The sequence below is a fragment of the Meleagris gallopavo genome, chromosome 6 (genome assembly GCF_905368555.1).
Source record: "Meleagris gallopavo chromosome 6, MGAL_WU_HG_1.1, whole genome shotgun sequence".
NCBI classification, from domain to species: Eukaryota; Metazoa; Chordata; class Aves; order Galliformes; family Phasianidae; genus Meleagris; species Meleagris gallopavo.
This window is the reverse complement of record NC_139409.1, coordinates 45,331,424-45,432,983: the sequence shown is the minus strand read 5'-3', so window position 1 is coordinate 45,432,983 and position 101,560 is coordinate 45,331,424. Positions and strand designations below refer to the sequence as shown.

At 40.4% G+C, this 101,560-nt stretch overlaps 2 protein-coding genes across 7 annotated transcripts; one reads left to right on the top strand and one right to left on the bottom strand.

Annotated features, from left to right (window-relative positions):
- Positions 1 to 38,601: 38,601 nt before the first annotated feature.
- Positions 38,602 to 79,735, top strand: STARD3NL (STARD3 N-terminal like). 6 transcript variants are annotated; one of them, XM_085226577.1, is made up of 12 exons: positions 38,602 to 38,751; positions 39,011 to 39,129; positions 39,783 to 39,894; positions 49,168 to 49,359; positions 67,244 to 67,540; positions 70,663 to 70,740; positions 72,486 to 72,563; positions 74,246 to 74,299; positions 74,415 to 74,532; positions 77,099 to 77,197; positions 78,401 to 78,470; positions 79,247 to 79,735. In XM_085226577.1, exons 5-11 carry the CDS (start codon positions 67,316 to 67,318, stop codon positions 78,451 to 78,453), a joined length of 705 nt encoding a protein of 234 aa, XP_085082703.1. In that variant the 5' UTR covers positions 38,602 to 38,751; positions 39,011 to 39,129; positions 39,783 to 39,894; positions 49,168 to 49,359; positions 67,244 to 67,315; the 3' UTR covers positions 78,454 to 78,470; positions 79,247 to 79,735. The 6 variants fall into 6 exon arrangements, with proteins under 6 accessions (XP_085082703.1, XP_085082704.1, XP_085082702.1 ...); XM_085226578.1 differs by lacking the exon at positions 49,168 to 49,359; XM_085226576.1 differs by lacking the exons at positions 38,602 to 38,751; positions 39,011 to 39,129; positions 39,783 to 39,894; positions 49,168 to 49,359 and adding an exon at positions 60,530 to 60,649.
- A 2,531-nt stretch (positions 79,736 to 82,266) lies between these two features.
- Positions 82,267 to 100,401, bottom strand: MLH1 (mutL homolog 1). Its single transcript, XM_010713017.4, has 19 exons — positions 100,126 to 100,401; positions 99,520 to 99,610; positions 99,142 to 99,240; positions 98,539 to 98,612; positions 97,461 to 97,533; positions 95,038 to 95,129; positions 93,742 to 93,784; positions 90,871 to 90,959; positions 89,810 to 89,922; positions 89,347 to 89,440; positions 88,170 to 88,323; positions 87,037 to 87,437; positions 86,203 to 86,348; positions 85,245 to 85,353; positions 85,071 to 85,134; positions 84,393 to 84,557; positions 83,610 to 83,702; positions 83,037 to 83,150; positions 82,267 to 82,629 (listed from the first exon to the last, which is right to left on the bottom strand). The coding sequence occupies exons 1-19, from the start codon at positions 100,239 to 100,241 to the stop codon at positions 82,462 to 82,464; spliced, it is 2,298 nt and encodes a 765-aa protein (XP_010711319.2). The 5' UTR covers positions 100,242 to 100,401; the 3' UTR covers positions 82,267 to 82,461.
- Between the last annotated feature and the right edge of the window lie 1,159 nt (positions 100,402 to 101,560).

The following is a 101,560-nucleotide window of genomic DNA, read 5'->3' as shown; positions in this document are numbered from 1 at the left end:
CATTTTGTCTTTATGTGACTATACCAATGGCTCAGTAGGAATGAACATAAAATGATGTTAAAGTGGGCATATGCTCTCCTGCCACAGTAAAGTAAAAATGAGGCTTTCATATGTCCAGTAGTCTGGGGAATTTGTTTATCAAAATTATCCTGGTGAAAAATAAATGCTGAGAGAGATAATAATGTGAGATTATATGAGATACATTATACTCAGCAACAGTACAAGAACCTCAGAACTGGATAGCCCGTCAGGCAAGGCTGTTTTTGTGAGATTTCCAGTGCTTCCTGGTTTCAGCTGGGCCAGAAATAGTGCAAATATAGAGCTGCCTGCCATATTTTTGTATTTCTGCTTGGAAGCTTAGCTGAAAGCAGGATGTGTAGAAACACAACATTGCTTTATTCAAAGTTAACCAAACATTCCTGAACCTCAAAACAGGTTTAGTTTGAGTTTGAGGAGGAGATCTGGGCATTTGGTGCAGCTCCTATTTTAACAGTTTGCTTAACTCTAGTATTATGTCCAGATTTTGCTGCCTTAAGCCACTCTGCACTCTGTGAAAATGCTGCCATTTACCAGGGCATGCCAGCAGGCTCTTTTGAGAATCCATAGCCAAAGTGAACCATAACAAAATGTAAACAAGGCACTGTGAACAACACTGAGTGACCAATGGTGAAAGCTGCCTTAGCTCATCAGCAGTTGCCAGCACCCCAAAATCCAGACGGATGAGAGGCCTCAGCACTGCTCCTGCATCAAATGTGTCACAAACCAGCGCTTAAGCAAGCTCACATGGCACAGAACTGTAATGGAATCTTCAGCTACTTGCCTGCTACCTACCTATGGGACGTACAGATTTCAGAAGAAGCCCCCAGACACCAGTCAAAAAGGTGGAGGCCTCTGAGTGTGAAGATACCAAGGTCTCCTTCAGTTACCATTCCAGGAGACCATGTGTACAGCACAGGCCTGGACACATACAAATTTAATCTCTACGTCTGCAATTAGGCACTCAAACTAACTGAATTTTTAAGGCTTTTTAGACACATCTGAGCATTTACTGTTTTTAAACAGAAGGGGGAAGGAAGGTTGCAATCCAGGAAGCAGTCCCTGTGACCCACCAGGGAGAACATCCGGGCCACCTCCCCAGCTGGCCTCTGTATTTTATTGTCCCTCCTGAAATGAAGTAGAAATTTTGGCATTCATTGATCTAGCCTCATCTGACATTCTTAGTGACCTGTAGTTCCTTCTGAAAGTTATCACCCCAAGAAAATAGCAAAAGAGATGAAGGAAATGATGTTGCTATGAAACTGCTGGGGTACAGTTCCAAACATGATCAGTGCACACTGATTTAACATACTCTTCAGCAAAAAATTCATGAAGTTTGATGTAGATCTTTCAGCAGAAAACCCAAAGCTGCGTGGTAAATGAAATAAAGCACAATTCTTTTGTGCTACAATTCTGTTTCATTTGAGGTGAGGACAGGCAGCCCAGTGGTGTGCATTCTTCAGGCATGAGAGAGCCCATGGAGCAGCAGGAATGTATCGGCCTCCCCAGGTGCTGCCTCCAAGCATCTCAGAGGGCAAGATAGTTACTCTTTTCACCACCCTCTCTCTAGGGGAACTATCTTCAGGCTTATCCTCTTCCCACTCTGCAAAGTGGGACAAAATAGTCAGCTCTAGGCCTGCTTTCTGTCTTCCTTACTGTGCTAACTTTAGGCCTGGCACGTCAGGGCCCACACAGCCCTGTGGATGTTACTGGAGTGACACCACTGCCACAGATGGTGCTCAGCCTTCCCTCCAGCATGTGGCAAAATGACCTTTGTTTGGATGTGTGCATCCCTGTGTGCTCACTAAATGCACTGGGTTACTGTTCAGGAGCTAAGTGCCTGGCTGTTACTGTTAAAAGGGCACAGTGAAGCCAGGCCAAGAGGAAGGAGAGGAAGGCCTGGTGGGCTTACCCTGCACCTTGGACTTTCTCACAAGCTTGCCCAGCTCTGATTAATAGTTCTGATGTTACTGAAACAGCAACAGCTGAGTGGCCAGCATCAGTGTCATGCTGAAAAGAGGGTTGTGTTTCACCCAGAGCACTAAAAATATCTTTCAGACCAGCCCAGAGACTCTAGATCATTTTCATTGGAGAAAGCATATGCACTCATGGCCTCTGTCTCTCACTGGACTGTGCTCCTCAACCTTTTACCCAGTGTCCCCTCTTTGCCCCCACACTTTCCAGGACAAGCAGGGGTCTCACAGGGTCATTACTCCTTCTGCTCTCATTTCACCCTCCTAGTGCCAGCTAGCAGTCCTTGCTTATCACTGCAATATCCTTTACTCAGTGCCTATCAGCCCAGAATTATGTAGCAATAGACATTCTTGATGCTGGTAGCAGCTGGCACTAGTAAGACCACAGGTGATGAAAATACCAGAAGTCATGATGGGTGACAGCAGAGAGTCTGTTGTTTACGTCCCAAATGACTACCAAGCACTACAGTGCCATTGATCATCTGAGGCTGGGGCTCTGGAGAAGCTGTAGATGTAAATTCAGCAAAGACCCCACAGTTCTCCAAGGGAAGTGTAGGAGTTTTGTTATGCACTGCATCTGCTTTATGAAAGCAGTATCTTTTGCTATGTGAGCAGAAACCTGTACATGTGGTACATGTGACTGTAGCTCCCTCTTAAGCAGTTGCTTCAGAGAGGGACAGAAAAACAAAACCTTTCTTCCAAATGTGTTTCTATAAAAGTGTAGTAAAACAGTTACTGGCAAGAAAAGTGACTTATGAGTTAAAGAAATACTATGCAAAAAGATCCAAAGACTTATAGTAAAACAAAAACAGTATCTATAAAGAAGTCTAAGTTTTTCAGCTTTAGAACTGCTTTCCAAATGGCAAATGGAGAATTTAGAGAAAATCAGGTGCTTTTGAAACTGTTTGGATGGATGACAGTTGAAGAAAATTTTGATGGAAAAACACCTTAATTTTGAACAGAATAAGCTAGAAATGTTCAGTAATTTCTTAGAAGATCTCAAAGTGAAGCATACACGGCTCTGCACACAAGATGATAATGCTGTGCCTGCCACAAGACCTTTGTAGGGCTTTGTAGTTTTACTTTCTGCCTTCAGATGCTGCTCAGCTTTGCACTTAACATAGAAGAAGCAATACCTAAATGAAATTTTGTGCAAATTTTGGAATATTTTTTAGATTTGTGTTGTTATTACGCATCCTAGACTTTGGTAGCTACAGGCCACCAGATGCCATTAACAAAGGAGATCAGTGACAATGTTATATTTCTAACTGACAAAATAATTTTTACCCAGCTGAATTTTAATCCCACTGGATAAAATGGATGCTTCTTTGCTGATCAGTTCTCTGGGATACAGGTGGACTTTCTCAGATGAGTAAATCATGAATTTGTATCAGTAACATTTGACATTAAGAATACTTTCTCAAACCTTCAATAAAAAAACCTGAACTGAACTCTGAATAAATAAACCCAACTGGCTTTCAGCTTTGGAAGATGCTGCTTCTGCTGTGGGCTTGAAGATAGGCTCTTGCCGAGTGTTTGCTTGTTTTTCCAACCACACCAACCAACCTAGTGAAAGATATTACTTCTTGCTACATACCTTGTCCTCTCAAAGTGATGGAGTTTGTTTACTTGTCTGTAAACTCAGCATTGGGCAAGTTACCAAAACAAATAATGTTTTATGCCAGCAGAGCTTTTTTTGTTTGTTTGTTTTGATTGTTTGTTTTTGTCAAATGGGCTTGTTTGAAAAAGAACAGCCAATAAGCAACACTCAGTGTCCTTATCATGGGACAAATCTTACCAAAACTGATGTTTTTCCCTGTTTTCTGCCTGCAGAGACATTCTAGAATGAAAATTCCTTTCAGGACCGTGTAAGGAACATCTTCTGTCTTAGTGAGAATGGGAGAAAAGCAGCAATAGAAAAGAAGTAAAAATAGGCTAACTTAAAGTATCCTGATAAACTGGTATCCCAGTCAACCATTCCCTAAAGAAAAGATGAGGGTGACGGAAAAAAAGACACAGAACAGTCTTTGCCTGTCTCTTCTTAGTCTGTTTTATGGGCTTGTAGAAATGACAAAGGAAACTAATTCCAAATGTAAAAGTTAAAAAACATCAGCATTTCTTGTTAGGCAATGAAAATTCCTGAAAGACACAAACAGCCTGGCAGAGAACCCATGGGGTTTGCTAACATGCTCATTTCTTTAGTCAGTGCATAATGCCCCTGTGGCAACCAATACAAGGTTTTTGGGTGCCCCAAAGAAGGATGGAGGTTTGGGTGGGATCCACACCAACATGATTTTGACCTTTTGGGCTCACTTCAAGGATGTACCAAACATTTGCAGCTGAAGTGGGTAGACTGAGTGTGGAATCATATCTAGCCAGTGGAAATTAATAATCATCCTGTGTGACCCTGTTCTTTTCTTTCCAAGAAAAGTTTCTTAACTGAGCTGCTGAATTTGGACATTAAAAGCGCCTAACTCCCTTCTATTTAATTTCCACCTTGTGCTTGGTCATGCTGCCAAAATGGTATTGCCCTTAGGATTATTTTTTCCAACAGTTTCACTCTTACAGATGTGGATAAAAAGGACAGATGGCCCCTTTGGGAAACATTATGAGAAATAATCAGAGGGAGAAGTCCAGAATGAAACAAGGCAGGACAAGTTCTCATGCACCTGCTGCCTTTCCCATCATACAAGGCACTGAAGCTGCAATTGCGAAACAGGCAATCACAAAGCTAAGCCACAGGAAACAAAGCACTGTTGCACTTCAAAGGTCAGTGCAAATATTGTGTATGTATGATGTCAAATGTGTTGCTCACTAATGAAATTGCCCTCTCTGGAGGATCTTTTTTAAGAGCAGGAGGAAATGTTGGATAATGTCTCCACGGCAAGTTGTGTCCAGGCCAGCCAAAAACACCAGGCAAGGGTGGCCAAACACAATACATTTTTAAAGCTTCCTTCTTTATTTCTACAGCAGCTGCTTGAAACATGACTGTCAAAGGGCTTTAGAAGAGGAAGACATATGTGGTGTGTGTTTGATCAGGTGCTTCAAATGCTACAATGAACTTTGGGCCACCTGAGCCCAAGGGTGTGTATGGAAGTGTTGCACTCAAGTGCTGTAAACACCACTCACTCCATGCTAAAGGCCATCACGTTGAAACTCCCTGTTGTGCAATAGGATTTCAAAGGAAAATATTTGGGATGAGACATAAAACCAAAATCTGGTCATTGATGGCTATAGTTTTACAAACAAGAAAGAAAGAAGGAAAGAAAGAAGGAAAGAAGGAAAGGGAGAAAGGGAGAAAGGAAGGCCAAGGGATTGTTAAAGAAAGAATAAAGCCAAATAACACCTGCATTTCCAAAACATTTCCATCCACATTGGCTAAAAGACATGACCTTTCTTTTTTGATGTAGCAATCCTTGCAATTATATAGGAATTTGTTACTTCCAGTCTGGAATGTTGCTAGATACAGCACAGGAATTCAATTAGTACTGCTGTAGCTAATTACTTCAGGATGTGTTGTTTCAACATTCATTTGCCTTCTGGAGCCTTTTGCAAAGAGGAAAGCATAGTCTTAAAGTGCATTGAGTACTGGTTTATGGTCAGACATGACTCGAAGCAGAGGTTTAACTTACAAATTCCATATCATTTGAAATCCTTGCTACTTGAAAACCATCTTTTCCCTAAAAGCTCTCTGAATAGGGGGCACTCATGGCAGGGGAATTAATCTCTAGCCTTGTGCTCGTGCTTCCTGCTGACCTATGAGATTCATGCTTAGACTAATTCTTCACATCAAAATTCTGAGATAGAAATAGTCTGGCAGCTTTCTGCACTAGCTGAACAAATTTTGCAAACTGATTAGTTACCTAGCGCATACTAACAAATTGCCTTTTGTATTCTTTTTTTCACTGGAAAAAAAAAAAAGAAAAAAAAAAGGAAGTTCCTTTGTACTTGAATACTCTCATTAGTAATTTCACTACACCAAAATACCAGATGATGTATGAAGAGCAAAATCTTGCAGCCATCTTACAGGTGGATGGGGACGTAAATAGACGCAGTTGTCTTTGAAGTCAGTTGGCCAACTGGCATCCAATTCATTACTCACATCAGCACTATCAACAGCCTTCCTCTTCACAAAATATTTGCCAGGCAACCTTTATTCATACTCCTGCCGAGTAAATTCTAATTCCCACTTCCATCAGCACCTTTAACTGCATCACACTGACTCTCAGCTTTTCATCTCCTGTAGTCTTTTCAGCTTCTGTGCTGATATGGCACTGCATGAAATTTAACTTCCAAAATGGAAGGTCAGTCAATGCCAGCCTCTTGTAAAGAGGACATCCATTTTTATACTGCCTAAATTGTTAATACCAGCTTCACGTTCACCATTTCACTCAGTCTATCCATTGCTTACACAACCAATGTAGGTCTGGATCTGCCAATCACAGCTACATAGAACTGGTCTCCAACAGGCTATTGATTGGAGAAAACATTGGCCCTCTTCAGACTCCACCCTTCATTCATGACATCCTTAAGTATATGATTTTTGCACAGAGGGTGGTGACACACTGGAACAGGTTGCCCAAGGAGGTTGTGGATGCCCCATCCCTGGAGGTATTCAAGGCCAGGCTGGATGTGGCTCTGGGCAGCCTGGTCTGGTGGTTGGTGACCCTGTGTGTAGCAGGGGGGTTGAAACTAGATGAGCATTGTGGTCCTTTTCAACCCAGGTCATTCTATGATTCTATGATTCTATGATTCTATATGAAACAGTGATGTTCTTGGTCATTTATTTTCAGTGTAGATTGCAGAAAACCAGCATTCAAAATACATTTGTCTGCATCATATTGTGAATTTCATGGCATCCATGAAACAAAAAAAACAAAAAAAAAAAAAAACATATACCATGCATCTCTTGGTATATCTGCATGGTTCCCATACTTTCTATCTCTGACAAAAGAGATATTCCTACATGATTAAACTATGCATAAGGTGAAATACCATGACTTTTGGTTATAGTTTGGAAACATCGGAGTAGCAAAAGGTCCCAGAGGCACAAGCATCTCTTCAAATACTTGAAATGTGATTGCAGCGAGAGTGGGGCTGATCTCTTCTCACTGGTGACTGCTGACAGGACGAGGCCTCAAGTTGTGCCAGGGGAAGTTCAGGTTGGACATCAGGAAAAACTTCCTTACAGGCTCCCCATGGAGGTGGTGGAGTCACCATCCCTGAGTGCGTTTAAAAACCTTCTGGATGTGGTGCTCATGATTTAGTGGTGCAGTGCAAGAGTCCCTAGCCCTTCTTGCTGCATGATCTTGTGAACACTAGCTCTGGCACAGAGAAAGGATGACTAATGGGGTGATCTATTGTCTACAGCATTGCCATGGCCACAACCTGAGGAAAAAGAAACAGCAGTAAGTTTGTATTTGGGAGCTGACTTAGCTTTCCTCCAAGGCAGAATTACAGAGGACATGTTTATGGATGGTGAAGCATGTCAACTGAATCACTCCATGTAGGAATTAATAACTAAGCCACTCTAGTATTGTTTTGTTAGTCTTTCTATGCCACAAATAATCTCAAATATATTGCTGTTAAACTACTCTTTCAAAAGGAGATCAAGAAAGAAAGAGATTAGGCCTCTTCTACACTAGTAATTAAAAGGGGAGTCTTTATTTAATCCACATTTCTCTGGAGCAGGGAGATTCTTGTTCATCCCTGGTACAAATTCCCAACAGTCAGTAGCTTTCTAGCAGAAACAAAGTTATTGTAGGTACAGGAAGACAATTCAAGTTTCATTTCATATGCAAATTTCTTACCTAAGAAGAAGGTGAAAAAGTGGCCATCGTGTTTCTTGACATTAAACTTGCTTTTGCCATGCTTAATGGATTTCTCTCCCAGTACAGCTGTCCTTTAAGGTGCTTTGCCATGGGATAATGCATGCATGTGAGCAGTTGTTGTGCAGGACTGGCCAGTCAGCACACCAGAGAGAATTTTTTTCAGGCAGGAAATATCATTATCGTTGATACGTGTAATACTTCTGAAAATACAGCACTGGATTTTGTTCTTCTTTTGCATTTTATCAGTGCTGGTCCTCATTCTTCGTATTCTCTGGGAAATTGTGACCACTTGACCAATATTCATGCTGCCATAGGCCTTGAATTTTCACATCCTAAGGGATATATGACGTTGGTCAAGTCCTTTCTTCTCAAAGGCTAAAATGAGAAAACAATTTAGAAACATGAGAGAAAATAATTATAAGCTATGAATGTTTTCTTTAATGCCAAAATAAAAACATGTGTGAGAAAACTTCCTTACCAGCCCACCAAAAAAAAAAAAGAAAAAGAAAAGAAAATCACAATCTGATAGCTCTTAAGAGAGGGCATTCTTTGTGCATTGGTCAGTAATTTGCTTTCCTGTTTCTGGCAAAAAACTAATATTTTATAGTTGTTGCCCTTTTTTTTCTTCCCAGTATCAGTTACATATTTTCAGAATTAATGTATTGCTTGTGGGTTGACCCACATAGTTTGTCTCTGACTTGAAAGAGATTGGGTTCAGCTGATATACCTTCTTTTGGCTTCAGGCAGTCCCATTGTTTGGGTTATTCTGTATGGTGGGTTTCAGTAAGGAATTGGGGTCAAAATGAAGTATTTCCTATGAAGAAATGATGTTTACAGGTCGGCATGTACATTCTCTGCAGTGCTTGGGTGAAGGACATTCACCAGAAAAATAAACAGCCCCATGAGTCAAGATACTGGAAGAAACTCAATGGGAATACTTGCCTGGAGAGAGAGAGTTCAGAGCAACTGTTCTGGATACTAACTGTGCTGTTAATTCCTTGTCACAAGAGACACACGAATGAGCCAGAAATGCATGTGCTGTCTCAGTAGCACCCGGCTCTCCACAGAATATAGGGGATTTGGGATTTGCCACTTTCTGTAGCACTGTGACTTTACTTTGCCAGACTTCTTGTGACAGTTTTTTCCAGCTGAACTGAGGATTGCATCAGCCTGCTCCTGGCAACGCACGAACGTTGTGTTAATTCCCATTAACGTCTGCTGGGTGTATTGTTGTGCGGGTTAAACTATATTGCAGCTGCTACAGTACCCATCTGAGTAAGCAGCTAATATTTCCGTACTAACAAATGAGTGCCTGTAAAGTACTTGTGAAGTCAACAGGTTGTGTCACCTCCTTTCTGCCACTCAGCAATCGAAGCAATAAATTTTAATTATAACATACCTGTTAAAAACGTGATGCTCATATTCCCATCCACAGTAAAGAGAAATGCACAGCTGCTAAGGCTGTTCAAGGAGAAATGGAAGAACTTTTTCTGGGTACTTTTAAGGCTGTGCTGTGTGCTGAATAGGTCTTTAGAAAATGGAATTCAGAAAAGTAAAAGCCTAGATTGTATATGAGTTTGCGCAAACATGGAGCCATGGACAATCTATTTTTGACTTTTGAATCTCCCTCATACCAGATCTTGGAAAATGAATTCAGGGAGTCTATTCTTGTATTTCACTGAATAAGTGAAAGAATTTTCTTGCCCATTGAGTTGCATCAGGTAAAGCATTCAGCATCATATCAGACATTGAGCCTCATGTTTTCCTGGCAAGTACGACATTCCAGTAGACAACTTGAGATTGAAATTGCAACATTCAGTAGGAGGAGCCTCCGGAGCTCTGTAATCTGCAGATGAGTGTGAAGGAGTGTCAAGAACGATAACATCAAAAATCTTTAGTTTTAAGTCCAAAATGGCAGTGATCTGGGCTCCCTAATTCAGTGTTCGTTGTGGTTTTTGATTTTTTTCCTTGTAAAATATCTTTCTGAAACACTAGAAAACATTAAGAAGAAAGTCTGATATCCTAAATTTATGCTCAGAAGAGCACAGGCTTGTTGGCTCACATATTTTCTACTGTTTTATTTCAAATTATCTGCAGTAGCTGCAGAGCTCACTGGTACCTGTTGAAGTTTAAGCTTATCTTTTCCTGTCAAAAGTCCTTTCTTCTGTACCCATCTCACGGCTGGCCTCTACTCGAAGCTCTTTCATACACTTTGCTTTGCCTGTTACTCCATCCCACTGCTTCCATTTTTTGAATGACAGAAAAAGAGTGAGGCAGTTTGCTACCTTATTCACAGGCTGATTGTAAACTACTCATTTTGTGGTACCAAGCTTCTTGAACTTTTCGCAGAGGACAGTTGTGACCACCTCACCACTCAACCTTAGCAGTATATTGTGCAAATATGTAGGTAATGGATGCATGTTTTGTTATGTACAATAATGTAAGGATAGCACATATAACTGCCAAGTGTGAAAACACTAATCATTATTACTGTGGTCATTTACATAAGAACTCTTGATAAGAACATTGCTGCTTTTATATACAATGGTTTTCACACCATGTTTAGAAGCTTCCACTGTTATAATCATTCTATAAAGTTTATCCAATCTTATTATTCCATTTTCCTATTAACACGAAGCTCTGTTTGAGTCTTACATCTAAAAAAATTTGACGTCTGCTCATGAAACTCATTTTTATTTTCATGTTCCTTTGTAATGCATCCTGGCAAGAATATCAGCAAATGTGGTGCTTTGTTTCACTGTATATACCCTTAAAATACATTTATTACAGAAAGTATTTCATTTGAACTCCCACTGCACTTGGTAGGGTTCTTCCTAAGTTAAACACGGCATCTCCAGACAAGAAGTCTTTGCAGGTGGTGTGAGCTCACTCTCATTCTGTGTTTAGCTTTGGTGTTGTTTCCACTGGATCTAAAGATGGACTGAAGTTAAAAAGCAAGTGGAAGGCAAAATCACCAGGGAGATGGAAAAGAGTGTTTTCATGAGATCTATAAATCTTCTCGAGACATTCTAAAATTACAGATAGCTGCCTTGGCTGAGTTCGGTGCTAGCAAGAAACTAAGCCCTAATTTTACATGTTTAAACTGCCTTAAAATGAGTTTATTTTCCAGTTGGAATGTGAATGACTCACAGCCATCAAGAGGCCCAAAAAACTGTGCACCAGGTCCTTGCATGGCACAAACCAGTGTTAGTCCCCAGGGTAACCATGTCAATGGGCAGCGAGGGAGCAGCTGACTCTTGTCTACCTTTTGTTCTCTGTGAGATCCATGCAGCCTACTCTTCTGGGCTAGAGACCCAGGAGAGCTCTGATGACCAGATCAGATAGTTCCCCTGCTGTGTAGTCTGTGGTGTTTTACCTCAATATTTCACTGACCTAAACAGTGGTCAGTTCTTTCTGAGACAAAATGCCAGTCCCCTAAACTTTGTCCACACAGCTACCCTGGGAGACATGGAACGTGACATTGGTGAGCTCATGATGCTGAGCACTGACATTGGCTCCTCCGTGGCATGATGAAAGCAGGACGTTTTCACAGGAGTGGTAGACGAGCATGCCCCCGAATTGACTGTCATTTCCTTGTCACCCTGTGAGGCACAGCAGACGCCAGAGCTGTCTGAAGTTGCATAAACGCACGCCATCAAAGGTCCGCAGGCCTCATGCTGGCACAGCGCGCAGGCAGCACTGCTGTTCTTCTAATTAATGAACTCTTGGCAGGAGGCTGCAGGAACTCAGCATCCCCTAACAAGCACATGCAGAGGTGGCACTCACTGTGATTAAAGCTAGTGAAAAAGAAAGTGGAAGCAAGCTTCTGCCTTCTGCCATCCCGTGTTTCTCACAAGGTCAAGGCCTGGGAGTTGTGTGAGCTGACCCTGTGCACAAAGCTGATTTTCTTTACTTGTGCTCAGCAACTTTTTTGTGCCCATCAACTTCACTCGCAGAACCAGAGTGTCCCATTAGGTGCTCAAACCTAAGAGTTCTCACCTCTGTGTATCTGGAGCATCCCAAAAGTAGTCTCAGTACCACAAACAGAAGAGTCAATGCTTGGCCTTCCAAGGTGTAGTGCATGTATTTGTGCACCCCTCCTTCTTGAGGTAGCTTGTGGGATACATTGCTAATAACCTGACTAACCTCTTTTACTCGGGGAAATTATCTGCAGAGAACCTCATTACAGGCCACAGGGATGTTTTTAAGGGTGTCAGGAGAAAGTCTGAGCCAGAATAGGTTTACTGAGAAAACCCACTGAGAAAAGCCTGTTCTGACACCAGAAAGTCATGACACACATCTGTTTAATGTGAATGAACTAAAAACAAACAAGCAAAAAACAAACAAAAAAACCAAAACCCTAACCACAAGCAAAGGACTGGGAATGGACTCTTCCAAATTCAAGGCCAAGGGCTAACCTGAGGCCCTCCCTCCAGGTAGCTTCAAAGTAAGCTTTACATCCCTATGTAAACGCCTTTTATCTCATTTTATTTTGTGGCACCTAGGATGACACCTCTCCATCTGAACTGGGAATCTAAAACATGGTGTATTTGCTCATGCTCAGTTATTGGCACCAGACTGCGTGGGGCAAGCAGGAAGATTTCCCACTGTGATGCTGTGCCTTTGTAAAAGCTGCTGACTGCTGGCATACATGCAATAGATTTCGTGGAATGACTTGTTCAAACGAACATTTCTCTGGCATAAACTCAGCAAGTCTTACTCCCGACCCTTATTTCTTCAGAGCTAGTTCAGTTCTTGCCTGTGTTATACCCCCATTTCTAACACCTAAATTCCAACTGAATTCCTAACCCTTAATATTAACCTTCAACTTCACAGCATTTTAGACTCATTTACTATCAGTTTTACATTCATAGTAAGCATTAAGAAACCAAATCACTTTGCTATTTATGTCTTAAATGAATTTTCAGTGCTAGAAATTATGCTTAACCTCTTCTTTTATGACCTCGTTTGCCTCTGTTTTCAATTTAGGAAGAAATGTTGAATGGAATTTTTTTCTATTTCAAAGAAAGATGCACAGCACGGATGTGCCTACGAAAGAGAAGGCAAAGCAGACACAGGTAAAGAAGTGCATAATTGATTAGAAATTCTTTTTGCTTTTAATGAGGAAAAATATATATATAATTTGAAGACATATCTAAAGCACAAAATCATAAATTTCTTTCTCTTAAAGAAAACCTATGTGAACAAGTAGGCGTTTCGGTTGAAAACTTCTTGACTCATTTCATATCTCTGTATTCAAAATACATAAATAAATGCCTGCTTATAACTTTAACTTACTAAAAATGAATTCCTTCATCTAGCTGCAACACAAGTAGATTTGTTGAAATCTGCCTTGGATCACGAGTCTTACTTATGTTTTCCATTTACTCTCAAAGAGCATTGGATGCCCCAAATTCCCAGATTTAGGCCTTTTTTTTTTTTTTTTTTTTTGGTAGGAGTGCAAGTATTAATGCCCTCATACTGCATATTTTAACAAGACTTGTTATAATTTTCCCATGGGGTAGTGAAACACATCTTACATTGTGTGGTGATTCATTTCCTAGATCTTTTATTTTCTTCCTTCTTTATCATATAACTGATTTTTCGGAATATTATTACCATGATTACCAGAAATGAAATTAAAACTGCTTACTCTGTAGCCAGGCATTTTATTCACTTAAATATGAAGCAAATACTCCTTCAAATGAAAATGTTTTTTGCTTCAATCAGAAAACTGATGTTTAACTGTTTCCTTTTCTACCAAAACCCATTTGTTCAAATCACTTTGCAAAATTAAATATTAACTATGTAAAGATAGATACATATCTTAAGGTTAGCATACAGCCAACTTTTTTTTTTTTTAGATATTAAGTGAAGGCAAATAGATGTTACCCAGCTCTCAAAGTTTAGTTTCTTAAATTCGTGTATAATCACTTAATAGGAAAATTTCAAAGACTGAAGTTCCTTAAATGTTCACCTCTGAACAAATTAACTTGAAACTGAACTTCTCTAGTGTGCTGTGTCCCATTCTGGGCTCCTCAGTTCAAGAAGGATGGGGAGCTACTGGAGAGAGATGATGGGGGGCCTGGAGCACCTCCTTCATGAGGAAGGGCTGAGAGATGTGGAACTGCTCAGCCTGGAAAGGAGAAGACTGAGGGGAGATCTTATCAGTGCTTATAAATACCTAATTGGTGAATGTCAAGAGGATGGGCCAGGCTATTTTTAACAGTGACCAGAGACAGAACAAGGGGCAATGGGAATAAATGGGAATAAAGGTAATACTATCTGAGCCAGAGGAAGAAATTCTTTACTTTGAGGGTTACAAAGCACTGGAACAAGCTGCCCAGAGAGCTTGTGGAGATATTTCTGGAGATATTCAAAACCCACCTGGATGCTTTCCTATGCAAACTACTGTAGGGAACCTGCTTTAGCAGGGGATTGGACCAGATGATCTCCAGAGGTCTCTTCCAACCCCTATGATTCTGTGATTCTCTGATTCTGATATTCAGTTCCAGAAAATGTATTGGCTGAGAACACTAAAAGTAGGAAATGCAATCCCTGGTGAATCTTGTAAGATCCATCTTTAATGCTATACTATTCTATACGTAAAAAGTTTTTTTAGAATACTCTTTAGACTTTTCAAGCTACATTTTTCTTATTCTGAGGAAATTTTTACAGATTGAATAAAGAATAATTCTATATGTTTTACTTAGAAATGTAGACAAGTGTAATTTCTTTTTAAATTTTGATGGTTCTTAAATTAATGAACGGGTGGTATATCTGCTAAAAAATGTTTTGAGAATGGAACTCACATTTCTTTGCCTGTGTCATATAAGCCTTTACTTTGTACTGCAAAACCATATATTTTAACTTACAAGGCACTGAAAAGAGCTGCAATGCTAAAAAATGGAGAAATATTAAATTTTTGTTACCAAAGAATTCACCTTGGAGTATGTGTTGTACACAGTGAGTATTGGCTCACTGCAATAATAAACTTTTGATAAAAGGAAAGGTTGGACGGCTAAGGAAATGAGGAAAAAGAGAAGAAAGAAACAGAAGGGAAAAGAAGGACTGTTTTGAAGCAGCACCTTATGTTCTGCCAATGGCAAGTTGCATTTCCCCTCTCATTGGGATGTTCAGTTCTAGGGAGCCTTCCAAAAGCACATACCTCCCAGTGTTGACAGAGTGTTATTAAGCAATATATCAATTCCCAGATACGACTTATGTCTCTCTCTAGCACTGAAACATACTGCTAATTAAAGGTGACAGACAATTTCTCTGCCTGTATAATACCAGTTTGTTCTACTGTAATCAGGATGTGTGCTGAAACCCAATGAAAGCACTGGAAAGATGCCCATTGACTTTAGAGAGACTTGAATCTAGTCCTGAAATGGTAAGAAAGAAAAAAAAAAAAAAAAAGCTATTCCTTCTTTCTTCTTTCCCTTCTAAAATAAATCATGAATGTGATCGCACTGTCGTGCTGGAAGATATATTTTGTGATAGCAAATAACAAATAGGTGTCCTTGTGCCTCAGTGCTCTTAGCATGTGCATATCATGCTCAATTTAACACATATACAGTGCAGTATTCTTGCTTAATTAACAGCTTTAGTTACTCCTATCTCTCATGTTCACTGTTCCGTTGCATTACTTGGCATCAGCATCCTGCTAGCATCTCTACCTAATATCCCTACAGTTTGATCTGTTCTTTGCACTAGGTTGCTGCCTTCCTCCCTATCTTTTGCCATGCTTTCAAACAACTGGAGCCTCTAATGTAGTGCCAAGCTCAGCTCTTTGCAACACTGCTTTGCTGTTGCAGCAACAGGGCTACACTTGCTGCTGTTATAGCAGGGGCTGGCTTTGAGTTTGCCCAGCCCTGAGCTGAGGGCACACCAAGGCAGTGAAGGGGTCTGTGGCTGCTCTCTTCCATCATGTTCCACCAGTGACATGACTGAAAGAGATTTTACCATGGCATATATGCTACTGGATGTATAGCACTGCTTGTATTTTGTCCAAAACAGGTGAGCTCACAGAGGTGTGGCAAAAAAAGGACCACAAACCTCTTTTCCATCCCCTGGCCAGCACAAAGCACAGACAAGGTTATGCATACACAACAAACAGCCAAAGGAAAATTTTGTCTGGGTGCTCAAGACCTTTTTTATCTCACCCACACCGCAATAACTTGTCCCTGTCTGAAGGGACAGCCAGGGCTGAGCGGGCTTCCTGCATTGTACTCCCAAAGTCTCCTGGCTCGGGAAGTGACAACATCTTGAACTAATTTTTTTAAATGGAGGTTGATTTTAAGCAACATATTTTCCAAACTGTTTTTTTCTTTTTTTTAATGTAAGCCTAATTTTTTTTTTATTTTTTTTTTTCTTCAGGGTCTGAACAAGGGACACACAGAGCAGCCAAAGACATCAGCAACATCTGCCAGCCACCTCTGGAAGACAGGAGCATCGCTGAGGGCTGGACGGAGGCTCCTCCATCAGCGGAGCCCTCAGCCGCAGACAAGGTCAGTAACCACAGCCCAATCTGCTGCCCTTTCCATAGCAGACAGTTGTCCTTTTCCATACACTCAGGTACTCTGCTTCAGGGACAAATTTGGGGGTTTTCATCACCAGCGGTGAAGGAGTGGGAGACAAAATGCATCCAAATAAAGGACCATCACATTTTGCTGTGGAGTAGATAGGTTTCTCATTAGCCAGGCTGCGGACACAGGGAGAGGTTTCCTGTGTAGTTTTCCTCCTGGATGATGGGAGCCATTTGAGGAGAGGTGAAATGGGCAGCCAAGGTTTCCTTTCCCCCCTGCCGTCTTCTCACCTTTGTGCAAAGCCACTCGTGGAGCTTCCTTGGCACACATCAAGTCTGAACAAGGAGAAGGATTTGGCCAGCCTCAGCCTCCTTGGGCTTATTGGCTCACCTTGCATGGAAAACACATGAAGTGCCAAATATCATCCATTAAGGCTGTTTTGCCAGCCCTAGCCATTCAAACATTAAGAAAAAATTCTCCCAGATGAAAAGAGAACGGCTTAAGCCACCTAATATTAAAGTAGGTGAGCTTACTGATATATACTTCTTTGCAACTCACAATCAGGCATGCCTGAAAGCTACTGCATACAAGGTGCCCCAAAGGGAGATTGCGATTTCTGGACTTGCCTGGTAAGGTGAGCTTTGCTGTGCCCTTGGGGCCAGGAAGATGCTACAAGAGGTCCAAACAGTTCCTATGGGGAGGACAAGGAGGCGACCATGTGGAGTTGTGTACTTCCTCCTAGAAGATGTTATGATTAAATTTTGTTTTGAGAGATCAATCCCCACAGACATGCTGCTTCCCTTGTACCAGGTTATGGTGCAGCCCTGTGGGCTACAGAGACAATAAAAGGGAGGAAGGGTGGCAGAGTATGGCCCCTGCTTGCACCACACAAGCTCTGCATCATTTTCTCAGTAACACTATGGAATCTTAAGGACATTTTCCCCCAGACATGTGCAAGGCTAACATCTATCACGCTGCTCCAGAGGGCGATCTCAAATTCCTCTCATACATCTTCTCACTTTGTGAATTTTTCCACCTCTTTCACAGACAGGCTTCTCTGGCTTTAGGCTGGCTTCCATGAGGCTGGATGGGAAAGTTTCACAGCAGCAGGATGTTTTATTGCTGCCTTTTGTATTTTGCCCAGACAGCATTCCTCTGTCCATGCGCCCAGTGTTGATTATTGTAGATTTTCTTTGGTGTGGAGAGTGCTTTTGTCTTCCTGGAAAGTCAGCTCCAAAGTCTATGACTGACAGGTAGCTGATACTTAAGCAAGGAAGCACTGTCAAGGACCAGTCTCTGCACAGAGAAGTCTGCAACGTGCCCAGATGAGGACATTTGTCATGTTGCAGCAATACTAAATGCCCATTTCAGTCTGTTTTGAAGTTTCTGATGGGGAAATACAGGGCATGTTTGAATGCTTCTGAAGATTTTTAAAATCAATCTGTGCAAAAAGTGAGTCAGCACTGTATAAGGACTGTTTTATTTGATGAGAGCTGCTTACTGAACACTACGTGTTTGAATAGTGAATTATGTCAAGGTTCTAATAAGTCTACGTGCACTTGAAAAAATATTAAAATCAGAATTTGTCAAAGTTTGTTGCATGAAATTTCCAGCCTAAAAATCTCAGCAGAAGAACTCTTCTTATTAGAATTGATATTTTTCTGCAGAAAAATATTTTTATTTAGATCTGATATTTTACCCCAGGGCAGGAAATCCAGAAGAGGTGTTTGCCCAAAGAGCATCTTGGTTATGGCCAGCTTTCCAGCCCCAGGAAAGGGATGGCTCCACTTTTCCATATCAGACTGTTGGATGTGATGATCCTGAAGCTTTTTCCAAACTGCACAATTCTATGATCTATGTCAGTCCTACATCTTAGCCCCTTATCTTAGGCAAAGCTGGACTATAGCTAGTTCTAATATCTCTACCTCTCCAGCAGCTAAAAAAAATGTTTAAACAAACAAACAAACAAAAAAAAAAAAAAACACAGATTTTTGAAACATTATTTGTATTTTCATTTTGTAAGGTACATGTTTTTCACTGTATATAGTGTTTTACACTCCCAGCTATTGTCCAAGTTTGCCACCAGCGTAAGTCTGTAATGGTCTGAACTTGTTAGGGAATAAGGAGGTCTGGGGATTGAGGAAGAAAATTTACCCTAAATGTTCATTGCATTACAGCTGAGGTCCAAAAAAAAAGTTAATTACTATAACAAAACAATAAAAATTCAGAATGTCCTAGGAATCACATTCAACATCAGAGATTGTGCATACAAACTGGGTGGTACTATACTGAAATCTCAGTAATGGCGCATGCTGGGGACCCTGAAAGACTTGCACTCAGCTTTTGGTTAAAACTGAAGAATGAAGAGGGGGAAAAGGAGCCAAGTCAGCAGTTTTGCATTAGGCAAGAGGGGAGAAGTTTGTCATGCAAGGCAATCAGCAGTTAGCTCAACATCAGACAGCAGGGAGGGCTCGGGTTTGGGTTCTGCAAGTGTTTCTAATGAATGAAGCAAGATGAAGCGATGTGTTTCGATGCCTAGCTAATCATTTCACAGCAGACAATTTCACCAATTATTCAAATATGTCAGAGCATCTACTGCCAAGACTGCCACTGAACTTGATCTAAATGAATCCCCAGAAATCTGTTGGGAAACTCCTATTGCTACAGATCAGTGCATTATTAATTGGAGCTAGGGCAGACAAGAGCGCAGTTTTAAAGTTGCATTTTTGCTGTTATAGAATGCAGATGTCCAACATTTCAGAGCAGTTTTTCTGTTGTTTCTTTTTTTTTTTTTTTTTTTTTTTTTCTGAAATCCTAGGGATCTGGTAGCCTCTAGCCCCAAAAAAGACATTTAAAAATGTAATGCATTTTTAAAACGTTATTGATTGTGGGACCATAGTGATTAGTATACATAGCAGTTTGGGCAGGAGATTCTTCATCTAGTTCAGCTCTTGTCAGCTAAACTGGTATGACCCTGCTCTTTGCAGATGCAAAATGCTGTACAACTGCAATGGGCTGAGCAAGGGTTGAGGCCTGCAGTGTCTGGGCTGTGGGTGAGGATGGTGCCTCCTGCCAGCAACACACACTGCTTTGCCTCTCCTTACTTCCAGCAGAGGCAGGATGAATGAGAAAACTTCTCTAGAGCTTTTATCCTGCTTTAAACCTTCCATAGCTGCTTGGTCTCCTCCTTTCCTGTCTGTTATGGCACTCTTTAATGAAAAGAGGAAAGGACTGCAAAACTGGCTGATTGACCTGTGATGCCAGTAATTATGGGACAAATGAGCATCAGAAACATCTTTTAATTTCAGGTAGTCTTTTGACTTCCAAGCAATTTACAGATGGCTTCTTGAGATGGAGCTCAGAATCTCATGCTGCATATTGAGATGTAAGACTGTATTTTAAGAAATTGGAAGTACTGGGATCGTGTTTAGCAATGTGATCATGCCAAACAAAAAGGTCGAATTTAGTATGCAGACACCTAGAGCTACCAGTAAAAAGCTAAAGCCCAGGCTCATTGCAGGTATTTCCTGCAGGCATATTAATTAGGGGGGTGAGGGTCTCCTACAAGCCCCGAGGAAGGATTTTGCTCTCCTGGAGGAGGATCCAATTCATTTCTATGAACTGCAGCTGTACCTCCAGTAAGAAAGAGGGCTGTCAGTACTTGTCTGCAGACAGGGTGGACCATTTGCCATAGCAGTGAAATAGAATATTTAGCATGTGTCACTTCTGCTTCTCAGACCCAACAGTCAGATGTTTGTATCCACTCATCGGCTTCCACTTTCTTTGCTTATCCTGCTTGGGATCGAAAGGAGATTAAAAAGCCATAAGCTCTTACATATTGTTTCTCTTCCAAAGCTCAAAGCAAATTCTCTGGAAAGACTCCAGTTAGCTTCAGCTGGCTTTGGACCAGTCTCTCAAGGAAAAGATGCAAACTTTGGTTTGCAATTGACTCTACCATCCTCTTGAATTAGTTTGGGAAGCTAACTTGCAATTTAGCACTTAAAACATTTTAACCACAGTTACTGAGGAATTTTAAAACTAAGCAGTATAAGAAGTCATTACTCGTGGACTCCTTCATAAAGCCAGGCTTTTATTCTACATTTATACCATCATTTTATTGAGTGTGATCTTCTTTTCTAGGTGGGACTTCAAATTTAGAAAGCTGATAATGCATATTTGAGTATCTAGCAGAGGACTCCATCGACATTTATAAAGCCGTATGTTAGCATGAGATATAAAAGCAGTGGAATTTTTGTTTATAAAACATTTTAGGGAGGGTTATACCTGTCCTCTTTTCAAAATAAATTAATCTTTAAGATCACTTCACTTACAAATGGCTTTATTCCTCCTGCTTCCCTACAACTACTTTTTTTTTCCCAGAGATAGAATGTGCAAAGGAAGTAAGGAGTTACTTTTGGAAGAAGTTTGCAAAGAGAAAATATAATAGAACATTTTTGAGGATTTTAGAAAATTACACTCATTTAAACTTATTACAAAATCATCATTACAGATACAGTGAATTTCTTCTAGCAAGAGCTTTCTCTTAAATGAAAATGAAACCCGCAATATCATTAGCAATTGGAAGAGAACTTACCTTCTCAAGCTATTCTGCTAAGACAGCAACAGCTTTCAGCTTCCTGACACTGAGTACTGCAAAGCTTGCCACTGACTTAAGGATTCAAACTAAATCCTTTCAGACAGTAAGTCTGAACATACAGCTTTCTTGCTGTATGTTGCAAAATATACTCATGAGGGAATAATAGAATACTATGGAAAATGTATATAACCTGAGGATCTGAAGATTTCTTTCTAATCTTTTTTTTTTTTTTTTTTTTTTTTGGAGCCATTTTGGAGCCATTTCTCTTCTTTCACCATATGTGTATGGATTTCTCCAAGCAAGACCTTGTAAAAAGGTTTATGAAGTTTGACCTGTTGAATCCTGCACCTCAGTTCCTTTCCCTGGTTCCCTCAAGTGTGTGTAAATGGGTGGTAGAAAGATGACAAATTAGTTCCATCACAAAATGAAGTCATCAGAGTTGATCCCCTTCAGATCACAGAAGAAAATAACTTCAATCCACTTGACTTCTTTTCACTGAGCAACATTCTCTAGAACTCAAATTTCAATTTTCTGTAACAAATACTCCAATTTCTGATGCAGTAAGACAGAATGGTTTGTGGTTTAGTCTGGAGAAAATGAATTATTTCTTCAATGACAATAGTAGTTAAAGAAAAAATAATATTGAGTTGATACAGAGGCATGAACTGCTCTACTTCTCAGTGTTTGTGCATTTTCCTCAACTGAGAGCACTGTTTGAATCCAAGTTGTAAAAGATGCTATTAGCTTATTACTCAGGCTGTCAAAATTGATGGATAGCCAGAGAAAGAAAGAAAAGAGATCCAGAGAGATATAACTCCCATGAACGTAGAGAGAAGAGACTTGGCAAAGTCAGGCAAATTTTAGGTTTAAACTTAAGCATTTTCTCCAAGCATAACTTCAGTGGCTGATGTAAATTCCCATTCTGAATTCATAACCAATAATTTAATATGAAAGCATTTTTCTTTAGCTGGAGTGTTCACCCACCTCTGAACTAAGTACAATACCTGGGTCTGTAATTAGGAAGGCCAAGAATTCTCCTCAAATTTATTTTTCACTTCCTCCAACAACCTAAGAAGTTTCCAGATGTAAATTGCCATATTGTACAATGCATAACTAGCCCTAATCTTCCAGTCCAGAACAGCTCAGCCATCACCAGAAGGCAAGAAACAAAGACCTACTCATCACCGCCTTCAATCTCAACTTAGGTTTCCTCTGAACACTTCTTGTGTTTAAAATAAATAAGGAAGTTTTCCGATGGGGATTAAGCCTCTCCATACAAGGAAATCAAACTTTATGCAACTTTGTACTATGGCTGCACATAGATATTTATGGATTTGCAAGAAAATATGTGTGTAGTTAGCATCCTTTTAAAAGACCTATGTGGAGAAAGTCCATACAGGATGGGAAGAATTCTACTGGTCCTTGCAGAAATGTAAACAGTTTCACCTTTCCAGTAGCGAAATCATTAACACACCATTTTGAAAGAAAAGGGAAATACTAAACAACCCTAACTTCTTGCACTTTCTAATTATTCCTTGCAAGTATTGCTTTTTTCCTCTCATCTACTGGCCACAAAGAGCTAGCACAGCACTTCATGTTCTCTTAGCCCTCTGCAGTTGCTTTGAAAGACTGTACCTATCAACAGATCTCAAAGGAGACTTACTGACTGAAAAAATCCTTTTGCTGGCCCACTCCGGAGGAAAGAGTAGTTACAGGTCAGTTGACCAGCTAATATGAACTATAGCCGAATGTCTTTTCCTAAAACCTGATCGTGGTTGGATGTTTTTTTTCTTTACACTGAAGATAGAGCACTTATTCTCATTTCCACAGAAGGAATCTAAACTGACATTAGCTTGCAACTAAAGCAATAACTGGATGAGAACTAAAACAAAGAACTTCCAACTCAAACCACGACAGAGACAAAGCCACTACATTTCACAAGAGCAATCTGGAGGGAAATTCTTGTGTGTCATTTAAAAGGCCATTTATTTTCAAAACATCCCTCTGATGGAGTAAATATTTCATCTCTAGCTCTCTCATATCATTTTTTGGCATTTATTTTTCCCTCCTTTATGGAGTCTTACAACCAAATTCAGGAACATCAGAGTGGATGGCTAATTATAGGGTATCGCTGTATGTACTGAAAAGACCTTGTTAAGAGAGTTACAGAATAAAAGCTTCCAATACTGACCTTGCCATCAACTTCCAAAAGTCATTCTTGGCAGAAATATTTCTAAATTCCTCCCAAGTAGTTCTTCAATAATATTTTATTTTTACATATCCTTTCAAAACAAGCAAGTTTGTTGAACATTTTTCCTACAGATCTAACAGTCACACGAGGCTTGTTGTTGTAACAAAACCAACATTTTAATGTGGAGACTCCCAAAACTTCCTGCAAATAAATTACAACAAAGTGCAACCTTAGAGAACAGTAACTACAGCATTGGCAGAGTTGCCTTAAGGGTTATAAGATCTTATCAAAAAGTAACATCTCAGTGTGCTCTAATGTAATGCTACTGCTAACTGTTCTCTCTCTTCTCTCCCAATCTTCTGAGAGTATGAAAGCCTCATGATCCCCTTTGAGTTATCCTAATCATTCAGCCTTGATTAACAGAAAACGGAAATTCAAATTCCACATTTAAGAAATCCAAAGCACAAGTGGGATGTGTTTTTAGTATTTCCAGGGAGAAAGGCTAGCTTGCAGGGAAGTATTTGTACACTGGTGAAAAGAGTTTGGTCTTGACCGAGAAATTAAATGCAAATGTAATTAGAAAGAGTTTCTCTCATGTAGAAGTGTACAATCCAAAGCGAGACTCAAATGCAAACTAGGATCTTAAGGTGGGCCATTGGTCTTCTCTTTAATCATGGAAGCTGTCTGTCTCGCTCCGATTTATAGGAGGGAGATGAGGTTCTTTTAATATTATATACCCGGCGTGAGATTAAGAAACAACGGTTCGTATGTTAGTCCGACCAGTTTATTATAATCCTAATCAGAGAGACGGGGAAGGGAAGGAGGGCGATAGAAAAGAGAGGAAAGAAGCAAGAATTGCGTAAAGCGGGGATAATCACCACCAGGATCCAGCAGCGGTCCCGCTGCACGACGTTTCGATGGTCCGAGGTAGAAGCAGCAGGGGGGGAGAGAGCAGCAGCGTGGCCGGCCTTGGGCAGCAAGCAGGTGGCAGAAGGAAGTCGCGGAGCTGATCCAGGAGGAAGCAGCAGGACTCAGGCAGCAGGCCCAGGGGAGTCCGCCAGCACACAGGAATTCTGTAGTGAGGGATCTGATGGCAGACACCTATCCTCATGGTTTTCGGTTCCTCCTTTTATCCTCCTTTTCCTCCTGCCTAGGTGACATCCCTGGGCGCTTGAGCAAGAGTCATGTGAGTGTCCCCCAAGATGGCCATCATCCTGAGATAAGTCCACACAAAAGACCGCTTCACAGCTATTTACCTGCAGCTTTACCTTCCTCTCTTGCCCCTGGCCTTGTCCATCAAAGTTCTCCAGACAAAGGATTTCACAGCCTTTGCCCAGGACTTGCCTGGACTCGGACAAGTCCATCTGTGTCCCCAGCAAGCTTTGAGACACTGATGTTAACAGAATAATATCTTACATTGTCAAAATACATTAAGAATAGTAGCAGTCCGGAAATATTTATTGCATTAAACTTCTGCTCCTTATAAGAAGGAAATGAACAGCTACAGCTTTCAGCCTATGCTGCTCCTCAGGTGATATGAAATGACCCAAAGGCAACAGTACTGGTAAGAGATCCCAAATTACAGGTTATGATTCAAAGATGAATCTCAGTGTAAAACTAGTAGAAATGTATTTATACCCAATCTGGAAGGTCTAGAGGAACGGACAGATGGTCAGATAGGCTTGAAGAAAGCTGAAAATCCCAGACCTGCGCAGGAATGATTTCTTTCTGAATTTTTTCTCTATTTTTTCTCCTGAGATCATATTTCAGTAAGGAGCTTTAAGAGTTTGATTTCTGAGGGATTGTGAGGGATTCTGAGTGAAGAGTACAAATGGTGAGCAAACTAAATGGAAATGATTCCTTTGCACATTTTTAAAACAAATCTTTGAGTTGTTGAATACGAAAGAGAGCATGACTATTGGAACCAGTGCACTTTTCCCTCCTTTTTGAATAGAAGTTTAAGGACAATATAATATCAGGCAAGATGCACTGTGTCAGCCTTTGAGGTCATAAATTCTGTAGGCAATTAAAAGCAATAAAGACCAATACAAAGTTTCCATAGAAGTATTTCATAAACATGTTTTATTTTCTGCTGCTGCTTCCTGACATGTATTTCAAAAATAAATAATCCATTCCAGAAACTCTGTTTTTGGCCAGTCACTAATAAATCAAATTAAGAGAGAGTGAAAAATTAGTGCACATCTAAAAGTCAGCTGCAACAGAATTGCTGTATACATTCAGGAAAGCAAGAAAGCCAAATGTCAGTTGATATCTCCCTTTCTCCAAAAGAAAACAGTATCATCTATCAGTGAATAGGAATTTGACTCTGACCATGACCATAAACCGCATGGCACAAGAAGAGATAGAGACCAAGATAAATAAGTTCCAATTCCATTAACGATTTTATGAACAAAATCCAATATGAGAAAACTCTATTCAGCATTTACCAGATTACTATTTTAATTTCAGACATGTGGGTATGATATTCCTTGGAAAGACCTGGCTTTCCATAAATGACTGCAACCTGAATCCCATATTGCCTTCCACTTCAGAAAAAGTGTCAGCTGTAAGCATGCACAAAGTATATCTCAGTAATTTAGTCTGAAGCAAATAGATTAGGAATAAAAACATTATTCTGCACCAGAAACAGCAATGATGACAATTTATGATTGACATGGATGTTAACTAACCACTTAATCATTGCCTGTCTAGGTGGAGATTGCTTACTCAGACTGAGTGACATGGAAAACTACTCATCACCTTTAGCAAAGTAAAAATTTTAGCAGATAATCTCTCTGAAGAGCTTGGCAGAGTTGTTTGACCATCCATTTAATGTCTTCCAAATGCCTTATCCATACTGAGCTCTGAGCACATATACCAAAAACTGGTCTTAGTTTAGTTTTTAATTTGTTACACTGAAAAAGTGCAAAGACATGGGGATTTACCTGAAAATATTTCATTTTTTTTATCTACTCTATCCACTAATGTTGTCCAACATTTCTTGTGATTAATTCTTTGAAGTGAAATCTGGAAAGACATCCACACTTGCTTTCATATAAAAATCTTCCATTCCAGACCTGTTGCTTACATGCTGTGACTGTCAGGAAATCTTGTTTCCACACTTAACTGAATTATTTGTTAATATTGTTTGGTAATGTCTATCTTTTAAGAAGCAGCCTGCATGCTGTGTACTTAAAATATTTGTGATGGGCAACGGTGACTTTTTCTTCAAACTGCAGAAAAATGGCTCTCACAAATGATTTCTCCTTGCAGAATATCCAGTCTTATATCCTACTGTAGAATATAGAAGATTGCTTAGTGAAACAGTCATTCGGAAGCTTTGTCCTACGCCAGACCCCCCTGATACGAAATATAATAAAATAACTACTAAGAAAAAGTCCTATCAACTCGGTTTAGGTATAAGACTAAAAGAAATCACAAGGAATACTGTAAAATATTCTAATTCTGGATAAACATAGCAAGCACATCTATCAAATATACTCCAAGTATTCCCATTTCCATTTGCTCATCACATTTTTTTGAAAATGGCTCCAGAAGAAAGAAACCTACTCATAAGCCAAAAACTTAAATGTTGTAACAGTTGCCTAGGGTGCTGTAGGCCAAGTCAAGATAGAAAGTTGAACCAGCTCACAGGGTCTGAGCAATCTTGGAACTCAGCAAAACAGCGAAAGGCAAATTGCAAAAATATGCTTCATATATTGAAAGAGTTCCTTTGTTTTCCATTTTGGCAAATCCCAAAATTCCATCATCTCTATTAAGAAGCGGAATTATTTTCTAAACCTAAATAAGGTGCATATTAAAATATACAAGAGTGAGGGATTCTCAAGCATGGCACAAATATCCTTCCAGTGTCTTGGCTGCAGTTTATGCTGTTTATTCTAGTTGCCTACTTTTAGGCTGTGTTGACCAGTCCAGATGTTCATCTTCAACCTCATATCAACATCCTTATGGGAACATCCATTGTCTTGGATAAAGAAAGATGATAAAGAGTGTCAAGGCAAAGTATAGACTGAGTATTACAACCGTATTGTGGAAATCATGGGATATAGTAATAGATCCTTGCTCTTAGTAGAAATTGGTGGTATTTGATAGTGGGTAGGAAAAACTGACACAGGCAATGCTGGAAGACAATTTCCAGCCTTCGGTAAAGATCCTAGCATAACAAGCTCAAAACAGGGCAGGCAAAGCCTGTCCCAAGGAGCCTGTGCTGACTCATAGGTGTTAGTGGTGTCAAACTTAACTGGGATCAAGGAACAGCTGCAGACATGTGGTGAATCATTCTTCCAGTTTTATTCTAGGTGAAAACTCCCCGCTCCCCCAGCCATGTTATTAAAGCATAAAAGGTTTCAAAAACTGCTTCAAACTGACTTCAAGACAACAAAATGTTTCATCCCTTGAACCTTCTCTCCCCAGATGCTTAGATAAATTTGCCTCTTTTTATCATTCTGTCTCATTCTGTCTCTTTCTACTCATTTCTATCAGGAGGATAGAAACCCTCAGTTAGCTAGCATTGACAAATGTAGCATATGCAAGAGAAGCATTAAAATTGTTCCTCAGAGATTTATTTCTTTCTTTAAACAGTCCGTTTACTTTTGGTGGGAGAAGGATGTTATTTTAAGAGATTGTGATTAAGGAATTCATTTTCTGATAGCGTTACCACTATCCAAATAATTAATAGCAAGCAATTTGCAGATGGTTTTATATGTTAATATAAAAGTACGTTTTCAGTAATCTTTCTGTTACCTAGAATGTGATTATTTAACAGTCCAGGGAACTTAGCTCCACCCAAAAATGAAGAACAATTATTTAGACCGTTAATTTACTATTGAGCTCAATAGGAATTTGGAAACAGAATACTGCTTGGAACTTCAGAGAACTGGCTTACTGTAGCTCATCTTTCCAAATTACCATTACAAATATTAGAAATATTAGAAGTGATCACCAATTTAGCATTCCTTTTGTAAAACGAAGATAATATTCCTTACAAAGGTTTTTATTATTTCAAATTAAAAAAAAATCAAAAAAACAAACAAACAAACAAAAAAAAAACAAATTATCTTCCATACAGAGAGAGATCCCCAGAGAAACTGTACTGCCGAGTCCAAAAGGTTACATAAAATAGAAAAGTGCCAGATGTGCCTGGAAGACTACGCACTTCTAATCATCATGTTTCCATTTTCTTGTTGGTCTGACACTCGAATTAATCATGGTTAAACTTCACACTGATGAAATCATTTGAAGTATACCTTGAAGTTAAGAGAAAAAAATCAGTAGTAATTGCTGTGTAATAGGCAAAAATGTTTTCAAGTTCCAAATACTGAGTGAAGGCAGTCGAGACATTACTACTATCAACAGCAATATAAAATGGGGCTAATAGAGAATCAGAATTATTCACATCACCTCGTACTTTCAAAAATCAGAAATCTCTGAAATAAATTCTTTTTTCAGTTACCACCTGTCAGTGCATTAAGCTCTGACACTTCAGATGTTTTCTGCTTTTGCTGCTTTAACAAGAAGCAGGAAAAAAAGAAGAAAGCATCACAGTAATGTCTAAGAGATACAGTCTGTTATTGAGCTGACAGACTCAACAGCCTCAACCTTTTAATCATCAAACAGATGGAAAATTTCAACATTCAAATATAGAAGGTGCTGATCATCAAAAGAACTGCTATTCAGACAACAAAATCTTGTTTGATTTTGTTATTGTAAGAAGTGAATGAGTTTTTCCATCATCTATGCACTTCTTTAACTTGAAAACGAAGCATTCCCTCTAAGACCTCTTAGTTTCTTCTTACATAGGCTTACTAAACATCCAGATGTTACCACCTCAGCGGTTGATATTTGACCTCCTTCTCTTAACCATTTCCCATTCAATGTTTCCCCTGTCTTGTGTACCATCTGGTTGCAATGAAAGCATTCCAGGGGTTTGCATGCCTTTTCAGCCCAGAAATCTTACGTAAAAACCTGCTTATGCAGCTCTATAAACCTGTTATATCTTCAGTATTTTGACAACTTCAGCAATAACCTCTCAGTCCATTTACACCAGGAGAGAGCCCAGCCTAACAAAGCCTTTGGGAACACCAGCTCCAGCTGTTGAAGCTCTGCTGGGGCTGATTCTAGCTCTGGATCCCTGGATATCTGAATTAGGTGACCACAGGATCCACAGGATCAGTTGTGCTATCTCATTTTTTCCATAGTCTGATGAGGTTATTAGGAGAAGCTTTTGTGGGACCCAAAAGGATCTCAACCACACTGAAAACAGATTCTATGTGACAGTCATGTTTGATGGCAGCCTCTGAAGTTATCTAATGATCTGATATGTGGGTACTTCTGGGCTTTTTTGACATAGCTATCTTATTCTCCATGCGCTGAGACATTAAAAGGAAAAAAACCTGTACCATATCTTCTCATTACTGGATCTCTCCGTATATTAACGTCAAATGCTGCAAAATAAGATGTGGGATAAATGTTTGCAATGAAGAGAAGAAACAAAACCAGAAACTGACACAAAAACTTTTTATTGCTGTCACTGAACTGTAAGCATTAAACTTTGCTTTCTGGCGATGCTTTCAAGTGGTCTCGTACAGCCTCATCTCCCCACAGGACAACTGCCCAGTGTTTCCAGGCAGGCATGAAAAAGGGTTGTGAAGCAGTAATGTCTTTGAAGTGGTATGGGCTCGTTTTTAAAAGTTTTGAACTCATCCATTTCCCAGTGTTGTTTTAGCAGTTCAGTGAATTCCAGCTCTCAGAGTTGAATGGTACTCCAGGAGGCCATCTAGTCTGCTTCTGCCACACCAGAGGGGGGTCAGCTCCATTTGTGTCATTCCCCATCAGTGTTTAACCAGTCTCCTCCAAAGCTGAAACCCTCGCTGTCTCCTCTCATCATGTACCCCAGGCTTTTTTCACATGCTCCAAGGAGTGTCCTTGATGATGTTTAGCCCACAGTTGTTTGTCATGCCATATGGATATAGAAAAATGATTATTCCTTTTGCCATTGGATTTCGTGACTTAGAAACTTGCAGTGATGGTGCTTAGTCATCCCTTTTTTTAGGAGAAACACAAGTAGACTCAATTGCTCTTTGACAGCTGTTTTATAGCTAGACAAAACTTCAGCTGAGGTTGTGTTATAGCACAATGGTTGGGTTTTTCCATCCATGTGTCTTAAAGGTCATCCTCTTGTTTATACAGACCAGTTTCTGCTTTTCTTGTAGCTCTACAACATTGTTGACTCAGGTTAAGCTTGTAGTTTCTTTCCTACTGATGTGCTACCCAGCCAGTTATTACTCCTCAGTGTCTGCATACCCCACACTTGTCCCTGTTGAGTAGTATTTTGTTTCATTTTGTTTCTGAAATATAACTCTAATTTGGCAAGATTTCTTTGAATACTAATCTTGTTTTCCATCCCAACTTGGTGTAATTTGCAAATTTAATACAACACTTCATTCTATCATTATGTCATTAATGAAAATGTTGTATAGTAGCCAACGCAGATTATGTCCCTGAAGCCAACTCAGATTATGAAAAGCCCTACTGAGTGCATCCCTCTGACTTCACACATGATACGGTTTTCCAGAAACTTTGTAGAATATTCATTTCATCTTGACTATGTGTCCCTATCTTGTTTATTACTGTTATATGAAACATGGTTAAGATATATGGCACCTATTGCTTTTGCTTTGTCCACAAGGTCTGTGAGAGAAGCAAACTGAGTTGATTTGGCAGACAACTAAGAGCTGAGAAAGATAATTAGCAACCATGGTAAACAGTATCCAGTTAGTCAGCTATAGAAGGACAATCTGTACTGGTATTTTAGATTAGAAGCACACTGAATTCCCAATGGCATATCCTGACAGTAAGTAGCATAACTTCAGTTCAGTGATGTTTAACAGGTCTTTAGTTCAGTGGCTGCTTGAAGGCCACCTCTCAGTGGGAGGTCAGCAAGAGGTTTTGTTGAACACTCACAAAGAAATACGGGGAGGTTGTTGCACTGTATCTCGAAGTGGTCAGCGTCAGCAGTGGGAAAGGTGCTTTAGCAGTCACATTTTTAACATTTACATTTGTGTATTATCTACCTGTGCGTAACCCCAAATGAAACCATTAGATATGTCTTAGATGCTGCTAGCTGTTGCTGTATAAACAGCGTAAAAACCCCAAAGCCTGACTTTTTCACCCAGTAGGAGATAACAGAAACACATCTGTTTTGAAAGATTTTCTTTGTAAAACACAAATAACCCAGAAACATGACACTTCAATCATTTTGTTAAAACTGATATTTAATTGGGCAAGGACAATTTGTTCCCAGGGTTTTATTAACCACAAGCTGAATTAAAAAAAAAACAGAGTCTGCACTCCTTGATGAAGTACTCTGCAGTTGACGATATGAGTAGACACTCATTACACACTCATTTGTATTACAGGCATTTAATATAAAGCACACCTCCAGAATACAGAAAAATGCATTTGTTTTGTCCTGTGTGAATTTTTTAAACACACCTTTTCAACAGAGTAAGGATCATTTCTTTGATCACTAGGGCCAGATCCATGCTGCCACAGTTATTCTTTTATTACAACATTTCTCTTTCACAAGTAGAGGGTTGCTCCATCTTAAAACAATCACATTATTTTACCTCCTGCTGCTCCTGTGAAAAGAATGTTGCAAGATCTCCCTTTCCTAATAGTTAGACAACTTCTACTTTCCAGATTAAATTTATTCATGGCTTGTTTATATTTCTTTCCTTTATTTTATTGTTGACCACTAGTTTGGCTGTGGGGGACCATATCACTTGCTACTGGCTATGCATGCCTCTCTTCCCCTTTTTCCACTTTGGGTCTACCAGGAACTGATATCAAAAGAAGCAAACCATTGGGAAAAGCCACAAGAGTTGTGTTGGGATCTTGCAAGTACTGGACATAACATTAACTGAGCAATGTCTGAGTCAGTGTAGAAAAGCATTCACCCTAGAACTGATTATCTTTCCCATCAGTGTCGGCCACTTAAGCATTCTCCCAGAAATTCATCCAGCTTGGTTAAAATTCTGGGAAAAAAAGGTTTCCTACATTGCTTGTCCAAGTCCACAGCTCTAAGAGTGAAAAACACAAGTACAAGTCACTTTTAGCAAATGAATGATAGAAGTTCTTTTACTTTTGTCTCTCTGAAATCTTGTTCTCCCTCCGGTTCACATAGCTTATGCTACTATTGTGACCATGGTGTGCTTGCACCCTCCAATGCCCTTCCCATCTTTAAACAACTCCTTAGGTCAAAAGGGAGAATCTGTAGATCTCCTCTAACCCTCCACAAGACAACTTTCCCCTGGACAGTGAAAAGTTACAATGGTATAAGACATGGGGAAGGCATGACCCAAAAGTAAGGAAAGTTTCTGAATGTTTCTGATGTGGCCCAAATGTTTGTACGGCACTGTCTAGAATGGCTCTTCGAGCAAAGCAAGCTGGTAGGGTCACCTGGTATGGTACCTCAGTGCAAACCTGTAGGGGGAGGTTACCAAGAAGTCAGCACCTCGGAGGATTTCAAAACCCACCTAGACAAAGTCTCGTGCAACATGCAATATGGTTGAACTCAGCCATGAGCCTTTGAGCAAGAGGATGAACCAGGTACTTCCAAAGATCCCTTCCTGCCCAATGGACTTCAGGAGTCTTTGCTGATTTTCAGTACACAGAAGAAAGAGATGCATGATCAACATAGTAAATTGCCAAGCTCAACCACTAGCAAGACCTGCAACTTTAGAACTGGAGATAAATGAAGGCCGATAATCCAACACTAGAAATACAGAAAGCAAGATGAGACAGCCATGGCTACTCAGAGCACATATCAGGCACTGGAAAACTGAATCAATCTGAAGTGCTATATAAGATAAATTGGCCTTTACTTATAAAAAATATGCCTTCTGAACCTCCCACTGGGATTTTGGCAGGAATTGTTCCTGGACATCATCTATTGAAAAATGATTGACTCCTCTTTGACACACTATCAGAGCATCTCTGGAATTTAAGTTTCCTTATGTTTGGCAAGCACTTCTAAATATTAAGAAATGGAAACATCAGAATGCAAGTGTTTAGTACTCCATTTTATGACTACATTGCACTAGTAACAGATCTGTTCAAGATTAGAGACTTGTTAACACTGGCTATTTTCAAGCCTGGAAAAGCAATTTTTATTCATGCTGCACTACTGTTTTCTGCCAAATTACCCTATAGAATGTTTCTAGATTCCAGGATTTCTCCAAAAAGTTCTTTGAGTTTATAATGTTGCCGACAGGAAAGTTAAGAAATTACTGAATGTCACAGAGAAATACATAAAGCAAGCATTGCCAATGTGGACACCATACACTAATATGGTGTGTTCCGAACTTGAGAATTTAACCATTTTGACACAGTGGCAAAAGAAATGACTCAAGAATTATTCCTTCATTGCATTTAGTTTTGTAATCAGAAAACTAAACCTAACAGGCTGCATGTATACTAGGCTTTGCTTAAGTACACAGTATGCTAGTAAAAGGACACCACTACAACAAAGAGCATTTTAATTCTTCACCACTTTGTCTCAAAAATCTCATGCTAATGTTTTTTTTCAAAGCAGAATGGTTCATCTCTTGTTCTGTATCGTTTTCATACATTCACCTGGGTAAGCTCACGAGGTAAAATATCTAATGAGGTTAGACAGTCTTTTTTTTAATATCTGAATAAAAAATTAAAGTTATTCAGAATACATGTTCTCTTCCCAAATTAAGCATCATATATTTTTGATGGCTCCGGTAAATGTTATAGATTTTAATATTATGGAGTTTTTAACCCTCATACATTTGCATGAATGCATAAAAACTGCATGCATGTTCCTTTCTGACTGCAATAAGTTACCTCAGTTGTTCCACTCTCTTTCAGATTTCGTTTGACAGACCTTGGATCCTGCTTCTCCTCTTCCAAAAACCATTTGCACCTTCCTAGCTCAGGTAAGCACCTTCTTGTTTTCTGCACTCCTGTTTCCTGCGCAGTTGCTCCGATTTGTGCTGAGCATCATGCATCACTAAGCAGATAAGAAGCCTCTTTTGAGAGGATCTGGGAACATGTGGTTGTAGGGACTAAAGGACATTCTCTGTTTTGAGGTTTTGGTCAGAAGAAAAATACAATATTGGTTGCCTTTTCCTTGTCTGAGTTTGATTAAGCCTCTCAAAGATCCTCAGGGCTGAGCCTAGGCCAGACATAGCTGTCACACATCAGCTGCTCTACATGGTGGTGTTCGAGAAAGGACAGCAGCAGGCCAAGGGTACAAAAGGCAACACTGCCAGTTCACTGCAACCATTGCTGAGGCCTTTTTAGATATTGGATTCTGGCAAAGCTTGACCAGTTTGGAGAGGTGGCATTCTGTGAAAAGCAACGGTTTCAGTGCTTTCCTTCATGAGCCCCCAGTCCTTAAACAAGCCTCACTGTTAGTCTATCGTAAACTAGGCTTCCTCAGCTACTTCAATGAAAACCCACCAGAAGACTGTCTCCTGGTGTCACTTAGCAACACTATATTGCCCCAATCTTGACTTCTCCAAAGATTTAATCCCTATCAAGCCCTTCTGGATTTTTCTTCAGGCCACGTCCAATCTAAATCCCAGTCCCTGCTCCTGGGCTGGAGCTTGGAGACCATTAAAATATCTTGTATTCCTGACCCAGTTCCACAAACCATACACTTGCTTCATCAGATAGTGGAGGATAAAAGCTTTCTTCCAGTAAGCTGCTGACATCTCAGCCTTACAAAGTCACCATCACTGCTCACAGCAAAAAAATACTGCTCCTCAAGCACAGAGGGTAAGTTCTGGGAGCATTCAGCTCTGCCACAGTCACTTGTGCAGCTCAGCTGTTTTCTCTAACGTGCATATGTTATGGCAGCCAATCAAACTAGTGGTGTTAATAGTGACATGCCTTTCTAGAGATTTACTCAGGAATGCACCTGTTGACCTTGCAGCTGTTATCTCTGTAGCTGCATGGCCGCTGCTGTTGTGTCCTGTCTTTTCACAATGACTGAGGTTGCATTTTGAAAACCCCACTTATCATTATTCAGGCATTGATTCCACACATACAAAAAAGTATATCTTTGGGACCATTTTCTTAGCTACAAAAAGCATGTCTACAGATTTTGAAGTTCAATTGCAAATGGAACATATTTTCCCAATACGAAAAATCCCATTACAGTTTACTTATAAATCCAAAACTACTTTAGAAGAAAGATATTATAGGGTTGCACTTAGAAGACAGGAAAGTCATCCATAGCTTCGCAAGACATGTATTTCAAGAAGGTGTTTCTTAAAGGCAAATAAGATGATAGTGTTGCTGTAGATTTATTGTTGGCAGCAGCAGCAGCAGCAGATGAAGTTTCATTGCAAATAACTTCAAGGCTTCCTGTTTTAGTAGAAATACTGCCACTATTTTGAGTAAAACCAGACTCAACACAAAAATCAGACCTTATCACTTACGCAGTCTGATTTATAGGAACTGCTGTACTTGATGCTAGTCATTCTGATTGCATCCTGGTAATTTTTCATGGGATGCTCACATAATGACAATTTTTGGCAACAAAATCTAGGGTTGTAACATTTTTATTAAGTTTTCCCTCATTTTTTCTGTAAAACCTGATATTAACTATCATTTGAAGACATACTCTCTATCACAGAGAGTTCCTTAACAGAAATACATTTAAATAAATCAGCATTTAACTTTAACAGTACAGTGCAATGCCTTAGATGAGAAATACACAAAATGAAATCAAAATTAATAACACTTTTTGATCTTCATTCTTTCCTTGGGTAAAAACTTCCAGGGTTAATGCAGTATCTTGTCTAAGTGGGTTGATATTGCCTCAGTAGGGGATTTTATGAACCAGAGCTGTTGCCAGACAATAAAGATTGCCAGACTGCAATCAACATCTGGAGTTCTTTTTTTCTCACCTCTTTTTTCAGCAAGGTGGACTGGCCCTCTATAAGCAAGCTGGATTTCAGCTCAGTTGGGTTGCCAGTAGTCTGGAGCTCATTCTTGTCATGTGCTTGTGAAGAAGAAATTACTGTGTATTCAGTTTTTTGCAAAAGATGGAAACTATTAAACACAGAAGTTGGAGAAGATGGCATGTCTTGGAATTTCTAGAAAAGGACCATGGATTGATTTGAATAGTTTTGCTGATGACTGGTGGCCCAAAATTTGGACAGCATGTGTTTTATTGCATCATCATTACTGGACATCACATGATAAGACTGACCCACCCTGAAATGACTAATCGAGTGGGATGCTTGAAAAGGTTTTTTTCTTTTTTACAACCCTCAATTAGAGAAACCACATTTTCCAGGGGAAAAACAGTAACTTTTAAGCGTATGTGAATGTGTTGGGGTTTTTTTCTGTTTTGTTTCGTTTTTTTTTTTTTTTTTTTTTTTTTTTTTTCTTTTGTTTTTAACAAAGAAGGCTTCCCTGCCCACTGAAGAATTTGGTCAGAGAGGCTTTTTTTTTTTTTCTTTTCAAAAAATCGTCTCTGAATCAACATGAATCATCTAATTTTAACCAGCACCTTTATAGTTCGAAGCAAAGAGTAAGACTTACTCTCTAAGCAGCTGGAAAATGGATTTCTTGGCTCACGTAGCTTATCGCCCCATTTGTCATGAGATACACAGCCATGTTACGTTCCCCTCTTTCAGCTGTGCCTATTGGAATTGCAGCTATGCCATTTCCCAAGAATATGCTTGGTGCGTCAGCTAACAATAAAATATTAAAAATGGAGAGTGCTTTTTCAAAATTATGCCAAAATGGAAAGGTGTAAGGAAACCGCAGTCTGGAACACAACAACTTGATGTTCCTCATTCTGAGGCCCCTCTGCATCTTTCAGCACTGAGGCCATGGGTGGTTTTTAGAAATAATATTGTGTTTGCAGCTGTGCACTGCTAGAAAATGGCTTTCAGACCTACCTGTTTGTGATAAATTCTGGAGCAGTAAGCAACTGACATTTTCCTCTACTGCTGAAATTGACTTAGTTAATCGCTCAGTAAGGGCAATTTCACATTTTGCCTCTCTGTCTCTTTGTAGAGTATATGTTCTATTTACCTTGGTAGGACTTAACTATAATATGCAACAGATTGAATGTGGGACACTCAGAATTCATTTGAGATATTCAGATGTCTTTAGATCCTTTTAGCCATTTGGTAAGAGTTTTAGGGTAAAAGACACCACACACTACAGTTTAAGTGGGGTTATCCTTACCCTGAGTACATTCCCCTGAAAGCGAAATGGAAAGATAACTTTTGAGTCACCACAGTGCAATAATAACTACCCTTCCAGGCTGGTCATGTAGGTTAAGTAGAGCCTTTGGTAGAGCCAGCAAACAGCTGCTGACCCAGGTCTTAGACTGCTGAATTTAGAGATGACTGTCTACCAGGCAGCCTATGGAAACCTCTCAACCTTTTACAGAAATTAAGAGGTCAGACATCAGATGTGGCAGGATCCATGGTGTCTGGCCACATTCATAAATGTTTAGCTTTACAAACCACCTTCATATGTGGTGTGTATGGAGTTCTGTTATTTCTTTGGTCTTTTCATCAAGGTTTGAATCTATCCAAAATGTAGGGGAGTGTCCTTCATTTGCAGCATGCATCCGCTCACCCTGCAAGAATGTGTCTCCATAAGAGTTTTTTGACTCTCTTAGTAGAACCAAGACTTATCCTTCTTGATCTGTAAAAAGGAGGAATCTTTTAGCAGTCACATAGTAATGGACTTCTACTAGAACTCTTCTCAGACTTGCTCTGCTGGAACATCCTGGGATGACTACAGAGGCTGATGGGGTATGGTATTTTTTACTAAATAATGTAGAGACATTGTCTACATCCAGCTCAAATTTATCTATCAATGCCATCTATCTGTGCTTTTCAGGAAGCGCCTCGGAGGCACGAAAACAGCCACCTCACACACAGCTTCAGAGAGAAACATTTCTACAATTTCCTAACCTGGTTCACACAAACTTTCTTGACAATACTGAGATGGGACAATGTACTTTCTGCAGACCCCTAATAGTTCAAGTTTCTTGAAAAAATAGGAGACACCTCACATTCTTCTCAACACCTCTCCCTTCATGTGTCCTCAGAGAAGAAGTTTGTGGTTGAACCTGCTTCCATCAGCTCTGGGGATGCCAAAATTCCCTGGGGAAAATTCTTTTTAAAAAATAAAGCAGCATGAAATACAAGGGAACAACTGGGAAAGCACAGCTAAGTCCTCCAGTGCTTATATTCCTGTCAGGTACATGCTCTAAAACAGTGAATAGAAATTGTGGTTTGTAGCTTGTAGTCAACTGGTGGATTTGAGCTGCCTTCAGGGACCCCGCAGGCTGTCGAAAGAAAACAAATGGTTGCTGTGTGGCTGCAGCCCGGGGAATCCCTTGGGCTGTTGGTCACAGTCCTCACGCCCAGAGCTTGAACCTCCTAGTAACAAAACAAAACACTGCGATGAACTTCGTAAAGACATCAACTTCCAGCTCAGAGAGCTGAAGGGAGACTTGTCCTATAAATGTGTACCATTACAGGAAGGATCCCAGCCTGCTGCAAAGGTAAGCAGTCCACTCACAAGAAACACTGATCACCTGCCACTACTCCACACCTTCTCAAGGTCTTCAGAAGCTGTTAGTCTTGTATCAAGTTGAGGATTTTGAAAAAGCAGTTACAAACACAGCCAAAGCTGTATTTGATTTAATGAAAAGGATTGACCTATAGGCAAATGGTGAAAGATGGTATCCACAAAACTACCTGTAGAAAAGTTTGGGGTATCTAGCAATATCTTTACTCTGTCATTTTCTCCTGTCTCCTTAGAAAACATGATGTAGTTGTGAACTTAGCTGGAAGGTGTTGAAGAATGTAAGGAATACTGTGGAACCTCTCTTCTTGTTGCCTAAACCTCAGGAGTGGTCTGACTTCAGAAACTCTGAAGGGTGAGTCAAGGTTTTAGGACAGCTCAGAGACCATGTCATGCCTTTGTACCACCCTTCTTTGATGGACTGAGCAGGTGAACTCTTGCTGCTGTGGCTACCTACAGGACATGTGATTGCTGCCCTCTTCCCCTGCCGACACTGACACTTTTCAAGTCTTGAGGGGCTCACAGGGAGTCATCCAGGCTGCACCCTCAGGGTCTGTTTGTCCCTGCTCAGACAGCATCTACCCATTTCTATTTGGGGCAGAGTAATATGAATTATACCCCAGGGGCTGCTCTCAGATTTATCAGTTTTGTTTTTTGGTCCTCCTATTCTTTAGGACATCAAAGTCAATTAAAAAAAAAAAAAAAAAAAACAGGTTTGAAAAACTACTTCATGCTCTTGTCAAAATCTGACACCCATTTGGATATACTGATAGTGTTTTTATGCTGGCTTTTCAGTTGGCGCTTTACCTCAAAGTTCCTATGGCTGTAAAGGCAAATACTACCATGTAATTAAAATTGTTTTCATTGTTAAGTGGCATTAACTAGTTGGCTATGGTGTCTTTTATAGACACATGCTAACAATCACTCATAAATTCAGTCCCTGATCAGATCCACACTCGTGTCTTAACCTAGCAGACTGATTCTTCTTGCTATTCTGTAACTCACCAGTTCTCTGCCTGCTGCCTGTCACTGCATGCATACCAGAAAACCCTGGAGAAGAAATTGGATGAGCAAAGAGAACTCTCAGCATCGATGCTGGTAAATGATTGATCTAAAAGAGGTATGTGATTTGATTAAGATGTAATTAGATGAGCTTTTAATGTACTGGAACGGAGTACAACAAATGACCGCTTTGCAGTGAAAACAATGGGTGTTCAGTGGGACGGCTTGTTAAACATCCACACATTTATTCCTCAGCAGAGTTGGTGTGGCCATAAAGTTGGAAGCGGAGCTCCATAATTCTCTCTTCTCAATGGGAACAGATAGTGGTGATGGACAAAAGGGAAGACAAAATCTTCCCTGTGTCCTTGAGCATCTTCACATCAGTCTATGCCTTACTGTATTCACAGGAGATAGAGATTGGATTACTCCTTCTGTCATTCAGGCAAGATAGAGCTTGGATTATGTTTTCTGACATTCATTTGATGTAATTGCCATTTTCATTTAAGAATTGGGAGATTTAGACATTTTTGAGAGGAAACTTATGAAAGTAAATTAAGTAAATTAAATGCATGTAAAAAAATAAATATAGTGGAATATGATTTAAAATGCCCCTTGGAAAGACACCGCTCCGACTCTCTCAGTTTTAAGTGAAAAATCTGAAAGGAATTTAACATTGAAGCAAACAAATTTCACATGGTTGGATCGACCATAACAAAAGCCTTGCTGTGTATTCATCTGGAGTGTGATGGATGCCCAAAAGCATTAGCAAACACAACTCTTGAACAGAAAGGCAAGGACTTTCTGAAGAATCCCAGATGGCAACAAATCCTTTTCTGCAAGAGGAATTTTATTTTGAGCTGGAGGGAAAGAGGGCGCATCATGAGAGGGGAGAAGACAACAGATTCATCTGCATAAATGTTCCCTGCTCAGAAACACTTTAAGTCCAATTTATCCATAATATCTGAAAGGATTTGCTTTGTAATTTATCATTAGCTATGTTTCTTTTTGAAGAGGTATTTTCACACAGTATACTGCCACCAGAGACCATCACAATAGTGAACTGAGTAACATAAGTGGCTCTGCTATCTTGCCCTCTTCCCTTCCTGGGCTGAAATCTGCCCCTTCAAAAAGTTGAAGGCCAGAATTATACAAACTGAAAAGTAAGATTGAAAAGTAAGACTACTTACATACTGCCTTATCTCCAAACTTTGACATAGTATCATAGGATAATTCGTACTAACTAGAATAAAAATGCCAGGTAATATATATCTGCAGGATGAGTTCTCTTTCCTTCACATCCCTGCCTTTCTATCTCAGTTCTGCTGATCAGAGACCTGCACCATCAAACAGACCATTTCAGCTACAAGAAGTCAAAAAATTTACAGAGGGCAGTGTGAGCCAACGACTCATTTGATTTCTGTCTTGTGATTTTCAGTGAGCAATAACTCAGTGGCTGATTATAAAGATCCTTTTGTCCATAAACCTGTTTAAACTCAGACAATGAAAGTCTTCTCCTCTACTAAAAAGTGTCTTTTTTCTTTTAAAAATAACTGAAGATGGTACTTCTAAGGTTCAGTGTGGTGAGCATTGAAATATGAATTAAAAATAAAAGCTCAAAAGGATATTGCAAGCCTCAAAAGCACCCACGAGCAAACCCTGCTGTTTTTAAGCTTAGTGTGCATTATGTAGCACTAGAAACCTGCGAAGTCTCGCTTTGACTTGGATCCAACAGGTGGAGGAGTTATTAAAAGAAAGGCTGCAGTGCCTGGAGGTTTTATTTCCTTGTACAAACATCAGGGTACACTGGAGTATGTGGTGCTGATGATACTGTGGGGACACAGCACAAACGACTTGGGCTATTAAAAACCCACATCCCAGACTATGCCACATGGCAGCACAGAAGAAAAACCAAGCATTTCTTGCTAACACAAAGCAATTAAATTATTTTTAGCTTCTGTGAAAACAACAAACACAACTAAATGGCAGCCTCACTGGTCAATAAGACAAGAAGCGTTTCTAAGATTAGCCTTGAAATTCTCAAAATACATGCTCCCCCTGCTCCCAAAAGGAGAATCATAGTAACTATTAGGGTGTCTGCGTTTATGACCAAAGCCCATAAAACAAAGATTTAAATTAAAGGCTAGGAATTTTACTTTTCATTCTGCTATGCAAAAGGAGATGTTTTGCTCTTTGTTCCCAATGACGTGATCTATGTGGCCGTTTTCTATGACTACGTATTTAGCAGAGTGAGGTAATAGACCCTTTGATGTCCCTTTCTCCACACTGTCTTCACCAAGCAAAGTAAATTGGGCCTTCTACAGCCTTTTCAGCTCGATCTTGGTTTCATGGGAATAATTCCTCTAGCCCAGACAGCTGCTCAAGATTTGCCTTGCTTTCCTCTTTGCTCTGCTTTTATCACAAAGTGGGCTTTCCTTCAGACTCTATTTAGAAATATTGTGCAAGAAAAGAAGTGCAGAACAATAATGCTTAGTATATCCCAGGTATGCTTTGTTTTGTTCATATGCGTCCATGTGTGTCTGCAGATAGATTTGCAAGCATATATAAATATGTGTATATCTGTATCTTGGGATCCTGCATGTGGATAGCATGACCAAAACGTAACAACAGGAGACTAGTTCTGAGGTTTTGGAGGAGGACTACAAAGCACTGAGCACCAACAGATAATTTCCAGAACTGCTGGCATACGCATCCCCTCAGCCCTGCTGCCACCTCCATCTCAGCCCCAGCTGGCTTATGCAGAAGCCTTCAGAGATCTGATGCAAAGGGACTCGTGGTTGGCACAATGCAGATCTGATTCATGTCCCTTGCTGCCAAATTTCAGGTTATTTGAGTTAAAAACCACTGAATTCTGAAAGGTGGGGAGGCTTGGACATACATAACCATGCAGGGAGAACCATAAACAAGTCCACCAAGCATGACATGTTCAGGGAATGGTCACCCCAACCATAGGCTACTGGAGGACTTTATAAGAAAGTAAAAGAAAGACTCTTCTTAGAAAGCCTTCATTTTTTATGTGGCAAGGACTCTGTGTGGATCCTGCATGTCACTGCACCCTCTTTAAAGAAATATCTACGTAGAGTTAAGAGCATTTTTCAGCTGTGTCTTCTCCAGCATGAGGCTTCACAGGATGCAGTGACAGACAGGGCAGGACCCAGCTGAAGGACGGCTGCACTAAGTGCTTCTTGGCAGAGAGCACATGCTACCAAGCACTGCTGGTGGTGCTGCTCTGGCAGCATTGGAAGGGTTTGTGTATGCTTCCCACGTCGCTTTCTCTGTTGCCGTGCCATTTGCCATGAATGCAGCCTTGCACATTGTGATGCAGCCAAGGTAGGTCTGTGAAAAGGAGCACTGCCATCCCCATAGCCCAGCCCTGCGGTCCTCACTGTAGCATGGCATGACACATGCCATCATCTTCAGTGACCTCTCTCAGTGCCAGCTCCCTCTTCTTTCTCCTTGGTTATCTATTCCTTTCTATACTGGCAGTGGTGTGCCTCAAATCTGAATCTCAACATTGGCATCAGTGGTGCTTTGCAGTGACGGTGCTTATTTTTCCAAATTATGGGGTTTTAGCTGCTATAAGATGAATAAAGGAAGTGCCTTCTGGCAGCAAAGAAGAGATGGCAAATTCACTGCATGACAAACACTCTACATCATGCCACTGATTAGAGGACTGCACAAGCAAGCTCTTGAACTCACTATTAAATTCCCTCTTAGCAAGCCTCTTTTGTTAGGCTGTTGGCTTTGAAACCTAATTTCATGGAATCTGAGCAAACAGCTTCCTTAGCAAATGATAGTTAAAAATCACAAAGCTCAGTTGCCAGTCTCCTAAGCATAAAATGTGAATATACATAATATAGATTTTTGAAGTTAATAATAATTAATTATTCAATGTCTTTATTTTTTCAGGATTTACATTTTTGCTGTGCTTTTCTACAAAATTTTACTTTAGCGAAGTAAATTTCCTTTCAATTTATGCTAAAATCCAGTACAATATTCTGGCTTTAGTATTCATATTGCTGACTCTAAGGGAAGTGAAGCTGCCTATTCTAATTACAACAAATTATTGCATGGACTGGGGTAGAAATTATCTCTAAAGATCAGTAATTTTACAGCTTTTACCTACCACCTGATTAAAATTTAATGATGATTCTGCTGCCTGTCTTCCCACCCCATCCTTCAACATGTTCCTCTCCCCAGTGAGTTATTCCAGAAAAGCCCCCTGCAAGTGTCTGGTGAACTAATTTATGTCTACATCAGGGAGCAGCTCCCTGGGCTGCTGCTATCTGTCAAACAAACTTAGCAGATATTTTAGCGGTCAGTTACACAAATTATGTCTATAAACCCACTAAAGACCATTATTATTTCTGCATTTCATTATATAAAAATATTATTTTGTACAAGGTTTCCCGTAATATCAGAATGATTCTACGTAGGTTGCTCTGAAAGTAATGCCTCCTATTTATTTCCATGGAAACTACAACAGATACAAAGAGCAAAATAACACTGTTTGATAGATAGAGCAAACTCTGTTATTAAAAGCTATTTTTCAACATGCTCACCACTATTAACTACGTACTTCTGCCAGAGATGAACAAAAGCCTGCATGTCACACTAGTAAAAGCTGCATCAGCAGAGGTGACACACTATTTCACAGCTGCTCTGACAGTACCATTGCTAGGAAAAATGTTGCCCTGCAGTCTGTCTTTCATTGGGCTGAACAGATGGAAGTCAAAAGGCGCCATATCTGGATTATTCAGTGGGTATGGTAGGACAGTGCAGCTAAGATTGGGGATGTGCTCTACAATCTTCAAATTGTCATGGGGCCTGATGTTATCATATGCAAGAGAAACGCTGTCTTCTCTGGCGTGACTCTGGAAGCCTTCAGCTGAGTCAGCATCATGATGTAGCAGTCAGAGCTGATAGTTTGTCTGGGTTCCAGGAAATCCGGAGGGATCACCCCTTTCCTATCCCCAAAGGCAGTGTGCATCACTTTACCTACTGAGGGCTGCATCTTGAACTTCTTCTACTATGGGGAATTCACACGTTGCCCCTCCACGGATCACCCTCTGACTCCAGCTCATTGTGGTGACACCATGTTTCTTCACCAGTAATGATGCAATCAAGGAAATTCTTACCTTCAGTCTCCTATTGATTTAATACATCCTGACAAACATGTATACAGTATTCTTTCTGCACTTGTATGAGCATTCATGGGATCCACCCGATGCAAATGTTGTGGTATTCCTGCATTGCCACCATCATTTCCAGTGCACTGAAGCCAATATTCAGCTCTGTACACAATCCCCTGGTCATAATCCATGGAGTCACACAGATGAGCTGATCAAGATGCTCTTCATTTTGTGATGTGAGGGTCGTGCATGGCTGTCCAGAATGTGGCTTGCCTTTCATGTCACTGTCACCACCACTGAAATGTTCTACTTCCCACCTAACTGTGCTCACATCCACTGTTTGGTCCCCATAAAAGTATTGATGAATGTCAATGGGTGTAACTATTTCCACATAGAGGAATATAATAACGTCTTCATTTCATACTCACTTCCATATCAGACAGTTTTGTCCAACTGCACCTCTGCTGCTATCTGTCACACAGCAACAGAATGGAATATTGGAGGAAGGTTCAACCTCTACTGCCATACTACCAAAATCTATGTATAATGTCATGGGCCAATATCATAAAATAGGAGGCATTACATTCAGAGAAGACCTTGTAGCACAATTATGCAATGTTTAATAACCCTTTTTTATGAAACCCTTAATATTGTATTTCAGTAATGGAACATATGTTTTGTAGGGAAAAAAAATCATTATATGCCACTCAGGAAAATGGCTAGGTAATTCTTAATAGCATCTAAATATTTTACATTTTATGAAGCTAAGAAATATTAATGCATTTAATGCTTCAGTACTTTTAACATTCTAAGGGATGGGTTATAATGGACACTCCATTGTATATACACTTTGTACCAACCCTGTGAACACATAGTCTTCCTTTGTGACTAAACTTCCTCTCAGTAATATTTTTCAGCCACAAGAAATATCAAGTTTCAAGCTCCACTTTGACCACTGGAAGACAAATACATTTATTTTATGTATAATCATTGTAACAAGATCTTTCACCCGCACTGTGATGTTTTGGTTTCTTCCACAGCAAATGATGGGCTGAAGCATAGTTCATGTAGAAAGGGTTAAAGCTTACAAGTGGCTGGTTAATTAGACTTCATGAAAGCACGCATATAGTCCAGATACAGAATCCTAAACCCCTTATTTAGAAACCCAAAGGAAAAACCCTGTTGTCATTGTAACATTTCCCATGTTTATAGTCACTGACCTTATCACATGTTTACATATATTTGTGCATCACATTCTCCTGAATGAAATGTTTTGATGTATTTTAATATATGTCTTACGCTCAATAGGCTTACCTATGGTCCTCTCACAGGCCAATGTGAGGGGCATTCTCTCGTTTAGACCTTTTTTGTGGGCACCCAAGAAAAGCTCTTCTGAAAGCACAAGTGCTTCAGTTTACTAGCCCCCATCAAGGTGGCATGGTACATTTGGCTTGTTCACTTCTTTTCCCACATCACTCTCCACGTTGTTTTAACCGATCTGGGGGTTCTGTATCATCTCTGATACCCACCAGGTTTTGCCTCTGGGTGAAATATTTTCATTTGACAGTGTGGTCCTTTGACAGACATATGCCACATCTTTATTACTCTTATCACCAAGTAGCCCAATTTACTGAAAACATTTTATTGATGCTTTCTTCCTTTCTAATGATACTTATCCTACTTGTCATTCATAGATTGAATGACAAGTAGGATATTCCCAAGGCTGCCTTGACTAGGGATGGCTCATAACTATAGCAACTCTGAAGAAAACTGTAGTCTTATTTAACTGCAGACAAAAGCTTTGTCAAATTTCAAAGAAGCTAGGCTTTGCTGAACACTGTGAATCAACATACACTTTGAGAAGTTGTTGTAACTTAAAAAACAACGTGGTAAATGCTGCCTTTGCCTTAGAAAGGTGTCCTCAGTCTTCAGCCTAAATATGCAGGCATTTGCATGACTGTTTCACTTACATATTAGTATTATAAGCACTTCTTTCCAGAAAAGCAGCTGAAGGAATGATCTGATGTGTTTAATCTCTCAGATAACCAAGTCAGCATGAGGAAACATGTCCTTAACTGGTCCACAGCTGAAAACTTGCTGCAGTGGAAGTGTTTTACGTAGTGTCAGCACGTTTGCTAGAGATTAACTAACCTGTAATAACTATCCTGCTCTTCCCACAGGATGTGCAGCCTCCTAATTTTTGCAGGACAGATGATCAGTTTTCTGAGGAAGGGTATTTCTGTGGATTGGATTCTGTTTTGCTGAAGCATGTCCGTGTGAAAAAAAAACTCAGCCCTTTCCCAGGCTTGAGATCTGCATTGAATAGGAAGACAATGTTCACTATTTTAAGGTTAACGACCAAGTGGATTTTCCTTCCCTCAGATTGTTACTTAGCCAAGATTATCAGTCTTCACTCTCAATCTTTATATTACTTTGGAAGCCTCTTTAGGTGAATCAATGTTCTGACTACTTTAAACATAGCATTCAAACATTTATAGGGGGACATATATTTCAAATATTATCTCTATATATAGTGGCCACAATATAATGAGGATGTATTTCAATAAACACACCCTAAAAAAAAACAAGGGAAAGAACAGATGGAAATGATTTTTAAAGTCTTGGTAAGAAATTCCAAATAATTTCCAGAAACTATGTCAAAGTTTGTATAACAATAATTGCACCCACAGTTGTTACTTCTAGAAAGATTTGATACTTTATGTATAGGACTTCATAGTCTTGTATTGCAATTCTACAGCTTTTGAAGTCTCATTTAGAGTTTGGAAAGTGAAGCTATTGGAAACTTGGCTTTTCCTTCTAGCTGATGGCCAACCAAAACACTGGATATGTCTTCTCTGATGTAAATGATAGGATACTATGTTGTGATGTGTGTATTTTAGAGACCAAATCTCTGTTTGTAGAGGTTTTATGTTGACATGGGAATCATGCGCCACTTCATCAGTAATTTCACTCTCAAACCAGCATAATTATAATAAAAATACAATAGAGTAGAACCAAGCCACAATTGAAACATCAGCTTTCTATCCCATCCCACCACTCGTGAATGAGATGTGAAAAGTTCAGGCTTACCGTAACTCCGTGCTGGTGCCCAGTACACAGGATTTCGTTCAGTAAAAACAAATATTTTCAAGTCCTTACTGCTTTTTTTTTTTAGGTTGTAAGCAGAACAGCCTATAAAAACACTGTCATATCAGCAGATGGCTGGCTTAGCTTAGTCTGCTTTGATAGTGGATACCACTAATACATTAATAGAAGACACTTTTCTGACTTGGCCATCTCCTTTAAAGGATTGTCATTTTGTATGGCACCTGTCTGATTAAACATGCTAAGATTAATTTCTAATTTAAGATATCTATTAAATAGAAATTTTTCTTAAAGAATTCTATTTATTCTTATTACCATTTATTCTCCTCTGATTTTCTTCTATACTCTCAGTGCTCTGGCAACTTGTCATCCTTAAACAGTCACCCAGACGCATTTGTTAATCTGGTGATATTAGGGTGCATATAATAAATGTTGCCACGATGCTGTAAGGATTTCATTTTTAATATCAAAGTGATCCCAACAATAATCTCTGGGAAATCTACACACAGGTCAAAAAGCAGTGAAGTATTCATGAGCTAACTGATTTCGAGGTCTTGTTTCAGGACTTTGCTTTTGCAGTAGTAGCAGTCCTTGGAGACTCATCCCATTTTCTGTACTTTGTACCTTACCTGCACTTTCATAGTTACTATTTTCTTCCAAGTGAGTTGTCTTAACCCCTGATACAGACTGATCCCTCCTTCAAAAAGCAGCAGCATTGCTGTGGTCACACACAGTGAGCTGTACTCGTCAACTTTCAGATAATTCTCACGTAACTTGAAAGGCAAGGGAAAGAGTTCACTCTTCAGCACAGGTTCAAGAAATTAAAATAATCTTCTCATTAGCCCTAGATATATTATAACTTCTGTCTTCAAGAACTGGAAGGAAAACATTCTGGTTAGACTTATGGCTAGGTCACAAGGACATTAAGTAAGCTCACTTTGGCCCTGATACATACCTCTGTTTCAGTGCTTGTTGCTGTGTGCCTCGTTTCAGATCTCTTTCTAAAGGCAAACACTAGCTTTAACCAGAGCAGAACTCCCATTACTTGTACAACACATTAAAAAAATATATATCTAGGCTTGAATCCTGAAGTCTGGGAAGCAAACAAGCAAACCAATTATGATCCTTCTTCACAGATGCTCTTTCAGAACAAACATCTATTTGATAAAGATGTTTGCACTTGGACAGCAAGATCTTCCCTTTGATGGCTGTAATCTGGTGCCTGGGACACAGACTCGTGCTTCTGACTGCAAGCATGGGAGCACTTTACTGCCTTCTGAACGGGACCACATGCATACAGATGTTTACGAGAGCATTTACAGACAGAGGTATGCCTATGTTTCTGTACCTCTCTGGTCATAGATAAGCTCAGTTGTTGCAGCACCACTTTCCTCATCGTGATGGTATGGAGCTTGACTTGTGCTGAAATTAGTCACCTCAGGTGTTACTGAGCCACATCTCTGGGAAGTCTTCTTCTTCCTTAACTTGCTTCTGACTCTGCCACGCAGGAACACCAGCCCAACAAGCTGGGTAATTTCCAAAAGCTGTTCCTGTTCTGTGTCTGGGACTGGAGAACAGAACTCCTCTTGCTCAATAACCCAGAGGTTTGAAGATGGGTGGAGGAGGTCAGGAAATGAGAACCGCTGCATAATATAATGGAAGCATAAAGATTAGAAGTAGTAAGCAGGCTGCAAATTAGTTAAGACCACCTTTGGAGGCTACCTGATTTGAGTAAAATGTATAAAATGTACCTTTAACTACAACTTTCTGAGAAAATATCTTAAATGTCCCTGGCATAAATAGACGCTTACCTTACTCCTATCTGAAAATACCCCAGGTCAGAAGCCACAAGCAAAATCTGATTCTAGGCTCCCCTTTGCTTTAATCTCTATTAAATTAGATGCATGCTGCATAATGTTGTATGCTTTGTAGCTCAAAACTTGGGATAGAATACTGGTAGTTCAACCAGAAGAACTGCATAGTGCTGATAGCTACTACCACAACAGCCTTAGAAACAGTCATACTACATTATGGACTCAGTTCACCCTGCATATAAGAGATTGAGAAGATAGGAGGTTCACAAGGGCTGAACAAAAAGTGGGGAAAGGCAACAAGTCTAACTCTGGAGAGAGCAGATAAACACAGCCAATCAGGACTTGCACTTTATCATTAACTTAAAGGACATTAGTGCCTGAGTTCTCTGCACACACTCAGCTGTTAAGAATATAAGAAAATAAGAATATAAATTACACCCAGCTGGGTCAGGGCCATGGCACATGCAGTCTATTGTAGTCTCTAGTAGCAATGATAGGAGATACTTGGCAGGAAGAGCAATGCCTATGGTCTATTCTCTCCCTTATTTCTCCAGCGTTTGCAATTAGGAGGTTGAGCGAGTTAAGGGGAACATCCTTCTCTATTTTCCTTACTATTTCTATATATCATTAATTTATTTAGCCCCACAGGGTCCTCTTCTGACCCTGCCTCTGTCTGCCACAGAACTTGGTAAAGCATGGTCTATTATCTATGTAGTTTTTATATAGCATTCCAGTTAAGTATTTCTCCTGACACAAGATGAATTCAACTACGCAGCTCTTCATCTGATGCCTCACTCGCTATTCTGTCCTTCAGTGTAAAATGCACAAGATGAATGACCCTCTGCACCCCTTCCCTGACAGTGTGCCCACAGAATCCGGTGAAGCACAGTCCCAGTACCTCACAGGTTTGCAGAGATCTTGGTTTTGGCAGTCAGTGCCCATTGTGGAAAAGGCTCTTGTAAATACTTTTATACAGCAGCAGGTGCCAGCTTTGAGCCAAATAATCCTCCTTCATTAACTGCATGTGAGTTTCCTTGTATTATAATTTTCCTGAGTTCTAGAAGTGTTTCATTTTCAAGGTTATGCCAGGGGAGGGTCAGGTTAAGGGTGAGAGAAAGGGTCTTCACCAGAGGGCGGTGGAACAGCCGCCGTGTTTCGGTGCAGCGTGCGGGCTGCCCAGGAGGGGGCGTCAGCTGCACGCCCCACGGCCGCGCTCCTCGCCGGGCATCCCGGAGCTCCGCCCCAGCCGCCTCGTACCGGCGCTGAGGGTCTTCGTAGGAGGCTGGAGGAAAAAAAAACAAACAGGCGCTTGGATGCAGTACGAGATACAGTCATTTGGATTTCCCAGCTTTCCTTCCACCCGCATAACTCTGCTTCTCTCTTCTTTGCTTTGCCTGATTTTTAGTGCCTTCTTTTCCGCTTGCCCACAGTCCCCCACAGATGTTTAATTCAGAAAAATATCTGTCGTTCAGATAGATGACATAAGTGTTGTTTTCATCTGAATGCCCTTAAACCATATTCAAATTTTAGGGCAACAAAGCTGTGGGGGGTCTGGAGCACAAGTCCGATGAGGAGATGCGTAGGGAACTGGGTTTGTTCAGTCTGGAGAAGAGGAGGTTCAGAGGAGACTTTATCACACTCCACAACTCCCTGTGGGGGTCGTCTGCTTCTGTGTAACTATGATAGGACGAGAGGTAAGGTCTCAAGATGTGCCAGGGAAGGTTCAGGTTTAATATTTGGAAGAAACTTCTCTGAAAAAGTGGTAAGGACTGGAACAGGGTGCACAGGGAGGTGGTGCAGTCACTGTTTCCACAGCCGTTCAAGAGACATGTGGATGTGGCACTGAGGGCCACGGGTAGTGGGCATGGTTGGGATGGGTTGGCAGTTGGATTAGTGATCTTAGAGTCTTCTCCAACCTTTATAATTCTATGATTCTATGAAAGTGGAACAGAGAGGAGGAGGAAGAGGGAGGAAACAAGGATTAGATGGTTTCAGCACTGCTTTCAAATGGCTTAAATAGCTTTGGTCAAAGCACTTGCTGAAGCAACATCAGAATTCTCAGCCTTGCAAGAACCGACAGCATTATAAATATACTTTATTTCCTTAGCAGAGTTCTGTGTACTTACATTCAGAAAATGCTGTTGACTACACTTTGGGGCCAAAATACTTCAGTGCACGTATGTAAACTATCCTGGAAATGGTAACTATCTTGTTAGTATTACACTATTAACACTCCACTGTTAACAACGTAAGATTAAAACCTGAGATGCACTGACTGTCCACAGAGGCGATTAGAGCTGATAGTACCATATCTGTAAGTCTGTTTATGGAAGGCTGCAACTGCACTTAGCTCTGTTGGCCAGCTGTGTTGGGGTTTGCAGGGTAAACATTACAAATAATTCTCTGGTTATGTCCATTTGGTGAAACCCCCTGTCTTGCTGACAGGGCAGTTTCTGTACAGTAATCAGAACATATTTCCTCTTTTAGCAGAATAAAATCTACCAGAGTAATACTAAAAACCTCAGACTAAGATTTTTTATTTTTTATTTTTTTTTAGTTTTTAGTTTTTCTCATTTTTAGTTCTCGTTTTTCATGCAAACGTTTCTGTTTCAGTGAGACTAGTCACAAGAATGTGAAACTTGAGGTCCCTTTTTAAACTTCATGAAACTACCAAAAGCTTATTTGGTTTATGTGCACATTCACAAGATTAATTTCACTAGATTTATTTCTGTGCATAAAGGAAATAGTTTAGGTGGAATCAATGGACAGTTAAGCCCAGAAATATGTAAAAGCAGATAAAAGACAATAAGCAAATCCAGAGTAGAATATATATTGCATTTCATGCACAAAAGCATAGCTAAAATTGGGGTAAGTAATGATGTGTACATGGATTGCATATAGTTTTCATATACAACTAGCAAGATGGTTTTGGGTACAAATGAAGAGTTTTAAAGTTTATTTCTGCTTACTGTCAGTTTCTATAGGACATAAATTGTTAAAAGGTCATTAAATATTTGAAACTGCTTATTTATCCTCTTGCTAAAAGCGTCCAGTGAACTCTAACTGAGGCTGAAGAACTTTTAGTAGGGCAAAGGAACTCAATAGGAATGAAAAAGGCAATAATGTACAGAAACCAACCTTCTGTAGGTGGAAACAGAGAGGAATCAATGGGGTTAAATTAGTAGAAAATAATAAGAAGAATTACAAAGATAAGGTGGCAGAAGGGGAAAAGACAAAGACTTTGCAGAGAGAGAGCACACGAGTGAGAGTGGCCAAAAATGACAAATCGCCTGTGAAATTGCCCCATAGCACTCCACTTGCTCAAAGCACATTCCTAAAGCCAAGAGAAATTCAAAGTGGTCTTTTATCTGAAACTAAAGCACAAGCTTTTTTTTCTTTCTCCCAAGTGAATAAGCTTTTATCTTTAAGATGGGATTTGCTTTATTTTACTGATGGGCAAGAGCTCAAATAAGAGTATTTCTAGCAAACCATTTGGTGTTGGGTCTGATACCTCTTAACATCAGACAATGGGAATGAGAGGTTCTCTTCAGAGCATAATGCTGCCAAGTTTGGTTCATGCATGTGTTAGAAATGTAGGGATTCTAACATTTGAGGCAACAAAGATGTACAGAAGCATGTATGTAATTTCATATCAAGAGGAGCCTGCACAGTGGTCTGTCAGTCTTTTAATGGAGCAGTGCTCTGAAATCTGCTGCACTGCATATTAAGCAGCAATCACCTCCTGCACAAGTACCGTTGCGTCATCTCAAATCCAGATTTAGAAAAGAATGGGCTTTATCTGAATGCCTGACAAATGCTGGACTTTGGCTCTTGGTTCCACTTAGTCACTTTTCTTGCCGCAGGGTGAGCTTAAAGCTCCTGCACTGGGTTGTTCATTCTCTTAAGCTGAGCCACATCCTTGAAGAAGGCATCAACATCAAAGTGTAATAGGTAGGTTCTGTGAGAAGATTAACTCTAGACTCTTTGTAACTTCTTGATCAATAGATTATTTTCTTCCTGCCCTACTGCAGAAATACTTGATCACCTCCCAAAGAGATAACAGAGTTAGATTGCTATCTAATTGCCCCAAGAACAACCTGGCTTCATTTTTCCTGAGGGAGGAGGAGACATTAGGAGCTTACCAGCAAGACCAACATAGGCATTCACTCAGAGCTAGCCAAGGATCTTTGGATGTGGGTTTGCAGCTTGAGATTTGAGAATCGGTCAAGAACAGGAATGTGAACCTTTCACCACATCCTCAAATGCATTTAAGATCTTCTACTCCTTTGATTTCGAATGAGATTTGGGGGTGTAGTGACTTGGTACATCTTTGTGTCTCTCTTTAGAAACCATTTTGAATTACAGAACCACTGTAGGCATTCTGTTACACACACTGACCAACACATTTTGGCTGTTTCCCATAGCACGAATACATAAAGGCCTGACATCAGAGAGTGATCCATCCAACATTCATTTGCTTGACATAATGAGGCACATTAGAGACAACCATTGCAGTGCCCTTCCTTCATGTTAGAACATCAGCCTGAGTAAGAACAATTAACCAATATCCCAAAGCCTGAAGTGATAGCAAAGGGCAATACCCTGCCCTCCCTGTGAAGCCTTAACACCTGTTGGCTGCCCCAAAACACTGCACTGTGATGAGCACCCTCATGGCAGTTCCAGCATGGGCCTGGGCTCTGTGCCATGGCCCAGCCCCTGGCAAAGCCTTCTTGCTGCCTTCCAACTACTGAGGGATCCTTTTCCTAAAGGGTACCATTAAGAAGATTTTATTTGCCACTATTTGGTGCTCTTCTTGCTGCTTCCTAAGGCTGAGAAATCCTGCTTGCATTTAAGAGATCTTTAGAAAGAAATTTACATCCAGTGACTTTAATTAGATTTTAGCTACTATCTATCAACCATCTTCTGAATATGGACTATAAATCTCTTCAGCCCTCAGAGAAGAAAAACCCAATTGTCTTTCCACGGGGAGAGAGAATATAAAACTGGGACTAAAAGTGTTAAGAAAAACTCATACCTGTTATCCTGTTCTGATCGCTATTTATTACGTTGCAAAACCTATTATTATTATTACCATACACTTTTTACTGAGGAATGGACCTGAAGACTGAAAATGGAAACTTAAGTAGAAGCAGAGGGATACTAAAAGAGGAAGGTTTCAGGATGTAAACAATGAGTCCTGCCCTTGTGCTTCTCTTTCCGCTTACTTGCTCCAGAAGACTGCAGACACTCCTTCCTTAATGCCCTGTATTAAGTGTGTGGGAACACCATCCAAGGTGACAATTTCAGTGGAATGTTGACTGAGAGCCAGGTGCAACCTGCTTTGTGCCTCTGGAGGGAGAAGCAGGCACTTCATTCTCTGCGTACATGCAAACTTCAGCACTAGAACAGAGAGGAATGCTTTTGTTAGTGAAGCACTATTAAGAAACTGCATAGCTTTTCCTTACGTGATGTAATGTTGTCTGTCCCTCTCTATATTCAGATCTACAGAGGGCTAGGAAAATACCACCAAACAGCCTGGAAGAACTAGCTTCTTATCAACAGGCTTCACTCAGCTCATTCTCTCCGAATCTGCACTGTAACGTGTGCTCTCTGCAGTCAGCATTGCAATCATGAGACTGATTGGTTTCATCTGTTCATAAACAGAGACTCTCAAAGCCAATTTCCATATAATTTAATCTTTCTGAATTTACCAGAGTGGTTACTGAATGTAAATCCATAAATCTCTCACTTTCTTACCCAGGAGTAGAAGTTGATTATAAGCTCCAAAAATTGAGGTGTCATTTATCTCACTAAGGTAATCTGAAATTAACAATACTGTGCAGGATGCACAAGAAGATATTTCAGTTCTCAGGATTTCAGCAGATCTGAAAACATGACCTCAGTATATTGTGCTAAGCACTTTAATTACCAAGGATTTTTAGCAAAGCTCAGTAAACCCTTCCCCCCCAAAATGCTTTCTTAGATTTACTTGAATTATATGAGAAGTCTGTAAGCAGAAGAAACTGAAACAGCTCTTCACTCATTAGGATCCCCTCCACCGAGCAGGAAAAGCAGAACAAATACTGTTTTCTCCCCAGCAAAATTGTGTAAGAAAGCATTTTGACAACGCCAGCAGAAGAGAGGCAATAGACCACCTAGAAGGAGGCAGAGATCTCCTTTTATCCATTAAAGAGATAGCTGGTTGGTTCTGTGCACGCATGTGTATGTGGGGCCTGAGTCTCAGCTGATTACGGTTATCCCACTTATTTCTTTTATTCCCATTGTTTCCCTTAAAAAAAAACTGGTCAGGTGCATGCAGGAGTATTTACTTGTGACATTAGTGGTTACACACAGCCTGCAACAGGTCTTAGCGCGCTGAAAGCTGGGCTGTGTTTATTCACCCTGGTTATACTTTCAAGATGTCTCTCTTGTAGTTTGATAACCAGACACAAGGCTGGTTGTCTTTTAACAGTGCCTTTTCATGTGTTTTCATAAATTATGCTGTTAATCTGTGCAGCCAAATGTCAATCACAGTTTATTTAAATATGCATTCATTTCAGTGTGCAGTGGCAGAGGGCTGCTGCTTTTGCTTTTACAACATATGAAACAAATTGCATCAAAACGCTTTGGAGACAAGTAATTCTAACACAGGCTGCTACTGAGATTCAGAAGCCATTCTCTTTACATTTACATGAAAAGTAATGACAATTCTTAAGTATAAATACTCGCTTGGGGCAACCCTCCTGGTGAACTACATCTCCTTATGAGGGGAGTGGAGGCACAGCACTGAATGACAGTGACTGGCCCCAGAGGAACGAGACTCCCTCGAGGGTAAAAAGGCCTTGCAGAGAGATACTGACAAACGTGAAGGCTGGGCAATCACCAGCTGCATGAAGTTGTACAAGAGCAAGTAACTGGAAAAAGCAAAGGAGAGGAAAGAGTTAGTTGCTGTGAGTTTGGGACTGAAAGACAATGTACCAGAAGTAAGACTTGTAATTCCTGAAGACAAACATGAGCATTAAAAAAGTCTATTGGCCGGATCAATCCTACAGCTTAGGCTGACTAAAACAAGACATGTTGCAAATGTATTGAAATAAATAGGCATCATATCCTGATTTATTTATCTTTTCATTCTGTGGGTTCTGGATATAACCCAAATCTATTTTATCCATATTTCTGCTACTTAGCAGTGTTACCTCTAAAATACCCAGAAACAGTCAGAGAAAGAAATGAAGATTAGAACATTTACGGTCATCCTCCTCTATCACCAAGGCTTATTTTCTTGGAACCTCCATCCCTCCCACCAGAATATTGTGAGAGTTTCTGTGGTTTCTGTGTAGAGCAATCTTCTTGTGAGCAGCAAATGCCTTCTTCCTCTGTCAGAAATTCAGGAACTCACAGACATCTTTTGCAGTCACAGTATATTCTGGTGAATCCATGCAGATTAAGTTGGTGAATGAAGTTTTTCATGTTTTCAGTCCAAAACTCTCTCACAGGTCCTTTCCTTCCCAGTACTTGGGGCTTAAACATTTCTTCATCTTTTTAAACAACAAAGTTTCCACCGTAACCCCACTAAAGCATCTTAAATTGATCATTTTCAACCAGTTGCCAGATTTTCTATGGAAAGGTGGGGACTGAGGATATGCTGGCTTTGCTCTCCTCAGAAGAAATGTGAGGTAAGCATTTGGCTTCCTCTTCATCAGAAAAAGTTTGTGAATTTTTTTTCTTCCTTTATCCATGCTGCAGCAGCATCCCAAATTGTTCCTTGATCCTATCCCAAAGGATCAGGAGAAAGGGAGCCTGAGGACTCAATCACCTTCTCTGGCTGAGAAACAGAAGACGTTTCTGATTCGGGTGGCTCAATTTTTATTTTATTTTTTTGTCTCAGTTTGATGGAAATCTTCACATAGAGGCATTTCTGTGATGAGTCAGTCTTTGCGCTGCCACTCAACAAAACTGTTGGGAGGTTCCTCTGGGAAATGCTCAAATGTCACAGTGACATTGCTGTGTGACACCCAGGGCCTGGCAGGATGGAGCAGCCAGAGCAAGTGTCACTGACCAGCACTTGTTGCTGGTCCTGCACAGAGCCACAAGTAGTTGAAATTGAGTCAGGAAACAAAGAAAACTGTACTTAAAGCAGATCACTCCTCCTCTGGGCCTTGCCTCCCCTTGCCTGTGTAGTCCCTGAATAGCTCCCTTCCCGCCTCCTTGTTATCCCTATAGTTCTCTAGATGGGGCAGGCAGGAATCAGTTTCCCAAGAAATGTTAACAAAAGAAAATAGCAACCTCTTCCCAGTTTGTCACCATTTCTTGCAAACGCTCTGTGATTTCAGTAGCGTGGCTTCTACATGACAGTAGCTGTGTATACCCAGGTAGTGCTCTGCAATTTCAGCAGTGTCCCAGACGTTGTGCTGTAGGTCCAACTAGAGAAAGACACTAAGTCCATTTTGCTGATGGCATAAGCAGGAGCTGTGCAACCTCTTCTTGATTTCTTTGCTTTTATCGGATATTTTAGAGATTTAGAAAGCAACATAACAAAATCAGTCATTTTCTGGTTTGACAGCAAGTTGAATCTGAGTCAGCAGCATGTTCTGGCAGCCCAAAGGGCCAACCACAGGTGGTGCATCAGGCCCACACTGCCAGCCAGGCAAGGGAAGGGGTTGTCCCATGTGCTCTCTGCTGTGTGCCCTCTTCTCCAATACTGGGTGTGGTTTTGGGCATGATGATGGGGAACGGTCTAGAGGACAAGACATACGAGGAACAACTGAGGTCCTTTGGTTTGTTCATCCCAGAGCAGAGGAGGCTGAAGAGGCATCATGGCGGCCTACAGCTCCTCATGAGGGGAGCAGAGGGGCAGCACTGATATCTGCTCTGGTGACAACAGGACCTAAGGGAACGGCATGGAACTGTGACAGGGGAAGGTCAGTTGGACATCAGGAAAAGGTTCTTCAACTGAGGATGGTCATTAATGGAACATGTTTCCCAGGGCAGTGGTCATGGCCCCAAGCTGGACAACGATCTCAATTATATATCCTGATTTTTGAGTGGTCCTTTATGGGGATGGACTTGGTGATCCTCTTGGATCCCGTTCAACTTGACATATTCTATGGCTCTGTGTTTCCACGAAAGGGGAGAAACTGATTGCACGTTTACAGACTTTGATTAAAAATAATTAGTAACAAAAAGATCTTCCAAGATTTTTCTCACAGCTGAGTTGATTCCTCTCCCTGTTCATCAACTACCAACAGCAGTGAACAGGGCATTTTGTTGCAAGTTCCAGCTCTTTTGGACAATGGTGAAGAGATTCACCTTAGCTATCATCCTCTGTAAAGTTGTTTATAACAAATGCTTAGGGTTCTTGTTTTCAGTTCTGCTCCAGCTCCAGATTGGCCTGGACTTCTGGTTGCTGCAGCAGTGCAGGAACTCCCTGAAGATGCATGGTACTATGCTGAGCCAGCCAGGGTGAGCAGGGTGACTACCATGCTAAATGTCTGTCTTTCCTTCTCTTGAGAGATAGATAGCTGTACATACATATACTTCAGAGCAGATTTTCACTGCACATTTGTTTATTGAAATGTAACTGCAGACAAACCCTACTACATATATGTGCATTTGAGAAGCTTTGGGTCTCCATAGGGACAGAGAACAAAGGAAAGAATACATTTATTAACTGCCTGGATGATTGAGTTTCTGGCATATCCTTCCAATGATTCCAATCATGTCTGGACTGTCTTGTCTTAATCTGCGTAAATATAAAAACTTGCTATAACATGATGCAGGAGCTTAAGTAGAATTTAGGCCAGTGACAGATAATCTGCTTTGCCTCTTGTTTTGATTGGTTCATTAACATTTAGAGGTATTCCCCTTTAAATACAGCTATCGCTGAAATGCACGTGCTGAAGCAAGTTAATAGGCTGTTTTTTCTTGAAATATATTACATCTCCTAATAGCAATGCAGGTGAACTAGTGTTGCACCACAATTTTTGACACCTTCCTATGTCATTTTGTATTGGGACCTGGTTGCCTAAGCACTTCAGAGATACATGGCTCTTAATGCAATAAGGAATTAGCACAAAAATCCTACCATAAACGTAGTGCTTGTAATGTGGAACCAAGAAGATTAGCTATTACAGGATGGCCATTAGCCACTATCACCAGGTGGACATGGAATCCTGATGAGGTCTGCTTTGGTTTTGTCTTGAGGTGTTATTTCCAATAGAACAGGACAACAACCTTCACTATGGAGTAAAAGCTCAGGTGGAGTGGAAAGACAAAATAAAATTGGTATTGATGGGGAAAAATCCTACTAGGAGTCAGGAGGCAAAAAAAGCAATGCTGGTTGTAAACATGATCGAGGAATTCATGCCCACAAAAAAAGTGAAGTTACAACGATCCAAGTTCTCTACCTGAAGGTTGCAAAACAAGGAATCAGTATAAAGCAAATTGGCACCATTAGTAAAACAGGAATCGGTGTGATGAAGAACTGGTAACGGAGGATAGGTAATTTTGAACTCCGAAAGGATGATATGCAGCACTGTAGCAGCAAAAATAAAATAATTAGCTGTAAGATGGGAGCTGAAGACAGCACCACAGTCCGAGCCCGGAGACAACGGCACGGAAGGCACACAGGTCAGGCTTGCCAGCACCTCCCACCTCCATCTTGCGCTCAGGCAGGCGGCCCGGCGGGGCGGAGCCACAGGGGTCAGTCACGCCCTGCTGCTGCCGGCTCCGCCTCCCGGTCCCCGGGGCCTGCGGCGCTGCTTGGCCGCAGCCGGATCTTCTCCGGTTGGAGCGACGCGCCCGGGTAGGATGTGCCGCCGTCCGGCAGCGGGGGGCCAAACTCCCAGAGGGAGCGGGGGGAGGCGTCGGCCGGGCGAGAAGGCCGCGGCTGGGCGGGGGCGGCCCGCGCCTACGTGAGGGAGGGACGGAAAGAAGGAGGGTGGGCAGCGTTCGCCGCCGCCCTTGGGGCCTTCCCTGCCCGAGCGAACGGGGACGTGCGGTGATGGGGCTGTGCTGCGGGGGAGGCCGGCAGCTGTCAGCTGTGCGCTGTGCCTCGGCACCCCGGCTTCTGCGGTGGGGTGGAGGGCTGCGTTGTGCCTTAGTCGCTAATGGCAGTCCTGGTGTCTCGGAGTTAGCCAGTCCAGCGTTGTCAGAACGTGTATAACTGGGGAGGATTCGTATCGTTTTTAGCAGATTTTGGGTGAGTTGTAAGTAGGCCTGGTGCAGCTTCATTATGGAAGTGTTCTGTAGGGTGAGGCATTATTTCTAGTAGGCAGAATTAAAGGATTTCTTTCAGAGGGTGAAGTGAGCGAGCAAAATGTGACCAGTGCTTTTGCAGAAGAGGTTGGTGAGGTAGTGATGGTAAATGGCTCTTGTGACAGCAGCAGGCTGGGATTTCACATCCTCAGCCAGCAGCTTCCAACAAGAGCTGAGTCACTTTAAAGAGTCGTAGGTCCATTGTTTCTTGAATGTACTCTGATTTTACTATCAGCTAAAAAATTGTTCTTATTTTGAAATTCTTGGCAATCGTATTGAAAGACAGCTTCTTACTACTGCCTTTCTGCTTCGCTGTGTTAAATTCAGCTGGGAATAATAACAGAAATAAAGACTGAAAAAATAGTAAGTAACCAATATGTGTAGCTCATGGTCATCATGTTTGACATGTGAGGTCAGCTACTCAGTCACCAACTGGAGCCCTCAAACAGCATCTCTGCATGTATCAGGAGTTAACATGTACCTAGCAGAGACAGAACTAGGTGAATTGTATGGAAAGATTCCATGCTGAAGGTTCAGATACACATCTTTGCTAGTGTTTGCTGCTTGAACCGGATAATTATTTCTTAACAGTGTTAAGAAAGTGTCCAAGTTTTCATGGAGGAAACTTTCGCACCACTTTGTTCAATAGTTACTGTGGAGGTGATGGAATCCTGAGCGTTTCTCACTAGCGTGTAGAATGGGTGATGTATTTCAGGAAGAATCCCAGAATTCTCTGCTAGTGCAGGAGGAGCTCGTCTTGTGCCTGTAGTAGCTGGGTAGCAGCCCAGGGGCATGAGTTTGTTGTTCAGTTAGAGAAAACAAACAAACATTCACAAGCGTTCTGTGTAATAACCCAGTATTGAGCTTGATATTCCAGTGAGCATCAGATGTTTGGTCTCTCTAAAGGGCTGTGTTTTTTATTTTGAGAAATGCTGACTTGATAAAGCATATACTTTGTCGATACCTAAAAGAAGGCTTTTCAGTGAGAACTGATGCTGGGTCGGCTACAGAGTCACCTTCAGAGAGAAGGAAAAGATTGAGAAGAGCTACGACCACACAATTTGGAGGTTGATTGTCTTTTCTCTGTCCTTGTACTATTTTCCTTTTAGGTCAGTTTCCCTCCTTACCTCCCTCTACTTTTTGAAGAAATCAGTGGCTGTGAATTTCCTACTGCAGACAGCTATTGTATGTTTCAGGCATGTATATGTGTAGATAAAACATACAAAAGCACTATATACATTCATTAATGTAACAGTGGGGAGCTGACTGGTCTTAACCTCAACATCATGACATAGCTCAGGTCATTGGCAAAAGGAGTCCATAACATCCAAATGAAAAAAAAAAAAAAAAAAAGATACCTTTTAAAAATCAAAGCCAACACTTAGTTTTGCTAATTATTTAATTGAGTCAGTGAATGTTATCAGCTGGAATGTACTAGTTTCAAATGAAATACTTAATTCTGTATCTGAAGTGCTTGCTCTTGATGTGTTCTAAGTACTTAATCATGGAATTGTTAAGGTTGGAAAGGATCTCTACAATGATCTAGCCCAGCCATCCTCCTACCACCCATATTGCCCTTTAAACCGTGTCCCAAAGTACCACGTCTATGTGTTTCTTGAACACCTCCAGGTGTCGTTAATGCTAACAGGGATGAAATGCAAGTGCTTCTAGTTTTTAGTTTGAAGTGGTTAAATATCCTGAGTGGAAATGAGGTCTGAGCCTCAAATTGGGAACGTGTTATAACGCATCCTTCTTAGTTGTCATTTTGTAGTACTTTTCTCTAAACAGAATGGGGCTGCGTGTTTGAGAGCACACTTTAAGTAAACAAAAGCTGAACTCCAGGCAGGTACATTTGCAAGTGTCTCGTGAATTCGTCATGGGGTGTGTTTTCAAAGTCGTTTTGGTTTAAATCTGAGGAGCTGTTCTTTCATGAGCCAGTTCCCAAGTCCAGTTTGAGCATCCCTGTGTGGGGGTACAAAGCCACTCACACACGTCATACATTTGGGATGTGCTGTTAGGAAGCACACAAATGGAAGTGGCAATGGAGATAAAAGCAAGGCATTGCCAATACCAAATTTACCTGCTCTTTGCTCTGCCATTTTCTTAGCTCTTGTAGAACAAGAAGTGAAATGATAGGGAGGGATGGCAGCATTTTGCTGGGCAGGGAGAAATCAGTCCAAGGTTGGAGCACTTTGCTTTGACTTTCTGAATGTGTTAAAGTCACTCCTGGGACAGGGGAAGATGTCTTTGTTCCCTCAGATGTCCTACTGACCCAAAAATTTGACTGATTTTTTTTTTTTCTTTTTTTTTTCCCATTTCTCCTTGTAGCTTGTTAACTCTGTCCTGCGCTCTTCAGCACCTCTGTCCAGTGCTCTGAGAAAAACCTTGTTCAGTATGCATGTGAGATGTGTGCAGCTGCCCTATTACTTTTGTTGGATCACCATCAGATTATAAGAAAATTGGGGAAGCATCTTTCAACCAAAACACAACTAACGTTTGAGCTTTCTTTAATCAGAAGTTAGTTTTCAAGTACACTTCTTAAGTAAATAGCACGAGAATTACACTGCGGAATCATCTCGTAGAAAACAAAAATTGAACCCCAGATGAAAGAAAATAGGAAGTTGGCAAAATAAAATATGAATCTGCTTGCTAAACAACACGTTTGTGTTTCAGTTTCCTTTCTGAACAGGACACCTGTAGTCACTTTTCTTGCTTTGTGTTTAGTCTAACATCCAGCTGTCTGCTTGGTAACGTGTCTTTCGAAATCCTCCTTGTAAGTTATTTCAAGGTTCATCAGTATGAAATCAGATGCGTGTTGTAAGTACAAGAATCATTTGTATGCTGTGCAGGCTGTATACTCAAGTATATTGTATCCATTTTGTAGGTTGAATAAGAAAAGATCTTTTGACTCGGGTAGGTAAGAGCTTGTACTTCACAAGCAGAGCTAGTCTAGATCTCAATGCTCAGACAAAGGTAACAGAGTTTTCCTGTGTGCTGAAACGTTCTGTTCCTTCTCTCCAACTGAAGATTTATTTGTAGCTCATAATTCCTGCTGTGTGGCTTCATTGAACATTCAGGCTATTGCCAAAAAGCTACACACAAAATCTTGTACTTAGGGTTAGGAATTTTGTGGGCATGCATCAGCTGAATTTTTCAGTTTTACATTGGTTAAAATGTGTAGTGCCTGTGGAATGCAACAATATATAAATGCTTTTTTTTTTTTCTTTCAGTGACTGATTAGGATCTCAGTATAGAGCATGGATTGTAAGATGAAGCATATCCATAACTGTATGTAGATGTAGGAGTAGGACAGCGTGGAAGTAGCTGTTGTGGAGCTGATTTGCCTTCTCCTGCAGTGCTTTACTAGTTTGCAGGAATTTCATGAGCGTCAGACTGGAGAGCAGGGGAGCTGCAGCAGATGAATGGTTTGCTGTGCAGCCGTGAGCTTTGTCTTGCTGATGCTCAGACACAATTCTCTTAATATTGATTTGAAGCAGCTGCTTTTAATTTTGTCAGTGAGGATTTTCTTTTTGGGCCTTTTGATAATCTAATATAACCTGAATGCTGACTATAATGTCACATGTCAGTGGAAATGATGTATCTTCGATCTTCTTTCGGAATGTCAGCCACTGCTTTGTTTGATTTTGTTCATTTGTCTTCAGCATCCAGGTGGTTATTTTTTGCTTCTCTTTTATTGAGTGGACTTCTTTGATATTTTTAGGCTACTGTTTCTAGAGTTTTCTTATCCTAAAATTGCCTTCTCGTGATGCTTTCACTTTCACTTGTGATCTGTTGGATCTTGGTAGCCTTTCAAGTATGCTTTTTATTTTTCTCCTCCCCAGGTCATTTCTGGTATCTTAGTTAAGTTCTGTTATCTGTTTCATTTTTTAACTTGCAAAGAAAAAGATCTGTTCTGCTGCTCATGTGTGATAAATGAATACAGCGAGCATGTAAACAAATTAAAACAAGCACAGTAGAGTGGAAGAATTGGAATAATAGAACGGTGGAAAAGTACCATCCCAATCATGCATCTCAAAGATGGGTGTAAAACTGATGCATGTGTAATGTGTGCCATTTGCAATAATGGCACTGACTTTAAATACGACCTGAAATTCATGGGATAGTTCTCATTGTACTCATAGCTTTTCATCAGGCTTGAGTCAATAGAGGAGAAAGTATGTCACAAACTTCCTAATGTGAATTCTTATCTCAAGGCAGAATGTTTCCCTCTTAAATGCTTTGACCTGCTGGTAAGCTTGCAGTGAGATAGAGCCGTGAGCCTGCTGTTATGGAGGAAATCCATATTATGATTCATGATCTTTGAGGTCCCTTCCATCCCTGGCCATTCTGTGATACGACACAGCAGTGTGAAATGATCCCATGTTCATGTTCTTAAAACACTTCCAGGTGTTTTCAGTACTTCCCTTGTATAAGTATGTTTTAAAGAAGAAAAAGGCAGAAATGTGGTATGAGTTTAACTTCCAAGTTTCTCCACTTGCTCAGCAGTGTTTATAATTTCAAATCAGTGTATGCCTTGAATGAGAGAGAGCGTGAGGTTACAGAGCTGAGGCTGGTGCTCCTTGAGGGAAGGCACTGCAGCAGTCCTGGCACCAAATGCTGGGCTAACAGGGGAGGGAGCTGGGCAGCAGTGAAGATGCTTGTGCTAAACTTACTTGGAAAGATCTTGAAACAAGAGAGAATGCAGTACAATTTCTGCCTTTACTCTTTTTCCACCTAATGGAACTGGAAACTCAATCTCCTATTCTCGCTTTGTAGTTTCTTAGGCCGAGGGTGCTTTGCTCACATCTTTTTAAAAGATTATGGTCAGCAAAAGACCTGCCAGCTTCTCTGTTCCTGTGATGTGTGACTGAGAGCCAGAAGAACTCGGGCTGGATTTGAAAAGCCATTCCCAGGCTGGAGCAAGATGGCAGCCTGTGCATGTGCTTGGTCCTGTGCTTGGTTCAGCTGGTAGCTGTGTGCCCGAGCGACCCGGTGATTGGTGCTGGCTTGCTTTGCCTCAGCCGCTCCTTCCCAGTCAGAGGCAAGGCTCCTCTGTCAGGGAGCAGGCCAGCTGCTGTTCTCCTGCAGTAGCCCAAGAAAAACTGCCTGGAGAACGTGTGTGTGACTTGACCTAAACACAGGCCAACACTGGTTTGTCTGCCTTCCTGAGCTGCAGTGTATGTGCACTGACTATTCCCTTTCCCACAGGTCCCAGTATCCTCCTGTTTGTCCGAAGCTGTGTTACAGATGCCTGTTTGTTTTTCCTTCTGTGCTCTCTCTGCCTATTTTCTTGCATAGTGGTAGCTGGAATGCTGTTGCTGCTTCGGATGGAAGAGTGGGAAGGATTTGTTTCCATTTTGTGGTGTACTGAAAGGCAGCCCACACAGGAAGAGACAGAGCTTTGTTCTTGAATTTCAAGAAGTTGCTCCCGCAGTGTTACAGAAACTCCACTGATGTGATTTGTATTGCAGCACATCTAGCTTATTCTTCTGAGTATTTTGCATAAAATTAACATTTCTTGAAACTTTTGTAACCTTAACTCCTTCTAGGAGCTTTTTCTGGAAGAAGTTTCTCGTGTAGTATAGCCATCAGTTTGACTTTTGTAAGAAGTAAACACGATAATCTCATTTAAAAAGCAGAGAGGTCAGTAGAGACATCCTTACCTTTTACCACTAAGTTGCATAGTTGTCTTTCTGTCTGGCATCATAGGATGTGATAGCAGCTGAATTTATCTGTAGACTCACTAGTGGCTTATTTGCTTTGTAGAATGTTTACTGTAGCCCTCTTGATTTTAATGGATTTCTAATCTTTTGGTAGTGCCAGCTCTGGATGTGCTGCTAACTCGTCCTGTGAGGAGAGGTGAGGGCACTCAGGCTGTCCAGCCTGAAGAAGACTTTGCAGTTCCCTGAGAGGGGGAGGCAGAGGGAGGTGCTGGCTCTGCTCCTGTGCACCAGTGGCAGGGCAGGAAAAGCACAGAGCTGCACCAGGTGAGGGTCAGATTGGGAACTGGAAAACATTCTTTTGCCATGAGGATGGTCAGATGGTGAAACTTTATCTAGAGAAAAACTTGACATAGTGAGGTGAAATTGCATAGTGAAATTTGGGGGCTTTGCTGACTAACGTAGATTTCTTTTTTATTTAGAAATTGTTCCTATATGGATCAGCATTCTAGTGATGGTGAAACTGGAAAAAGACTACTCTGAGCAAACCCAGGATGAATCGGGTGCCAAATGATGCAGAAAATGCTCACAGTAGCAGTGTGGAATCCTGCCCGTCCTTGCGAGATGTCCACTCCATCAACCCAACACACCTGATGGCAAGGATTGAGTCTTATGACGTCAGAGAGAAGAAGGGAATATCGGACGTCAGAAGGACTTTCTGTTTATTTGTTACATTTGATCTCTTATTTATAACTTTGCTGTGGATAATAGAATTAAATGTGAGTTATCTTTTTGGTACCCTTGGTCTTTATTCAGTTATTTATTCATTTCAGGAGTGGTTAATACGTTTTCTATCCCAATTGTATGCTACTTGTGTCTGTTGAAGCTAGTTTCATTCTTTTAAGCTTTTATGAACTTTTTATCTGCTTAGCTGCATTTACTTAGTCATTGGACATGTGGTTTATATTCATATAATTAAACCTTGTGATGTTCCTGTAGCCTATGAACTGTGCTGAAGAAACATTGAAAGTCCAGTGAACTTTTCAGGGAGCAAGTAAACAAGAAGTGTTACTGTGGGTAATTGTGACAGTTTGGCAAGAGTTAATTTTGTTAGGATTCAAGTGTTTTTATCTTTCTTAGTAGCTCAGAGTCAGTGACTGAAGGGTTAGTCCCTGGAAAATACTTAAAAGGGCCAAAATCTTTGTTTCACAGCAATATATTATATCTGAGACAAACATAGAGTAATATACATTGTTTATAGTAAGACACAATCAAACAATGTAAGCTTCCACAGTTGCTGCCTTTTAGCTCCAGCGTTTGTAATTTGGAAACCAAGGTGGTTCTTGTGAAATTCCCAGAAATAAGACAGAATTTTTTTCTTGTTTGATGATAGCATCCACTTTTTTGAACTGGATTTGAAATTTGTAATCTAAAGTGCATATTTAGGAAAAGGCACAAATGAAAAATGGGAGGTACCCCTTTCTTTTGTAACAAAGACCTTGAGGAAACATTTTTTTGTCATCATTCCATTGCAAGATAGATGATGTTGATTATTGATTTGACGTAATGAAATTTCACGAGCTGACTGTTTGAACAGTTTGCTATAATGAAAAATATACTTCCTGATTTAATTTGAGAAAGCAAACTTTGCCCGATTGATAATTTTGTGACTGTAACTTTTGTTATCTTGCTAGGTGAAAAGGCGATTGTATCCAGTGTGTAAAGTTAGCTTGGCTCAAAAGAACCCACACGTTGCATTCTGATGCTTTCTTTTTGCTTGTTGTAAGCTAGTTTCTTTAAAGCTTGTTTGACTAGGAGGAGTAGAATATGCTTTTGTAATTCTTGTTGAGCATTCAGAGTACAGTTTTTCATATTCTTGCTCTCAGAATATTTGAGAATATGTAGGAAATGCTACAAACTCATGGTGATCTTTTGGAATGCTGTAGCATTACACATCTCTAGATCCCAGCAGTTAGCAGTTGTCTTTGTGAAAAACTTTGTCTTTAGGGGCATTTACTGTGGACCCTGAGCCTTGCAGTGCCTGATGCGTGCAAGAATGAAAAACAAGTTTTTGCCTTACTCAGTCATAATATTGAAAGTAAGCTGGTACCCAGTGCACAGCTATTTTTTTTTGTTGTTGTTCTGTTTTACTGATTCTTGTTTGCTGGGAAGTTCAGTAGCATTGTGCTAGGACTGTTCTTCACTAATGAGGCTTGGGATTAGATGATCTCAAAGGTCCCTTCCAATAGAAACCATTCTGTGATTCCCTCCTGGAACTTCAGAATTACTGCCAGAATTACTGTAAATATGACTTTCCTATTGTTAATCAGTTACTCAGCATAACTGATTTTTAAACACTTCAGAGAGTAGCTTTGTTGGTAGTTGGAGCGAACTCTGAATGAATTCTGCCGTGGTTCTCTGTTCATCCTTGTGTTAACATGGTGCTCCTGCATGCAGAACAGGCTGCTGAACTGTCTCAGAACTCAGTCATCAGCTAATGCTGATGTGTTGTGTTTTTATTCTTTAGTTCCTTTATCCTGTAGGAGAGGGCTGAGATGTCATGTCAAGGAGAGGAGAGAAAGAAAAGACCAGCCAACCCTTATTTAAATTGACCTTAAGTGCCATACAGCAATGTTCTGTATATTAATTTGTGTGTATCTTCCCTTCCATTTCCTCCTGAATATTTTCCAAAGGTTTATGAGCAACATACATACAATTTCTCTCTCACTAGAATCTTCCTTATTTATGCTGGAAATAAATGGTCATACTTGGTGCAGATCAGCAAGCAATGGACAGCTATATTTAGGCAGTTACCAGCTATCTACAGAGGGGGAGGGAGAAGAGAAGAAAGAATAAACAAACTTGGAGTTGGTGTGAAGAGCAGCAGGAAGAAATTAGGAAAAAAAAAAAAAAAGTTTTAAAATATTCAGTAGTATAGTTGAGGAAAGAATATGAAAGTATCTACACTGTACTGCTTTAAGATGGTGAAGATGTGTTATGGGATGCTGTGGTGCTTTGAAAGCATGATGGTCATCAAACTCAAAGCCTTCTGTTGTTGTTTTCCAGTGCTTTACATAACTGTGTTACACAGTGCTCACGTATCTACTTTAGTATTAAAAACAAATAGCCTTTGGAATGGAATATGGACGTAAAGGTTCTTCACTCCTTGCTAAGACACGCTGCTCTTGGTCTCTAGCCCAGTGAAACCTAAATTATTCTCTTAGTAACCCATTTTGAACAGAAAGATCATGAGCACTTCCATCTGAAAGATACGTGGCTAAGGATGATGCAGTTTTGAATCTCCTCAAAAGGAGGAAGGAATTAAACCTGTCTTAGGCCATTCTACAATAACTAATGATCACAGCTTCTGTGCTTTTGACAGTATTTTTTGGTTTTGCTTGTTTTTCTGGAAACAAGTAGCAGATATATTGCTAAGGAAAATATATATGGAGTGTAAGTGTGTGAATTATATGAATTTGACTGAATTCAAGTGCTGAAAAATCAGAAGGGATTTTTAATATCACCTGTTTACTATCACGTGGCTGACGAGAGCTAATTTCTGGGTGGCTTTCTGAGCAGCTGTTTATATTCTTCTGAAACACAGAATGCTTAATGAATTTGTGTAGGAGAACTTGCACTTCTACCTTCAGCAGTTTGTTTGCTTTCATTTCAGGACAGTCTGAAATGTAGCTTATATAGCAAGGGTTCTTAACAGTGATGAATTATGTGGCATCCTCATCTGTTTTTCTTGATTCTAATTTTGAAATTGATTTCTTAGCATGTATCTCCTCTGATTAGTTTAATGATCCTTGTGTGTGTTGATCAGGAGTTAATGTTTTACGTTTGTGTTTTTGGCTGAAGTAATTTCTGTTCTAAAGCTATGCATGTTGTTTCTTTGTAGGTAAAGGGAGGCATTGAGACTACCTTAAAGAAAGAAGTTCTACATTATGACTATTCTTCTTCATATTTTGATATATTTGTAAGTATTCTTAAAAAAAAAAAAAGGGGGGTGGGGAGGGGGAAGCAAAAGTACAGTTTTTCAGTTTCCTCCTCCCTCAAATGTTTCCTGGTTTGAGTCCTGTGACAGGGCTGGTCTCTTCTTGATAATTTAAACCAGAAGAGTTTGTACCAAATATCACTTGTCTAGGAGTTGCCCAGTCCTTAAGCAGCAGATTCTCAAGTTTTTCAATTGAGGTGCTTTGGCACACTTAAATTGCATCTTCTGTTTTGAGAGAAGGAAGAAGTAGAAAAAGTCAGGAATGAGACTGATCTAACATAGAGAGACTTTATTAAGAGGCCAGTGCTCCTCCTCTGTAACATCATTTTCTTTAAATTGACATTTTTGTCCTTCCACAGAAGTAAGTCTTTTGCAGTGAGAGAAACTTGTTATCAGGTTGGCCTGTGTGGGTCAGGTATTTTCAGGTATATTTCTGTATTTTAACTCAAACAGGATTTTTTAACATTGTACTAAAAGCAGATGACATTAAGTGTGTTTCTCCTGTCCTATATATATAGGCATCTGAAGTGCACAGAAGGAGCTCTTCTGCCTCAGGAAACTTTTCAGAGAGGCTGTAGCTCTGAAGTTGCAATGCAGAAATTCGTTCTGGTGCCTGCATTGGGCCATTTGCCAAGTCAGATGGAGTGAGATACCGGATACAAAAATGTCATAAGATGGCAAACTATATTTCTCCTTTTCTCTCATTGTTATTTTGCTGGCAGGTTTCTGTGATGTACGTCATTTCAGAAAGAAGTGGGAGAAAAAAGTTATCTGTAAATGTCGATTTTCTGGAAATTGCCTTGTAGTTGAACCAAGGATTAAATACTTCTAATGCCAGATAATTGACTTTTATTCTCTGGGAAGGGACTAGATCATCACGGAATCACAGAACGGCCAGGGTTGGAAGGGACCTCAAGGAATCTCCAACCCCCTGCCACATGCAGGGCCACCAACCTCCCCATATAATACCAGACCAGGCTGCCCAGGGCCCCATCCAACTTGGCTTCGAACACCTCTAGGGATGGTGCATCCACAGCCTCTCTGGGCAGCTGTTCCAGCACCTCACCACTCTCTCTGTAAAGAACTTAATCGAATTCTGCAAAATGAGCTGTGGGCTTATACAGAATTTCTTATGTTTCTGCTGTACATTCTGAAACATATTTGCAATGTGCAATATTGAAACATATCTGTCTCAGATCCCTAGTTGATTGCTGAAACATTTCAGTCAATATTAAAGAAGTAAACATGCCATTGCATTTCTGAAGTCTTTATGTTTTTTAATGATACTGTTGCACTGTAGTAGCACACTGGTAGGATGAGCAAGGTATATAGTGATGCTTAAGGTATTTGCTGAATTAACTACATCTGGATTTAACTGCTTAGATTCCAGTTGGGTAAAATGATCATAAACATATTCTGTGTAGCTTATATTTCTAATTTGTATTTGTGCAGTTGCTCACGCTTGTAAATTTGAGTCTGTGTAACCATATGAATGATACAGTCATCTGTGTAACCATATAAATGATACAGTCATCTCTGTGCTTTAAAAATGGAAAATTATATTGTTTTAAAAAGCAAACCCACCTTCAGATTTGTTTCTTAGTAGTAGAGCTGATTGTCCTGTTTTGTTTTCTAAGCAGTTCGTATTTTTAGCGAGCTGAGAATCTTGTGGTTCTTCTTTGTTCTGAATTAACCAACAAATATCTTTTTTTTTCCTTTCTCTATAGCTACTGGCAGTCTTTCGATTTAAGGTGTTAATACTTGCATATGCAATGTGCAGACTGCGCCATTGGTGGGCAATAGCTGTGAGTAGTAGCCAAGCATAATGGAGTTTCAACTAGAATAGATCAAACAGGCAAATTTTTAGATGCCTCTTAATGTTTGTATGTTAAGAATCATCTTGATGGTATATATGAAAATTTATTCAGGTCAAATGCTTAGGAAGATTTCAAGTCTGAAGACAAGAATTTAATAGCGTAGTGTATGTGATCCTTGTTAGGTGTCATGTTAATAAAAGTTGGAAACTAACTTTGAATCCAATACGAATGGGTACTTGTAACCACTTGTAACATCTGACTCACTAATTAACACTTGAAATATATTTGCACTGGAAATATTGAATTTTATTTCAAAAGCAATTGGCATTTGTTGTACCAAGAATTAGCTACGTGTTAATTCACACACTTTTAGTTGCTAGAATTTTGTGTGCCAACCATGAGCACATGTACTGCTCCTTGCTCCAATACAGAATATTGATTATGTGTCCCTTCTTAGAAAGAAGGTTCTTGACAGCTGTAGTCAATTATATACATATATTTATATATATATATATATTTGGTGAATTGGAACAAATATCTTTAGTGCAGTTGTACTGTGTGAATGAGAAAAAATGATGAACTCGTACTTCCACTTAATACTGTGGCATGTAATATGATGCATATATTACTGGCTCAGTACATTGTCAATCTTAGATGTTTTTTACTTTATGTTGTGGTAAATGCATATGTGCACATATAACTTTCTTCAAGGGAGTAGCATGCAGTTTCTTCAGTCAAGATTACATCATGATATTCTTGAAATTATGTTATTAGCATGTTATGAGTACGTATGTGTAACAACTGCTGCTCTGTGATTTTTTTTTTAATTATTTCTAAGTGCACACATCTCAGAATCCCTTTCTCTTAGAAATGAGACTTTTGGGGTATTTCTTCCACTGACATCCTCCAACTTGAACAGTTGGTTTTGAGGTTATGAGAGGGAACCCATCATGGTGGTAAGCAGTAGATCTATAAAGCTTCACTGAATGTTCTGAAGAAGCTGTTGGTCTTTAAATCCTACTTGTGCTTACCAGATGGTAGTTTGGTCCTACTGTTATTTAAAGAGTTGCTGGACCTAAACACATAGAGTTAGAAGCCTTATTGAAGTGAATAACACTTGTCCATTGTTGTTCTTCTGTTTTGGTTTGGGTTTGTTGTTTGTTTTTTTAGGTACTTGTTTGTCACCTCCTATTTTTAAACCATGCCAGGGAGTGTCAAGTGATTTAACTTTCATAATATGAACATGGGAATTAAACTATTAATTCAAGTTTCCTTGTGCAAAGATATTTTGTTATTTGAAATGAAAATTTTGATTTGGATGGTAGTGAAAAGCTTTTCGACCAATTGTTTGCTTTTAGTTAGATTCACTGATTCTTTTTTTCTTTATCTAAGTGAGTTAGTGAAAATACTGCATCTTCTTTGTAGAGTAAGATCACAGTTTATTCAGTGTTATCATCTAAACTGCCTATCAGCTGTATGAAAATCAACATTTGGAGCTGTTTGTATTAAAAGGGCTAAAGTAACAACGTTATTTTAATAACACTTGATAAGATTTATTAATCTATGATGTTTCTGTTGATAAATATATCAAATTGAAACTGTCGGATAATGGCAGAAATTGGAAAGTAAATACAATTATCAGCCTTAACTGTTCTTATTCTTTCTTTCAGTTTACAACAGCAGTGACCAGTGCCTTTTTACTAGCAAAAGTAATTATTTCACAGGTATATATATTCTAATCACGTTTGCTTTACTTTGTCGGGGTTGGTTGGTTGGCTGCTTTTAAAGCAGGATTCTTCAGGTAAATTTCTATAGCGTTGTATATATTTTTTCTTCTAGCTGTTCTCACAGGGTGCTTTTGGCTATGTGCTGCCCATCATATCATTTATACTTGCCTGGATTGAAACCTGGTTCTTGGACTTCAAAGTATTACCACAAGAAGCTGAAGAAGAAAACCGTAAGTTTCTATTGTGTCTCCCACAGTCACTGAAGTTGGCAGTGTTTGGTCCCATATTTCAGAAGAATGCATCTTTCAGCTTCTAAGAAACATTGAGTTGCTTAAAAAAATTAATATGTGGCATAATTTTTCTAGAAGGGAACGTACGCCTTCAACGAAGTGGGATTTTTATTTACACACACAAAGTTGCAAGGGCCAGACCAGTATTTGTCAGGCACTGAAGAGCATATTTAATTTTGCATGCTTAAGGCATGAAAATGTAACTGACTTGGGCATATAACATATTATCTCCTTGGTAATGCATGGAATAAGTTGCTGGCTTTTCAACTAGGAAGAGTAGACACAATAACTAGTGATTTGAAGCAGTCTTTGTACATCAATCCCTTTACTTTTCTTTCTTCTTTCCATTGATAGAGATTTCCAGTTCTAAAAATTTCCTTCTTTGAGGAGGATGTAAAGCTAAAACCCACTCAGAATATCTTCCATTCTTTCTGACCTGATGTTATCTTTCCTCTTTTGGACAGAATGGAAATATAAGCACGTAGGTAGTTCTGAAAGTTATGCCTCCTGTTTATTTTCATGGAAACTAGAACAGATACAAAGAGCGAAGTAACACTGTTTGATAGAGGGAACTCTCAGCTACAAAGCATTGTTTTTCAACATAGTCAACACTATTAGCTATGCATTTTCAACAGCAGTGAACAAGAGCTTGCACACCATGCTTACAAAAAATCTGCATCAGTGGAGGAGAATCACTGTTTCACAGCTTCTGACAGCACCATTGCTAGGAAAATATTGCCCATTGGATTGAACAGATGAAGGTGCCAAATCCAGACTATGGAGCAGGTATGGTAGGACAGTGCAGCCAGGATTCACAGTGTGCTCAGTGACTTTCAAATTGTTGTGGAGCCTGGTGTTATCATGTTGCAAGAGAAAAGTTGTTTTCTTCTCTGGCCTGACTGGAAGTTCAAGCCTTCAGCTGAGTCAGTGTCATGATGTAGCAGTCAGAGCAGATGGTTTGTCTGGGTTCCAGGAAACCCGGAGAGATCACCCCTTTCCTATCCCAAAAGACAGTGCACATCACATTACCTGCTGAGGCTGCATCTTGAACTTTTTTTCTTCTATGGGGAATTCTCATGTCACCACTCCACAGACTGCTGTTTTGACTTTGGCTTGTAGTGCTGACACCACATCTTGTCACCGGTAACGATGCGATCCAGGAAACTGTCACCTTCAGCTTCATATTGGTTCAATATATCCTGACAAACGCTGAGCATCTGTGGGACTCACCTGGCTTAAGCTTTCTGATATTCCAACATTGCCACCATTGTTTCCATTTCATTGAAGCAGATGTTCAGCTCTGTACGCAGTTCCGTGTTCTTAATCTGCCAATTCAAACCAATGAGCTGATCGAGATGTTGTTTGTTTTGAGATGTGACAGCTGTGTGTGGCTGTCTGGAACATGGCTTGACTTTCACAGTGCTGTTACTGCTGCTGAAACGCACCACCCACAGCCCTGTGCCCTGCCACTGTGCTCATATCCACTATTTAGTCTCCATAAATGTTAAGCAAGTGTCACTGATTGTCAACGGGTGCCATTTTTTCTTCATGGAGGAATTCAGTGACACGCCTTTGCTTCAGACACAACTTCCGTGTCAGATAGCATGTGGTCATACTGTCACACAGCAACAGAATGTAATGGAATATTGGTGGGAAGCATCAACCTCTCCTGCCATACCACCATCTGCCTCTGACAATCTGGACTAACATAATAAAATGAGAGTCATTACTTTCAGAGTAGCACTCATAAAAAAAAAAAAAGTCTCCTTAAACTGGTTAATAAGATAAATTGCTGTGCTTATGTTGAAAAGAGGTAATCTTTTTTTCCTCCCAATAGAGTTGCTAGTTATCCCAGGTAACTCCTGATTCAGTTAAACATCAAGCTTTTGTTCCCCATCAGTTTTAATACAGCTGAGAGTGGAGGCGACAAGTTCAATAGTTGACCCAAAATGCTGTCTTTGCCCTGTTACTTATCAGAAGACCTGTTGATGGCAGTAAGAATCAGATGAATTCTCTTCTTTCCCAGCCCCCTTTAAATTTGTCCTGTATGAATATACACCAGAATAGCCCCATTATCTATTGCATTTTTGTGATTTTTAGTGATTGAGCCAAAAGGAGTAGGATTTACAAGGTGTGTTGAGACAAATGAGTGAAAGCAAGCTGTGAATAAGGAGCTCTGATTTATTTGATCATGCATGGCAGTTCACAGAGCATTAAAAATGCACGTTTCAGAGTTTTAGTTAGAGGGTGGATGCTGCTAAGTTCACATGGCATCCTAACTGCCTTTTCATGGAGTGGAAGGGAGGATTCCTTAACTTGTGTACAGTATTCTGTTTTGCTGGATTTTGTTGTCTTAGCTGCCTGTAGTGACAGAAACTACATATTAAATCAACAGTTTTTTAATGCTAATACAGTGCCTCAGTCTTTAAGGTGATCTTGGTATTTAAGACCAAGATTTAATGTTAAACTGGGAGATGATGTTTGGATTTTTTTTTTTTCCTGTTAGGATTTTTAATAGCACAGGATGCTTCTGAACGAGCAGCTCTCCTTCACCCAGGAGTCCTGTCTGATGGCCAGTTCTATTCTCCTCCTGAATCTGTAGCAGGTAATTATGTTAGCATTTGTGAAGGTTTTTCTTATTGGCATTAAACTTCTGCATATTTATTCCTCTTTGTAGTGTAAGTGAGTGGAGGATGAATGGAGACTGTATTTCATAATCCTGAAATAAAAGATTATTTTATTCAAGACCTACCAGATGAATTGCAATACAAATAGTTAGTGAGTCTCAAAGAATACAAATAGATAGTCTCAAAGAAAACGAGGCAGCAACTGAATGGAGGTGGCTACTGTTTTTCTGCCCTCTCTGTTTGCTAGCACTAATATTTATTCAGCATTACATTATTTAATTCAGCCTGAACTTGAAGCTTTACAGTATTTTAGGGCAGGCAGTGAACTTGAAACTGCTCAAAAGACCAACTGAAGTTTCAGTTGGAGGCTCCATTCTCATAACAAAAAGCTTCCTGTGTGAAGTGCTGAGTGTGTTGAACTGAGAGCAAGCGTTAATTATACCTTGAGTCTGTGTACTGTGCACTTTGTTCCAGTTGAGCTGTCAGGTGAGTAAGCCAACAATAAATGGGAACACTGCAATACCGAGGAATGGGTTTGCAGGCATTTCAAGGAAATTAGTACTTTCTACTGTGAACCCAAGATCCCGTGTCGGTCTTCTTAGCCTAAAATAGAAAGCTCTGCTCTTTGTAAAGCTCTGCTTTACTGTGCAATATATGTAAAGTAATAATATCCACATATAGCTGCAGATGCTTTTGCCCATCTTGCGTTGTAGAAAAATTAACGTTGGTAATTCTTCTCATTTAGTGGCTGCCTTTGTGGTTGCTGAGTGTCTTGGTATAATAAGTGATTTAGAGCTCCATCTAGGGATGACAAAGCATTAAAACAATCTTGAGTGTAATGCTGTGTTATACCAGCATACTGTCAAGAAACATTTCTGTGATTCTGCATTAAATTTGCAGTCTTATCCACGTGGAATGTGTTAGAATTTTATGTGGTAGCATGACCTCTGGAGGTAATGTGGCTTAAAAATAATGACTGATGATTAACACTGAAAAAGTATTTTAGTTAAAGATGCAAAGTCTATCTTGAGGGTAGAAGCAGTCTACTGACAGCAGAATATAGTAGAATATAGTATAAAAGAAAGTAGAAGTGGTGCCAACATTTATTCCTTGGCATGATGAGTTATTACCAGTACTTATTTTCTCAACTGAATTGATGGCATTCCTCTCTTCTTGTTCAGGATCTGATGAAGACTCTGAAGAAAAACAAGACAGTGAAAAACCAGTTGTATAGCAAATATGGAAAAGCAGGTAAGTTCCTCTGCGTATCACCAGAATAATCTTAAATACTTATTTCTTCTTAGCTCCTTCTCAAATTATTTGAATGGTTGGGCTGATTCTTAGGAGTTCATTTTGCAGTCTTGACAAAGCTCAAGCAAGGAATCCTCTCGTATTCTTGAGAGCCAGTTGTTAGGCTCCTCTGCCCCTGCGTTCTGGTTAACCCAAGCGCAGGAGTCTGAGGCACCTCTTCCAGTACTCAATGTAAAAGGCTGCAAACTTGGGATGAAGCTCCTCTACCATTTCTTTCTGGCTTCTTGGAAGGAAAGTGATGGACCAAAAGGTGGAAAAGTAAAGGGGGAGGGAAATGTCTCTGGAGATGGGGATGCAGAAGTACTAGGAAGAGATTTTCTTCCAGTTTGAGTCTAGGACATATCCATGACTCCGAAAGATTATATGGACAAAATTGCTTTAGTATTTCCCCTTTACAGTCTGTTTAATACCACAAGTGGGTTGCATTATGCAAGCTGTGTTTTAAGATTTTTGAGGTGTACTTTGGTTAAATAGGTTCATATTTTAGAAATTACTTAATTACTTTCAGAGTTATCTCACCACACGCTTTCATTTCACCACAAATGGCAAAGCTTAGCTAGAGAAGGTATTGAATGTTCAGGAGCAGTTGAAGCTTCTGACTTGAGACTGTCTGTTGCCTGTCTGAAATAGTGGGTGACTTTTTCTTCTGAGCCTTCCTGTTCTCTGTATCTATTATTTTGACTCATTTTCATCTTAACTTGTGTAATCTGTTACAGAAGGAAAATCTCTGAGGGAAGTTGGTGGGGATTTGGAAACTCTGGCAACAGTCTGTGATTGAGTTGCTGGTGGAGCTGCTGACTGGAGAATTTATTCCTTAGAAAGCAAAGGGAATGGTTCCCACGTACTGTAATACCTCACAAAGATGTACCTTGTGACATATGTATATTAGATTGCCTCCTGGGTGGCATGAAAATATTTGTCCATGATGTATTATTCAGTGATTCCTGAAGTTGATCTTCTAATGACTAGGTAATTACTGGAAAGTGTTGTCTTTGTGTACCTAATCAAGAGACTGGTAATATAATGAAGTAAAACTTCTCTGTGGTGGAAGTATATTTAATGGTTGGGACTCACTAGGTAAAATTATTTTATGTTTTTGCAATTTTGTCATTAGTTTTATGTTTACTTTTTTTTTTTTTTAACTCCGTGCATTTTCTTTTTTTAATGGATATGTTCACTTTCTAAAATAAAAATGTTAAAATGTGGTTAATGCACTGTGATACTTTGTTGCTTTATCAGATGAAAAATCAGTGTGTAGCACTCTTGTTTCTAGTAGGGTTATAAGGATTCTGGTTTACATTGATTTTGTGCAGAATGACTTTGGTTGAATAGCTGTAGAGATGCAGTGTCAATGCTAGCAGAACACCACTGATTTCACTGTTGCGTATGTGATATCAGAATGCAAAAAGGTTTTTGAAATAATTTAGCTCCCATTTCTGTGCTGGTGTTCGATGTTATTCAGGTTCAAGGAGCGAAGTGAGAAAGTGAGCATTTGCAAACTGTGGTATTACTGATGTAGTAAAGAGCTTTAATCAGTTGTTGGATATAGGTAGAAGGCGTGGTTTGTTTGTTTATTTTTCACCTACAGATCTTAAGTATTAACCAATGCTTCATCAAAAAAAGCTTAGGTGACACTTAATTCCACCTTAAGGAGAATGTAAGTGTTGCCAGTTTCCTTACAAAGCCATAGTTTTTAATACTAGCAACCCGCACAGCACATAAGTACCACTGTATTCTTCATGTGTTTACTCAGGTGTACATACTCCACTGCTTTGCAATATTTCTGTTGCTGTGAAACAGAAGCATAGGGTAGAACACAGAATGAGCTGTTGTCTAACTGTTCTGTTAAGTTTTTCCTTGCACCAGTATTGACTGTTGCAATTTACAGATTTTTTCCACTAAAAGGCCAATGCTAAAGGAATCCACGAAGCATTAAAATGTGTGTTGATTTTTTTTTTTGAGGCTGAAGAAGAGGGATCCAGTAAGCTGAAACTGGTCTTGTGAGCCACTACTGCTTTCAAACTCCCTGTCATCAAATATGTGAATTGCGAGCTGCCCTTTAGGGCTGTTTGGTTGCAAAGGTTTTTGTTCTGTTTACAGCTTAAGCTATGAGATGTTGCAGGTGATCTGATTGCTCATGTATCAGTACAGACTGGGGGATGACCTGCTGGAGAAGAGCTGTGGAGAAGGACCTGGGAGTCCTGGTGGAGGACAGGTTGGCTGTGAGCCAGCAGTGTGCCCTGGTGGCCAAGAGGGCAATTAGGGTCCTGGGATGCATTAAAAGGACCGTGGCCAGCAGTTCAAGGGAGGTGATCTTCCCCCTCTACTCTACCCTGCTCAGGCCTCAGCTGGAGTACTGTGTTCAGTTCTGGGCTCCATAACACAAAAAAAAAAGACAGGGATCTGCTGGGGAGAGTGGACCACGCATAAAGAACATTTTGGGGCATTACAAAGGAAAAGGAGAAAGAAGTGTTGCTATTGAAGTCTGCAAGAGCAACATTTAAGGTTATTTGAAAACACCTTTCCACCTATTTTATTTTGTATTGTTAAAGCTTGATGGCAACTAAAAACATAACCTGCCTTTTTGCTCCAATAGCAGTTCTGCAAATGTGTATGGCTAAAGATGAGGCATCCCATCTTCGCGTGGAAGATCAGTATACACTGAAGGCAATGAAAAGGTGCTTTGGCTTCAGTGTGCTGTTGCTGAGTTCTCCAGTGTCACTGTTGAGTAGATCCTAACATATTCAAGGATATTCAAGATCTGTGTCGGAGGATGCAGGTAAGAATAAATCACTAGAAGAACAAAAGTTGAGAAGCTGTCACTTTATAGTGGTGGGGTATTTCTGATCAAATATTAAATTTAACGAGAAAAATTTATCTAGGCCAGGAGGTGAGCAATTCTGCTATTACTTATAACCTTCATCAAAGTGCATTACTTTTTTTCTTTAACGCCTCTCTCAATCTGCAGTATGAAATTCCTCTTGAACTACAAGAAATATAACCTTATTCTCAGTGCCAGTTTCCTCTTGCAGTTTAATACTTGGGGGAAAAAAAGGAAGATCGTAGAAAAGGAGGATGGGTTAAAAACAGTAGCTGTAAAGAAATACAAGACAGATGGAGTAGTGGCAGAAAATCCTTGAGGGGGGAGAGAAATGTATTTTATACCAAACATAAATAATGAGATAGCAAACTCAAGATAAAGATTTGCAAGCATTTCCTAAGCCAGAGTATTTCATAGAATCACAGGTTGAGTTAAGGTTGGAAAAGACATCTAAGATCATGTAGTTGCACCATCCACCCATCCCTACTCTGCCTCCTGACCTGAGGTCCCTTCCAACCCGGGCCATTCTGTGAAATCACAAGACAAGCATGCTATAGCAATGGCAGTACACCAGGTGGAATCATAATGCACTTCGGGAGCGTTTATCACAGCGAGGAGGTTGTAGGACCTTTCTACTCCAGAGCCTTAGCACTGCTGTTTGTTTTTTTAAAGCACACAGTTGAAGCTGGTCAAGGAGTTCAGACATTCAGAGTTGGGAAGGTCACAAGACGAGGCTTTGTTCTGCCTGAGCAGGACTAATGGTCTTCTCTCATTCTTGAGCCTGCGCTCAAGATTATCAACTGCAGCTCTTCTTTGAAGCAGATTTAATGTTTGCTTACTTGCTAAGCACCTGCACTTCAGTTAGCTTCAGCTCAAGTTAGCTTCTCTTCTCAAGCAAACTTGATGCACAGCCCATAAATGAAATCTTATTTTTTATTTTAGGAACATAATTGATTATTAGAAAAAAAAAAAAAGAAGAAAAAATATAGCATCTATTTGCTGTCATTAAATCCTCTCTTCCCTTCCCACCACCTCCAATACTTTATCTAAATATAACAGAATGTAACAAGCTTTTTACATATGCACAAATCTATACAAATAATTTCTTGCTTAGCATCTCTCAAAAACTTTATACAAGTCAGGCAGGTTAGCAAGCTGCAAAATGTTGCCATCATCTGTGAAGTGTTTAGGAGGTAAAAGATGAGTCCTGAAGGCTTTGTAAACAACATGCTCCACTGTCCATTTCCATGGTGGTGAACCAGAGTCAGAATCCTCATTCTGAAACATGGAACAAAAAGGATAAACAAATTGAAGTTATTTCACTAACAGAGAGCACTTCAACTTTGTCAGACTACTGAGACTAAAATTCTGCTAGTAATCAAGTTCATTCTATACTGCAAAGTTAATTTTAAGCTCTGAAAAATCCATGTGAGTGGTGTCACTTGAACTGGCTAGCTTAACTGAATGATTAAACAGATACTTACACATAAGCAAACTACATTTTAGGTTTATATGCATCCACCTCTGGTAGCTTACTGTAGCTCAATGGTTAAAAAACACTTTCCAAACTGAGGCCAAGTGTATACATGAAGTATACTGCAATTAGAAGTCTGTAGTTTGGGGGAGGAAAAAAAACAGTTTGTCTTGTTAATGCTTGTTACATAAGTAGTAACATATTAAGGTACCTGAGAGCTTGTCAGGTTGGTTTCATCTATTATATATTGTTTTCTAATGGAGTAGAACATAGACAGTTCTTTACTTAGGCTTTCAAAGCACTCCTTCTCTTCATCCCAGTTTACCTGTTAGAAGAAAGAAGTAATTTAATAAAATCTGGATAAGTGGCCAGAGGCTTGGTAATAATTGCTAATATGGGGGACAAATAAAAAAATACAAATCACAAAAGCACAGAATTGTAAAGGAACTCTAGTTACCACAGAGTCCAACCCCACTGCTAAAGCAGGTTCCCTATGGTACAGAATAATGCTTTGGCCATTTTTGTGCTGCTAAGGTGAAGGCACTGAACAGAAATGAGTAAAAATGAAGGCAATTCAAATCAAAACATACTCAATTAGTAGTTATGAATGTAGAGGCAAAGTCCAATTAATCAGTAACTATTGCAAGAGTGCCTGGCGTATGTAACAGTGCATTTAATCTATTTCAGCCCCTCCTTTGCAGCTTATCATTAATTCACTTGACTCACTTCATTATTTCCTAAGTTAAAAAAGACATTTGATAAGCAATAACTTCCAAAAACATACCTCAGTTGCCAAACGAAGGACAAACATTGGTAGTCCCTCCAGCAGGGGAATGTAGTTGTCTATCAGAAGTGGTAATCCAGTAAGGTTTCCTTCCTGCAAAGGCAGTGCTACTGCTTCAGTAAAAAATATGGTTTTTCTTGCAGTGGATGCACTAGAACCATTACCAATTTTAAGACTGTTTCTTGCTAAACTTGCTGAGTGTTAGGGGATATCTGAAACTGCAAGTTTTGAAGCCCAATTCCAGGTAGCCATTGCAGGAAAAGGGTTGGTGGTGGTGTTTAACTTATAATGCCTCAGTTTAGAGCTTTCACCTCTGGGAGACCTCAACTGAGCTCCCTTCTCTACCCACTGACTATGCTGATCCTATTTCCTCTGAGAATATGAGGTGAGAAGTCAAGGTTATATGACACATTTACTAAAGCTGTTCAGGTTTGTACAGAATAAAAGGTGCAATAGGCCACACACAAATAATAGAAGTGAGGGAGATCCTGTAGCTCAGCCTTGGCTAAAGTTAGGTTGCACACCTTGCTGGACAGGAAAGCTGCAGGTTAGTTACTGAAGCAATGACCCAAGCATTTTATTTGATAATTAATGTAATTAAGGTTTGCTTAGCCCTCCTTTAAAAACAGCATAAGTCCTGAGCATTTTTAATGAAAGGGGTAAACCACCCAAGTCTTACCAGAGCTAGCTCTTGCTGATAGTAAGCATTGCAAGCAAACTATTGCTATTACCAGATGCCAAAACATAGCACTATTTAGCATGAAAAGTAATAGCAGCAGTCACCTCATCAATTTCAAGAGAGAAATAGTCTTTCAACATTTCAGTCTTCTTTTTCAGAAACTCAACTATGTACTCAGCAAGGCCTTCTTTTGGGCCATCTTCTTCTGTCCAGCCACTCTCTGGGTCCTCTAAAGCAAGCATTGCAAGCTCATATAAAGGAGCTGGCTCCTAGAAGAAGAAGCAGAAGTGTTGTTAACCATCAGCCCACTGCTCCCACCCTTTTAAAAAAAAATAAATAAATAAAAAATTCTTTCTTCACATGAAATTTGAGTTAAATATACAGGTTCTATCCTGTAGAGCTCATCAGATCATCAACCAATCTAAAAAGCGTGAATTTATTTGTGAAAAAACTTTATGAAGTCCACAATCCTGCAAAGTGTTGTGATATTCACAGGATAAGCGCTGTCATTCAATAGTATTTCTGATAAGCAAGCTACAATTATTTGTACTGATCTATGAGCAAAGGCTGGTGAATATTCAGAAGCACAGCTAGCAGCCAGGATCACAATCTACAGCTGCAGCTACAAAATTACTACAGGTTTGCCACTCTGTATTACTGTAAAGGAAACTGCACAATGCTCCGCAGTGGACAAAAAAAGAACCTATAAAGGTATGCGTTATTTGAAAGGACAGAGTTACTGTAAATGATCTCATATAGAATACAATGTAAAGTATACTTACAGAGAGTCTTAGAACGCCAAAGTTTGCAAAGTCATAAATAAGTATCTGGTAGAAGAGTTCCTGGCTAAATTAAAACACAAACATTTGTTGTATGAACACAATCGTGCATCTCCAAGGTATCCTAATTAAGAGGGGAAAAGGCATGGGTCACGTTGGAAACAACAGCTTTGTTACCTGAGTTTTGTTGTGTTGAGAAGATACAGTTTTGTCCGATGCTGCACCAGAGCCCACTGAGGGCTGACACAGCCAACAAATGAGTGATCACGCAGCATCTCCTGAAGACCTGAAATTGAAGAGAAGAAAAGGAGGAAAACAATAAGACAAAAAGTATGTGTTAGGTGTGCCCAAATTTATTCAGCTGAGTCATCTGTGACTTTTAAAGTCTGGTTACTGTTTGGTCATTGCTTTGCTACAGCTTCTAATATAGGCCTGTAATTCTACAATTCATTTTGAAATCTTCATTATTTGCATATGCATATACTCAATCTTAAAGCATAAAGGAGAAAGGTTATGAGCTAATCTGCAAATGCAAATTTTTAAAAGTCTCTTCTTTTGACTTTCTCAAGTTGCTTCAGCCACAGGAGGTTTGTAAGTGAGCACAGGCAGGGGGAGGAAAAAAAAAAAACACACAAAAACAACACAGCAGATCACACAGAAGGGAAGGGGTTGGAAGGAACCTCAAGAGATCATTGAACCCAACCCACTGCTAAAGCAGGGTCCCTACAACAGGTGGCACAGGTAGGCATCTAGATGCGTCTTTAATATCTCCATAGAAGGAGACTCAACATCCTCTCTGGGCAGCCTGTTCCAGTGCTCCATCACCCTTATTGTAAAGAAGTTCTTCCACATGTTTGTGTGGAACTTCCTATGTTCAAGTTTTAGGCCATTGCTCCTTGTCCTATCACTACTGAGAAGAGCCTGCCTCATCCATTTGCCTCCATCCTCCCTATAGATATTTATAAACATTAATCAGACCCCCATCCCCACCCCCCCAGTCTTCCTTTCCCCAGGCTGAACAGACCCATGTTACTCAGCCTTTCCTCATACACCTTTTTAACTTTTTCCCCCTTACTAGTCCAAACAATCATCTTTATCTGGTAAGGCAAACCTGAGAAACAAAACACTTGCTTACTTTCATGTGCCTGGCTGCTAATTTCCTCCTGAAGCGTCAACACGCTGGTCAAATTGATAATTCTTCTTTTAGGGGTGCAGGCAGCAGTCATTTCCTTCCTGGTGTCTTCTTCCATTTGTATGTCTGTGTCTTCCCGTGGTCTCTTTCTGCAATACAGAAACAAAGAGGAAAGATGTCCTGCTTTTCTATCACTTAAGCAAAGCACACTCAAACAGATAGGATGCTGAATTCACATACTCTATGTTAATAAAGCAAAGCAGGAAGTTTCCTCAGTATCCCAGAAAGAAATACTGTTTTACTTTTCTTCCTAGGCATAATTCATTAGAAAAAGGATAATTATTTCTAATTACCTTTTCCACTCTTCTTTCTCTGTAATAGTAGGAAAAAAACTAACCAAATTCCCTCAGAAGACTCTGGCCTCTCAGAAGAGCCCCCAAGGGAGCTGTAAAACACTACAGGGTTTTTATCTTTACTAGGGTAACAGCTGCAAAATGCTGTGATGTAGTTGCTATCTTTCCATCGTACCACAAAAGGGTGAACCCATGAAGTGAGGCAGACTGATACGATCTCTCTGAAGTAAAGTCAGTATCATTATTTATACTGTTTCCTGCCTTGCAGCATGCACAGAAACTTGTGAAAACTGGAACAGGATTACGTAATTTACAGTTCACATATGAAATTAGATTTCTCATTAAAATGCTGTAGGAAGTTACTATAGAGAAAAAAACAAAACATCCTTCTGAAAGCAGAAGTCCAAAGAGATGAGAAAAACCTTCGAATTCAGGCTGATGCCATGAAATAAACAGGTAGGACCTCAGGAAAGATGAGACTTACCGAGGGAGTGCTTTCTCAGGAGACAAGTGTCCGCTCTTACTCAGCCCTCCAGGCATCACTGCATCTTGCTGAACGTCAGCCATTTCAATTAGATCAGCTGTTTCAAGAAGCTCACTCACATCTTCCATTTCAGCATCCTGCGGCCTAACAGGACGGCCCTGTTGGCCTCCTGACGCGCTCTCCAGAGGTCCCACGTTAACCCCTGTTGTCTCTTCGGTGGGGCCTGCACTCATGGGGTTGTTCACTGGCTGAAGAAAAGCATCCAACTTCTGCTCTCGGGAATCAGTGCGGACCATTTGGTGCGCGTAAACTTTATCACTGGTTCCTTTTGTAGCCGTAGAAGAGCTTGTTGCTGATTTTACCACCTCACTGGAAGAACATTCGGCCCCTGGAAGCAATGTCTTCATTATGATATGAGAAAGAAGAGAGATCAGTCGTAAGCAGGAGCACACAGACAACACAAAGATCATTTCTGTTTCTCACAGCATCTTATTTCTTGAAAGCAAGTAACTTCCAAACCCCACAGAAATCATCTCAACTGTTTAGACAGCCACCAGCCTTGTACTTGCTATTCACATAACACGAGTGCCATCATCTTGCCAACTACAGAAATCATCGGTTAGCATTCCCTTGTCTGAAACGCAAAGTCTTTAATATAAAAAAAGCACAAAAAAAAACTTAAAAAAAAAAAAAAAGATTACAGTTACAGTTCTTATGCTATCCGCTATTAAAAAAAGAGATTAGTACATTTTTCCTGCTTTTTTTCCAGTTGGGTTAAATTCAGTGTCATCAAATACACAGTTTCCTCAGTCTCGTGTTTCTTGTGAGAAGGGCAGAACAAAAGCTGACCAAGGTTGGAGGGTAATATACTTGCAAAATGAAAAAGATTAAATAACTTTGTTAAGTATCTGTTTAAGATATTTTCATGCACTTCTTATCCAGTAAGTTCACTGCCACATTATTATCATTGGTATATTAAGGCAATTTCATCCCCAAAACATTAAAGATCTCAAGCTACCAGTATAGCACTGGTGACCAGCCTAGTTTGTGCTTTTGAAGAAAGCAAACAATGCATCCACTACTGTTAAAGTACTTTGTACAGGGCTGTGGTTACCTGAAACATGTATCCTCACCTGAGTGAAGTACATCCTTGAAGAATTAGAACCCAGCAGCTTGCTCTCTACGTGTTGTTGCACACGCTCTAGAATGCTGTCTTCATGAAGGAAGTGGACCTCATGTTTTGTAGGGTGCACATTCACATCTACATTTTTAGGGGCTATTTCCAGGCTGGAAAACATTTTAAAAGAAGTTAACAAAGCTACCCATGGATGGCAGAGAGGGTACAAATTGGTTCAGTATAAAATTTATCAAACCAGGCACCAATCACCCCAGGAAAAGAAACCATAATGATCCTGAAACTTCAAGTTACACTGCAGTCAGTTTTGTTTGGTGTATTAAAATTCTATTCTGATCTCAGCCAAGTCAGCTTGCATAAATAACCCTAAATCAACCTCTCCACTGGACTACTAAAATGTCTTTAGACATATTTTATATCCTGAGGCCACCAGTCAGTTCATTTGTATTAGTGAACAACAGGTCCAGTACTGCATCCCCCTGGTGGAGCTTTCTATTACTTGACTTAAGAAGTTATCCTTGATGCATTCCAGAAGCCTCCTGAACTGCCTATAGCTTGCCATGCTACTTCTCCAGCAGATGTCAGGGTGCTTGAGTCCCACAGCAGGACAAGAGCTTGTGATCGTGGTGCCTCCTGTAGGTGGAGGAAGAAGATTTCATCAACAGGCTCTGCTTGATCAGGCAGCCTGTAGTAGACAGGGCTCCCACTGTTACCTCAGTCTCTTAACTCTCACCCATAGGCTTCTGACTGGCTCATGGCCATTTTTCAGGGACAGCTCTTCTCACTTTATTCCTTTCTTGATGTAAAGGGTAATCCTTCTTCCCCTCCTTTCTCATCTGCCCCTTCTGAACAGCTCATAGCTGCCAATAGCCACATTCCAGTCTCAGGAATTATCCCACCAGGTTTCAGTAACAACAAGTACATCACAGTTTTCTAGCACCACAGTGACTTCCATCTCCTCCTGCTTTTCTCAAGCTGTGTGCATTGTTGTTGAGGCACTTCAGCTGGGCAACCAGCCTTGTCACCTTGTTGGAGGAGAACTCCTTAATTCCTTTCAAGTATTTTCCTTGAGTTTCCCTGTTGCCTTCTCCTATAGCCTCAGTGATTCTTGGTCACTGTCCCAAGATTTTAAGTGTGCTGCAGTATTGCCAGACTACTTCTTCCTATTACTTTACCTTAAGTATAGGAATGGATGAGTACTTTTTGGCAAATAAGCAGCATACACAGTCTCTATGGCTTTCCGCAAAGCAGTTGACTCTACCAGCCGATCTGAAACAGAACCAAATGCTATTATCAAAGAATGCCACTGAAATAGATTAGATGGTGCCTAAGTAATCCTTCAAACCAGTATCTTCAAGCTTTGCATTTACAAAAGGCATGCAGAACCTTGATTTTCCACAAGCTTCAGTTACTATAGTGTGAGCTGCACTCCACTACTTTCGGTGCAAAGCATGACCCACATTAGAAATTGAAAACACCTTGAGATCTACAGCTAAGGTTAATATTAATTCTTTGACATCTTTGAAAAATGTTCACACTCCGAAGGTTTTTGCAATTCATCAGAAAGCTGTGCTCTACTTATTATTATGTAAGCAGCATGACTGTACAACATGTTGCTTTTTATTTCTTTTAACTTACGGTTTATGAAGAGTAAAAATATACATTTCTTCACAGAGTAGTTGGCATTCGTGATGTAGCCTTTCATTTTAAAGGCCAGATTTGCATCTTCACAGCCCACTTCTATGAGTTCCCTGTTAACAGTTTGACAGAAACACACGCACAAAAAATGTATTCTTCCATTAATGCAAATTTCAAACAGCCCTCACAAGCAGCAATATACTGTTCTATAATATAGTTATGTTATGGTTAAGGATAACACTTGAATTATTTGAGACTTCAAACATTCGTTGCTGAGCTGTAAAATTATTTAACCACACAAATAAGAAAATGCATTTCCTTTCTCTTTTTGTTTTCTTTATGCATCGTCTTCAGGGCCGTGCAAAGGAAAAGCTGTATCAAACAAGCATTGGAAGTAGAGAAAAACTAGTATACATGGTAAATAAATACTGCACCTGAAGTGTTTTCATGTATTAGACATCTAATTCCTTAGACATAAATTGTGGTTTTAGAGTAATTGAATCAAACTGATACCTAGGGAGATCTCAAATGCATTCCCCCTGATCTGTGCTACGAATTTTTCTCAGCTGAACATTTTATGAAGATAGAATTTTATCTTAGGCAGCAGAATAGATGAGAGGTTTACCCAGCCTCAGCCAGTGTAGCTTTTGTCAAAATTTTAATACATCAGAAAAAAAAAAAAAATTAAGGACTGAAATTTATCAAATAGCAAACTGAAGTATGACGAGGTAAGGTGTAAGAAAAGGACAGAAACTTGTAGAGAAAACAGATACAGCATGGTCTTTCTGGTTTAGCACACAAAAATTACAAGCAGATTGTTCCCTTTCAATGAAAGAATAATTACAACTTCCTTTTTCATTTGATACAGTTTAAAATAAATTTTAAAAAAGCCTGCAAAACAGAGAAGATTTTTTTTTTTTTTAATTACTGCAACCGTCACTCTCTGTAATTCACTTTGAAGAAAGAACAGGAAGAGTTAGCACAGCCTGTGTTCTTTAAAAAAGAAAGAGGGAAATGTACCAGAATACTTCATGTCCAAATGAAACATGACATCAACATACCTGCTAACAGCATTTCCAAAGATGGACCTAATGTTGTCCACCGTCGTAGCATTTGCTAAAGTTCTAACATCTGACACAGTATCACCTTGCTGAAGAGACCAGAAAGGACTATGAGTCAATTCACAGTTCTGTCTGAAGTTTCATAAACACATGAAACTTAGCAATAATATTTCTAACAAATGATAAAATGTCATTGGATGTTTTATATCATTTACTTATTTGTGTTTAGAAAGGCAATAAATGTTAAGTGGCACTGCAGAATTTGCTAGACCACTCAGGCTAATACTTTATCTTTGAAACTGAAGAACATCGGCAGTTCTAGAAATAAGTGTCAAGAACAACACATAATGAAGGTACTTTACACAATTCTATTTCATACAGTTATTAGTAACCAGATTTTCAAAAAAAGGCTGAAACAGCTCATAAATAGAGGACTTCAGAATCCTGAGAACATTGAGAAAGGTATACTGCAAGCTCACTTTGACAGACTTGAGCCTCTTTGGGGAGCTGTGTTGTAGAGTGCTATAGGATAAAGCCCTGGAAGGAAGAGAGGCTCAAGAAAGCTGGTTAATATTCAAAGATCACTTCCTGCAAGCTCAGGAGCTATGCATCCCAACAGAGAGGAAGCAAAAACACCAGAAGCCCTGGTGGACAGATGGATGAACAAGGAGCTCCTGGACAAACACAAAAAGGAAGCCTACAGAGGTGGAAGCATGCCTGTGAGGAATGCAGAGGATTTGTCCAAGCAGACAAGGATCAGGTTAGGAAAGTTAGGATTAGGTTAAGAAAACAATTAGATCTGACCAGATACATCGAGGGCGCTAAGAAAAGCTTCTATAGGTACACTGGTGATAAGAGGAAGAAAACATGGGCTCTCTCCAGAAGGAGTCGTGGTTACACAGGATATGAAGGAGGCTGAGGTACTCAAAGACTTTTTTTTTTCCCCTCATTCTTCATTCAGGTGCTCTAGCCATGCTGCCCAAGTCACAGATAGCAAAGGAGGGACTGGCAGAATAATAAACTGCCCATGTATTAAATTAGGTCTGAAGCCATCTAAGGAACTTGAAGGCGCACAAGTCCATGAGACCTGATGAGATGCATCCAAAGGTCCTGAGGGAAATGGTAGATAAAGTTGCTAAGCCACTACTCATGATATTGGAGTAGTTATGGCAGTCCAGTCAAGTTCCCTGTAACCAGAAAAGGGAAAAACATAACACCTGTTTCTAAAAACAGAAAAAAAAGTAAGACCTGGGGAACTATCAGCCAGTCTGTGATTGGCAAGATTGTGGAGCAGCTCCTTCTGGAAACTAAGCTAAGACCCATGAAAAACAGGTCATTGGTGACAGCCAGCATGGCTTTGTTGAGGGCAGATTGTGCCTGAAAAAAATATACTGACCTTCTTTGACAGTGTTGCAGCACTGGTGGAAAAGGGAAGAACAACTGGCATTATTTACCTGGACTTCAAATGCAATGTATTTGACACTATCCCACAAATCCTTGTCTCCACACTGGACAGACAAGGATCTGATAGCTGGACCATTCAGTGGATAAGGAATTGGTTGGATGGTTGCACTCAAGGAGTTGTGATCAACAGCACGATGATCAGGTAGAGACCAGTGACAAGTGACGTCCTTCAGGGGTTGATATTGGGACTGACACTTTTTAACATCTTTGTCAGCAACATGGACAGTGGGATTGAGTGCACCTTTACCAAGTTTGCCAACAACACAGAGCTATGTGGTGAAGTCAACATGCAGGAGGAAAGTGATGCCACACTGAGGGACTTTGACAGGCTCAACATGTTGGCCTACACAAACCTCATAAAGTTCAACAAGGCTACGTGCAAAGTTCTGCCCCTACAACAGGGCAATCTCAAGCACAGATACAGGCTGGGCAGAGAATGGACTGAGAGCAGCCGTAAGCAGGGCTTGGGGGCATCAGTCAATGAGAAAGAAACTCAACATGCTATGTGCACTTGCAATCCAGAAAACCAGCTGTATCCTGGGCTGCTTCAAAAGTAGTATGACCTGAAGAGCAAGGGAGGCAATCCTCCCCTCCTGCTCTGCTCTCAGGGCCCCACCTGCAGCACTGCTTTCAGCTCAGGGGCCACCAACATAAGCAGAACATGGACCTGTTGGAGCAGATCCAGAGGAGGCCATGAGGATGCTCAGAGGGCTGAGTCATTTTTCTTATGAAAACAGGCTGGAGTTGTTCAGCTCTGGTGAGACCTCAGAATGGCCTCCCAGTTCTCAATGGGGGCCGACAGGAAAGCAGGCAAGGGACTCCAGCAGGGACTGTACTGATAAGAAAAGGGGGAATGGCTTTATACTAAAAAAAAAAAAAAAAAAAAAAAAAAGTGTTTAATATTAGATATAAGAAAAAAAAAATTGTTCATGAGGGTGGCAGTGCACTGACATAGACTGCCTCAAGAAGCTATGGATGCTACATCCCTGGTTGTGTTCAAGGCCAAGCTGGATGGAGCTCTGGGCAGCCTGATCTGATGGCTGGCAGCCTTGCCTACAGCAGGGAGATTGGAACTAGATGATCTTCTGAAATCCCTTCCAATCCAAGTCATTCTATGATTCTATAATAAAGTTAAAACAAATAAAACATTGACCACACAGAAAACACCAAACTCCTGAGAAATACATTGTTTTCTTTATTGTTTGCTAAAGTGATTTCTACTCAACTGCAACAAAATACACTTCAACATTTCAGTACAAGGGAAAGCTCCATATGTTATTCCCTCTGCAAAAGAGGCAGTACAACTATTCAGTTGCTTTCATAACTATGTGTGTGTAAAAGAAAGATATATATAAAAACTCGACCAGATATGTAAACGGTGAAACTATAAGGACTTTATTTACATACCTTTTTAACTGAAAAGCTGATACCTGAGTTATGGATGGCATACCTGGAAGAAAAAAAAAAAAAAGAAAGCCAGTATAAGACTGCAGTACATGAAAGAAAAAGGAATGTAGGGCTCCTGTTTGTGAATGCAGAAAAAGGAGCTAGTAACAGGTCCAAAAATCATTCCCTGCTAGACAGTAATGCAACTTGAACCAAACTAAGCTTTCTGTAGACCTAACAGATATTTAAGAAAATTTGATCTGTTTATAACTGTAACTATGTAGGAGGGAAAAAAAAAAAAAAAAAAAAAAAGCTTAGTTTATTTCTCAAGAAAAACTAAAATAATAATTAAAAAAAAAACACAAAAAATAGCAACAAACCTAATCAACTTACATAGATCTCGTTAGTTCAGTTTCAATACATAGTTTTAGTACTGAGAACATTTAGCTTTTCTCTTAAGAGAATCAACTTTCAACCTGTATGAAGAAAGGGCTGAGAAATGGCTGGCTTCTACCCCACCTGGACAGTTCAGCTGCCTTTTATCCAAGGCCAAGTTACGATACACATCAGCTGCATAACCTTGGCTTAATGTCAAAGGCCTGCCACAAGTTCATGTAGATGACATCAGTTGTTGCCCTTCCTTTGTGCACTGATGCCATCACTCCATCATAGAAGGCTGAGTTGGAAGACAAACTCAGCAAGACTTCAGATCAGCCCACTCCACATAACAGTCAGATCTGCCTCTTAACTTCCTGGCTGAAGTGTTTCTTCACAGTGAAGACTAAGTAGCTCGTTCAGGGAGAAAGCTAAGACTTAACACAGTGCCCTTCTATTCTTTGTTATCTTTTGTTTTTACTGAGAGTGCAAAGCAGTTTTATGTGGTTAAATTGCATAGGTCCTGCTTGCAAACCTCTGCACATATCAGATGCAGAAAAGGAACCCAATAAGGAAACATCATATTTGGTATCTAAAGTGATATGTACTTTTTTTTAAGTCGTCAAATTGCCATTCAGCTTTTTCACATTCAGTTATTCAGTTTTTACTTGGATTCTCTTCAAGTTAAGTTTATTTGAAGTTCACTTATTCAAGTCTATCTCCATTTGTTTGCTGGGATTCTTAGTAATACATCTGAATTGAGTATAGTTTTTCATCATCTAAATTTTCTCCATCAACTTAGACTGTTACCTAACACTGTACACTAAAAAAAAAAAAAAAAGTAAAAAACAAAACAACATCACAGTATCACATACAGCAATCTCTCTGAAAAACCCATGTTCTTCATGGCAAAAGGAATTAGAGCTGCTTATTTCACTTTACCTGCCAACAACTTCTAGTATTTTTGCATACTCTTCACTCGGATTTTTTAAAGCTTTCCTCCTTGTATTTACATTGTAAAAAAGATCTTCAACCTACAAGAAACAAAGGTCACAATTAGAGACCATTAAAAAAAAAAAAATAAATCACTATATAAACTATTTTCTGAAAAGATAGAACAAAATTTTCTGACAATATTTTAGTTTATAGAAGCATAGAATCTTTAGAGTTGGAAGAGACCTCTGAAGGCCACCTATTCCAACTCCCCTGCAATGAACAGGGACATCACAGCTAAATCAGATTGTCTAGGGCCTGATCCAGCCTCGCCTTGAAAGTCTTCAGGGATGGAGCATCATCCACATCACTGGGCAACCTGTTCTAGTGCCCTCCACCCTCCATGTAAAATATTTTTTCCTTATATCTAACTTAAATTTTCCGTCTTTGAGCTTGAAACCATTTCCCCTTGTTCTGTCACCACAGACCCTGCTAAAGAGTCCATCCCCTCCTGTCCTGTTGCTCCCTTTTAGATACTAAAAGGCCACTATCAGGTCACCTCACAGCCTTCTCCAGGCTGAACAGCCCCAGTTCTCTCAGTCTATCCTTATAGGAGAGGTGTTCCATTCTGTGGATCATTTTTGTGGCCCTTCCCTGGATGCACTCCAACAGGTCTGCATCTCTCCTGTACTGAGGTCTCCATGTCTGGCTGCAGTACTCTGGGTGAAGCCTCACCAGCATACAGTAGAGGGGCAGGATTACCTCCCTCAACTTGCTGGCCACGCTTCTTTTGATACAGCTCAGGACACAGTTAGCTGCCGGGGCTGTGAGGGCACATTGCTGCCTCATGTCCAGCTTCTCATCCACCAGTACCTCCAGGTCTTTTTCAGCAGGGCTGTGCTCAATCTTTTCATCCTTCAGCTTTTATTAATAATTGGACTTCCCTCAACCCAGCTGCAAGACCTTGGATTTGTTGCACCTCAGGAGGTTCTCCTGGGCCCACTGCTCAAGCCTGTCTAGGTCCCTCTGAGGGCATCCCTTCCTTCTGGCGTGTCAACTATACCACAGTTTGGCGTCTTGTGCAAACCTGGCTGCACTCAACCCCACTGTCAGTGTCACTGATGATGATATTAAAGTGTATCAGCTCCACACCAACCTGTGGAGGACATCACTCGTCACTGATCTCCATCCACTGAGCCACTGACCACCACTCTTTGGACTCGATCATGCAGCCAGTTCTTTGTCTATCAAACAGTTCACCCATCAGATCCGTATTTTTCCAATTTGTAGAGAAGGATGCTGAGAGGTACTGTGGCAAAGGCCTTACAGAAGTCCAGATAAATGACATCAGTGGCTCTTCCCTTGCTTCCATTGATGCAGAGACACCATCAGAGAAGGCCACTAGGTCAGTCAAGCAGGATTTGCACTTGGTAAAGCCATGCTGATTCTTCCATATCACCTCCTTGCCTTTCATGTACATTAACAAAGCTTCCAGAAGGATCTATTCCGTGATCTTCCACAGCACAAATGTGAGTCTCGTAGATCAGTAGTTCCTGAGGTCATCCTTTTTACCCTTCTTAAAAATGGGTACGATGTAACCTTTTTTTCCAGTCACCAGGGACTTCACCTGATTGCTACAACTTTTCAAGTATCATAGAGTGTGGCTTGGCAACTACATGAGCCAATTCCCGGAGGACTCTGGGATGCATCTCATTGGGACCCACACAGACTTGTTGATGTTCAGGTTCCTCAGGTGGTTGTGAACCTGACCTTTGCTTACAGTGGGAGGAACATTGCTTCTCCAATTTCCTTTTACCAAACCAAACGTTTGAGGCCTGTGTGGCAAGCAGTTATCAGGGAAGACCAAGGCAAAAAAGTTGTTAAGTACCTCAGCTTTCTCCTTGTCTGTTGTCACCAGCCTGTCTGTATCACTCTCTAGGAGAGGGTAAACCCTCCTGGATCTTCCTTTTCTGGCTGAGGTACCCTTATAGAAGCCTTTCTTATTCTTTCTGGCATCAAGCTGTGCCCTGGCTTTCCTGACCCCTTCCCTACACAGCCTAGCTTGAAGGACCCATTGAAAAGGATCAGTGTTCAGTGTTTCCTTACCTGCTTAGTTTCACCTAGTAAAATGCAATGTTTAAGTATTTTAGTACATCAGTTCTTTGTTGTTTTTAAACCAACGCCATGACCCCATAAACATCTGCTTTCCATTGAAAGTTGCAATTCTTCCATTGCAGATAGCACTGGATTCTCCAACTAAACTGTTTTAAGTGCAAATAAATACTGAAACAGCTGTGCAATCAAGGCACACAAAAAAAACATTTCAAAAATATTCTAAATGATGCTGTATATACCTTGCAATACAACACGTAACAATAGGTGGTATAAATATAAAGACCTGGGAATAGTGGGAGAACAACCAACCAACCTACCATGATTTGTGTCCCTTGGTTTCCAGCACAGGGTTTTGGAGGGGCTTTGATTTTTCCATCACTGTAAGAGGCTCTAAGCAGAAAATAAAAAGTTGTCCAACAGTTAATAGAGGTGGGGGGGGAAAAAAATCAAAAAAGAAATAAATGGACAGAAACCCTGTCATCATCATACTATTACCAGCAGAGAACTTGGTTTGCTGAAGATTAACTGCAACTCCCCACTTTTTGCTAGTCCTCAATAACCTTTGCACACACAGGAGCAGCAGGAAAGTGAGAATAACAGCAGAGAAAAAGAACCAGATAAAAGGATATGTGTTTTGAAATTGCACTACTCAGATTTTCCTGCAATAGTAGGATTATTGTCCTTTAGTCTCTTTAATATTTAGACCTCCACTAATAATAATTCTTCCTCTAAACTTTATACTTGAGTTATACTGTTAAGACATTCTTGACTTTACATATAAGGTGTGTTTCTTTTTTGTCCATAACAGGATTTTGGCATAAATGATTTCTGATCCATTCGGTTATTTCAGCAGATTATATAGACTAGAATTTCAAAGGGCACTCTTTTTTTATTTTTTTTTTTTTTTTTCTTATTTGACATTTCACAGACCCCACATACTTAATTAAAAAAAAAAATAATAGAAATATTTTTACTTATATTTGAGTTTGAGTTTTGAGGAGAGCAGTCAAAATTCTTTTGATCAGGCAACATGAAGCAAACTCCCATGCTCAAAGACTTTGGAAATTTGCAGGAAATGCTGACCTGTGTACATACATTTTTTCCCAAAATGTGAAATAGAGAAGTTTACCCTACATTAGCTGCTGAAGTGCAATGCCTTTTAAGATCCCCTCCACTTTTAAACTGTACTGTTAGGTGAAGTTTACCTTTACATTCTGGAACAAAAATTACTCAAGCTATGTTTTCTGATATGATATCACTTTCTGGGCCTTGTTTATAACTATTCTGGAAACAAAATATTCCTTCAGTATCCATCCCCACCACCACCAAGCACCGTAAAGAGAATCTGTTCATTATCACCCACAGCATAAATTACTTGGATAATAACTAGCATACCTGTATGCACACTTTGCATCAGCTGTTTTAGTTGTTACTGTAACATGGGCAACATGACTGATGCTAGCCAATGCCTAGAGAAAGAAGAAGCATCTTTTTAAACTTTGCTCTAGAGATCATTGGTAGCTAAACAAGTGTAAACACTTTAAAGAACATCACACTACTTGCAAGTAACTAATAAAAACTTGCACAAGAAAATAGCAGGTCAGTAGAGCTCTCATGAATGTGGGTTTAGGGAAACCCAGAAAACTGACTTTTATCCAGGACTTTCTTCTGCCTTTAATTATTGTATTTAATCCTATGTCTGTCATCAAGGATTTACCATCTTGTCAAGTTTTCCATGGTCTTTCATCTGCAGACTCCTGAAGCAACATGTGACAAGAAGGCCTTGCCTAAATTAAGTTTTCCAGAAAACAAGAATATATACCTCTCCCTAGGAATCCATTTAGACATGGAAATATATTTTGATTATATTCACAAGACAGACTCTCAGAAAACAGAACCTTCTGTAAAGTGTGTTCAGAATGAAAAATTACATGAACAGCAGTACAAAAGGATAACTATAAACAGCGAACAATTTCAAAACCTTGATGAAGAGCTTACCTCACCCCTAAAACCATACGTTGAAATACTAGCCAAGTCTTCAAATTTCTGCAGTTTACTGGTAGTAAATCTCTCACAAACAATATGCAGATCTTCCTTCTGCGTGAAAGAGACAAAAAAATTGTAACAGTTGCTTTTTGTTTCATAAAAATCATACACTGGCTTAGGCTGGGCAGGACCTTAAAGCCCACCCAGTTCCAACCTGCAGCTATGGGCAGGGCTGCAGGCTGCACATGGCCCCATCCAACCCGGCCTTGAGCACCTCCAATTTTTTCCATGTCTACTCAAGAGCATAAATATTTACAAACCGAATTAATTTTTAAGAGGCATTATGTGTAAAATATCAGTGCACAGCCATCTGCTTTAAACGTTACTCACTCTGATACCACAGCCATTATCTTGGACCTGGATGAGCTTCAGACCACCTTCTTTGACTACCACCTGGATACTTGTAGATTTAGCATCCAAACTGCAGAAACCAATAAAGCACGTTACAGAACGGCAATTCTAGAGAATAAATATGTACATATCACGTCAGACTTTAGGAAACACTTCTTCTCCAGGAGTGGTGACGCAGTGGCACCCAGGCTGCCCAGGAAGGTGTTGGAATCACCACCCCTGGAGGATCGTGTAGCTGTCATACCAAGGGATGTGCAGGTGGAACTGTGAAATTCCACAACTTGTATCCTCGACAGACCTTTCACCTGGCGCTCAGAGCAAACGATTCGCATCCAACACAGCAGCAAACTAAGCCAACCCCCGTCCAGGGAGTCCTTCTGGGGCGAGCCGTCCCTCCAGGCGTTCAGCACAAGCGTATCTCCGGCCGCCCGTCAGCTGGGCGCAGGCACAGCCGTACGGCCGGCGGCAGCCCCAGCAGTAGCTGCAGCTCCCCTGGCCTCCAGGCAGCGCGCCACAGCGGCCAAGCCGCGCCACAGCCGTGCCCACAGCCGCCGTGCGTCCCCTTAGCGGGGCGCAGGAGCTTACCAGTTCTCTATCATCTCCTTAATGGCGTTTGCCGGTCTCTGGATGACCTCGCCGGCCGCGATGCGGTTCACCACGGCCTCATCCAGCCGCCGGATGACGCCAGCTACCAAAGCCATGGCAGGAGCCCGGCCCGCGAGGCAGCGGGACGCAGCGCAAGACCGCCCGCTGCGGGGGGCGAGCGGCCGCGGAGCTGGAGAACCCCGCGCTGCTCTCTCGCGCCAAACAACAGCGCTGCCCTGCACAACCCACACGGCGCTGCGGAGCTCTGCGATTGGGCGAAACGAGTGTCCATCAATCGGCCTCTTTCCCGCCCGAGGCAAGAGAAGGGGCCAAGAGGTGGAAGCACGGCAGAGCCGCGCAGCGATTGGCGGAGAGGCGCGACGGAGGCGGGGCTTCTAGCTGCCATTGGGCGCCGCCGAGTGTCGGGGGCGCTGTGGAGGAGGTGTCGTGACAGCCGGCTGTGGGGGCCGTGGGCAGCCATGATGGGGCTGGTGATGCGCGGGGTTTGTTCGTAGTGCCACAGACCCATAGAGTCGTGTAGATGGGAAAAGCGTTAGCTCCAGTAAACAGCGTTATAAACGATACCTCCTGGAGGCAGCACATGCACGTTGAAGCTTACTCCTGCTTGGCAGCGCATATCCATCAACGCACTCCCTCGTCCGTCCCTCAGCGGCTCCCGCTGGCGGCCAGTGCTGCTGCTGTCGCCCTACGGGCTGTGCTGGCACCGATCAGTCACGGATCAGTCGCTAAAAATAATTACCAGGAAAGCCTGATGGAGACGTACGTGATGTATTTCCATAGATATAGGCTGCTTTGGCTTGTCCTTGGGTGTTTTGCTAGGAGGATGAGAAATAGACAAAATCGTTTTTACTGGAGCAAATCAAAAGCAAATAATCCAGGTTTCATTGAAGTGGCAAAGAATTAATGAAAAGTGACGATTGGAATTTTACTTTTTTTTTTTTTAATGACAAAGAGGGGAACATGAATGCAAAGAAGGCAAATATTTGTTTCTTAGGAGCTGAATCAAAATTGATGCATAGAAACCTAACAGCAAAGTTTTGTTACCCCTAAATCAGGTATTCTTTATTAGCAGTGCCAGAAGCACTGGGAATATTTCCACCATAATCGCTTCAAAGATCACAATTCAAAGTCTATTATATTTCCACAGATGGTACATATTCATCAATTACACATGAGACAAATAATATATATCTCAGGTAGTGATTTATGAGGTCTTCAATCTTCTATTCCATGGTCTCTTCTACCATCTAGCATCCTTCTAGCATCATGACAGTCCAACTGATGGTTTTCTACTTCATCCAATGATCTTCCTCGCTTGTCGTCTACATGAACTTTCTTCACTGAAGCATTCTCAGTAGGGAAATGCCTATTGTAAATAATGTATAGTTCTGAAATCGTAATATTTCCTCACTCA

Excerpts from the sequence above, each read along its gene's own strand:
- MLH1 (XM_010713017.4), bottom strand. The coding sequence starts at position 100,241 with ATGGCTTTGGTAGCTGGCGTCATCCGGCGGCTGGATGAGGCCGTGGTG. Across the intron at positions 97,534-98,538 it reads GATGCAAAGTGTGCATACAG|AGCCTCTTACAGTGATGGAA; the intron begins GTATGCTAGTTA and ends TTTTCTGCTTAG. Across the intron at positions 85,354-86,202 it reads TAGCAGCCAGGCACATGAAA|GTCTTCAGGAGATGCTGCGT; the intron begins GTAAGCAAGTGT and ends CTTCAATTTCAG.
- STARD3NL (XM_085226578.1), top strand. The coding sequence starts at position 67,316 with ATGAATCGGGTGCCAAATGATGCAGAAAATGCTCACAGTAGCAGTGTG. Across the intron at positions 72,564-74,245 it reads GCCATTGGTGGGCAATAGCT|TTTACAACAGCAGTGACCAG; the intron begins GTGAGTAGTAGC and ends TCTTTCTTTCAG. Across the intron at positions 74,533-77,098 it reads AGAAGCTGAAGAAGAAAACC|GATTTTTAATAGCACAGGAT; the intron begins GTAAGTTTCTAT and ends TTTTCCTGTTAG.